Source organism: Marmota flaviventris, chromosome 1 (genome assembly GCF_047511675.1).
Source record: "Marmota flaviventris isolate mMarFla1 chromosome 1, mMarFla1.hap1, whole genome shotgun sequence".
Lineage (NCBI taxonomy): Eukaryota > Metazoa > Chordata > Mammalia > Rodentia > Sciuridae > Marmota > Marmota flaviventris.
Genome location: NC_092498.1, coordinates 212499194 through 212618153, shown reverse-complemented (window position 1 = coordinate 212618153; position 118960 = coordinate 212499194). Strand labels below are relative to the sequence as shown.

The following is a 118960-nucleotide window of genomic DNA, read 5'->3' as shown; positions in this document are numbered from 1 at the left end:
ATTAAAGAGCAACATTATAAAAATTGGAATGCAATAACTTCAGATTGCAAGACATTTTAGTTACATGATATGATAACACTTATTATTAATAATAACTATCTCACTTACATTTGTCTCTATTTTATACCTTGATCACATATTTATTACACATCACCCATTATCTTTTTAATCCATACTCAATGCAGTTGTGTCAACTGGAATTCAACTCAGATGATAAAGCTGAGTCTAAGGGACACTAACAACCTGCTCTATGTCCACAAAATAATAAGTTGAGCCAACAGCAGTCAAAAGTAAGTTGCTGAGGGGCTGGGGATGTGGCTCAAGCAGTGGCGCGCTCGCCTGGCATGCGTGCGGCCCGGGTTCGATCCTCAGCACCACATACAAACAAAGATGTTGTGTCCGCCGAAAACTAAAAAATAAATATTAAAAATTCTCTCTCTCTCTCTCCCTCTCTCCCTCCCTCCCTCTCTCACTCTATCTTTAAAAAAAAAGTAAGTTGCTGAATTGAAATTTAATATCTAAAGCACCAAGCAATAGAATCAACGCACATAGTTTCAAACTCTGCTTTAAAAAAAAAAAAAAGTAAGTTGTTGATCTCAGAGTTAAGATGCACTAATCTTTTTCATTGCTTCCCAGACACCAGAATATTTTAAACAGAGGTGCATAGATCTTAATGGAAGGTACATCTCAGGTACATTTTTAAACTTTTTTCAGTTTCCTAAGTAGCAATAAAATCAAGAGCTGATCATATTAATCAAATCAAGTGGGCCAATTACAAGAATGAAGGAGATGTGGACAGCCTCTAGGATATCCTAGAACAGGAGAAAGCGGGGATCTGTGCTGAATTATTTTGCACCCACTTTTTGTTTTATCTTTTCTTCTGACCTCATCCATTCTTCCTAAATTGGTGCACCTAGATGTTTAGCTTTGCTGTATTTTAAACATAAGTCTACTGATAAATATAATTTATCATGGATTGAAATCCTCTTACTTTAGTTACATGAAGATAACCTGCTTCATTACTTTGTCAGGTCTTGCTATGCTTGAATAGGTCCCAACCAGATGCAAAAGTTTCTGACATTAGACTGATCTGCTATAAACTCTCTTCAGGGCGCTTTTAATGTCCCTGTTCCTCAGGCTGTAGATGAAGGGATTCAGCATGGGGGTGACCACAGTATACAGCACTGAGGCCACTGCACCCTTCCTGGGAGAATGTGATACAGCTGATCCAAGGTACACTCCAAAGCCTGTTCCATAAAATAAGCAAACAACTGACAGGTGAGAACCACAGGTAGAGAAAGCTTTAAATTTCCAACCTGAGGAAGGGATTTTCAGAATGGAAGAAATAATTTTATAATAAGAGAAAACATACCTGAAATGGGGAAAAAAACCAAACATGGTGCCAACAAAATATTTGACAATGTTTTTAGAGAAGGTATCAGAACATTATAGATTAAGGAGTTCAGAAGGGTCACAGAAGTTAGAAACTTCTACATCCTTGAAGTTGGTAAATTGTAAGATAGTCAAATTATGCAGCTGGGAGTCCAAAAGGCTAAACAAAAAAGATGTCAAAACTAATAAGCCACAGACAGAATCGAGGGTTCATAATGACTGAGTAATGCAGGGGATGACAGATGGCTGTAAAACAATCAAAGGCCATCACAGTCCGAAGCATATCATCCATACATGCAAAAATGGCAAAAAGAGACATTTGTATCAGGCAGCCCATGTAGGAAATGACTCTACTGTGAATCCGAATGTCCATAATCATCTTTGGGACTGTGGGGAGATGAAGAATATGACAGCCAATGACAGGCTGGAGAGGAAGAAGTACATGGGGGTGTGGAGGTGGGAGTCAGAGCTGACAGCCAAGATGATAAGCAGGATCCCAAGCACTGTGACCAGGTACATGGACAGGAACAATCCAAAGAGGAGGGGCTGCAATTCTGGATCATCTGAGAATTCCATGACATAAAATTCTGAAATGTATGTTAGATTTTGTGTTTCCATAGTGCTAGAACACCTTTAGATAGGAAAAAGTGTAGGAAAAAAGCAAAAACATAAATGGGCACCCAGGATCCTGTATATATTTAAATTCTAGTTAAGTATTCACACATGAGGTCTATACACAAAAAGTACTCAATTATGGAAATTTTAATCTTCTTAGCCTCTTTCTTTATTGCAGGCTCTTCTATCCACACCCGTTTTAGAGGCATTGATGAGAACAATGTTAGAAATTGAGGAGCATTATCAGTCTTCACTGATACATGGATTGAAATCTTCTTACTTTGGTTACATGAAGATAACCTGCTTCATTACTTTGTCAGGTCTTGCTATGCTTGAATTGGAGGAAATGCAAAAGAGAAAAAAAAACAGGTATAATGAAAACTCACACAGGCAATTTCCACATCTATATAACGTGGGTATAATATATAACTACCTTATATGGTGTTGTAAGAAAGTAGTTAAAAAACATTTAAATACTCTGACATGTGAACGCTAATTTTGGACTAGACAAAATTAGGGAATGAAGGGAGGGAAGGGGGCTTGTAGGTAAGAAGGATTGGAGAATCAATCAGACATTATTACCCTAGGTGCATATATGATTACATGACCCGTGTAACTCTACATCATGTGCAACCAGACTAATGAGAAGTTATACTCCATTTATGTATGATGTGTCAAAATGCACTCTACTGACATGTATAACTAATTAGAGTAAATAAAAATATTTTAAAATCATTTAAATAGCATAACTTGTGGTTCTCAGTCTCATTAATTTATTTACCTGTGGATATTTTAGAATATCCAGATACCCTAGCCTCACACTAAAATCAATTTAATCAGAATTGCATTGGAAATTTGGAGCAGTTTCTTCTTAACAAGCATTGAGAACCAATGCCTTAGAATATTTCCTGGCACATAGAACATTCCCTATGAATATCAACAATTCTTATGAATAATACACACTGTCTACATAAAAGTACAAACATTTGATAATATTCACATCAGGACTAACATTTTATATACTTGTGTATAATTACCTAAGAAATTTAAGTTCTTGGTATCTCTGCAGGATTTCATTCTCTGTACACTTGTCCCCAAACACAGCTACAGTCATGAGTTGGGTGGGTATAATTTCTTGTCAGTGTTTTCATGTCAATATTGATTTATATATTCATAAATTGATTTATTTTTAAAATTTACCAAAAAAAGTACCTAGTGTTCATCTAAGTAATCTAAACACAATACCTATTGCATTTGAAATATACTAGTTCATATTAACATGTGTTTTTAAGTCTCTCTGTGAAGGTCATTTAATCTTGTCATTGAATAAATCTATGATCTCTTTGATGAGAGACTTCTAAATCAATAAATAATAATTCAAATTTCCTATTGACCTTTTTATACACACTTCACAAATTAATTCCACAGGGAGCACCCATTTTCTGTTCATTCCATACTTGATGAAGTTGTGCCAACTAAGACTAAGAGAGGATTCAAATTTAAATTATCAGGTTTTGGGTCCAATCCATTAAATTTCTCTATTTTCCCAGCCAACAGAAACTACTGAGCAGAGGGTCAGTGGTCTTAACTGCAAGTATGTTTTTTTTTAATTCTTTCCAGTTTCCAGCATAGGAATGAATCAAGACCTGACTTTGTGTCTCCTTTAGATTGAGTGGGATAAGGACATACATGGAGGGGGATGTGGTCTGTTATATAAAAGTCCTGCAAGGGGGAGCAAGAGAGAGATCTGTGCTAAATTATGGTGTGCCTATACTTTTTGTAAACTTTGCCTTTGATCTATGGTTACCTTTCTTATAATGGATGCTACCATGCTCTCTGATCTACCAGAAAACCCCAAAAAAGAATGGCAACAATAAACAAGAGGTCTCTTCCTGGAATAAAAGAACATGAAATAACTGGTGGGTCATCAAGGGGACAATCTGTCAGGATCTTCCTGGTATAAAGCCCTGTATCAACCATGGCTCAACTCAAATGGCCCCATCGAACCATGGCCTCTTTCTTTTCTACCTAAAAAATTAGTAAAATTACAAAAATATAATGTATTCTTTCATTTTCTGTGAGGTAATAATAATGTGAGCATATATAACTAGAGTAAGACTGTGCCCATGAAATTAAACAAGTGACTCCAAGCATGTTGCTCAGTACCTGACACTTAGGAAGCCCTCTACATCAGCCTATGATGTGATGGTTACTTTGATTCTCCTCAACATCCTTACATCACCTTTATAATCATTTTGGAGTGCTTAACAAACAATTTAGAAGCATCAATTTTTTACTATTGTAATATCTCTGTGATATGCAGGACCTGTGTGGTTGGAAACTAAAATTTTTAATAAGATTTCTGCTATTTGCACCATAAACAGGAATGTAAACTTCACAATCCTCATAGCTGAAACTTTTCATATCCTGTCATCTGATTCCCAAAACTGTCATGTTTGTCCTCATGATGCAGAAAGAAGAGTTTCAAGAGCAAAGAGTTTCTTCCTGGAGTGACAGGGGAGTGAAAAGGTGTTAAGAGGTCCAGGGGACAATCTGCCAAGACTCTTGTGCCCAGGTGCTCTGTGTCTCTAGTCACACAGCTCAATTCTAACAGATTCAGTGCATTCAACCCAAACACCCATCACAAGTTACATAAAAATGTTGAGCTCCTTTAGTTTCTGTAAAATAAAAGAATGTGGCACTTACAGCTTGGGGAAGACTACACAGATGAATTCAAACAATCTACATAGAACACATAGCTCAAGACCTGGCCCTCTGGAGTATCTCAGTAATGGTTTGTGATGTGGTTACTGTCATCCTCATCTCCATCATGTACAAAATAATCTTTTGGGGGTGCTTAAGAAATAGTTTAGAGGAACTAATTTTCTGCCATAGTAGATGAGATGTCTGTGGAAAATAGATTCATTGTATACAGGAAGTAAAATTTAGGAGGAGATTTCTAGGACACCTACTACAATCCCATATGTACATGTCACAGTCCTCATAGCTAAAATTTTTCACATACGCATCCTCCCTTAGGTTACCCAAACTGCTTGATCATCAAAATAATAGGAAACAATGCTTCTGACAGTCCTTACTCCATCCTTCATCTCCCTCAGTACTTACTGGGTGATGATGCTTCTCTGCTGGGTCATGGAAAAAGACTGCAGATTTAATGCCCCTACCCTGCCTGTTGCCCACTGAGTACTTCTCTGTCTACAGGACTGGCATCAGTGCAGTCTCAGACAGGAGGCTCCTGATGCAGTTAATTGTGGGAGGAGGAGCCACAAATGGAGCCAACTGTACCAGAAACATCAAACTGAAGGGCTAAAAGCATAGCTGATTATTTACTACTATATGACCTTTGAGGCTCAATGCACAGAGCTCATAATTAGCCAAATTGGTCCAGGTTATCACAAACTCCAAGGACTTCCTACTATTAATACAGGAAGAAAAAGAAGAGAGAAATGAATACTGACAAAGGAGGAAGATCATGTGTACTATTCATTTCTGTCAGTTCTTTTTTTAAAATTTTTTTTGTAGTTGAATATGGACAGCATGTCTTTATTTTATTTGTTTATTTTTATGCGGTGCTAAGGATCGAACCCAGTGTCTCGCAAATGCTAGGCAAGTGCTCTGCCTTTGAGCTACAGCCCTAGCCCTGTCACTTCTTTTTTTAAAAATTCATTGACTTTGGGGGTGGGATTGTGGCTCAGCGGTAGAATGCTCACATCACACATGTGAGACCCTGGGTTCGGTCCTCAGCACCACATAAAAATAAATAAGTGAAATAAAGATATTGTGTCCAACTACAACTAAAAACAAACTTAAAAAGAAAAAAATAATTGACTTTTTAAAAAAATAATTTCTATTTGTGTTAGATAAAATTTAAATTCCAAAGATACATTACAATTCTTACCATTGTTAAGTTCAGAAATTAACAACATTCATTAAACCCACATTGTGATACATCCATCACCAACATTCACCTCTAGGAACTTTTTATCTTATCAAACTGAAACATTGTATCAATTAATAACTCCACATTCCTCCCACTCCCCAAAATGATTACCATTATCAACTATGAAACATGATGAGAAATTAATTCATTGTACTATATAAATGCACATAAGTGATGACATCATAGAAAACAAGTGTAGTAGTAGTAGTAGTGTACATTTCACCTACCAATTATTTCTAAAATGAAATGCTAACACTAAAAATATATAATATGCAAACCACATGTTTTTCCCTAACTTTGCTCTAGTTTCTGCATATGATTCTCCATATATTTAAAATTCAAATATTCACATGTAACTTATTCACACTTGAGGTCTATAGACTACCAGTACTTCTCAGTTCTGTTATACAGATTTGTATTAACCCCATACTATCTCAGTAAAATATGTGAGGTAGAAAGCACGTCTTTGACTCTTTCTTTTAATCTACTTTATGTAGTGTCCTGACAGTATGGTTTTATTCTTTTCTGATCATAAACCCACTAATAAATTGTTGAGACCTTTAGATTCAAGGAAAGCCCCCAAACCCAGGTGTCAGTTCCAAACTTCTTATGCCTAAATCATTGTTGTTCACATCAAAACTTTCGAATTCACAGATTGCAATTCTCTTACTTTACCTACCTATGAACAACTTGGGTTCATTATTCTGCTACCCTAATTAATGATTTAACTAGGGAAAAATTCAAATAGTACAGGAAATATTATAGCATATGAACAATATTTTCATCTGAAAATGAGAATAATAATTATCAAGATTATTAGTTGTAAGAAAAGCCTTTTTAAATCTATTAAATTGCATAAACTAGTGCTCTAAGTCCCACTGATCAATACACTTGCCTATGGATATTTTAAAGTATTCAGGTGCCTTCGTCTCAATCAAAACCTATGTAATCAGAATATCTGCATATGGCATTCTTGGTGATCCTACTTTAAACTGGTTTTGAGGACCACTGCTGTTCAGTCAGCTTTCTCACTGCTGTGACCAACAAACCTGACAAGAACAGTTTTAAGGAGAAAAAGTTTATTTGGGGCTCACAACTTCAGAGATCTTAGTCCACAGATGGCCAATTCCATTCCTCATAACCTGAAATGAGGCAGAACATCATGGTTGGGGAAAGTAGCTCAAAACATGGCACTAGCTAGGTACAATGGCACATGCCTATAATCCAAGTGACTCAGGAGGCTGAGGCAGGAGGATCACAAGTTCAAAGTCAGCCTGAGCAACTTAATAAGGCCCTAAACATCTTAGTGAGACCCTGTGTCAAAAAAATAAAAAGGACTGGGGATGAAGCTATGTGGTTAAGCATCCTAGATTCAATCCCTGGTACCATAAATAAATAAATAGCCCCAGGAAGCAGAGAGAGAACTCTCTTCACCATAACAAAATATAAACACCAAACATACACCCCCAGTGACCCACCTTAGGTCTAGCCACACCCCACCTGCTTTCAGTTACCATCTGTTAATCCCTATCAGATGATTAATGCATGATTAATGTTAGGTTAAGGCTCTTATAACCCAATCATTTCACTTCTAAATCTTCTACCATTGTGTCACAAAAGAGGTTTGGTGGGATATCTAACATTCAAAACTTAATATTCTGCCCCTGGACCCCAAAAGCTCATGCTTATCTCATGGTACAAAATACATTTAGTCCACATTCAAGAGTCCCCATTGTCTCAACAGTTCCAGGATTGCCCATAAGTCCAAGTCCAAAGTCTCCCCTGAGACTCATGGTAAACTCTCATCATGAACTCCTGCAAAACTCAAAAGCAAGTTACAAGTATCCAATATATAAAGGTACAGAGTAAGAACTTGCATTCCACAATGGAGAAATAGGGGCATAGAAAGAAGGGATGGGACCAAAACAAGACTGAACTCCAACTGGGCAAACAAGCCCTGTAGTTCTATTTCCAGCAACTGGGGTTCTCTCTGAAGGAGTGTGTACATCTGCCCCTGTGTTTTTTCTGGTTGCAGCCCACATGGTCTGTCTGTTCTCTTGTCTCTGCTCAAATCCTGTAGCTTTCCTCTGCAGATGTGCCACAATAATGGCATTTTTTAATCTTGGGGGTCTCCACTGCAACTCTGGCTTTCTCCTCACATCTCCACACAATGCCCTCTCAGGGGCAGCCCACAGGGACTCTAATCCTGCTGTACTTTGCCTGATTTCCAAGGCCTTCCTTTGAAATTCTTTTCCTTTGAAAATTCCCCTAACTCCAGCATCCTGCATTTCTACAGAACCAGCACCACGTGACTGATGCCAAGATCTGCTGTCATCTTGAGTAGTAGCCAAGCCTCTAGGGTCCAAAGCTGCACCAGCCTCTGAGTGCCTGAGCACCTGAGCATGGTGAAACAACTTTGTAGGCTTCCCTGTACAAACAGGGTGCCCCACTGGTCTCTTCTCAAAGGAATATTTACTTTTACTCCCTAGAGCCGGAGATGAGTGTGATATTGCCAATTCCTGGGGTGCCCTCAAGACATCTTTCTTATTGTCTCTTGGCAAAGTCTTCAGCATTCCTTTACTGGCAGTAATGTCTTTAACAACTGCAATTTCTTTAGCCCCAGTTTTACTCCCACCTTTCAAGTCCAAAATTTTCAAATCTTTCTGCTTTCTGCTCCTGAATACCACAATGAATTTGGCTAAAATCTGCCAGAAATACCCATTCCACTGCCTAAATACTATGCTGCCTAGAAATTTCTTCTGCCACTATAAAATGTCCATCACTTTTAAAATCAGCCTCACAGAAAGTCTCAGGACACAGGCAAACTAGAACTCAACATGAATGGCCTCTAGTCCAATTTCTAGTAGAATCCTCTTTTTCCTCTGAAACCTTTGGAACCTGCCCCTACTATCCACAGTTATACCAGCATTCTGGTCTTCTGAGCTCCCACCAGAATTTCCCATTAAGGTTCACTTACAACATTCAAAAGTTTTTCCAGGTTATAGTGCTAAACTTTCCAAAATTCCTCCTACAAATTCCAAAAAGCTTCAAAAACTTCTGAACCACACAGTCAGGTTAGTCACAGTAATGACCCACTGCTACAACATTCTGTTTTAGTTAGCTTTTTCCTGCTCTGACCAACAAACCTAAAAAAATAATTTTAAGGAAAATGTATTTGTTATCCCAAGCCATAATAACTGCCTTAGAATATGTCTTGGCATTTAGAAATTTTATAATACATTAAAAAGACATAAATCATGATCAAGTTGATTTCATTCCAGAAATACAAAGGTGGTTCACATATGCAAATCAATAAATGTAATACACCACATAAATATAATCAAGGATAAAAAGCAGTCATCTCAATATATATGGGGAAATCTATTGACAAAATTCAATATCCCTTTATGGTAAAAGTTCTGAAGAAATTATATAGAAGTAGTTTACCATATCATTATAAAACATACATGTGAAAAACCTATAGCCAACAGCATACTAAATGGGAAAAAAATTGAAAACATTTCCTCTAAAATTAGGAATGAGATAAGGATGTCCACTCTTACTATTTCCTATTTGATATGGTTAAGACATGAGGTGTCCCCCCCACAAAAGATCATGTGTGAGAAAATACAAGAAAGTTTAGAGAAAAGGCCCAGTGGCCCAGGGCGGGACAGAGCTTCCAATCACTCCTGCAAGGTAGGCGGGCCTGCGACCCACCGGCAGAAGAGGAGCAGCGGCCTGCTGAGAGGCAGAGCCGCCCCCTCCCCCTGCACCGGCAAGGTAGAGGGAACTGTGACCATGCACAGAGCAGGCCCAGTGGCCTGCTGAGGGGCAGAGCCGCCCCCCATCCCCCGCGCCAGCCAGGTAGGTGGAAAGGTGACCACCGACAGTAAAGGCCCAGTGGCACGCGGCGGGACAGAGCTTCCAATCACTCCTGCAAGGTAGGCGGGCCTGCGACCCACCGGCAGAAGAGGAGCAGCGGCCTGCTGAGAGGCTGAGCCGCCCCCTCCCCTTGCGCCGGCAAAGTAGAGGGAACTGTGACCACGCACAGAGCAGGCCCAGCGGCCTGCTGAGGGGCAGAGCCGCCCCACACCCCCCGCGCCTGCAAGGTAGACGGAACTGTGACCACCATCAGAACAGGCCAGACCTGCAACCGAGAGACAGAACAGGCCCAGTGGCCTGAGGAAGGGTAGAGCCGCCCCCCCCCCCCCGTGCCTGCAAGGTAGGCAGACCTGCGACCCACTGGCAGTACAGCCCCAGAGGCCTGCAGAGGGGCAGAGCCGCTGCCTGCGCCTGTAAAGTAGGCAGAACTGCGACCACCGACAAAACAAGCCTAGCGGCCCGCAGAGGGACAGAGCCGCCGCCTGGGCCTGCAAGGTCGGCGGACCTGCTACCGACCGGCAGAGCAGGCCCAGCGGCCTCCCGGCGTGGTAGGCACATTGCCCCAATTGGAGGAGGGGCAGAGCTGCCGCCCGCGCCTGCGAGGGAGACTTTGCAACTATACAAGACCAATATAAATATATAGGGGGAAAATTCAATAGCACAACAGTTTCACCAAGTAGAAAGGAACGTGAACAGTATGAAGAGACAAGGAAAGAAAGGACCACAAGCAATGCAGGTCAACTTAACGTTAGAAGAGGTAATAGCTGCAGCAGATGGAATGTCAGATAAAGAATTCAGGATATACATGCTTCAGATGATCTGGAGTCTCAAGGAAGACATCAGACAGCAAAATCAGACAATGAAAGATCACTTCAACAATGAATTACATAAACAAATCCAAGAAGCAAAAGATCAACTATACAGGGAAATAGAGGTTATAAACAACAAACAAACAGAAATCCTAGAAATGCAGGAAGCAATAAGCCAACTTAAAAACTCAATTGAGAATACTACCAGCAGAGTAGAACACTTAGAAGACAGAACATCAGACAATGAAGATAAAGTATTTCAAGTTGAAAAGAACATAGACAGCTCAGCAAGACTGTTAAGAAACCATGAGCAGAACATCCAAGAAATATGGGATAACATCAAGAGACCAAATTTAAGAGTCATTGGGATACAGGAAGGGACAGAGTTTCAAACCAAAGGAATGAGCAATCTATTCAATGAAATAATACGAGAAAACTTCCCAGACTTGAAGAATGAGACAGAACCCCAAATCCTAGAAGCCTACAGGACGCCGAATGTGCAAAATCACAAGAGACCCACACCTAGACACATTATAATGAAGATGCCCAACATACAGAATAAGGAGAGAATTTTAAAAGCTACAAGAGAAAGGAAGCAGATCACATTTAGGGGTAAGCCAATCAGGATAACAGCTGATCTTTCAACACAGACTCTGAAAGCTGGAAGATCCTGGAATAACATATTTCAAACACTGAAAGAAAATGGGTTCCAACCAAGAATTCTGTTTCCAGCGAAATTAAGCTTCAGGATGGAAGATGAAATTAAAACCTTCCACGATAAACAAAAGTTAAAAGAATTTGCAGCTAGAAAACCATCTCTTCAAAACATCCTTGGCAAAATATTACAGGAAGAGGAAATGGAAAATAACAATGAAAACCAACAGTGGGAGGTAGGACACTAAAGGGGGTAAATTAATCAAAGAGGAACACAAACCATGTTTAGTAACATAAATAAAAAAATATGGCTGGAACAACAACCCATATCTCAATAATAACCCTAAATGTTAATGGCTTAAACTCACCAATCAAGAGACACAGGCTAGTAGAATGGATCACAAAACAAGACCCAACAATATGCTGCCTACAGGAGACGCATTTGATAGGAAAAGACATACATAGGCTGAAGGTGAAAGGTTGGGAAAAATCATATCACTCATATGGACTTCGGAAACAAGCAGGAGTATCCATACTCATATCAAATAAAATAGATTTTAAGCCAAAGTTAATCAAAAGGGATAAAGAGGGACACTACATACTGCTCAAGGGAACCATACACCAACAAGACATAACAATCATAAATATATATGCCCCAAACAATGGTGAAGCTATGTTCATCAAACAAACTCTTCTCAAGTTCAAGAGTCTAATAGACCACCATACAATAATCATGGGAGACTTCAACACACCTCTATCACCACTGGACAGATCTTCCAAACAAAAGTTGAATAAGGAAACTATAGAACTCAATAACACAATTAATAACCTAGACTTAATTGACATATATAGAATATACCACCCAACATCAAGCAGTTACACTTTTTTCTCAGCAGCACATGGATCCTTCTCAAAAATAGATCATATATTATGTCACAGGGAAACTCTTAGACAATATAAAGGAGTAGAGATAATACCATGCATCCTATCTGATCATAATGGAATGGAACTGAAAATCAACGATAAAAGAAGGAAGGAAAAAGAATACATCACTTGGAGAATGAACAATAGGTTACTGAATGATCAATGGGTTATAGAAGACATCAAGGAGGAAATTAAAAAATTCTTAGAGATTAATGAAAACACAGACACAACATATCGGAATCTATGGGACACATTGAAAGCAGTTCTAAGAGGAAAATTCATTGCTTGGAGTTCATTCCTTAAAAAAAGAAAAAACCAACAAATAAATGATCTCATACTTCATCTCAAAATCCTAGAAAAAGAAGAGCAAAACAACAGCAAAAGAAGTAGAAGGCAAGAAATAATTAAAATCAGAGCTGAAATTAATGAAATCGAAACAAAAGAAACAATTGAAAAAATTGACAAAACTAAAAGTTGGTTCTTTGAAAAAATAAACAAAATCGACAGACCCTTAGCCATGCTAGCGAAGAGAAGAAGAGAGAGAACTCAAATCACTAACATACGGGATGAAAGAGGCAATATCACAACAGACACTTCAGAAATACAGAAGATAATCAAAAATTATTTTGAATCCTTATACTCCAATAAATTAGAAGATAGTGAAGGCATAGAAAAATTTCTTAAGTCATATGATCTGCCCAGATTGAGTCAGGAGGATATAGACAACCTAAACAGACCAATATCAATTGAGGAAATAGAAGAAACCATCAAAAGACTACCAACTAAGAAAAGCCCAGGACCGGATGGGTATACAGCAGAGTTTTACAAAACCTTTAAAGAGGAACTAATACCAATACTTTTCAAGCTACTTCGGGAAATAGAAAAAGAGGGAGAACTTCCAAATTCATTCTACGAGGCCAACATCACCCTGATACCTAAACCAGACAAAGACACTTCAAAGAAAGAAAACTACAGACCAATATCTCTAATGAACCTAGATGCAAAAATCCTCAATAAAATTCTGGCCACTCGGATACAAAAACATATCAAAAAAATTGTGCACCATGATCAAGTAGGATTCATCCCTGGGATGCAAGGCTGGTTCAATATACGGAAATCAATAAATGTTATTCACCACATCAATAGACTTAAAAATAAGAACCATATGATCATCTCGATAGATGCGGAAAAAGCATTCGACAAAGTACAGCATCCCTTTATGTTCAAAACTCTAGAAAAACTAGGGATAACAGGAACATACCTCAATATTGTAAAAGCAACCTATGCTAAGCCTCAGGCTAGCATCATTCTGAATGGAGAAAAATTGAAGGCATTCCCTCTAAAATCTGGAACAAGAGAGGGATGCCCTCTCTCACCACTTCTGTTCAACATAGTTCTCGAAACACTGGCCACAGCAATTAGACAGACGAAAGAAATTAAAGGCATCAAAATAGGAAAAGAAGAACTTAAATTATCACTATTTGCAGATGACATGATTCTATACCTAGCAGACCCAAAAGGGTCTACAAAGAAACTATTAGAGCTAATAAATGAATTCAGCAAAGTGGCAGGATATAAAATCAACACGCATAAATCAAAGGCATTCCTGTATATCAGCGACAAATCCTCTGAAATGGAAATGAGGACAACCACTCCATTCACAATATCTTCAAAAAAAATAAAATACTTGGGAATCAACCTAACAAAAGAGGTGAAAGACTTATACAATGAAAACTACAGAACCCTAAAGAGAGAAATAGAAGAAGATCTTAGAAGATGGAAAAATATACCCTGTTCATGGATAGGCAGAACTAACATCATCAAAATGGCGATATTACCAAAAGTTCTCTATAGGTTTAATGCAATGCCAATCAAAATCCCAACGGCATTTCTTGTAGAAATAGATAAAGCAATCATGAAATTCATATGGAAAAATAAAAGACCCAGAATAGCAAAAACAATGCTAAGCAGGAAGTGTGAATCAGGCGGTATAGCGATACCAGACTTCAAACTATACTACAGAGAAATAGTAACAAAAACAGCATGGTACTGGTACCAAAACAGGCGGGTGGACCAATGGTACAGAATAGAGGACACAGAAACCAATCCACAAAACTACAACTATCTTATATTTGATAAAGGGGCTAAAAGCATGCAATGGAGGAAGGATAGCATATTCAACAAATGGTGCTGGGAAAACTGGAAATCCATATGCAACAAAATGAAACTGAATCCCTTTCTCTCGCCATGCACAAAAGTTAATTCAAAATGGATCAAGGAGCTTGATATCAAATCAGAGACACGCCGTCTGATAGAAGAAAAAGTTGGCTACGATCTACATACTGTGGGGTCGGGCTCCAAATTCCTCAATAGGACACCCATAGCACAAAAGTTAATAACTAGAATCAACAAATGGGACTTACTCAAACTAAAAAGTTTTTTCTCAGCAAAAGATGCAATAAGAGAGGTAAATAGAGAGCCTACATCCTGGGAACAAATCTTTACTCCTCACACTTCAGATAGAGCCCTAATATCCAGAGTATACAAAGAACTCAAAAAATTAGACAATAAGAGAACAAACAACCCAATCAACAAATGGGCCAAGGACCTGAACAGACACTTCTCAGAGGAGGACATACAATCAATCAACAAGTACATGAAAAAATGCTCACCATCTCTAGCAGTCAGAGAAATGCAAATCAAAACCACCCTAAGATACCATCTCACTCCAGTTAGATTGGCAGCCATTATGAAGTCAAACAACAACAAGTGCTGGAGAGGATGTGGGGAAAAGGGTACACTTGTACATTGCTGGTGGGACTGCAAATTGGTGCAGCCAATTTGGAAAGCAGTATGGAGATTTCTTGGAAAGCTGGGAATGGAGCCACCATTTGACCCAGCTATTCCCCTTCTCGGTCTATTCCCTAAAGACCTAAAAAGAGCATGCTACAGGGACACTGCTACATCGATGTTCATAGCAGCACAATTCACAATAGCTAGACTGTGGAACCAACCTAGATGCCCTTCAATGGATGAATGGATAAAAAAAATGTGGCATTTATACACAATGGAGTATTACTCTGCATTAAAAAATGACAAAATCATAGAATTTACAGGGAAATGGATGGCATTAGAGCAGATTATGCTAAGTGAAGCTAGCCAATCCCTAAAAAACAAATGCCAAATGTCTTCTTTGATATAAGGAGAGTAACTAAGAACAGAGTAGGGTCGAAGAGCATGAGAAGAAGATTAACATTAAACAGGGATGAGAGGTGGGAGGGAAAGGGAGAGAGAAGGGAAAATGCATGGAAATGGAAGGAGACCCTCAGAGTTATACAAAAGTACATACAAGAGGAAGTGAGGGGAAGGGGAAAAATAATACAAGGGGGACAAACGAATGTCAGTAGAGGGGGCAGAGTGAGAAGAGGGGAGGGGAGGGGAGGGGAGGGGGGATAGTAGAGGATAGGAAAGGCAGCAGAATACAACAGACACTAGTATGGCAATATGTAAATTAATGGATGTGCAACTGATGTGATTCTGCAATCTGTATATGGGGTAAAAATGGGAGCTCATAACCCACTTGAATCAAATTGTGAAATATGATATATCAAGAACTATGTAATGTTTTGAACAGCCAACAATAAAAAATTTAAAAAAAAAAAAGAAAGTTTAGAGGCCAAATTATTGGGTTATGAGAGCCTTAACCTAACCACTAATATGGATTAATTGGATAGAAACTGTAGACAGGAAGGGTGTGGCTGAAGGAGGTAGGTCACTGGGGTGTACCTCTGGGGTACATATTTTGTCCCTGGTGAGCAGAATTCTCTCTGTTTCCTGGGGCCATGCCCAGAACTGCCTTCTTCTGCCACACCCTTCCACCATGATGTTCTACCTCACCTCAGGCCCAAAGCAATGGAGTTGGCCATGTATGGACTAAGACCTCTGAACCCATGAGTGCCAAATAAACTTTTCCTCCTCTAAAAATGTTCTTGTGAGATCTTGGTCACATTAGTGAAAAGATAACTGAAACACTATTCAGTATAGTACTTGAACTTTAGCCAGAGCAAATAGGCAAGATAGAGAAATAAAAGGGATACAAGTAGGAAAGGCAAAAATCAAATTATACCTCTTTCGAGATGATATGATCTTATATTTAGGATATCCTAAAGACAACACTAGAAGACTTTTAGAGCTTATAAACAAATTCAAAAAAATAACAGGATACAAAACCAACATTCAAAAATTTATAGTTTTTCTATACACCAATTACAAAACTGCTGAGAAAGAAATCAGCAAAATGATTATATTTGCAATGACTTCAAAAAAATAAAATAAAATACCTAAGAATTAACCAAACCAAAGAAGTGAAAAGACCTGTACAGTGAAAATTACATAACACTGAAGAAAGAGATTAAAGAAGACACTAGATGATGGTAAGTCCTCCCATGTTCATAGATAGGCAGAATTAATATTGTTAAAATTGCCATATTAACCAAAAGTGATCTACAGATTCAATACAATCTCCATAAAAGTACAAATGACATTTTCATAGAACTAGAAAAAACAATCCTAAAATTCATATGGAAATACAGAAAGATCCCAAATAGCCAGGTTAATCCTGAGCAAAAAGATCAATGCTAAAAGCATTACAATACTCGATTTCAAAATACACATAGCAACAAAAACAGCATGGTACTGACATAAAAACAGACACATAAATCAATGGAATAGAATAGAGGACCCAGAGACAAATCCCTAACAATATAGTCATCTGATCCTTGACAATGGCACCAAAAAAACATACCTTGAAGAAAAGACAGACTCTTCAACAAGATGCTGGGAAAACTGGATATACATATGTAGTAGAATGAAACTTGAATCCCTATCTCTCACACTATATAAAAAGTTAACTCAGAATTAATAAAAGACCTAACTATGGACCCAAAGTGCAAATGTTAGAAAAAAGAAACCCAGGGTAAATGTCAAGACATTGGCACAAGCAATGAGTTCCTGATAATTCTGAAAATAATAAGAAAAATCAACAAATGGGACTGTTTCAAATTTAAAAGTTTCTACATAGCAAAGGAACCAATAGAGTGAAGAGATATCCTACAGAATGGGAGAAACATTTTATAGGCTACTCTTCCAAAAGGGATTAACATACATACTATATAAGGAACTCAAAAAACTTAATATAAAAAACAGAAACAACCCAATAAATAAATTGGCAAATTAAATGTACACATACTTCTCAATGGAAAAAGTATGTATAGCCAACAATTACATGAAAAAAAATGTTCAACACCTTTAGCCATGAGGGAAATATAAATCACAACTACACTAAGATTTCACCTCATCCCAGGCAGAATAGTTATCACCAAAAATACCAAAAAAAAAAAAAAAAATGCTGACTAGTACATGAGGATAAAAGTAACCCCTATACACAGTTTTGGGAATGTAAATTAGTTCAGCTACTATGGAAATCAGTATGGAATTTCCTCAAAAAACTAAAAATAGAAATACCATGTAATCCATCTATAAGATTTCGGGCATATAACTAAAGAAATTAAAGTCAGCATACTATAAAGACACCTGCATACCCATATATATCATGGCACAACTCATAATATCCAATTTATGGGATGAGCCTAAAGGCCTATCAACAGATGACTGGATTAAGAAAATGTGGTATATATACAGAATAAAGTATTATTCAGCCATAAAAAAGAATAAAATCATGTTTTTTTTCAGGAAAATGGGTAAAAATGTAGATCATAATGTTAACCAAAATAAGCCAGACTCAGAAAGGCAAGGGGTACATGATTTCCCTCCTATGTGGAACAAAGGGTGGGGGACATATGAAAGTAGCAGAGTGATCATTAGAGAAAAGGGAGAGGGAGGAGTGTAAGGGAGGTTAATGAGGAGGTGGGTATGATCAAAGTATGTTATTTGCATAAATAAACCCAAAAAAGAATATGTGTATATGCCACAATGAAGCCATTTATTCTACATAATTAAATGTACTAATAAAAAGAGAAAAGATTGTATGCCTTAAAAAAGAGAATGTTTAATTTTTTAATATTTTTGTTGGTTTTTGGTGGACACAACATCTTTATTTTATTTTTATGTGGTGCTGAGGATCGAATCCAGCTCCCCATGCATGTCAGGTGAGTGCGCTACCACTTGAGCCACATCCCCAGCCCCTAATATTACTATTAATTCACCCTTTTCTTTCCCCAAGTCCAATACAAGTTTCAAGACAAAAAAATGGAAAATATTACTTATTTCTGTGAATAATACACACCTCTTTATTAAAATTCAAAAATTTAGCAACATTTGTTTCATACCTAATATTTTATATTGATTTGATAACAGTGTGGGAAATATGAATCCTGGGCATCTCTGCATGATTACATTCTTCTACACACCTGTCCCCCAAAGGCAACCACTGTCATGGAATTGATAGGTAGATTTTCCCGTCAGTGTTTCCATGTCACTATTGATTTATGTATTAATGGGTACAGTAAAAATAATCTACCATATGATTTAGTTGATCTAGCTGTTTCACTTCTTTATTCAAAGGAAAGAAAATAAACCCAAAAAAGAAGAAACCATCATACTAAATATACCCTCATGCCCATGTTTATTGCAGCACAACTCTCAATAGCTAAGATACAGAATTACCCTAGGTGTCCATTAACAGATGAAAACATGGTACATATATCCACAGTGTAATATTATTCTACCATAAAAAAGAATAAAATCCAGTCATTTGAAGCAGAGTGGATGGAATGGAGGACATCGTGCTAAGTGAAAGAAGCCAGACAGAGAAAGACAAAATACCACATGATCTCCATCTTATGTGGAAGCTTAAAAAAGTCAACCTGGAATTATAATAGTGATTACTAGACATTGAGAAAATTGAGAGGGTTGGGGTAAGGGTGATTAGAATTGATTAGTTGATTAGTGCACATTGTATGCCTGTAAGGAAATATCATACTGAATCCCATTAATGTGTACAATTATTATGCATTAATTAAAATTTGTTTCTTAAAAACTTACCTAAGAAGTACCTAAAGCTCATCTAAGTAATCTACTACACAAAATCTATTGCCCCTGAAATATACTAGTTTACATCAACATGTGGTGATGTAAGCACATACATCAACTTCAAATGCTTTAATAGGTACATGCCATTACCTGAGGGATACACACTATTTGTCAGTTTATTAATACAATAATCATTTCAAAATTCTTGTGCCTCTGTTCATATCTAACAAGTGAGAGTTTTCAAATACTGTGTGGGTAAAGGATAGTTGTTTGAATTACAACAGTTGATGCATGCTCAATTTTATTTCTGATCACCTATATTGTCATAATAAATGATCACTCATTCTCAACTACATCCTTATTGCATACCGTAAAAATATTTATAGAGTATATTAATAATCCCTTCATGATAAACCATGAAGAAATTCCATCTTCTATGGGAAATATTACCACATGCTTCCAGTAGAAGAGACAGTGCCCTGGAATGAGACTTAGGACATCCACATTTAAGTCTTGTATTATTGACCCGCTACTACACAGAATGTGTGTAAATCTCACCACCTCTCTGATCACTGGAAATAGAATAACACCCATCTATACAACATGCATGGCACATAAGGGAAGGTTGGAGCTTAATTAATATTTGGTCAATATAGATTTTTCTTAAATAAAGCATTCACCTAGGCACAGGGGTGCACACCTATAGTCTCAGTCACTTTGGAGGTCTAGGCAGGAGAATCACAAGTTCAAGTCCAGCCTTTGCAACTTGGAAAGACTATGTCTCAAAATTTTAAAAAAATATAATAAAAAGGGCTAGGTACTCAGTAGAGAGTGCCTCTGGGTTCAATCCTTGGTACCTCAAAAGCAAATAGATAGATAGATAGATAGATAGATAGATAGATAGATAGATAGATAGATAGGATTCAGGGAAAGGAGGGAGGATGGGAAAAGAGAGGAATGGTGGAATGAAACTGATCAAACTATGCTATGTACATATAGGAATGTTCTACAGTGAATTTCATCTTTATGTATATCTGTAAAATACTAATTTAAAAAAGAAACTATAAATAAATACAAGAAAGACCAGTAGAGTAGAAAAGGGGAATGGGGGAGAAAGGAGGAAAGAAAAAGAAAAGTAATGGGGACTGAAGTAGAGCACATTATAATCCATGCTTATATGATTATGTAAAAGTGAACTCCAATATTATATATATATATTACACTAATAAAATAAAAAATAAAGCAGTCATTATGAAAAGAGCAAGTTTATTGATGAATACAATTGTCAAAAGGGACTGGAGCAACTAAACAGACACTTCACAGAAGAAATACAATCAATAAATATATGGAAAAATGTTCAACATCTCTAGCAATTAGAGAAATGCAAATCAAAACTACACTGAGATTCCATCTCACTCCAATCAGAATGGCAATTATCGGGAATACAAGAAACAATAAATGTTGGCAAGGATGTGGGGAAAAAAGGTACACTCCCACATTGTTGGTGAGACTGAAAATTGGTCCAACCACTCTGGAAAGCAGTATTGAGATTCCTCAGAAAACTTTCAATGGAACCACCATTTGACCCAGCTATCCCTCTCTTCAGTTTATACCCAAAGGACTTAAAATCAGCATACTACAGTAATGCAGCCACATCAACATTTATAGCAGCTCCATCTACAATAGCTAAACTATGAATCAACCTAGATGCCCTTCAACAGATGAATGGATAAAGAAAATGTGGTGTATATACACACAATGGAATATTACTCTGCTTAAAAAAGAATGAAATTATGGCATTTGCAGGTAAATGTATGGAACTGGAGAATATCATGATAAGCAAAATAAGCCAATCCCAAAGAACCAGAGGCTGAATGTTTTCTCTGATATACAAATGCTAATTCACAATAAGGTGCACTGGGCACAATAGTGGTATTTTGGACTAAACAAAGGGAAGTGAATGAAAGAGAGGGGACATGGGGGTAGTAATGATAGTTGAATGAATTAGACATTATTACCCTCGGTGCATATATGATTACATGACCTGTGCAACTCTATATCATGTACAATCAGACAAATTAGAAGTTATACTCCATTTAAGTATGATGTATCAAAATTCTACTGATATGTATAACTAATTAGAACAAATAAATTTAAAAATATATATAATAAATAGGCTTAAAGCACACACATAAAAAGGAACTGGAGCCAGAATTATGTGAAACTCTAAAATGTCTCTCAGTTCAAGAAATGAAATGTACCTGACCCCTTCACTTTGGGCTTGATTTTTTTTATATCCCATGAAGATTTCTGCAATGGTTCTTGAATAACTGAATGTTACCAATACAATTAACTGGGATCACAGGCACTGTGTCTCAAACTCTATGGGATATTCCTGAAAGGGAGGAAAGTATAGACAGTCTGGAAAGTGCTCAGTGTACAGAGCCACACTGATTATGGCCACTGTTTGAACCAAGGAAGGGTATATTCAATGTTTAACAGAGATTTTTATGTTTGATGCCTTCTCTTGGCAAGTGAAGTGTCAGTTCTTGGAAATCAGAAGTAAAAGAACCAGTGTGGAAGGAAAGAAACAGTTTGAATGAGATTTCTGGGACTCCATGACAACCACAACATAAATGTTACAGTCCTCACAGTTGAAATTTTATGTATTTGTATATCCTGCCACCCAACCACACAAACTGCCATTTTTGTCCTGATGATGATTAATAAACAATCTGCCTCTGGCTGTCTAGTCTATATATTCTCTCTCTCAGCACTTACTGGGTTAAGCAGTGTCTCTGTGTTTCAAGGACTGCAGGTACCATGTCCCTTGGCTGTATGATGCCCAATGAAGGTTCAGGCTCCATCCTCAGGATTGATATTATCAATGTCACAAGACTTTCATAATGCAGACAACTAAGAGAGGAGAAGGCACAGGCATGGAATTCATGGGACTGGAGCCATCAGACAAAAAGTCCCAAAGCATAGACTCATTATTGAATATTATATACCCCTAGAGGCTCAACACACAGAGTTCATATTTACCCAGTTTGGCCTAATTTATCCTAATAATTAAGGACTTGATAATATTAGTGAAGGAACCAGAAGAAGAAGAAGAAGAAGAAGAAGAAGAAGAGGGGGAGGGGGAGGGGGAGGGGGAGGGGGGGGAGGGGGGGGAGAATCAATGACCATGAAACAATTTGGACTCCTCTACTAATGAGTAAGATCATGCATAATATTTATTCATTTCTTTCATTTTTTTTCAAATACCAGTGTGCCTTTTATTGTCATTGTTTGTAACTGTCAAATATACAGAACAAAAAATTGACCATTTTAACCACTGTTAACTATCCAGGTCAGTGGCATGAATTACACTCATGTGGTTGTGCAACCATCACTACCATCCATCTCCAGAAATTTCTCATCTTCACAAACTGAAAATGTACCCATTTTAAAATCACCCCTTCCTGTTTCCCACCAATTGTAGCAACTACTATTCTATTATGAAATGTGATAATTAGTCATTAAACTATAAAAATTTATATATCCAAGGAGGTAGAATCTACAGATCTAGATATTTGGCTTTGTTGCATTTTCCAAATTAGATTCCAAATGGATGTCAGCGGTCCTGACATTAGACTGATCTGCTGCAGATCCTCCTCAGTGAGCTTTTAATGTCCCTGTTCCTCAGGCTGTAGATGAAGGGGTTCAGCATAGGGCTGACCACAGTGTACATCATTGAGGCCACTGTGTTGTTTTGGGGTGACTGTGACACAGCTGATCCAAGGTACACTCCAATGCCTGTCCTATAAAATAAGCAAACAAATCACAGATGAGATCCACAGGTGCAGAAGGCTCTGTACTTCCCAACTGTTGATGGCATTCTCATAATAGAAGAAATAATTTTACAGTAAGAGAAGAAAATTCCACAGATAGGAAGAAAAACAGACATGGCACCAATAAAATACATGACTATGTTATTGGTGAAAGTGTCAGAACAGGCCAGATTAAGAACTTGAGAAGGATCATAGAAGATATTGGAAATTTCTACATCCTTGAAGTGGATAGATCTCAAGGCAATCAAATTATGCAGTTGGGAGTCTAAAAGGCTAAATAAAAAAGACACCAAAACTAAGAGGGCACAAAGGCGAGGGTTCATAATGACCAAATAGTGCAGGGGGTGACAGATGGCCACAAACCGATCATAGGCCATCACAGTCAGCAGCATACCATCCATACATCCAAAAATGATCAAAAAAACATCTGAGTCAGGCATCCCACATAGGAGATGACTGTGCTGTGAGTTAGGATGTTCATAATCATCTTTGGGACCATGGTGGAGATGAAACCGATGTCAGCCAAGGACAGGTTAGAGAGGAAGAAGTACATGGGGGTGTGGAGGTGGGAGTCAGAGCTGACGGACAGGATAATGAGCAGGTTCCCAAGTACTGTGACCAAGTACATGGATAGGAACAAGTACAAGGAGAATGGGCTGCAGTCCAAGATAATCCGAGAGGCCCATGAGATGAAATTCTGAGATACGTGTTAGATTTTGTAGTTCTATGTTGTTTGGACAGCATTTGAAAATGAAAAGTTAGAGAAAATGAAATAAGTATGTCATCTAGTATTGCGTCTATATTTTGGACAAAGCAATATACAATATACAGACTTTATACCTCTTATACAGACCTCACATTTGACCATACACATTTGACCATAAATCCCATATCCTGGTTTTTTGTTGGTTTTTTTTGTTTGTTTGTTTGTTGTTTTTTTTTTTTTTTTTTTTTTTTTTTGGTGTGTGTGTGTGTGTGTGATACCATGGATTGAACCCAGAGGAGTTTAACCACTGAGTCACATCCCCAGCTGTTTGGGGGTTTTTTTATTTTTATTTTTATTACAGACAGGGTCTCACTGAGTTGCTTAGGGCCTCACTAAGTTGCTGAGGCTGGGTTTGAACTCACAATTCTCCTGCTTCAGACTCTGAGTCACTGGGATTACAGGAGTACACCACTCCACAAACACTTCATTTTTACATAAAATACAACCAACTCTTTTCAGATTAAAAAAAAAAGATGTTTACAGCAGCACAATTCACAATAGCTAAGATATGGAGCCAATCTAGGTACCCTTCAACAGATGAATGGATAAAGAAATTACTCAGCCATAAGGAGAAGGACTTAATGACATTTGCCAGTAAATGGATAGATCTGGGAACTATCCTATAGGTGAAACAAGCCAATACCAAAAAAACAAAGGTCAAAAGTTTTTGCTGATATGTGGAAGTTAAACCACAATAAAGTCGGGGAGAAGAAGAGAAGTTTAATACATTAGACAAAAGGGAATGAAGGGAAAGCAGTAGGGATAGGAATAGGAATATTGAATCCCACCATCATGTATACCCACAAGAATGGGGTCCTAATTAGAATAAGCTATATTCCATCCATCTTTAAATAATTATATCATAATGGATTCTACATAACAAAAGAGAACCAAAATAAATAAATAAATAAAATGGAAAACAAAAATACCCTTCCTTCATTGAGGAAAAAAAATCATTCTAATTAAAGGTAATGGAAAAACAGTCAAACATAGATTATTTTATTCTAAGACAATGATATGAATTTCCTGGATGCAGGAAATTATATTTGTAAATTATAAAAACTCTGTGAGAGCTAAGACCATGTTATTGGAATTCAAATAAAGTTGAAAGTTCATAATCACACTTTTATTTGCCAGTTAAATTCATGGATTTTCATAATTCTTTCACATTAACATTTCATTCAAATATGTAGATTATCTTTTTTAAATCATTTTATAACCCTACGCTTGGCTTTTGTGGACTTCAAATTTTGATGAATATGCACATAATCATGAAACATCATTGATCACACACTAGCGTACAGTGCATCTGTCAATAATTCAACAATAACAAATTTAAAAACACTTCTGAAATGTTTTGTTTTATACAGCGTTATCTGTATCAACCACATACAAATATAAGGAAACATCTTATACATAAGAACACTATTGTTATTTTCTATTTTGGCAGGGTTTTTTTTGTTTTTAGGTTTTGCTCTTTATTTTTTGTTGTTGTTGTTATTTGGTTTTGCTTTGTTTATTTGTATTCCATAGTGTCCTGGTAATATCAGTTCTTTTATCATAAATCCTATTATGTACAAATAAAGAATTTAGCACCTCAAGATACATCTCCATCAGGTTTGAAACTCAGCCTTCTTAACCTAGTTAAAAGAATTTCATGCTAATAATTCCCATGAAGGCAAGATTCATTGACTAGTACCATGAGGGAGAGGCCAACAGGAGCTAGAATTAGTGTAGGAGAAAAACAGAACTTTGAGAATTCCTAGACCCCATCCCAGAACCAAAACATAAACTTAGTCCTCTAAGCTGAAACTTTGCATATTGATATCATCCCAACTGACATGGTTGCCCCAGTGATGAGGAAACAATGATGCTGACAGTTCCTCCTCTTTTTACCATCTCCCACAGAACTTACTGGGCAGTACTGCATTTCTGCTGGGGCATTACCAAGGAGTATGGATCCAGTGCTCCTCTCCTGCTTAGTGTGTGATGAAACCTCAGGCTCTGGCTCTGTCCTCAGGACTTGAAAAATGGCTCAAGCTTATGAAGATGCCAATGAAGACAGTAGACAATGCTGTGGAGCCACTACACTGGAACTGGCAAAATAAAGGGCTAGAAGCACAGGGTATAATTAGTTCAGTTGTGCAACCTTGGAGGCTCAATGCACAAAGTGCCTAATTAGCCAATAGGTCCACCATAATTCAATCTCTGAGGACTTGTTAATATTAAAGGAAACAGAAAAAGAGAAAAGTAAAAGTACTTGGTCTGACTTCCAAGTTGTTGAATCTTTATGTAAAACTCAGACTACTTTTTCTTCACTATAACAATCAAATATGGGATTTGGTATCTGTCAATTCATTGGTATTAATGAATTGGTATTAATTTGGTATTAATCTGGTATTAATCTGGTATTAATTTGGTATTAATCTGAAAATATATGGAGAATTGGATTTCTTGTTCCAAGACTCACACTATTTTCATTCCTATATGTCTCTAAGGAGAACTTCATATTTCAATTGATTTTTCCCTTTGCTTGGTTTGGTACTTTACGTACTGAAGATATATGGGTTTTTTACTAGTCCAACTGAATCTTGGTTCTTTTTTCTCTAATGAAATTACATTGATACATTATAAAACCACTGATGTTTACATAAGTTTTTGATAACATACTGTATTTAAATACTCCAGGAGCAGGGCTTGGGCTGTAGTTCAGTGGCAGAGTGCTTGCCTAGCATGTATTTGATCCTTAGCACCACATAAAACAAATAAAGATACCTGTCCATCTAGAACTACAAAAAATATTTAATAAAATTAAATAAATAAACAAATACTCCAGGAGCAGCAGGAGGAAATTATATTTTAATATTAATTTCTCTTTTTAACCAATACATAATAATTGTACATATTTAAAATACCATGTAATATTTGGAATCAGGTATACATTATGTAATGTCAAATCATAGTGAACATATCTCTTCAAACATCTGTCATTTCTTTATGGTGAAAACATTTAAAAGTCTTTCCTATAGCTTTAAAAAATTACAGTATATATTTTATTTGCTATTCTCAAACTAGAAAACTCTGTAATTAATCCTTCCCCATCACTCCCTCCTAATCTTCAAGGCCTCTGATAACTATCATGCTACTGTCAACTTCTGAGACCACCTTTCTGAAAGATATCAGGTAGTGCTTGTCTTCAGAGTCTGGCTTATTTATTGTCTTCCCCTTCCATCCATTTTGTCTCAAATGGTAGAATGGCATCCTTTTATGGCTGAATAGTATTCATCGTGTGTATGTCCAACATTTTCTGTATCCATTCATCCATTGATGGATAGTTAGGTTATTTCCATTCCTTAGCTAGTATGTATTGTGCTTCAGTAACCATGGGAGTTCAGATGTCTCTTCAACAGATGTATTTCATTTCCTTTTGGGTACATACACAGCAAATGGATTGCAGAATAAGATGGTGGTTCTATTTTTAATTTTTTTAGGAAAACTCCTTGTGTTTTCCACAGTAGAAAGCCTGATGCTTTTCTTTCTATTCCCAGAAGTGACTTCCCATCACTTCTTCCATGTTCACATTGCTGAAAGGGAGTCTCTAGGTTCATGCCATACATCATGGAAGTCACACAAGGGCACAAGAACAAGGAGGTAAGGTCATTGGGAGTATCTTAGCCCCTCCCCACCTCATCTTCTATAAGAACATTGGGCTTGATACAAAGAAAAGTTTAATGCATACATAATGGATATGGGACAAAGTATGCTGTTTAGCTGTACATTGATAAATTATAGAAGGAATAAATAAATTATTTTGAGGGGATCCCAAATGGCAGATATATGGAGATAGATATGAGAGGAAGAAGCTGAGTATATTCAGACATTTAGAATACCTGGTCTGTATAAAATGTATTACTAAACCAAAGTCATTTCATATTAGATGGAGGGATAACATACTAGGGTTATAGCCAAGGATGAATTACAGCACATGACAGATGAAAACCAAAGATAGTTATATTTGCATACCAAAATGCTTATTTTCACTTCCCCCTCCCATGATCAGTATCCTTGAACAAAAAAGAAACACTAAAACTTTTTTCATTCTATATTGGATGTTCACTTGAGAGTTTTCTGACCATATACATTTATACACTTGGAGACTTTTTGTCTAGAAAGGAAAGAGTTGATAAATCAACCCTTTAATCTATGAGTTAATATTAGACATACTATTGGTAGAGGAGAAGAGATCCCATTATTCATAATTTTCAGATGAACCACAAACAAAAGTTTTATTTTAACTCCATGTTTACAAAAAAATAGTGATTCATATATGAACTGGGTTTTCACTGGGTTTAATACATTAAAATGACATAATCCAACCCTACTCATGCATTACTTTCAGAGATACAGCACAACTGGAAATAGAGTTGCCATCACGGTGGACATTTCTAAAAAGCAAATGCCTATGGGTGCTCCTGAGCCCTCAAAACAATAATAATAGTAGTAAAAACAAAAGTAACTGACACCACAGTTCTCAAAGAATGGCTGTGTTCTGCACATTGTGGAAAGATAATAAAAATAGCCTTCTAGAGTTTCAATATGCATCATAACATGGATTTCATCTCCCTTAGTTTGCTTGCTGCCTTCTTAGATCACTTGATTAGAAGCCTGTTTTCATTGCTTCTGTACTAATTGCTGTTGGTCTTTGTAGGCTACATGTTTTAAGCTTCTGTAAAGAACATTACAAGTTATTTGATGTAATTTAATTTTGTACTGAATGTTCTTCAAAGAATTTTATGAACAATACAACATTTTAAATGAGTCTTCAAATTCTCTTGTTGAGAAACAATATTGTTGCTTTTTCCAACTTTATCTATAAATGATCTAATTCCAGGTAAATTTAAGAGGGATCCAAGAACTGGCATTCTTCTAATAAAGCCAACAACACAGAAAAGAAGCCCCTGAACAAGTTAAGAATCCATAAATTTCAAAGATCCTGCCTCTCAAAGGCAAACCAATAAGAACTACAAATACACCACCTCGGAAAAATCCTGTAGCTTTCATTTTATGTTTTTGGAAGAAGAATCTGAATGTTCTTTCTAAACTGATTATAAGAGCCTAGCCAGTCACAAACAAAACATTTCCAATAGCCAGTAGTACTTTGTCAAAAAAAAAAGAGAATCATTCCAAACAACAGGAAAAACTGTTAATCCCATTTCAATTTTCTGGATGTCTGTTAAGGAGATCGTGGTTGTAGTGGTGAGGGCAGTGGAGGCAGCACCTCGAAACGCCCAGTGTGAAAAGCTGAGTAGGGAGAAAAGAAGGCAGAAAGCAGCCCAGGAGAGCTGTCACATCTTCCAGAAACATCCACTATTCATAATTTTAAACCATACATTTCTCTCAAAAGTTGAGAAATTAGAGAACAGAGCATGGAGACACACATCTGAGTTTTCCTATATCCATGCATAATCCCATTTTTCTATATATCTGTCCCCAAAATGCAAACACTGTCAGGAATTTGGTAAGTATATTTTGTCCATGATTTTCTAACATTAGTATTGATTTGCTTATGTGTAATTCTCTTGAAAATCTAGGTAACCAATATACTACTCTATATTACATCTAACATTTTAATAAAATACTGAATTAAAGTCTTTCTGTGAAGTACATATATTTAGATATAACATTTCAATGCGTTACATTGCCGGAAGATTGGATTTCATTTTATTTTTTAATTTCTCATGACAACAATCCTATGAAAATTCTCACACTTCTCTTATCACACAAGTGAGAATTTGTATATGATGTGTGCCTGCAGGATAGCTGTTTTGAGTTGTAAAAAAGATATATATTCAATTTTTACTATTTAATGCCTACATTTGTTTTTCCAATAGAAAAAATCAGGTGCTATCAAATATTTTCTTTTATTAAGATATCAAATGAAGCGAAGCTCAGTGGCACACACCTGTAATCCCAGTAACTCAGAAGTCTGAGGTAGGAGGATCACAAATTCAAAGCCAGCCTCAACAAGTGAGGCCCTAAGGAACTTAGTGAGACCCTCTCTCTAAATAAAAAATAAAAGCACCCCTGGGTTCATTCCCCAGTACAAAAACAATACAACAACAAAAAAAGATATCAAATAAGAAATATTCTTGAAGTCTGTCTAATATAATCACTCCATGAGAGTTCCATGTGAAAATTCTCATCTTATATAGGAAATAATATTTCCATGTCTCAGATGTCCAAACTTGGTTGTAAAAATGCATTAGTATTCATTTTAAAAATTACATACTTATGTCAGAAATGCCTCTATAAACCACAGTTCATGCTACCACTTCTCAGATGAACTCACTGAATTGCAAGAGAAAGAATCAATGCTTCTGCCTTGGTTTGTTCATCTGTGCTCGAGGAGGTTTTACAGGAAAAACTCTAATTTGGCTCCCATGAGGAAACAAAGTCCTGAAAGTACAGTCAATAGACCACGGTCTGAGTCCAATTTCTTTTTCTAACACTCACACTGTAGTACGTATAAAGAACTCTTCCCTTCTCTGTACTAGCTTTCCTTATCTGGAAATGGGGAGAATAATACTAAACTCTAGAGATGTACAGTGCCTAAACTTAATAAATATTTGTGCATTATTTTGTAAACAGAATTTGAATCATCATTGGAATTTATTCCAGGCTTATTCATAAAGTACAATCCTATACAGTTTTCATGCCCTTTTGTTGTTTATATGGTACAGAAGACAAGTCTCTCGGGTCTCAGGCACTGGAGCCCAAGAGAATTGAAATAGAAAGTTCTATTCCTTTCAAGCAAAAGAACAATAATGTTTTATACCTGGGAGTGATCATTGTAGATGAAATTAAATAAACTATATAGAGTCAGGCACTTGGGAAAGTTTAATAAAGAATCATGACATCATAATTATAGTCATCTTTGTTCTTATCTTCATCCTGACCTGCATGATCATTTTAGAGCACATAAGAGACAGTTTAGAGAGATCCATTTCTTGTGCTAATGAGAGAGATACCCACCAGAGCTAGACCTAGTGTAGAAAGAGAACAGAACTCTATTCAGTCTTGGATCCTGACCAGAACCAAGACTATAAACTAGAATAGTGGTCACAGAGGGTGGGAAGGGTAGGGAGAGGTGGGAAAGAGGGAGACTGGATAATAGGTACTAAAATACAGTTAGCTAGGAGGAATAAATTTTAGTGTTCTATATCACAGAAGGGTAGGCAAAGTTTACAACAATTTATTATATATTTTATAAAGAACTAGAAGAGAGGCATTTTAATATTCCCAACACAAAGAAATAAGAAATGTTTTAGGAGATATAAATGCTAATTATCCTGGTTTGATCATGAAATATTATATACATGTATCAAATTATCACACTGCTCCATAAGCATATATAAAATTATTATGTCAATTAATTTTTAATTTAATTTTTTATTTCATAGGCCTCTGAGTTAAAACTTTGTATTTGGGGGGCCTCCTATCTGGATACTCCAACTTCTTGTCTGGGTAATGAGGAACTGATGCTCTCTGAGTCCCTTCTGTATCCAGTTTCTTCCACCACACTCACCAGTCAGAGCTGTCATGTTGGGGCATGACCAAGGAGTGATGATCCATTGCCTCTCCCCTGCCTGGTGAGTGGTGAGGAATCAGGCTCCGTCCTCAGAATTGGCAGGAGGACAGACTCAGGCATGGACCTCCAATGTAGACCATGACTCTAGAAAGAGGAGACACACAGAACCAACTGGACTGGGACCAAGAAGCTGCAGGACATAGGCCGACTGTTTATAGTTGTATGGGTGGGTCTGAGAGCTCCAGAGGCAGAGCTCATAATTAGCCAAATTGGTTCATGTAATGCTAATCTCTGAAGATTTGTTAATATTAATGGAACAGAAGCATAGGGAAAGTTGGCTACTCCCCTCTTATAACTCTGAAGCTTCATAAATCTCAAACTCACTTTTTAAGTTTAAACAAAATCAAGAGTTTAATTTCATTAAAAGCATGCAAATTACCAAGAAATTTTGAGAAAATTAGATCTGTATTGAGAATCAGATAGCATAATTATCTCAAGTTAATACTTTTGCCTCTAGAATGAACTGACAGAGGTGTCTCAAATCTCCAACAATAATCACATTATTAGACTTCAAGTGTCCAAATCCCTCTTGCAAACACACCCCATAAAGCAAGACATTCCATGGGACTACTCCTAGTAGCTGAGGACAAAGACCAGACTCTATTGGATAAGGCTAAATTTTCACTACACACATCACAACTTGGGCTTCAAACAAGGCTCTCTTGGAGCAAAATGAGCATAGTTGTTGGAACATCTACCTTCAGCATACCTTTTATGTAACAAATAAACCCTATCAGTCTGAGTGTGCCTATCATTTGGAGAAGCCAGTATTGGGTTGAGATAGATTGTTTTAAAAAATAACTAATCTGCGCTGGGTGTGGTGGCATACACCTATAACCCCAGTGACTCAGGAGGCTAAAACAAACATTGCAAGTTTGTGAGGGCCCTCAGCAATTTAATGAGACCCGGACTCAAAATAAAATTAAAAATGGCTAGTGATGTAGCTTAATGGTAAAGTACCCTGAGTTCAAGCCCTAGTAACAAAAAAAAAAAAACTAATCTGTCTAGCAAATACTTTATATACATTTCATTTATTTGTGCTAATGTACTTATCCCTCTTACTTAATTTAATGCTATTTGTACCTGCAATAAACTTGTGCAAAACTAACTTAGCTGAAAGTTAATTAAATTCAGTTCTAAGCATTCTAAATCCTGGCACTAAGGTAGTAATGGATTCCTTCACTAAATAATCCATTTATTCATTGCTATACCCTCATCTCTTTCTTTCTGTCTTTCCCCCTCCCCTCACTCCCTGCCCTGGCCCACTTTTATTTTTGTTCATACTTTTTCACCTTTGGAAGGGACATTAGTTTTGGTCAATATTCTGGTCCAGATTGCCAGCAATAATACTAGTCTAGCAAGTTTCTACCCTTAAGTCCACTCCCATTTATATGGGGGAAAGTTACACAGGTACAAAATTTGAGAGCTATCATGACTACTAGGCAATAAGGGACAGTCACTGTGAACCCTAACTATGTCAGATGGGTGAACACAGGGTTCACCTACTCAAGCCCTAGGAATTGGGACACAGAGGCCTAAAGCTCTGCCTAAAAGTTTTTGCCTTGGAATCACTCCTTCTTCTGGTGCCCAAGGTTTCAACTCTGGTCCTGCCTGGGCTACTGCACTGAGTTAGAAAAAGAAAGTTGAAATAATATGGAGAAGAATTATAGATTTGTGCCAGCATTCTCTCCTTCCCTTCTCCTCTTCCCAAGATCCACAAAAAAAGCAGGTGAATCTATCTAGTTGGGAACAAACCTCAGTGTTGAATGTGAGCTCACACTCACAAAGGCCCTTCATGCCTTTATCTCTGCCTAATTTAGACAACTCAAGTTATTTCAATTGCCCATCCTACTTTTGTATTAGACCTACTGTAGTTTAGGTAAGTGTCCCCCAAAGGCCCATAAAGTCCCCAGAGCAGCACCATTGGGAGGCGGTGGAATCTTTAAGCAGTGGGGTCTAATGGGAGGTCTTCAGAACGTGGGGCACATGCTCACAGGGGATAGTTTGACCCCAGACCCTTCTTCTTCTGTTTCCCAATCATGAGGTGAATGGCTTTCCTTGACCACATATTCCTGCCATAATATGCTACTTCCGACAGTCCCAAAAGCAACAGAACCAACTGATAATAGAGTGAAACCTCCAAAACTGTGAGCCAAAACCAAATTTTGCTCTTTATAAGTAGCTTGTCATTTGTTATAGTAATGGAAAACTAACACAAAACTGTGTGTTTCTTGGTATGAGGAATGAGACACAGGGGTCCAAATTGGTGCCTTGACTTCTGTTCTAGTTCTTTTATGGTACTCTGAACATTCACTTTTACCACCTAGTAAGCAAAGCCCAGTCCAGAGTTAAGTTTCTATTCCTGTCAGGATCACTTATGTTCTACAGTTGGACATAAATTCAACCCACCAGCCATGTGCAGGGCCTTCCTCTTAAGAATTCTGTCCCCTAACCATATGCAGCCTCTTTCTCTCTTGTTGGCACACAGAATGTTCATATGGGCACTCTGTATCTCAGCGGTGCAAGGAAAATATGTCTACCTTCAAGTCATCTACACAGTGCTGTTGCCCCGTTTGGGTCAGCTTTTTCACTACTGTGACTAAAAGACCCTATCAGAACAATTGTAAAAGAAGAAAAGTTTGAAGGCTCACAGCTTCAGAGGTCTCACTCCATAAACAGAAGGCTCACCTTCACAGGGCTCAAGGTGTGTCAGGACATCATCCAGGAAGAGTGTGGCAGAGGGAAACAGCTCACATGGTGATCAGGAAAGAGAGACAGTCCACTCTTCAGATACAAAATATATATGCCATAGCCATGCCCCCAGTGAACCACTTTCTCCAGCCACACCCCACCTGCCTCCAGTTACTACTCACTTTAACCCATCAGGAATCAATTCACTGATTAGGTTAAAGCTTTGACCTAAACGTTTCTCCTCCAAATCTTCTTGCATTGTCCCACACATGAGTTTTGGGGGACACCACATCTAAACCATAACTTTCTGCTCCTGGTCCGCAAAAGCTCACTCTCATCTGACAATGCAAAACACATTTAGTCCATTCCCAGGAGTCCCCATAGTCTCAACTGTTCCAAGATTGCTCAAAGTTCAAGTCCAAGTATTCTGAAGCTCAAGGCAATCATGCATTCTAAACTCCTGTAAAATTAAAAGCAATTTACAAGTATCCAATATATAAAGGTACACAGTAAACATAAAAAATAGGGGTATAGAAAGAAGGAAGGCACCAAAGCAAGACAAAAATCCAGCTGGACAAACAAGTCCTGTAGTTCTGTGTTCATCCTCTGGAGTACATGTCATGATATCCTCTCCAAAGGGCTTGTATAGCTCCACCTCTGTGGCCTTGATGGCTGCAGTACAAGTAGCCTTTCTGTTTTCTTGCCTCTGCTCAATTCCTACAGCTTTCCTATATTTTTGGCATTTCTTAATCTCAGGGGTCTCCACTGCAGCTTCAGCTTCCTCCTCAAATCTCCACACCTTGCCTTCTCAGGGAGCACCTTCAGGGAATCTGACCCTGCTACATTTTGCCTGGCTTCCAAGGCCTTCCTCTGAAATCTTGGCAGAAGCCTCCATGACCCTCTAAGTACAGCATCCTGCATTCCTCAGGAACTAGCATCATGGGGTTGACACCAAGGTCTGCCACCATCTTGAGCAGTAGCCAAGCCTCTAGGGACCTGGATTATTATTCCAGCAGCCTCTGAGTGTCTGGGTGGCTGAACACATTGAAAAAATTTCCTAGGCCCTCTTATGCAAGGATTCCCCACTGGTCCCTTCTCAAGAGAATTTTCACTTTTACTCCCTTGAGCCTGAGATGGGTGTGGTTTGCCAGGTCCTGAGATGCCCTCAAGCCATCTTTCTTATTGTCTCTGGGAAAAAATCTTTAGCATTTCTTTAGTGTCAGTGATGTCTTTAACAACTACAACTTCCTTAGCCCCAGTTTTACTCTGCCTTTCAATCCAAGTTTTTTAAATATTTCTGTTCTGCTTTATGCTCCTGAATATCACAATAAACTTGGCTAAAAGCCACCAGCAATACCCATGCCACTTCCTGTATGCTATGTTGCCTAGACATTTCTTCTGCCAGATTAATAAATCCATCACTTTTAAAATCAGCATCAAAGAGAGTCTCAGGACACAGACAAAATGCAGATAACTTCTTAGCTAGAACATAACAAGAATGACATCTAGTCTAATTATTAATAGAATCCTCCTTTTCCTCTAAGCCTTCTTGAGCCCTGTCTTCACTGTCCACAGTCCTATTGGCATTCTGGTCTTCTGAGCTCCCACCAAAATCAGCCATTAAGCTTTGCTTACAACAACCTAAAGCATTTCCAGCTTACACTGCTAAACATTTCAAAATTCCTCCCACCTATTCAAAATGTCCCAAAAACTTATCAACCAATGGTCAGATTGATCACAGCAAAGACCCCATTTCTAGGTGCCAATTTCTGTTTTAGTCAGCTGTTTCACTGCTGTAACTAAAAGACCCGACCAGAACAATTGTAAAGGAGGAAAAGTTTATTTGATGGCCCACAGTTGCAGAGGTCTCAATTCATGGACAGTAGACCCCATTTCTCAGGGCTCAATGTGAGGTGGGACATCATAGAGGAAGAGTGTGGCAGAGGGAAGTAGCTCACATGGTGATTAGAAAACAGAGAAAGACTTCACTCTCCAGAAGCAAATATACACCCAATAGCCACATCCCTAGTGAACTACTTCCTGCATCCACACCCCACCTGCCTCCAGTTACCACTCATTTAATCCCACCAATATGGATACACTGATAAGGTTAAGTCTTTAACTCAATCATTTCTCCTCTAAACCTTCTTGCATTTTCTCACATGAGCCAATGCCACTCATCTCATGATGCAGATGGACACCTCAAGGGAGCACACCAGAATATCCACTCACTGGTTCCAATCATCTTACGATCCTAGAAAAGGACTTCTGGTCAGCACCAACATGTCCTCTATTACTACCTCCCTTAAATCTCCATAGTGATTTATTTCCCAGGGTCATACCCCACATAAACATACCTTTAATTGGTCAGTTTGCCCCACATAGCTAGGCCATTGGCCAATACCCATGAGGTAGTAAAAATACAAGTAGATAGGCAAACACCATGCAATTCAGCTCACTGAGATTATTTGCCTCTATCTTCCTCTCAGAGTGGCAGCCTACCATGTGTTCAGCTTGTAACTGCCATCCATAAACCAAGTAGTTAATCAGTTTAGAGCTATCCATAGAGCACTGCCCAAATGACAATGGAAGTGGACATTTCCTTGGATGGTTGCAAAGACTACCTGCTCGTAAGTACTTGCTTGCATTTATCCAGTAATACATTCCTGTATAAATCATTTCCATTTCATTATGGAACTTATCTAGGTACCCACCTCCTCATTTGTGCATTTCTCTGACATTACCTAAGACATTATAGATATTTCAGGTTTCAATATTATTGTAAGCACTTTAGCCTTAGGAGTAGTGTGTTAATCTTTTCATGGTGTTATAAAGAATACCATAAACCAGGTAGCTTATAACCAACAAAAATTTATTTTTCACAGCTCTGGAGACCAGGAAGTCTAATATCAAAAAATCTGATGAAGGTCACTTTCACAGATAGTGCGTTCTTACTGTGCCCTTACATGGGAGAAAAGGCAAAGCAACTCCCTTGGAGCCTATTTTATAAGAGCATCATGAGGGCAACACCCTCATACTCTAATCACTTCCCAATGGTACCCTTTCTAATCCCATCACATTGGTGATAAGGTTTCATCATATTAATTTGTAGAAGGATCATAGCAGACTATTTCAATTAATAACTACAATCAAGAGAGTAATTATCTCTCAAATGGAAGTTTTAAGGGCTAAAATTCCTGTAGTCACTACAGGGTGATGATCACAAGTCTTTTATTTAATTTATAGTCTGTGATCCACACAGCACTTTCATATAGATTTGTGCATACCAGTGTCCCGATTTCTTACATGACACTTTTTTTTTATATTGCAGTAATGGGTATTGAACCTGGGCATATTATACCACTAAGCTACATCCCCATCCCTTTTTCATTTTTTATTGAGACAGGGTCTCACTAAGTTTTCCAGGAAGACCTCAAGCTTGTAACCCTCCTGCCTTAGCCTCCTGGGTAGATGGGATTACAGATATGTACCATCATGCCCAAAGTAGTAATCTCTTTTTGACTACCCAGATATTATATGCCTGAACATGGATTTTAGCTTTATGAGGGCAAGGATTTTTTTCACTTCTATATTCTTAGCACCTAGAACACCCTGGTACACTGTAGATATCCAATAAATATTGCCAAATGAATGAATTTAACAAGAACTAACAATTATTGTTGGTAAAAATGAACTAATTAATGTTTTATCCAAGAGTCTCTGAGTTGATACTTGAATGGTTGTATAGACCTATAGGAATGCAAACATCAAGTTGAGATGTAGTGACGTAAAATGTAAAAGGAGGAGAGGTGGGGAATACAACTGAGGGTAACAGAGTGATCACCATAAAAGTTTCAGACAAAGTACTCCCAGGGATATTTTGATTAAAGACAGAGAAACAGAGTGGGTGAGGGGTGAAAGCCTATATAATTTAGAGGCAGAATTTCTTGACGCAGAATTTCTTTTGCTGGTACTTTTGCCAGCTCAAGAACCCAGGACCAGTATTCTTGTCACTGAACATAGAATGTTCTGCCAAGAAGTTTTTTCAGGGCCCTCTTAATGTCTGTGTTCCTCAAGCTGTAGATGAAGGGGTTCAGCATGGGGGTGACCACAGTATACATCACGGAGGCCATCATGCCCTTCCAGGAAGATGATGATGCTTCAGAACTGAGGTATACACCAAGACCTGTCACATAGAATAAAGAAACCACAGATAGATGAGACCCACAGGTAGAAAAAGCTTCATATTTTCCATATGTTGATAGAATTCTCAGGATGGAAGAGACAATCCGGGTATAAGAGAAAAGGATCCCTGAAAAGGGAACAAATCCAAAAAGGCCAGTCACCATGTAGAGTATTATGTGATTGATCAGTGTGTCTGAACAAGCTAGTATGAGGGCCTGAGAAAGTTCACAGTAAAAGTGTCAAATTTCCCAATTGGTACAGAAGGATAGACGCAGCATCAACAGACTCTGGATCAGAAAATATGACAAGCTGATTAACCAGGATGTAAGAACCAGGAAACCACACAGATGGGAGTTCATGATGACTGGATAGTGAAGGGGATGACAGATGGCTACAAACCGGTCATAAGCCATCACAGTGAGAAGGAAGGTATCCATGCCTCCAAAAACCATTAAAAATACATCTGGTTGATGCAGCCTGCATCGGTGATGGATCTGCTCTGTGTCTGGATGTTCACCAGCATCTTTGGGATGGTAGTAGAGATGAAACCAATGTCAGCAAAGGACAGATTGAAGAGAAAGAAGTACATGGGCATATGAAGATGGGAATCCGAGACAATGGCTATGATGATGAACAAGTTCCCAAGGAACATGACTATAAACATGGATAGGAACAATCCAAATAACATCAGTTGATGCTCTGAGTCTTGGGAAAATCCCAGGAATATAAATTCTAAAGCATTTGTTTGATTTCCTAGTCCCATGTTGTTGACACATCAGCTAGACAATTAAAGAGAAAGAACATGAAATAGACACCAGACAGACTATATCGGCTTCTTTATTTCTTGAGGTAAAAAATTGGGCATGAAATCCTTAATATTATAGAATCTAGAAAACCTACATTCTGTCATTCATTATAGGCAACATTTCATGATATTGACAAATCCATGTCTATTGGCCTATGGGAGACTCACCCATTCCCTTTGTCTCTGCCTTAGAATTAATAACTACAGAAAGTTAGAAGGAATTTTAGATCTTAGGGATAAAACAATCCACACCTGCTCCAATACACATGGGGCTCAGAGACCTAAAGAAAGGTCTGAGTTATCTTCCTTGTGTGTGGCAGGACAGGGACTCAGAGGAGGGTCAGATGACTTTGAGCAATAAGAAAATTTGAAAGGAGGGGAAATATCTGAAAAAATACTTCAGGATGAGCAGGATGAGTAGGATTTCAGTTTCCAAAGGAAAGGAAGAAATAACAGAAAAGGAGGTCAAAAGGAAGGAAGAGAGAGAGAGAGAGAGGAAGGCAAGGAGGGAGGAAAAGAAAATATTTTCAACAAATAATAAACCATGTTAACAAATGACTAGTAGGTAGTGTACCTGTGACCCTCAACATTCTACAGAAACAAGTGCTTTCTGCACATTTGCTACATGCTATTATACAGGTGCTCTTCACCTATAATAAATCAACTGATTGGTCAAACAGTCAAGGAAAACATAATTATCAAGGTTTAAACCATTGCAATGCCATAAGAAAAGACATGGAAAAAGTCACAAACAGACGTGGGGATTTCGGTTTGGCCCTGGTTTTGATTTTTTATTTTGGTTTGGTTTTCATTTTGGTTTTGGGAGTTTGGGGGTGAGTAGTTGTTGTTATTGTTTGGGGATTTTTACTGTTCTTGTTTTGTTTTGCTTGCTTGTATTAAGGATCAAATACAGGGACTCACACATGCTAACATTGAGCTACAACCCCAGCCCTCTTTATTTATTTATTTTTTTATTTTTTTGATACAAGGTCTCAATAAGTTGCCCAGGCTGCCAATATTTCTAAAATGAAAAACTGGTTATTTTATTTCCCTGCCTGAAATTTTTAGATGTCTTTCTGATGCTATTCAGGATGATACAACAAAATATCACAATTCTGTGGTTAACAAACAACAGAAATTTATTTCTCTCTGTTCTGATGACTAGAAAGTCCACCATTAAAGCAATGAGGGACCCAGTGTCTTATGGGAGCCCATTTTCTTTGTTCACAGATGGCACTATCTTGATGTGTCCTCACATGGTGGGAGAGGGTGAAAAAGCTACTTTGAGCCTATTCTATAAGGACACTGATCCCATTCATGAAGCTTCACTCTCAAGATGTAATTATCTGCCAAGAGGTCCAATCTCCTAATACTATAGCCTTGAGGGTTAGGATTTCAACATGTGAATTTTTTTTCAGGCCAGTCATTCTGAAAATATCTGGAATTCTTGATATATCATGGGTCTACTCTGATCCTACAGCCTCATTTCTCAGCACTTCTCAACTTTTACTCTAAATTCTGAACATATTGAAAACCTACCTTGTATCAAAATGGGACAGAGCCTCTTATATAACCATGATTTTCAAGCACTCTTCCCTCTAATTTCTTCCTGTATTTCTATACTTGACATAGCTCTCCCCTGTTTAGGCTATTTCCAACCCCATCCATCCTCAAATCCAACTGACTTCTTGGCATAGAGGATAACTCATATTGTTTGGGGCTAAATTACTGAATGGATGAGCCCACAATTTTTTTCCATTGCTATGACTCATCTAGTATACCCTGGGTGTCTGTTACTCCAAAATCTTTAGCAACCCTTGCCCCCAAGGGAGTTAATATACAGAGATGTGATAAAAAGTATCAAAAGTTTTTGAAAGAGGAAAGGAAGAGAGAAGAGGGAATATGTTTTTACTCATTAAATAGCCAGGCCCTTCTCTCAAGCCTAGGCAGGATATATCCCCAAGTTAGCACATCCCAAGATGCAACAGTGTAGCCAGACCATCTTCTCTTGCCCTTCTACTTACTCTCTCACCAGGAATCCTTTCCCATGGAAACATCAGCAACTTACTCTCCACAAGCTTTGTCTGAGTCACTTACATACATGTCCCTGTGTTTCTGTCCTCTTTTACAATGAAAACAAAAGGAAGAATAAATAGAGGAATCACACATTTACATGAAATTTACAAAGAACTGTTATAACAGTAGTTCTGGTGGGATTATAAATGGAGAGTCATCATTTCCATTCCTGTCTTGGAAGTTCCTCAGTGTTTATATTTGTCCTTTCAATTGCATGTAGAACAGCTGAATACTTTCCATCTCTGATTGAGGAAGTCCTCTCTCTGTGTTCTCTCCCCAAACACCAATTTCCCAAAGAGAACAATAGAAGGCAAATGGATGAGAACATTCCCTCCACTGTGTCTGGTTGCAGGAGCCTCAGAACATAAATAAGAAAAGAGCCATGCTGGGAAAATGCCCTCCTATTCTTCCCAGTGCTATGCCAAGAATCCCCCCATCCATTCAGGTTCCTATGAGAACAGTGTGATATCAGTCTTACACCAGTAATTAATGAGCACCAGAGAGGAGAGTACTCCAAAGTATTCTTATGACCTCTGCTGATTTGGGGAATGGTTAATGAAAGGATTGGCCTCTGAAGCTGGAATCTCTTCTCAGCTCTATATTAGGTCCTCTGAGAAAAAGATATAAAGTCTACACAAACATTCAGGTTTTTGAAGGGAAGTGCTTTTATGAAAGCACTTCTCCCTTAAATGTTTCTGCTGAGAACCATGGATACAGGTGAAGTGGGGAAGACGGCCAGGGCTGTCGGGAGAAACAGGGGTGTTATAAGCACATGACAGTGACAGCAGAATTCAGAAAGGCTTGTTCTAGGCTAAGGAAGAATGAAGACTTTGGAGTTCTTGGGTCAGACAACAAAAATGACTAGAAAAGAACAAGACTTTAATACAAAGCATCCATTTGTAAAACCCAGACTGGTAACTCTAACACTGGACTATGTTATCCACAGCAATTTTGTGCTGTCAGGGTGCCCTGAAGACCAACACAGAGTAACCCTCCCCATAACCTCCTCAGCTATCCACCCAAATACTATACAATGAAAGTAAAACTTCACTATACAAAGGCAACTTTAAGCAACTAATCTAGGCATTCTACTTTCCAAGCAAATATTCTTGAGTGCTCCCTCTCCATGAATATCATCTCTTTTCCCTCAACACTTACTGGGCTATGTAGGATTTGCAGCATGGACCCAAAGCAGGGCCAACTTCCTCGAATTATGTTCTCTGATGAAGACAGAAAATCTGTCCACTGAAAGAGCAGGGAGACAGAGCCAGGCATATGGTATGGGGTCTGGCTGACTTCTTCTGGAGAAGGCATGAGTGTCTTAGCCTGGCACTTAAAGGCCTTGGTAACTATAAGCTGATGAGTTTCATGTTGCATGCCGGAGGCTGTATCCCCACTGAAGTTTATTAAACAAATTGATCAATGGTATGTTCCTTCCTTGATCAGTTTGGCTCCATAAGGGCAGGAATACACAGGAAGAAGTCTCTAACTCATCAATTCCTTATTCCAGGGAGTTAACTGTAGGTCCATCAGGATTCCTCTCTCCTGTGTTCCTCTCCTCTGGGAAGAGTAACTAGTCTTGCTAGATTCCCTCTTGGAGACAAATGTCACCATTTTCCACTTACAGTTTCCTAATCAGGCAGATGACTGAGTAGCAAAGGGTCTCAAGATTCACTAGGGTAGGGATTCACAAAATCCTACACCAGGATGACCTACACCAGGATGACCATGAGGACTTGTTTAAATTCAGAGTACTGAGACCCACTCACCCCCAGTTTCTGTCTCAGTAGGTCTAACTTTGAGTCTGATAATTTGCATTTTGGGAAAGTTTCAATTTTTATATCCCCAAGACAGTCTTTTTTTATTAAAGAGAGAGAGAGAATTTTTTAATATTTATTTTTCAGTTTTCGTTGGACACAACATCTTTATTTTATTTTTATGTGGTGCTGAGGATTGAACCTAGCACCCTGCAAATGCCAGGGGAGCACGCTAACGCTTGAGCCACATCCCCAGCTCCCAAGACAGTCTTTGAGAAACACTATCCTAGGATTTAGGTTTCTCAAAAGCATCAACTTGGGCTTTGCTAATATACAGCCTCCTACTCTATCCAAGACTTACCTTGTCAATATCTTCAGGGAAAGACCTCAGAATCTACTTTTTAAATATTTCATGTGGTTTTTAAACTTTTTATTAATTTTTATTGTGGTAACATATAAATAGCAAAACATGCCATTGTCACGATTTTTCAGTGCATGGTTCAGTGCACCATGTGTATTCACAATGTTATGCGGCAGCACCGCTGTCCATTTCCCAGGCTTTTGATCATCCCAAACATAACTTTAATTTCCATTAAACAGTAACTCACCATACTCCTCCACCTCCAGCCCCTGGCAACCACTATGGCTCTTTCTATGCTTATGAATTCCCTCTTCTAGGTTTCTCCATCTAAAAGGTGAATACATGGAGGTAGCCTTTTTATTGCCTAATGATGTTCATCATGTGGCACATAATCAGGAAAAGAACAAATCTTAAAAGGAAGAATTGAATCTTTATTTTACAGTAGAGTGTAATATTAGTTTTCATACACAATATTATCTAACCTCAGTATCAGAAGCAATATCAAATCAATGGTATGTTCCTTCCTTGATCAGTTTCGCTCCTTGGATCTACCTATCATAATTTCAATTTGATATTACATTTTGAGGGATCTACCCATAATTATTTCAATTTGATATTATACTTTTGGCTACTGATCATCCAGCATTCTAAATTTTCTCATTATTCAATCTCTTCCTTTCCAGCCAACCTCTAAAACACATGCCACTTGGTCACTTGTTCTCCCAAAATTACTCTCTGCCATTTACCCACACATACACACACCATCCTTTCCATTGTGATTGGGTATGGATTTGAGTTTTCCTCATGTCAGTTAATGACAAACTAATCTCTCTCTCCTCAGCACAGAAATCTCCCACTCAAGAGGGCTGCCTATCACCTCTAATTATCAGAGAAATGCAAATCAAAAGCAATACACCATAATTCTCATATATTCCACTTGATCAACTATATAAAATACTCAGAGGTAAAGAGCACATTTATTGTAGACATCATGAACTGCAAATATGAATAAATATAATGCAAGTGTATTCTAGAGTTCCATGAGTCGTTGTAACTAAGCAGAAGTGAGAATTCACTGGGACATTTATTGAGTTCAGGCACAGAATAACTATGACTGAGACTGAATGATGGGGGACTCTAGAGGTAGTGGAAGAGAAACTAGATAGATTCTTCTAACTACATGCAGAAAAATGAAACTGGACCCTTATCTCACACCATATATAAAAACCTCCTCAAAATGAATTAAACATTTAATCCTAAGACCTGAAACTGTAAAGCTACTAGAAGAAAACCAGAGAAGAAAAAACTCTTGACACTGGTTTAGGAAAACGGTTTTGCTTGATTTTTTTATTAGGGATTGGACCAGGGGCATTTAACCCCTAAGCTACATTCCAGCCCTTTTTGGTTTTTATTTCAAGATAGGGACTTGCTAAGTCGCTGAGTCTGGCTTTGAAATCACAATTCACCTACCTCCATCTCCCAAATTGCTGGGGTTACAGCTGTGTGCACTGTACCCTGTAGAAAATGTTTTTAGGGTATACAGGAAAATGAGATTACATCTAACTAAAAACAATTTGCACAGCAAAGAAAACAATCAGTGAAGATATAACCTACAGAATACGAAAATAATTGGCAAACCATTTATCTGACAGGAAGTTAAGATACAAAATGCATAAGGAACACAAACAACTCAATAGCAAAAATAAATACATAAGTCAATGAAAAATAGACAAAAGGCCTTAAAAGACATTTCCCAAAGAAGACATGAAATGGCAAACAGGTATATGAAAAATATTCAACATCTCTAATTGTCAACTAAATGCAAATCAAAACCATGTAAGTCACATCATTTATAATGGTTATTAACAAAAAGTCAAAATATAACAAATGTTGGTACGGGTATGGAGAAAAGGAAACCTATGTACTTTGTTCGTGGGAATGTAAACTGGTGGTATATCCATTATAGAATGCCATATGGAAGTTCCTAAAAATAAACACACACACACACACACACACACACACACACACACACACAATAATGTGATTCAGCAATTCCTTTTGAGTGTATATCCCAAAGAATAAAATATTTGCACTTTTACAATAATTTCAGCATTATTCACAAAAGCCAAAATATAAAGCAACGTGTCTGTTGACACATGAATGGTTAAGGAAAATGAGATACACATACACACAGTACCCAAGGTGTGGAAACAACTCAAGTATTCTTCAAAAGATGAATCAATAAACAAAAGATAATGTATACATACAAGGGAATATTATTTAGCCTTGACATTCTGGAAATTCTGACACATACTACAACATGGATGAACCTTGAAGACATTATGATGAGTGAAATTATTCAGTCACAAAAGGACAAACACTGTATGACTCCACTCATGTGATATCCCTAGAGCAGTCAAATTCACAGAGACAAGAAATAGAGTGGTCATTGTTACGGTCTGAGGTAGGTGGAAATGGGTAGTTATTGTTGAATATGTACCGAATTTCATATGGGGAAGATGGAAAAAGTTCTGGAGATAGTGGAGATGGCTGCAAAACATTGTGAAGGAATTTAATTCCACTAAATAATGTACTTAAAATGGCTAAAATAGTTATTTCTTACGTTGTAGACCATAATTATAAAATAATAAGGCAACATTACCTTTGCAAATTCCAAGACTTTTGGCAATCACTTACTTTGGTTTCAGAGTAGATCAGACACCAAAGTGTCTTATTGCAGTTTGTTGGAGCCAGTAAATCAGAACTCTAATTTAGCCATCTTTTATGAGAGTATCACTTATCACTGGCTGGTATGACTTCTTCTCTGTAAACAGCATTCCCTTCTCTGATATCAGTATTGAGGAGTGAAGTTGGTAGACAACTTAGCTTAATAACAAAAAGACAAATAAAAATAAAGTATTCATTGGTTAAGATCAAATAACTTGGCTGGGGTTGTAGCTCAATTGGTAGGGCGCTTGCCTTTTATGAATGAGGCCCTGGGTTTAATCCTCAGCACAACATAAAAATAAATTAATAAAAATAAAGACATTGTATCCATCTACAACTAAAAAAAAGATTTAAAAAAAAGATATCAAATAACTACCTCAGAAACTATACACAACATCTCTAAAAGCAAGATGAATTCCCCTATAATGGATGTAGACCAAACATCAAAAACAGTTCTTGCCAACAGAAGAGAGAAAAAAGCAATGTTTAAAAGTGAAGTTCTAAAGATACTGTTATTAATGAAAGGAAAAAGCTTCCATTTGCTGAGGTAAGTATAAAATTGTGAATGTGGGGCAAGATAATATTTTATTAATCAGCAGAGATGACCAGCTATGTTGTTGGAGGACAGTATAGGTAATTAAATAATATAAATAGTTATAGGTAAATAAACATTATTTGACTACATTAGAAATATTGGGTAAAATCACATTTTCTGTTGCTAGGGTGAGCTTTTTTAATATTTATTTTTGGGTTTAGGTGGACACAAAATCTTTATTTTACATTTATGTGGTTCTGAGGATCGAACCCAGTGCCTCATGCATGCTAGGCAAGCACTCTACCACTGAGCCACAACCCCCACCCGCTAAGGTGAGCTTTTTTAACAACCTCTCCTCTTGTGGGCTCACATCACTTTAAAGTCTTCAGTGTTTCTGTAATCCTAGCAGTTTAGGAGGCTGAGGTAGGAGGATTATGAGTTCAAAGCCAGCCTCAGTAACTCAATGAGAGTCTGTCTCTAAATAAAATATAAAAAAGGGCTGGGAGCCAGGTGCAGTACCATACACCTGTAATCCCAGCAGCTCAGGAGCCTGAAGCAGGAAGATCACAAGTTCAAAGCCAGCCTCAGCAATGGTGAAGCACTAAACAACTCAGTGAGACCCTGTCTATAAATAAAATAGAAAATAGGGCTGGAGATGTGGCTCAGTGGTTGAGGGCCCCAAGTTCAATCCCCAGTACCAAAATAAAAAATAAAAATTAGAGGGGGTATGGGGTTAGAACTGATAGAGGAATATGATGGACATCATTAACCAAAGTACATGTATGAAGACATGAATTGGTGTGAATATACTTTGTATACAACCAGAGATATGAAAAATTTTTGCTCTATATGTGTAATATGAATTGTAATACATTCTGCTGTCATATATAAATTTAAAAATTAATTAAAACAGAAAAATAATAATAAAAAATTAAAAATGCCAGGGATGTGGCTCATGGCTACGGACCCCTGAGTACAAAAAGAAAAAAAATTCCCAGTACCAAAAAAAGATCTTTAGTTATGCTGACTAGTAAAAGAATCAAACACAATAATCATCTTTGAACTAGTCGTGGGGTTAGAGCAATAGTTCTCAACCTTGGTGGCACATTAAAACAACCTGCATCACATAAAAATCTTCATGCTAAGCCACACTACAGTCCAATTAATCAGAATTTGCAGTGAGATACAATGATCAATATTTTTAAGTCTCCCCAAGTGACTCCAACATGAAGACAAATGTATTCTTGTATTTTCTGTGGCCATAACAAAACACCTGATACAGGTACAGTGGCACCCACCTGTAATCCCAGTGACTCCAGAGGCTGAGGCAAGAGAATCATAAATTTAAGGCCAACCTCAGCAATTTAGTGACACCTTGTCTCAAAACAAAAAATAAAAAATAACTGGGGATGTAGCTCAGTAGTAAAGCACCGATGGGTTTAATCCCCAGCATAAAAAAAATTAATACCTGAAGCTAGGTACTTTATAAAGTAGAGATTTATGTAGTTTAGTTTGAAGGCAGAAAGTCCAAATAGCATGACATCAGCTCTGTTGAGAGCTTCTTGTGACTATGTCACATCATAGCAGATGGCATCATGCAGAAAGCACACAGAAAGGGAAAGATCACATGGTAAGCAGGACCCTGGAGAGCAGGGAGGGGCCAGCCTTGCTCCTTTATAACAAACCACTCTCATGAGAACTAACTTATTCCTTGAGACCAGCATTAATCACTTTCAAGGACACTCCCCAATAACATATTTAATTTCTGGTACCCCACCACTCAAAGGTTCCACCACCTCCTATATCACCACTCTGAGGACCAAGCTACCAACACATGGAGTTTTGAGTCACTATAACCAAACCAGAGCACCCAGGCTGAGGACCAGTTATGTTCATCCTTACACATAACATACCTAAATATATCTAAAAGACATGAAAGTAGTATAGAAAAGAGGTATGAATTTTTGAAAGGGATGAAGATTGAAATTACTTTTCCAAAACATTTGTGCATTTCTCCAAGATGCTCGGGCCATAGATGAAAAATAAAGAAGGTTATATAGATGTTGTAGAATTCAGTTATACAGTGACTCTAATGTAGACAACATCCCATAATACTCCATCAAACCCATTACAGATGTACCAAAAGAAGCAGTGTTCATATAGGAGATATTGAGAAAATTGAAAGACATGAGAGCGACAAAAACTACAGAACCAGATGGACAGAGTTGGGGGTTCCACAAGTTTGGTTTCACTGGCTTATCCAATATGAACACTGTACTTCTGAGGAATCTCCCTCTTGATGTCCCTGTTCCTCAGGCTATATATGAAGGGGTTGAGCACGGGAATGACTGTGGTGTACATCACTGAAGTCAAATAAATAAATACACTTTATAGAAAAAAAATTGAGTGAAGAAACTACCCAAAGACTGGAAAAGGTTATCTGATATAATATATATGCATTTTTATGAACATATATACAATATGTATATATGTGTGTGTATGTGTGTGTTAATACAGATAGATAGGAGGATGTGTATGTATCAAGATACAAAGATACATATAACATATACATAGAATTAGACAACTAACCAGAAGGAAAGCATTTAAATTTTTAAAAAAGAGAGAGGACAATAAATGGGTGAAATGCTTCAAAAAGTGCCTTCATAAAGATGTCCAAATAACCAATAAGCACACAAAAAGGTACTCTAAACCATTACATATCAGAAAAACGCATAATATCACTACAGACTCTAATGAATGGCTAAAGTTTCTAAGCGTGGGCCAGGTGTGTGAAACTGCTAAAACTTATATGCTGTTGGGGGATTACAGCTGCAGCCAACATTTTTTAAAAACTAAAGTATCTACCAAAACTATATATGAAGTCTGTCCTATCATTCAGTAATTGCATTACCTCCCATATAGCATATACCAAGAGAAGTAAGTATGTAAGTCTACCAAAAGACCAACTAAAGGACAAACCAGGCATTAAGTTGAGTTAAAGAAGCCAAACAAAAAACTGTATATATTATAGTTTAACATTTATCTAAAAGCAAGAACAATCAAACCAAATCAAGTATAGTAAGAGTCAAAATTGGGTTTCCTCTTTGGTGTGATTATTGAGAAAGGAGATAAATGAACTTCCTGGAATCCTAGAAATGTGTCCACCAGGATGGATACATCCACGTGAAATTTCATCAAGCTGTACATAGATTGGCACTTCATGCACATTAGTGTATGTATATCTTGATAAAAGAGTAAAAAAGTAATTAAGGGAAATGGTGTAGTTATACTTTTAGAAATAAAGTATAACTCTAAAAAAAAAAAGTACCCACTAAAAAGAAATGACCAGATATGATGGCACATACCTAAAATCTCAGCCATTTGAGAGACTAAGGCAGGAGGATCACCAAGTTCAAAGCCAGCCTCAACAACTTAATGAGGCCCTAAGCAACTTAGCAAGACTCTGTCTCAAAATAAAAACAAAAAGGACTGGAATTTGGCTCAGTGGTTAAGTTCCCCTGGGTTCAATTCCTGGTACCAAGAAAAAAAATCTAAATACAAAGAATGAATTCTAAGTGATGATGATATATCAACATAGGTCCATTAATTATTTTAAAAAATTACCATTCTTGTGAGGCTATCCATCTTTGGAGTAGAAAAATCTCTCTACCTTCCATTCAATTTTGCTATTAACTAAAACTTCATCTAAAAATAGTTTGAATCTTTTCAAAAAAAATATCCACCTAGAACCTTAGAATGTTGCCTTATATGGAAACAAGGTATTTGTCAATAAAGTAAAGTTAAGATGAGGTTATTCTGGATTAAGATGGATCATAAATCCAATTACTGATGTCCCTATATGGATGTAGATTAGAAACAGGTACACAGGGAAGGTAATGGTGGAGGCAGAGACTAGAGTGATACATCTATAAACAAAAAGGACTGCCAGCATCCAGCAGAAGCTAGAAAGACACAGGGAGGGACTATTTCCTTAGAGCCTTTAGAAAGAATATAGCTCTGCTGACACCTTGTTTCACACTCCCAGATGCAAGAAATATGAAAGAATAAATTTCTATACTTTTTACCCACCAGTTTTATGGTACTTGTTCACAGAGGGCCTAAGATACCAATATAATCTACCCCATAGACTCATCTCTAAATCATCCAAAAAGCACAAATTCTCTAATAGGTACTTTCTAACACCCTCTTACTAAAATGCCCCTCGACTCCCCATGGGTATGTTCTCCCATGACTGCAAAATAAACCCCACTTGTTTAACTTACAGGTGTGCTCCTGGTGGTCTCTATGTAAAGGGAATTCACAGCAATAGACACTTCAAAGGTCTCAAATCACAAACTCTCCCTGTGCCCCAGAGAAGCCCCTCAATGCCCACACATTCAACACTTAATAAGCCTCAAGGCTTTCAACCACAAAAAGAAAAAGAAAAAACAAGTTTAATATGCCCGTGTTCATTTTCATGAAGAAGCCTCCAGATCATAAGCACCCTGTGGTCAGTGACCACATTTGTCTTATTTATCAAGCACTGCCACTCCTCAGCACAGATCATGGAACAAGGTCAACTAGTAGATAAAATTGTTTTCTAAACCACTATATGGACAACATTGCCAATCTTACCTAGTGAGACCAGGTTCTGGAAGGTTTCCAGCATCACATCTCTGTAGAGGCTCCTCTGAGCAAGATCCACCAAAGCCCACTCCTGCTGGGTAAAGTCCACAGCCACATCCTCAAAGGTCACTGAGTCCTAAAAGATGTCACAAATTCTGTTCAGAAAGGTACAATTCCTCCAGTGTGTGTGAGAAGATGGGTGAGGCTGACAGCACTGGGGACCTGAGAATCAATTCAGGGGAGGCTCAGAAGATTCTGTGGTTTCCCTGAATCTATGGCAGGACTCAGTCAGCAGATCTCTTTCCCTTTCTACCCACATATACTTTCTGGTTGATCAAATTCTGTCTGATAGACTTATCAATTCTAAAAAAATAAATTTATCTCTTCACAGTATAATTATAATGAGGTCACACACAATTACTCTTTTACAGTCACCTAATTTAGCACAGAATACTTCTGATACAAGATGTCAGGGGGATCTGCACACATCAAGCAGTCCAACAGACATCCACTGGGTATCTGATAATTCAATAAAACTATTTTACCATCTCGCTGGAGATACTGTCATTCCACAGGTTGAGGGCTCAGTCCCACAATACATTCCCAAGTCCAGAAGCCAGTCACAGGTAGTAGGTTGTCACATACACCTATGACCAACTGGCTACCTCCTCCTTGAGGGAGGGAATTTGCTGGGACCACTCAAAGAATGCAAAGAAATACTTCCCTGTGTTTACTAGTTTCTTATAAAGAATATTACAAAGTACATAGATGGATGGTCAGATAAAGAGATGGATAGGACACAGTATGGTGGGAAAGGTGCAGAGCTTCCATACCCAAGAACCTCAACATGTTCAGCTATCCTGAAGCTCCCCAAACCCACTCTTCTGGGGTTCTCATAGAGGCTTTACTTGTAGCCACTGGTTATCAACTTAACCCTATGTCTCCCTTCCTAGAGTTTGGCGTGTGGGAGTGTGAAAGTTCCAATCCTTTAATCATGCCTCCATCTTTCTGGACCAGCCATGATCCTTAGGTTATCTAGAGTCTAGCAGCCACTAGTCATCTTATGAGCATACAAAGCCATTTTTATCACTCCAGACATTCCGCAGGTCTTAGAAACTCTGTACCAGGACACTGGACTAAGACCAAATACAGACCACACAATATCACACTTGGTGACCAATTCCAGTTCCATATTGCTCCAGAACAGGTAGCAGAAATGAGAGAAATACTCTAAATGAAATAATTTCCACAATGATACAATCAGTTCCTTGTAACAGAAACAATTTCACCTGCTACCTTAGTTACATCATAGCAAATCTGCACAACATGAAACCCAAGATTAAATGAGTTTTTGTTTGTTTGTTCCTTCCCACTCCTTGCTGGGGATTGAATCCAGAAGCACTCTACTCCTGAGCTACATCCCCAGCCCTTTTCATATTTTAATTTGAGACAGGGTCTTCCTAAATTACCTATGATGCCCTTAAACTCAGAACCTTCTGCCTTAGTCTTCCAAGTAGTTGGCATTACAGGTACATGATGAGGTTTTAATGAATAAAAACACACTGAGGGAATAGGAATTTTTTTCTTTTCCCCCCTCACAAACCTGAGAGGCCTATGAGCCTGCACAGCACATCTTTATGGCAGGCCCACAAGTAGCAAATTTTCTTTATTCTAGGCCAGATTTGGCAAAATAGGCATGAGCTAATCAGTACTCTGTTTGGGTACATCAGTTTGACGGGAACACAACAAAACATTTCTTTATAAGCTTTTCCTTGGTGCTTTTGTACTAAAATGAGAATTTCCTTGCAATAGAAATTCTCTGGCCTTCAAAACCTAAAATATTTCCTATATGATCCAATAAAGAAACAGACGGCCAACCTGTGTTCTAAAACAGTTAGGCAATACCCATCACAAGACACATTGTGATAGCAAGAACCAGAATTCCTTGTGCCTCGCCGCCTAGAACATATGAACCTTTGAATATCTGATGAATGAAAACTGTTAATGGATGGATGAATGAAATCTAATCTGTGAAGCCAAGTATGTAAATCTGGAACCTCTTTTCTGTGAGACCTTTGTAATCACGTTCACATTCAATTGAACGCCATATATTCCTTTTAAATAAATACATAAAACAGCTAGAAAGCCAGACACAGAGGTACACACCTATAACCCCCAGTTACTTGGAAGGCTGAGGCAGGAGGATTACTATTACAAAACTACTAAGCCAGAGTATGACAAGTCTACTTGTCTTCAAAGCCTAAATGCCTGAGTACATTTCTGGACACATGCCTTACAATTTAGTTGTTTATTAGAGTTCTTTTTCCCTATTATCAGAATTTAACCTAGAACACTGTTGGGCACTATAGTGTCAGAGGAAAGACTTTATTCAAATGTGCTATCTCTAAGCTCCTCTTCCAAGCCATTGGCCTTGGACAAGGATATTTTTCTTAATACCCACACCAACTACTCTTTAATATCATTTTACTTAGGTAATATTTGTGCTCACCCTACCACATGCAGTCATGGGTGTTAGTTATGGAAAATGAAAAAACCCCAAGATAGTGCAGACTGGGAAAAGGGAGTGAAAACAAAAGCCATACATTGATAGCCTTCATCTCTTGAAAGATAAATCCTTTTCAGATACTGGCCACAAGTGGGGAGAAAGTGTTTCATCAAACCTAAAATGATAATCTCTGGGAAGCTTTTAATCTCTTTCAAGATGAATTCTCTCCAGGTGTCTGTGGCCCTCAACCCCAAAACTCAAATTCCTGAGTGCCCAAACTGACATGATCACTAAATCACCTCTCAGTATAACCTATTTAAGCCCAACTCCTTTGGCCAGTGGCTCATTTCCACCAGGACAGTGAGTCCACTGGAGGTATAATACCATTCCTGAATAAAAAGCTGATGAGAGCTGGGAAGGCGCTCAGTGGTCAAGTGCTTGCCTCGCCAAGTGTGAGGCACTGGGTTCAATCCTCAGCACCACATAAAAATAAATAGACACTGTGTGTTCATCTACAACTAAAAACATATTTTAAATTTAAAAAAAAATACTGAAATGATCATGAATTTTGCATCTGGCCTAGTCTTTTTGTGCAAACAATGGGAAATAAAGCACCAAATAGAAAAATCCTGAAGTGCCAAGCACAGTGCTGCACACCTCTAAACCCAGCTACTAGGAAGGCTGAAGCAGGAAGATCACAAATTGCAGGCCAGCCTGGCCACCGAGAACCCAGTCTCAAAATGTAAAAATAAGTTAAAAAAAAATGCTGGGGACGTACTCAGGGGTAGAACATCCCTGCGGATGGGTGAGGCCCTTGGCTCGGTCTCCAGCACCACAAAACAAGGACATTTAATCACTGGTTAGTAAAATTCACAGCATTAATAGAAAAAATATTGTCTGGTTCATCCCCTTGGTCATGACACAGTGACAAATCTATTTCAACATACGAGCCTGGGCGACTACAATGTAGCCTGCTAGAAAGGAAGGAACCCCGCGGAGACCCTCTCCAGGCTCCTCTCGCGAATCCCAACGCCAGCCCGGCTTCCGCTCTCTGCACAGAGGCCGCAGGTGGAGACAGGAAACGCCTCAGGGCTCTCCAGCTCCCACCTACGGGAAACGCGCCAGCCACCGGCGCAGCCCTGAGTCCCCGCTGCCGTCACCAGGGAGCCAGGGGCGGGAGGAGCCCACCTGCGTCTAGGGCCACCCAGCTGAGGGAAGCCCGGGCAACGAGTAGAGGATGCGCCCCAGGACGGCTGGGAAACCGACTGAGGGAACCCCTTGTAAAGGAGAAACGCCCGTGAGGAACCACCTGACCGGGAGTCCCCAAGGCACCCATGTAGAGGCTTACTTCCGCTTCCGGTTTCTGCATGCAGGAGGCGGGGCACACCAAGCAAGGGGCGGGGCCCCGGGGGTTGGGATTTGGGGTGGTACATCCCAGCAGGGTTGAGGCCTGTTGGGTGCTGTCGGAAAATGATGGGTTTTGCTGGGGCTGAGGGTAAAGAAAGATTAATCAGGTCGTTTGGAAAAGCAGAGCATGATGGCGACTATCATCTGGCGGTGATACCAAGTTGAAGAGCTATGCGCGCTCTCAGCTACCTTCGCAAGAGCTGAGGAAACCAATGCACCCCTGGTAGGCTGAGGCCAGAAGGTCAAAACCAGTCTGGGCAACTTAGTAACACCTTGTCTTAGGATAAAAACTTCCAACCTGGAGCACACCTGAAATCCCAGCAGCTCAGGAGGCTGAGGCAGGAGGATCACGAGTTCAAAGCCAGCCTCAGCAAGGGCAAGGCCCTAAGCAACTCAGTGAGACGCTGTCTCTAAGTAAAATTCAAAAATAGGCCTGGGGATGTGGCTCATTGGTCTAGTGCCCCTGAGTTAAGTCCTCAGTACCTAAATAAATAAATAATTTCCAAAAAGGGCTGGGGATTTAGCTCAGAAGTGAAGCATTTGCCTAGCCTGGGGTCCTTCCCAAGTAGGAAGGCAGGGGATGTTAAGGAAACCAGTTGAGAGACCATAGTGCCTGCTGTTAGTAGAACAAAAAAAAAAAAAAAGATGTTTGAAGAGGATACAAAAAGAGTTGGCATCCTCCTCCATCTCTAAGCAGCTCAGCATGGAGAGACACTTTCCACCTAGGCAAAGGAAAAAGAAAGAAGTCTAGGCCTTAGATTTCAAACACTTTACCAGGCCTGGGTGAAACCAGCTGCCATGCTGGCAGGTGGCAGAGCCTGTAAACCCTTCCCAGCAATTCGGAAGGCTGAGGCAAGAGGCTTGAGAGTTCAAAGCATCCTCAGCAACTCAGCCAAGACTCTGTCTCTAAATTAAATAAATAAATAAATAAAATAAAAACAGATGGGGACTGGGGTTGTACCTCAGTGGTAGATCAGTTGCCTTGCATGCGTGAGGCACTGGGTTTGAATCTCAGCACCACATAAAAATAAATAAAGATATTGTGTCCATCTACAACTAAAAAAAAAAAAAAGAATTTTTAAAAAGGCTGGAGATTGGCTCAGTGGTTAAGTGTTCCTGAGTTTAATCCCCAGTACAAAAATAAATAAATAAATAAACCACCACCTATGGCCATGCACAGTCCCACAAGCTCCAATACTACCTAAGTGAGTTTGCTGTGTTTGCCAGGACACAGAACTTCTCCATTACCCTTCCCCCAAGAGTGGGCAGCTGAGGGAGGAGCAGCCTACCTCCACAGAAGAGCAGGTCATGAAAGCTAGTTCAGGTCTTTGTCTTGGAGCTCAGTGCCAGGCCTGCAACTGTGAGACTGAGCAGATTAGAGACCAAGGCCCCTGTGTAGGCCTGAGCTTACAGACATGAACCAGCATCAGGCAGATACCTGCATGCCACCTGGGAGAGACTACATCATTCAGCCTATATCATCACCAGCCTCCCCAAAATTGTATCTGTCCTCTGGATGTGAGACTCAGATGTGACCCAGCTTAGTGTCAGTCTTGGGGTCCATTTCTACCACCAGTCACCCAGTCTCAGGCAGCACAGCTATTGTGAGGCCAGTACTTACAGATGACGCTCTAGAACTTCTTCAGCACCAGACACCTATGGGATGAACTACCACCAGCTTCAGTTTTGGAAGTGTGAGAACTGGGCATGATCCAGTTAAATACCAGCCTGGGTGGACAAGGGGCTGCCTTTGTTACTGGAGACAGGATCTTCTGGCTTGGAAAAAGGAATGAGACCAAGGCCAATATTGTGAGCACACAGAGGCAAGCCTTTAATTAGGGCTTCACCAAAGGTGGACAGCACTGATTAAGGAACTAGGCTGTTTCACCAAGGCAAGATGTGGAAACTTTTATTGGTTTTCTGGGGTGAGGCAAAGTCCAATAATTTCCAATAACCAGGGGCATGATTCCAAAAGATGTTTTTTCTTGCAAGAAACTAGAATACTGGGCCAACAGGAGGTTAAAGAAGAATAAAATAAAAAGGAAAAAAAATTACAGGGGCACACACCTGTAATTCCAGCAACTTGGGAGCCTGAGAAACAATTGTAAGTTCAAGGCCAGCCTGAGTAACTTAGCAAGACCAGTCTCAATATAAAAAGGGCTGGATATGTGCCTCAGTGGTAGAGTTCCCCTGGGTTCAATCCCCAGTACCAAAAACAAGAACAAAAACCAAGAAAAAAAATCATATATATATTTTGATAAATCATAAAACAAACACCAATATAAATACAGACATGATTTTTTAAAGTAGCATGTTGAATCTAGCAAAATGAAAAGGCTAATAGACCAATATGTGCAAATTTAATTTATTCCAGTAATGCATGTTGTTTTACCATCTGAAAATCAAAGAATGTATAGTTCATTTTTTTAACAGAATTAAGGGATTTTTTAAAGACCCTGATACATGCAGAAAAGGCACTGGATAAAATCCAATATCAATTTGTGATTTTTAAAAACATTTGACAATCTAGGAACAAAACAGAATTCCCTTAATTTGATAAAAGTTATCTATGAAAATTTAAAAGTAGCATTATATTTAATGGTGAGATGTTGAATACTCTTTCATACAGGAACAAGGAAAAGATATTCATTTTCATGACCTCTATTCATTAAATAAGACAAGAAAAATAAATAAAAGGTTTAGAAACCAGGTGAGAATTACTTGAGTGAGTTAAATTTATCTCACTAGCTATAAAGCTGATGTAAGAAAAAGATATGTACTAATCCAAAAATTAAAAATAAAAAGGTATGTACTAATCCAAAAATTAAAAATAAAAAAATTTACAAAGCAAAACACACCATGTATCTAGAAACAAATTAAACAAAGGCATTCAAGACCTCTACAATTAAACTGCAAAACACCTTCAGAAAAGTTAAAGACAACGTAGGTAAATGGATTGTTGCATTATGTTCATCAATTGAAAGATGCAATTCTGTAAAGATGTCAATTTTCCTTAGGTGATTCTATAAAATGGACCCAGAATATTTTTATAAAAATTAATAAATTCTAAAATTAGAATTTATTACTAGATTTCCAAAAACACTACAAAGCAATACAAATTAAGATAGTATGGTGCTGCTGCAAGGAAAGACAAACAAACCAAAAGACATAGATTGCCTACCTAAGCAAAGGGAAAACATGATCTAGTGGATAAATCAGTACACATACACCTGCATCCTACCTCACACCCTATCAAACAAAAAAATACTTGAAATGGATCACCGACCTGAATACAAGAAGTCAAACAATGAAGGGTCCAAAAGAAAACATAAAATATATTCAGTATCTTGGTCTAGGCAAATACTTCATAAAGAACACTCTACTTATTTTTATGCTCTGTAAAGACTGAGAGCAATTTTTAGCAATCTAAAAGACATATGGCATCTAACATTCTAAAAGGATTTCTAGGAACTAACAAACACTGGGTAAGTTCCCAGACTTTGTATTTCCCGAAGTCAGCATAAGGTGCAAGCTTACAATATTGCCCCTATTTTGAGCCCCCACCTGCTCACAGCTGCCTCTCTCTCCTCTCCATGTGCATCATAACTGCCAGGGCTCTATTATGATTTAGGGGTGCAAATTCTAACCTCACTTTCTCAATGTGAAACTGGGAGCTGGTCCTAAACAAATCAGAATATTAACATTCCCCTGGCCATGGTGAACAAAATAAGCCATTAATCAGATTCCATTTTGATAATTATATTGGAACTGTTCAAAAAAGATGTCACTCTTCTCCCTGAAGCATTATCTTGGGAAGAAAGCAGCACAGAACTTCTGAAGCCTACTGTGAAGAAAACATCCCAGCTGGAAGAAAAGACAATGCAAAAGGATGCACAGCCAAGACATGGAGACAGACAGATTCACATCTTTTAGCCTCAGGATCCAGATTGAAGCTTAGTTATAGCCAAGGACTTTTTAGCAGCAAGGAAACACTTCAAAAGAAAAAAGGAAATAAAAATGGGTGAAATACTTCAAAAGGTAGGCTAATAAAGATATCCAAATAACCAATAAGCACACCAAAAAGTACTCAAAATCATGACATATCAGGAAAATGCATATTTCAACAACAACAAAAAAAAAAAAAACATATCACCACACACTCTGCTGAAGAGCTAAAGTTAGAAAGTGTGGGCCCAGTATGCAGAATAGCCAACACTCACATGCACTGTTGGGGACTTACTGGTGGAACCAACATTTTTGAAAATCTAAAGTATCTACCAAAACTACACTTGAAGTCTACCCTATCATTCAGTAATTGCATTCCCCACATATAGCATATACCAAGAGAAATAAGAGCAACCAAGTGACAAACCAGACATTATGTTGAGTAAAAGAAGCCAAACATGTAACAGTAATGTTGTAGTTTTAACATTTATTTGAGAAGTCAGAAAAAGCACACCAAATCAAGCATAATAAGAGTCAAAATCCAATTTCCTCTGTGGAGTGATTATTGAGAAAGGAGATGAATGAACTTCCTGGAATCCTGGAAATGTGTCCACCAGGATGTATACATCTATGTGAAATTACATCAAGCTGTACACAGCTTGCACATTAATGTATGTATACCTTGATAAACAGTAAAAAGTGATTAAGGGAAATGGAATAGTTATGCTTTTAAGAGATAAAATATAATTTTTAAAAATATTTTTAGTTGTTAATAGACCATCATTTTATTCATTTATTTATATGCCATGCTGAGAATCGAACACAGTGCCTCATACATGCTAGGCAAATGCTCTACCCCTGACCACAACACCACCCCTTAAAAAAAAATGTTTTAAAAAAGGGGGAGGAGGTAGCAAAATGTACCTGAAACAGCTCATAGCATTCCTCTTCTCACATAAAGGCAGTAAAATCTTCCCTGTCTGAAGGTATCAAATATAAATCCTCCTCTACCAAAATAGGATGACACCTATCTGAGGCTTGCCTCAATTACAGTCAGGATAACTTCATTAGCCACAGCTCTACTCACTTTTGGGACCACGGTAGGCTTGTATAGACATCAATCCCATAAGCAGAGTGAAGGATGGGACTGGACTGTGAGCATGATGACAATCCTTCTGCAAACTGGTCAACTCTAACAGGGTAGTGAAAGTGCCAGAGGAACTGCAATGAGAAGCAAAAATGCCAAAATGGCAACACCAGAGCTTGCCAAAGAAATCTAAGTTGTGTTTGGCCAGGATACAGGAGTTAATGGAGATGTTTGTGGAAGTGCAGCCCCTGAGGAGACTGAGGTCAAGCACTTAACATTCAGTTTTGAGCAAGTATTGATCAGGGCGTTCAATACTCAGAAAAATGAGTTGAAAACTGGGGCCCACAAGGTCCCTACTCATCTGTCTACCTATATTGTGGTCCTAATAAGCAGGCAATTGTAGCTCCTTCCCTAAAGCCTTTCAAACTTCTTGCAAAGTTATTTTAGAAAACTATCACCTAGGATTAGAAGTGAATAAGGGAAATGTAGTCCCCAGCCATATCCAAATTAATATAACACACTTTATTAACTTAAAACATTAGATCAAAATTCCAGCCATGAGGGCTGGGGTTGTGGCTCAGTAGTCGAGTGCTTTCCTAGCGTGTATGAGACACTGGGTTCGATTCTCAGCACCACATATAAATAAATAAAATAAAGATCCATCAACAACTTAAAAAATTTAAATTAAAAAAGATTCCAGTCATGAACAAACTTAAAGAATAAAACACAAAACAGCAATCAGATGAGACTATACTCTTTCAAGGCCTTTGTACTAATTAATTTCTACTAAAACTTTTTATTACACATGAAAAGCTTTTGATAGTAAACACTGATATTCTCAAAAACAGTTGGAACTCTTAGTTTAAAGGGAAGGGGGGAATTATTGGGTAGGCAACTTTCAGTATCCAGACAAAGGCAAAGACGAAAACGAAGACGACGAAGAAGATGAAGAAAATGATGCCCATGCTGTGAGTTCAAACTGTAACAAAAAAAAACCCACCATTTTCCTGCCTGCAAAAAAAAAAAATGCACTTGAGCCAGACTCAATGATATATACCTGCACTCCCAAACTTAGGAGGCTAAGGCAAAAGTCCAGGAGTTATAGGCCTGGACAGCATACCCAGACCCTGTCTCAGAGGAGAAGCATACACACACGTACACACACAATCTCCCAAGAGTCCAAAAGACTTTGTAATGGAAATAACATTTACATCTCAGCTAAAGAAACTCACCTCATACTCAAAAGTATGTCATAAAAGCTGAAAAGGGAAACATATAACCTTAAATCTTCCTATTAGAAAACATTGGAAATCAATGACCCTCTAGAAGTCCACTTTAATGAGGCACTGATCTTCTTTTCTAGCTCAAATTGTGAATTTTCTTATACAAGTTATGTTCAAAATCAAAAGGGTTTACCATATAGCTTACAAACATAGGGTTTCCCTCAGTTGTCCTCAACTCTTGAAAAGAATGAGTGATAATCTACTTTCTCACATTTATAGTGTCTCTACAGTATGAAACTTCACAAAATAAGACTTCACAAATTGCATTAGTTCAGAAAAAGCCTTGCAGAGATTCCCTTACTCCTTACATTTATATGTTGTCCCTTGTGTGAATTTTCACGTGTCTTCGAAAGTAGGCTGGACAAATAAAGGCTTTCCCACATTCCTTACATTCATATGGTTTCTCTCCAGTATGGCTTCTCACATGTCTCCGAAAGGATGAGGGACAACTGAAAGCTTTTCCACACTTCAGACATTCAAAGGGTTTTTCTCCAGTGTGCATTCTTGCATGTACAGTAAGGTATGAAGAATGTCGAAATGCCTTTCCACATTCCTTACATTCATAGGGTTTTTCCCCAGTGTGGGTTCTCATGTGGATACTAAGGGCTGAGAAATAAATAAAGGCTTTCCCACATTTTTTACATTCATAAGGTTTCTCTCCAGTGTGAGTTCTTCTATGTACTGTAAGATGGGAAGAACTAATGAAGGCTTTCCCACATTCCTTACACTCATAAGGCTTTTCTCCACTGTGAGTTCTTAGGTGTTCAGTGAGGGATGAGGAACGACTAAAGGCCTTCCCACACTCCTTGCATTCATATTGCACCTTACCATTGTGATCTCTCACATGTGCTTTAAAGGATGAGGGACAACTGAAGGCCTTCCCACATTCCTTACATTCATAGGGTTTCTCTCTACTTTGATTTTTCACATGTGTGTTCAGGGAAGTGGGAAGATAGAAGGCTTTTCCACATTCCAGACATTCATAAGGTTTCTCTCCAGTGTGTTTTCTCATGTGGATACTTAAGGAGGAGGGGCAATTGTAGGCTTTCCCACATTCCTCACATTTATAGGGTTTCTCTCCGGTGTGTGTCCTCACATGTACAGTGAGTTTTGAGGATTCACTGAAGGCCTTCCCACACTCTTTACATTCATAAGGCTTCTCTCCTGTGTGAATTCTTATATGTATTATAAGATGAGAGGAAGAGCTAAAAGCCTTCCCACATTCCTTACATTCATATGGCTTATCTCCACTATGAATTCTTTTATGTTTGGAGAGTGATGAGGAACAACTAAAGGCCTTCCCACATTCCTTACATTCATAGGGCTTATCTCCACTGTGAATTCTTTTGTGTTCTGTGAGGTATGAAGAGCTACTGAAGGTTTTCCCACATTCCTTACATTCATAGTTTGCCTTTTCACTATGAATTTTCATATGTGCTCTGAACATGGAGGAACAACTGAAGGCCTTTATACATTCCTTACATTCATATGGTTTTTCTTCAGTAGGAGTTTTCATATGCTTCTTAAAACAAGCAAGAAAATGGAAGGCTTTCCCACATTCCTTACACTGATAGGGTTTGTTTCCAGCATGAGATCTGGTGTGATTCTTAAGTGATGAATGAAACAGGAAGGACTTTCCACACTCACAGCATTCAAAGGATTTAACTTCAGTAGTTCTCTGGAGCATAAGATTTGAAATTTGTCCACATTGATTTTCTTCATTGTATTCACAGATGTTCTCTAACACATGACTTTTAAAAATAAAAGACAGATTATTAGTAATAAAATTTACCATTTTCAGTGAATATGTATGCTTTCTGCCCCATCAACTTATAAGCTAAAAGTTCTCAAGAAGGCTCTTCCACAGCCAACATTGTCACTGAGCTTTTGACTTGTATGATTTTTCTGATAAATCTGTCAAACCAATCTATGTGTCAAACCTTCAATATCTCAGTATCATTTGTAGGAAAAACTATCTAGACAAAATTCTTTGTGAAAGTACAATTTTTTTTTATTTTGAATTTGAATCGTTTTATTTCTTTTTTAATTTTATTTTTTATTTGCATGTATTCCATTAGTTATATATGATAGCAGAATGCATTTTGATACATCATACATAAATGGAGTATAATTTCTCATTCTTCTGGTTATACAGGATGTAGAGTTACACTGGTCATGTAATCATATATGCATGTGGGATAATAATGTCCAATTCATTCTACTATTATTCCCACACCCCCTCCCACCCCTCACTCTCCTCTTTCTAATCCAAAGTACCTCTATTCTTCCCAATCCACCCCCCATTGTGAATTAGCATCCACCTATTAAAGAAAACACTTGGCCTTTGGTTCTTTGCACCAGCTTCATCCATTTACTGGCAAATGTTATGATTTCATTCTTATGAAAGCATAATTTTTGACCTAGGTTTATGTTGAAAATATGTTTCTTTTTAAGAAATACTTTTTAGTTATAGATGGATGCAATATCTTTATTTCGTTTACTCATTTTTATGTGATGCTGAGGATCAAACCCAGTGCCTCACATGTGGGAGGCAAGCACTCTGCCTGCCACTGAGCCACAACCCCAGCCCCAAAATATGTTTCTTAAATCTCAAAATTGTTTCCTGATGCACTACCTTCTCTTATATGAAGGGCACTCACCTTAAACCTTTCTCATGGGTTTTGTTCCAATCATCCACACCATGGGAGTCCTGGTTTTCATGTAAAATAGAGAAGCAGGAACCATTTCTTTTGAACCTCTCTATTTTCTGTTCATTGGATATTTTTTCTCCATTGTTGTCTTGAAAAGCAACTAATTCCTTAGTATTAAGTAGAGACTCAAACCCTGAAACAAAAAAATAAAAGAAAATAAAGTTACCTATGAGCAAAGGACTTTGAGCAGTGCAGCTGTTTCAGGACTTCATTATTAACAGGCACAAGGATCAAAAGTAAAACAGTTCACTAAAAAATATTTCCATGAAACCATAGTATGGTAACATTACCATAGTATGGTAATACATGCTTGTAATCTCAGCTACTTGGGAGGCTGAGATAGGAGGTTCACAAGTTCAAGGACAGCCTCAATAACTTAGACCCAGTCTCAAAATTAAAAAGGGTATGGGATATAGCTCAGTGGTAAAGCACTCCTGGGTTCCCCAGTGCTGAAAAATAAAAAATAGTTCTATGAAGAATGAAAGTGATGGTAACATGACCAGTAGAAATTATTGGGACCAGAGACATGAAAAATTGGGCTTCATATGAATCAAAATGCATTCTGCTATCATGTATAACAAAGTAGAACAAATAAATAAATAAATAATTTTTTAAAAAAGAGTTTACGTTAAAATTTTTCTGTTAACTTAATATTTCATATTAGTATAGAAAATATATTAAAAATTTTCATTAATAATTTTTTAAAAATTATTAGGCGAGGAAAATAGAAAGGATAAAATACACATACCAAATACAAACTTTAAAAAAGCAAATATGGAGATCTTTGACAAGAACAAGGAAAGTATGAGAGGACAGATAAACAGTCAAAATAGTACTCTGAGGCATCTGTGGATAATGAGCCTCCTCAGACAAAACAAACTTTTGCTTTATTTCTATTTTATTTTTTTCTCTACCCAGGCCAGTTTCTCCCAGGGATTCTTGCCTTCCTGGTGCTGCTCCATACAGATGCCCTGGATATGTTCTGTCTTCACTGTCTGCAGTTCCTCCTCTTGTTCCCACTTGGAGATCAGATTGGGAGTGAGTAGTGGGTACCCTGCACATGAGGAAAGGAATATCATGAGGGAAAGCAATGAAGAATCACAAATATCTTTCCATAAGATTGGGTCAAACTTTGGTCTTCTAATACTCTAAAGACAGAGAAGGATGAGTTTAACTGAAAAAAATGTCAAATCCATTGAAGAAGAAAAAAAGGCAAAGGAGGGAGGGAGAAGAAGGAAGAAAGAAAAGAAAAATAGAGAAGATAAAAGAAAAAGCTGAGATGTGGATGTGGGGGAAAAGGCAACCTCTAATGTGAAGAATTGATCTAATCAGATATGGTGACACAAGCCTATAATCCCAGGGTGGGATTGGGAGGCTGGAGGATCATGAAGTCAAGGCCAACCTCAGCAACTTAGCAAGATCCTGTTTCAAAGCAAAGAAAAACAAAATTTTAAAGGATTGGGGATGTAGCTCCTGGTAAAGTGCCCCTAGGTGTTCAATTCCCAGCACAAAAAAAGACAAAGAAAAAAACACTGATCTGGGCTGGGATTGTAGTTCAGTGGTAGAGCACTTGCCTAGCATGTGCAAGGTGCTGAGATTGATCCTCAGCACCACATAAAAATAAATAAATAAATAAAGGTATAAAAAATTATTTAAAAAAAAAAAGAAAGATTGACCTACATTCACAGTGGAACCTCAATATTATTATAAGCTGATCTGACACAGCCATAATATATTAAAAAAATATTTTTTTAGTTATAGTTGGACACAATACCTTTATTTTATCAGGTTGAACAGGGTTTCACCAAAAGTCATGTCCAAATATATCAATGGAACAGAATAGAGAGCACAGACACAGATCTACATAAGTAAAATTGGCCCTCTATATCTGTGAATTCAAGCAACCATGGATAGAAATTACAATAGGAAAAAATTACATTTGTCTTAAACATGTATTTTTTTGTGCTTATGTCCAAATCAATACAGTACAAAAGTAATTATGAATAAGATAGGATAGATAGTAAAACAGGCAGACCGTTAAGAAAATGCACTCCCGCACACCAAAAAAAAAAAAAAGAGAGAGAGAGAGAGAAAGACTTTAAATGAAGAGGCTATTTCACAAAACTAACCTATAGAAAACATTCCAAACATTACAGCCAACTTCTTTGTCCCGGGTGGCAGGAAAAAGGAGGTAGAGCCGACCTGAGTGAAGACTACAGACTCAAGGCCTAACTAATCAGAATGTCACAGACCAAACCAAGAGCCTTGGCACTTTTCCAGTACTTGTTTAGCATAGGTGTTGACCAATAGTATTGGCACTTTTTCAAGACATGATTAGCATAGATACTGACCAACACCCTTAGTATCTTTCCAAGACCTGATTAGCACAGATATTGATGAATGCCTCATCCAGTAGCTATTTAAGTCCCTAGACTAGTACACTTAAGTGGAAACCTACTCTCAGGTTCCCCTCTCAGCCCCTGAGAGTTCTGCTTCTTTTCTTTTCAGTTATATAAATACACCTTCACTCTCAAATTCTGTTGTCTGTGGATTTGTCTTCAAATCTGTGAATAAGAACCTGGAAAAAAAATGGCAGCCAGCTGCTGAGGTCTGCCATTGACAGCTACAACACACTGCTCAGTAATAGTGAAGAAGAGTCAGGTTCTGCCAGCTCTGACCCATAGAGCTGACCAGACAGGCATTTCCCTGCTGTGATTAGTTGCAATACTAAAATGGGCTGGGCTCTCTTAGCCGCAGAGGCATGTAACTTATGCAGACCTACAGACCAGCAGAGTGGAGAATCTGGTTTCATTTCAAACTCCAGTTTCAATTACATAGCACTTACATTTTGTCAGGCACTAAACATAATCAAGAGATGATGTAAAGTATATGAGAGCTTAGGCTGTATACCAGGGAATTTTAATTAAGAGATTTTGACCATCCACAGATGTAGGTCTCTGGGAAGATACTAGTATCAAATCCCTACAGACCAACCAAGAACTATGTAGTCAACTGACTTTTGACAAAGAATTGACAGCAACACAATAGAGAAAAGATAGCCTTTTCCACAAATGCTGTTAGAACACTGGACATACCCACATAAAATAATGAATCTATGCCCTTCACAAACATTAATTTAAGATGGATCATAGATCTAAATGTAAAACATAAAACTAGAAAAATTGTACAAGATAGAAGGAGAAAATCTAGATGACTTTGGATTTGGCTATGACTTTTTTGATACTATATCAAAGGTATGATCGATGAGAAAGAGATTGATACAATACACCCCATTAAAATTAAAATTCCTGCTCTGTGAAAGATAATATCTAGAGAAAGAAAAGATAAGCTATGCCTAAAAGAAGACATTTGCAAGAAATTTCTCTGGTAAGAGACTGTTTCACAGAGATTTATCTGATAAGAAACTGTTTTCCTGTTCTTTACACAAAGAATGCTTTATATATATATATATATATATATATATATATATATATATATATATATATATATATTTCTTAGTTGCACACAATACCTTTTTTTGTTTATTTATTTTTAATGTGGTTCTGGGGATCGAATCAGGGCCTCGCACGTGTGAAGCAAGCGCTCTACCACTGAGCAACAACCCCAGCCCAGAATGCTTTTTTTTACATATTTTTATTAGTGTATTATCCCATACATAATATTGCAAATCATTTTGACACAACCATACATGCATGGAATTAATGTGTTCCATTTCAATTCCCAGTACTTCTCCTTTCCTTTCCCTCCTTCCTCCCCCTATCCCCTTCTCTCCTCTACTGGTCTTCCTTCTATTTACCTATTGTTTTAATTCCTGCTTTATAGATACACACAATAGTGAAAGTCACTGTGGTATATTCCTATATGTGCACTTTGCAGTCCCCTCTTTCCCTCTTTCTCCTTCCTTCCCATCTGCCCCCTACCTATCCTACCCTTTTGATTTTCATGGGCTCCCTCTGCCTGTTTCCCTCTTATTTTGCTCAAGCTTCCATACACAAGAGAAAACATTGGACCCTTGGCTTTCTGAATATGGCTTATTTCATTTAACATGATATTTTCCATTTCCATCTATTTACCAGCAAATGCCATAATTTCATTCTTCTTTATGGCAGAATAAAAACCCATGTGTCGAATGCTGCTGCCTCTGATTCTACTGCTGCCAGCCTGAGGTCACCTGGAGGTCTTCTTTCTGGGCTGCTACAGAAGCCACTGCTGTGCCCGCAGGTCTCTTTTCTGGGCACTGCCTGGTTACCCCTGACTCGATTCTGATGCTACCTCCATGGTCACTGCCACTGAACTGGAAGTCTCCTGTTACTCAACCGCCAACTGCACACTACCGCCATTGCTGCTGCCTCTGATTTCCCTGCTGCTAGACTGAGATCACCTGGAGGTGTTCTTTCTGGGTGCTGCCACAGAAGAAACTGTGGATGCAACTGAAGCCCACATTGCTGCTGACCCCTGGAGATCACCTGGTGACGCTGCCCTCACAGCTGCAGTGGTAACTGCCAATGCAGCCACCACTACTGCTGCTACCACGGCCTAGAGGACTGCTGCAGGGGAGATTCCAGGTTTGGTTGCATGTGGCTGCACCCATTTTGGGATACCAGCCAAGGCCTGAGACCTGGGTGCCAGCAGGTTTACCACAACAAGATCCTCTGTCTGGGGACTCCAATCAGGACCTGAAGGTCCAGTGTTGGGGTACTGTGGGTTTGGAGGACCCTGGGGTTTTCCTGCTGAGAGTGCTAGTTGCCTGGGTATTGCTGCTGCATCTCTTGCTGTTGCTCGTTTGCATGAGTGTGTTCCTGGTGGTCTCTCTGCAAGTAGGAGCAGCATTGAGATCTTGGGACTACAAATGGCAAAGCCTGAGGTATTTGAAACCCATATTTATAGGCTAGAGTCTAGGTTTGCAAGGTCTGATCTGGGTTTGGTGATCCTGAGAGACGTCAGAGTCAGAGCTGACAAACTGTTGAACACTGACAGAGATAGTTCGACTTTCCAGCAAGATTTATTTTATTTTTTGATTCACTGATCTCTCTACCATATTTGGAAAGGTGCCTTTTATGCTATTTTCTTTCCAACTTCTCTCCAATCAACAGCCAATCTCTGTCAGCTCCTCTTCCACTCTTCCTGTGAATTTTTACTTCTAGCTTCTCTCTTCCTCCCTCACAAATATTGCATATTACACTACTCTGTTCTCTCATCCACCCTTTGAAATTGTAAACCATTTTAACAAAATTTCTGTTTATACTATAGTAGTTATTAAATTCATCATTTTGGTTTAATGCGAGAAAGCAGTAGTTGCCTTAGTGGGAGCTATTAGGTTTAAGGCTACATATTATATGTTAAGTAATATTGATATTGGTCTCACCATTAAAGTGAAGCTCTGGAAACCTTCAGACACCTAGACACTATAAGTCTACAGGGTAGATTTTATGCTGCCTTAGATCCATAAAATTTTTACCCACCAGTTTGTGGTACTTGTTCATAGAGGGCCTAAGAAACCAATATAATCTACCCCATAGACTCATCTCTAAATCATCCCAAAAGCACAAATTCTCTAATAGGTACTTTCTAACACCCTCTTACTAAAATGCCCCTCGACTCCCCATGGGTATGTTCTCCCATGACTGCAAAATAAACCCTGCTTGTTTAACTTACAGGTGTGCTCCTGGTGGTCTCTGGGTAAAGGCATTCACAGCAGTAGAATCTTCAAAGGTCTCAAATCACAAACTCTCCCTGTGCCCCAGAGAAGACCCTCAATGCCCACACATTCAACACTTAATAAGCCTCAAGGCTTTCAACCACAAAGAAAAAGAAAAAAACAAGTTTAATATGCCCGTGTTCATTTTCATGAAGAAGCCTCCAGATTGTAAGCACCCTGTGGTCAGTGACCACGTTTGTCTTATTTGCCAAGCACTGACACTCCTCGGCACATATCCTGGAACAAGGTCAACTAGTAGATAAAATTGTTTTCTAAACCACTACATGAACCAACGTTGCCAATCTTACCTAGTGAGACCAGGTTCTGGAAGGTTTCCAGCATCACATCTCTGTAGAGGCTCCTCTGAGCAAGATCCAGCAAAGCCCACTCCTGCTGGGTAAAGTCCACAGCCACATCCTCAAAGGTCACCAAGTCCTAAAAAATGCCACAAATTCTGTTTAGAAAGGTACAATTCCTCCAGTGTGTGTGAGATGGTGGGTGAGGCTGACAGCACTGGGAACCTGAGAATCAATTCAGGGGAGGTTCAGAAGATTCTGTGGTCTCCCCAAGTCTATGGCAGGACTCAGTCAGCAGATCTCTTTCCCTTTCTACTCACACATACTTAGTGACTGAATAAATCCTGTCTAAAGCCAAAATACTTCTAAAATACTACATTAGTCTCTTTGCAGTTGATGGTAATGAAATAAGAAAAAAAATCAAAGTTATTTTCCTTCGAACCTGCAAAGAACACTGGATATTAGGTATGTGGGTAATTTTCCACACACATCAAGCAGTTCTCCAACAGACACTAGCTAGGTTTCCTGTTATTCAATAACATTCTTACACTATCTACATGGACAGCTTCATCCCACAGGTTGAGGGCTCAGTCCCACAAAACTTCCCCATACTTCAAACAACATAACAACTAGTACATTGTCATTTATACTTCTGACCAAATGGCTACATCTCAGGGTCCCCACTGTACCCTCCTTGAGTTGGGTAATATGCTGGGATGGCTTACAGAATCTAAGCAAACATTTCCTTGGGATTATAGTTTGTTATAAATACAGAGAACTATCCAGGCATAGCAAGGTAGGAAAAGCTGCAGAACTTCCATGCCTATTGGGGAGCCTCGTACCAGGAACCTCTACATATTCAGCCATACAGAAGCTCCCTAAATTCATTCTTTTTGGGTTCTCACAGAGGCTTTACTAGAAAGCATGACTAATTTAAATTAGCAATTTAAATAATCAATTTAACCTTCAGTACCTTTCAACTTCAAGGTTAGTGGATAGGGCTGAAGAGTCAAGCATACCTTAGTTCTTCTGGACCAGCAGTCATCCTGAGGCTATCTGTCCTGGTCAACAGTCATCATACAAAGCTACTGTTATCAGTCCAGACATTTGAAGGGTTTTAGGAACTCTATGCCAGGATATGGGACCAAGACCACATATTGGACAATATCATATTATTCCTTATTCAGAAATTCTTCCTTATTCAAGAATAACTTCACCTACTACTTTATTCCTATTAAGGCACTGAGCACAACATCAAACTCAGGTTTAAATCTTGATGAGGTTTTAATGAATGAAAACACAGAGAGTGAATGGGAACTTTTCCTTTTTTCCCCTCTCACAATCCTGAGAGGCCCAAGAGCCTGCACATCTTTCAAGTCAGGCCCACATCTGGCTCGGTTTTATAGTATTGTGGCCTGGGCTCACCAAACTATAGCACATGCACTTACTCTAGCCTATCACCTACTTATGTAAGTAAAGTTTTATTGCAATACAATAAAACATTTTTTATGTTCCTCTATGAATATTTTTTGTATTAAAATGACCATTTCCTTGTAATAGAAATTCTATGACCTTCAAAACCTAAAATACTTACCATGTGATACAAAAAAAAAAAAAAGAAGCAGATTGCTAACCTATGCTCTAAAATAGCAGCAGGATATCAAATGAAATAGAAATATTCTTTTAGAGCATTATACCTTTTACTTACCTGCATCATACTTTTCTGTAACCCAACACTTATTCTTTCTTCCTCCATGTCACCTTCATAAAGAAAAGCAAGACATTGAGAAGTTATAGGTAAGACAGAAGCTGACATGGGAATCCAACCCTTCAGAGAATTCCCATACTCATGAGCCTGGATATTGTAGCACATCCATTACCAGTGACAACTCAAAACACATACCATGACTCCTAAGTAAATACAAACTGAACTTGTGTGACACTGGAACAATCCTTTCTTCCCTAGAGATACAAAACAACACTCTTATCCTTGTTAATGATACAAAAGAGGTTAATAGTAACATTTTATTAGTAAATTAACTCAAGTCTGAAGAACATCTGGCTGTCCATTTCCCCATGATAACAAAAAGCATAAAATGTATCAAGTGGTGCCTTCAATCCTAAAAATATATAATCCCTGACTCATATCTAAGAAAGCACTAATTTACTTAAACACTAGGCTTCTTGGGGCTCCTTGACCAACATTTTTACTTGTTTACCATTTTACACGATAATAGGCATTACTACAAAGCCCTGAACACTGCTGTCATCCCAACCCCACCCAATGGGCCCCACAAAACCTAATTTCTGAGAAAGAGAATCAACCTATTTGTTATGGTTTGAATATGGGATGTCTTTCTTTTTTTAAAAAATTCTCTGGTTTCTTTCTTTTTTTTTTTTTTTTAAGATAGAGTGAGAGAGAGAGGGAGAGAGAGAGAGAATTTTTTAATATTTATTTTTTAGTTTTGGGCGGACACAACATCTTTGTTTGTATGTGGTGCTGAGGATTGAACCTGGGCCGAACGCATGCCAGGTGAGCGCGCTACAGCTTGAGCAACATCCCCAGCCCTGGGATGTCTTTCAAAGCCTCGTGTGTTGAAGGCTTGGTCTCCAGTGCTGCAGTGTTCAGAGTTTGGACTTGGGGGAAGCGATTGGATTATAAGGGGTCTGACTTCATCAGTGGATTAATCCATTTTATGGATTAAGAGTTTGAATGGACTACTGGGAGGTAACAGGAACTACAAGAGGTAGAATCTAGAAGAGATGAGAAAGAGGAAAAGGAAGAAGTAGTGGAGGTGGTGGAGGTGGTGGTGGTGGTTGGTGGTGACGGTAGTGGTAGAAGAGGGGGAGGAGGAAGAAGGAAATTTCATTGTATCCAGTCATTAAAAGAATCATATTAAAACATGCACAAGGAAACAGAAGTTGCAAATAGTTTTACAGAAAGTTTCACAAAATAAGTAGGAAATTCATAATTCCAGTGTAGAGAGGGAAGATAATTATCTACTTCCAACACCAGAAGGGTACAACTAAAAAATATGCCAGATCACATACAAAGTACAAATAATACAAAAGTATTGATAACAGTTGAAAAATGAACAATAAGTATAAATCAAAATTTAAGTTCATTTCATCCTAGGAATGACGGATGCTTAAAAACTGAATCACTAAAAAAAGAAAAAAACTGAATCACTGGGACTCAGTGGTACGGTGCCTTACTAGCGTTGAGTCCTTGGATTCAATCCCAGCACCACAAGAATAAAATAAACAAAAATTGAATCACTGATTAATGAAATTCACAGTATTCATAGAAAGGTTATTTGACATATTCCCTTAGACACAAAGCAATGACTAATCTATTTCAGTGTACATTGCTAATAATAACTTAGGCCATTAGAAAGGATTAGATTTTATACGTTAAAAAATGCAAACATTCTATTTAATAGTGAAATACTGATTAATTTCCTCTGAAATCAGGAACAAGGCAAGAATGAAAATTATATGCTAATCTCCATTCAGCTGGGAGTCCTGGCAAGTGCAGTAATTAGAAACCAAAAAAAATGGAAAACACAAAGATTTAGGAGAAAAAAATTCAAACTGGCACATTTTCTGTGCAAAATTTAAAAGAATCTATAAATAAGTGACCAAGCTTTTTTTTTTTTTTTATCCTCCCTGCATTTTGCAGTACTAGGGATTGAAGCCAGGGGCACTCTACCACTGAAGTACACCCCCAGTCCTTCTAATTTTTTGTGTAGAGATAGGGCCTGCCTAAATTGCTCAGGCTGCCCTTGAACTTGAGATCAAGTTCTACCTCAGCCCCTAGTAGCTGGGATTACAGGCGTACACCACCGCGCCAGGCTAAAATGTATCACTTTATTAAGGATGAAATGCACTTGCCCAGGAGGCGGGTTAACAGTATTTTAAAATCAGCTCCCTCTTGTGTATCTGAATGCAATGTGTCAAACATGCCCCAGGCCCCCGGGGAACTCTCAGACGCGCGCTCGGCAGTGCGCGAGGCCCAGGGGCAGCGGGCCGAGCTCACCCCACGCTGGGTGTGTGCAGACCAGCAGACTCGCACGAGGCTCCGGACCCGGGACCCGGACGCAGGCGAGGCATCTGCTCTCGGCAGGGAGAGGTCGCGGGGCTCTCCAGCTCCGGCCTGCAGGAGATGCGCCCGCCGCTGGCGCAGCCCGGAGTCCCCGCTGCGGTCACCAGGACAAGCGCTGCGCCGGCGGAGCCGACAAGGCTCTGGGCCACGCGGCTGAAGGGGGCCCTGGGACGGCGGAGAAGCGGAAGCCAGCCTTCCGCCTCCCGCGGCCCATACCTGGATGGCGAGGGGCCAGGACGGATAGGATGCGGACTGAGGAAAGAATATATCTCAGACGCGGGCTGCAGAGTAAAGTGTCATGGCGGCCACAGGCACACAGTGACAGGGCAGCTACCTCGCGCGTGCGCAGACGCGCTCTTCTGCCGCCCGCTAACCACCTCCCCATCCTGAGAAACGCTCTGCGTAAGGGGCGGGGCTTCTGGAGCTGGGCGTGGCGCGGAGCGGCCCGCTCAGTCCATCAGCGCACGGAACGTGCTAATTTCTCCTGGGGTTGTAGGTAAAAAGAGAACCAGAACCATAGAGGAGGCTGGGGAGGGAACAGGCTAGGCCGGCGGAGTGGACTCAGGTGAGACCAGATCAAGGGGCGTGGCTTTTAATATTCCAGAGGTTGGGTCTAAGATGGGACCTGGTTGCCAAGCGAGACCACTGGAAGTTCCTAGAGGCGGGGCTAAGGTTAGAACCTGTCACACAGGTTCCCTGAGGCCTGGGAGTATCATGCTCATCAAATGCGTTAATACCCTTGCTAGAGCCCTGTCCACAGGCCATCATACTTAAAACTCTGAGTCTACCTACCTGTGCGATGAACTCTTTTCCATTGATTCAGTCCTTTAGGTCTTTACTTTTCCCTTTCATTGTTTTATTGATTCTTGCTCTGCTAGAGGAAAGCTATTGAAAAGTATTTAATTAGGTCCTTCTATCTGGAAACCTTGCTGAACCTTAATATCTGTAGTTCGTTATTTTGGACTTAAATATAAATAATATTTCCTGTGCATTTTTGTTATTATAATATTCATAAGTCATTTATTTTTCTTCTTGTTTATGCAGGGTCTCCTAACTATAAGTCAGATAAGAAATAAGATATTCTTGTCTTGGTTAATAATAATCACCAAGGTTCCCATGTTAGCTGTAGTTTGTGGCTTTTATCAAGTCCTGTTTTGAATCTGCTTTGTGAAGCCATTTTATCAGTAGTTTTGATAAATATTATACAATGTATATGAAACTATTAAGTTCATAATAGTTTACTCCAACTTGATTTATGATGTCATGTCTGTAAGAAACAGACTCTCCTGTCCAAACCTAAAGAAGAGATTAAGAAACAAAAGGCATAGCCAAAAAAAGCAAGGAATGTGCTTTTCCTGTCCCCCGAGGCCAGGTAGGGCTGAAGGCAGATTGCTTTTTAGCAAAGAAAGCATGTGGAGAATCAGTACAGTGAACTCATTTTATAGAATTATTCTCTGAACCTTGTGTTCCCACCATCTTCATCTATTTGTCCCCTTACACCTTACATCTAAATCTGTCTGTCCCCTTGATATAGGACAGATGTGGCTGGACACCAGAAATCAGGTTTATTTTAGCTGCAGCAGTCCAGAGGAGGCTAATGCCTAAAAAGCTTTGGACCCTGAATCTGAAAATTCTTTTAGACTTATACTCAGTGGGGTGGTTACATGTCACTGGGTGGGTACATAACAGTTACTCTTTGTCCCACATTTTTAGGCTAGACAGAGGTTTCACAAATTTTGTCTGCAAACCTGGCATTTATAAGAAAGAGGAAGCTACAAACCACAGAAATTTTTGCTGATATCCTATTGACACCCTTGGTAAAATTCTTTCTGACAAGGAAAAAAGCTTAATTGTGGCAATGGTCTTTTGGATGGGGGTAACTGGTCTGCTTCACCCTTACAAAGCAGTAAAGAAATTTTTTTTTTCAATGCTAGGGATCGGACCAATGTGTTGCACATGCTAGGCAAGTGTTCTACCACTAAGCTATACCCCTACCCCAGAACAAATTTTATTTAGGACAATTGCAGTAGGGGAGTAGAGACCTCAGTATAGAACTGGACTCAATTCTGAATACAGCACGGATAATTGGAAATTTATATGCCAAGGAACATGGTGGTGGTTCTAGGTAGACATGAGCAGTGGGAACAGGGTGTTTAAAGGGTTAATTCTATGTATAAGTGAAGAATATGGAAAACAACATCTCCCTAGAAAAGGGAAATGACAACCCCCAGGGCTGAGGGAGGACAATGGGTCCTGGGAGAGAAAAGGCAAACAAAGTGCCTGGTGCTCTCTCTGGTCTTTCCTCCTTTCCCAGTATCCTGGAGGGGAAGGCAAACAAATGGGCTCTGGGCTCTGGATTATTATCCCAGTAACAATGAGTTTCAAGCTTTTACAACTGTTTTCCTGACTTAGATTTTTAACCTGCACAACTAGTTTCCTGACTGTCCAACCAACATGTCCCAAGTCTCTCATGATTAAGTCACACAAAATCTTCTGCAATGATTAACTCTCATTAAGATCTATAAAAAACAGACCTCTTTTTTAACCAGTCACCATTTTCTCCCCTGAAAATGTGCCATTCCACTACTGCTTAATAAAGACAGCTTGCTGAGCTGAGGTCCACTCCTGTTTTCAGTTATTTTTGCTTACATGAGCCTACATGCTAACTCTCAGCATGTCTTTCTTTGAAACAATTCACACAAGGCCATTCTAACTCAGCTGTGTTTTAAAAATAATAACAGTATTTGGGCTGGGGCTGTGGCTCAGTGGTAAAGCTCTTGCCTAGCATGTGTGAGGCACTGGGTTCAATTCTCAGCCCCACATAAAAATAAACGTGAAAAATACAATCTGTTAATAAAAAGATAACAGTATTTACAATCCTTGACTAAGGAGCTTATTGTTTTCAGGATGTTCTGGTCCTTGTCCTGATAGGCTATGATTCTGCCTATCGGGGAACAGAGGGTTTTAAAAGAGGTGATTCAAAGGCTACTAACCACATTTACCCTGATGTAATTCATTTGTTAATTTGAGAGATAACCATTTCTTAAATCTTCTGGTTCCATCCCCAGAGATCTATTTACTTCATTCCTGTGATTGATGTGTGCTCAAGGACAGATAACTGGGCCTAGCATAGGAAAAGGGTAAACCTGTTTCCCCAGAAGTTAGGAAAGGGAAAAGGGAGAAGAGAAAAAAAAGAAAGTCAGCTTTAAAATAAGCCTCAGTGGAAAAGCAACAAGGGATATATTCAAAACATGACATGGACCACTGTCACATTCTTTTATCTAGGGCTGAAGAGCACAGGCCCCAAAACTCCTTTACTAATAAGAAAAAGAAAAGGAAATAAAAGAAAAAAGCACAAGTTACACTGATCTGGGATGGATCTGAAAGAGGATCTTTGACTTTACATAAACCAAAATGACCTAGAGTTTCTGTTCAGTAGAAACAGGCACAGTAGGGACTAAAAAATATGATACAATCCTACCATCAGTCAAAAGAGGTTGTGCTTAGTGATAAATCCAGCCTAATTTCCTCTTAAGACTGGGAACCATCTCGTCACATTTTATTTTGTGAGCCCATTTTGGCTTTACTATAAATTACTGTGATTTCTAAACTTGCTTGGAATGCCTGCCCGTGCCTTGAACTCACCCATGCCTGGATTTCCCTGACCTGATAGCAACCCTCTCTGAAACTTTAGTGGTGCTTCATAAATTCTGGCTTTCCCTGGCCAGATAATGACCCTCTTGGAAGCTGTAATGGCGCCTCATAAATTCTGATGTTGGGATCTAAATTTACTCCCTAAGTGCTGGACCATTAAACCTACTACCTACCTTTGTGTTATGCTTATAAAAACCTGTTATCTGTAAGTTCTCAAGACACCTCCCCTTTTTGCAACTTTCTGTGCTATAAAGCTACACTCCTAGAGAGCTGGATGGCTGTCTACTATTCCCACGGGTTTTGGCCTGTCAGAATTACAAGCTTGCTTTAATTTGATTTAAATTGGAGTTGATGGTCTTTTCTTTGCGTTGTGGTTTAACACTTAGGTGGGATTCTCTAGAAACCTTCCCTTCTGTCCTAATAAAGTGAGTTGTCACTCTCCTGAGAGAAAGCACTCTCCTGTGAGGGTATTTTCCCCTTCTTTCTCTTCTAATAAATTCTGCTATTCTTTTACTAAGTTTCACGTCTTGCTTGAAATCTTCTCGTGCAAAGACACTAAAGACAAAGAATACATGGATTTCCAGAAATATCTTATCTCAGATATCATCTTATCTCCTTAGCAGTTGGTTGTGTGGAGGGGAAGTCAGAAAGGAATATACTAAGAGGAAACTATCACAGATAAAAGGGGAATTTTGGTTCAACCAACCTAACAGATTTCTTGCTAAACATAGGCCAAAGTGATCACACATCACCAGAATGTTAAAAGCTAGGAACCTGATTAGATATTGTTAAATTAAGTTTGGCTTCAAACAGCCCCTGTGAAGTGGATTGTAGCTTGATGTGTAAGCAATTTGGATCTAACCTTAGCAACCAGAGTCTCATCGAATCACAGTAATCAAGTTTCAGCCAGCCACAGGCTGCCACCTGATCAGCCCATGCTCATGTAAAGCAGATGCTTCAACAACCAAGTGCATATAAGGCAAATGCTAACTGCAGCCAATCAGGTTGTTTCTGCATTTCACTTCCTTTTCTTCAGCTAAATAAAAATAAATAAATAAATATAGTGGGCAGACTTGGTTGGGGCACTCTGAATTATAACCTAATGTAATAGGTTCTTTTCTTGATCAATGTGGACCCAGTGAGCACAACCAGAGGTAATGAATAGAGAAAGCTGGCTCGTGTGGTGCATGCCTGTAATCCCAGTAGCTCAGGAGACTGAGGCAGGAGGATTGAAGTTCAAAGCCAGCCTCAGCAATTTAGTGAGATCCTAAGCAATTCAGCAAGACACTGTCTCTAAATAAAATATTTAAAAGGGTTGGGGTTGTGGCCAATGGTTAAGTGCCCCTGGGTTTAATCCCTAGTACCCAAAGAAAAAAATAGAGAAGGATTTGTTACCCTCAGTGAGGAATGAAAGCACTGTAGTTATTTGCAAAGCAATGCTCTCCCTGAGGAAAGGAAGTATGTGCATTTTATTTTGTGAACCTATATATATTTATACAGACAATCGCATGTAGGGGTGGGCACATTTCTGAGCATGCTCAACTGGAAGGAAGGATGGCAGACATTGGCGTTTCTGGGTCTACTCAGTTCAGTATTACAGTGAGCCAAGTTTACTGCTGGGTGCCTAAAAGAATGACTGACGTGGTCACCTTGGCTGGTTCTTAGTAAGTTTCTCCAGAAAGTTTTAGCTGAAACAAAAAAAGGACGCTTTGGTAAAAAGGTGCGAACCTCGCTTAGCGTCTAACAGAACCATCTTCAATCTGGAACACCGCCTGTGGGTTTTAGAGCCTTTTTCTTTCTCAAATAAACTTCATTTTCAGATTTTTCTTTAATATCAACGATGATCAGATAGAGGACTGGGAGGAAGGAGTTCTGGATAAACTGACTTAACAGCCTTCTTGCTAAAATCGGGTTTCACAAGGAGTTGTGCCGGTGAACTTCAGAAAGGTTCAAGAGCCTGACTGAAGTTTGATCATACCAAGAATCATTATGGTTAGTATACAAGGACAGGGTCAGGATTCAAACCAAGACAGAGGGGTTTTCATGCTATGTAGGTGCTAATTTTTTGACAGTTCTCAAGCAAAAGGTTCACGCTGGTCTCTGGGTGTCAAATGACCCCAAAATCAGGTGTTCGCCCTCCTGGCCAAGCCAAACCTCGTCTTTGCTGACAACAAAGACTAGACTGGAAGAGAGGGAAGTCGACCCTCTGCCAGCCCATCCTCTGGAGCCACGCCCCCTGCAGAACTTGCGCGTCTGCGCGTGCGCCACCCGCTTGGGTCTGCGCGTGCGCGTGGTGGCAACCTTCTTGACCGCAGGCTCCCTCCCGCGTTGAAGGTAAGTTTCTCTCTCAGAGCTCTCAAAGTCTGACCCTGCCGGGAGCGGTCACCTGGGAGTGGGAGGGTCTAAAAGAGAGGTGCTGCGTGCTCCGGCCTCCCGTGGGCGCTCGGGAGCCACAATTCCCACTGTCTCCGAGAGCCCTGGCCGGCTGCTCCTGCCTGAGTGTAAGCGGCCGCTGGGGTGTTTGGGTCCCCAGGCGCGGGCGGGTTCGCGCGCTCTGCCAGGCGCTGTGCTCGCTGTTCGGAAGCCTCCTCAGTAACATCCCTGCCGACCAGGCCACGGTGACTCCGGCTCTGGCTGCCTCCTGGCCTCACCAGCCTGGCAGTTAGTGTCTCGGTGAGCGTTTGGAATTGTTCTGGTTGTGGGTGTCGGTTCTGGACGGGGGAAAGGGAGACGTGCTGAGGTTGTGAGGGAGCGCGTGGATCAGATCACCATGGACAGTGTGGGTGGAATGCTTATAAATAAACCCAGGATGGCCGCCCAGAAGAGCAGGCCTACACTGCTCCCAAATCATCACCTCTGTCCCAGTTCAGAGCCTGTATATTCCCTAGAGCCTTTTTTGGTGGTCGTGTGTCAGGAGTGGAACTCAGGTCCTTACGCAGCTAGGCCAGCTCTCTACCACCGGGCTATGCCCAGCTCACCCCTTGGGCTTTAAAATGGAGGAGTGTCTAGGAAGACGGGAGTTCTAGATACCGTGACTTAACAGAGTTCTTGCTACAACTGGGTTTCACAAGGAGCTGTGCAGGTGAGCTTCAGAAAAGGTTCAAGAACCTGAATGAAGTTCAATCATGCAAGGAATTATTGTGGTTAGTATATAAGGACAGGGTCAGAATTCAAACCAAGAAATAGAGGGTTTTCATGCTACCTGGGTGCTAATTTTTTGACGACTCTCAAGCAAAAACGGCACGCTAGTCTCTGGATGTCAAACATCCCCAAATCACGTGTTAGGTCATTAATCCTTCCAATCTGTGAATCCAGAATATTTTTACATTTATATCTGTCTTCTTCAACATTGTATATTTGCAGTGTACAGGCCTTTGACCATCTTCGTTAAATTTATTCCGAAGTATTTCATTGTTTTTGATTCTCTTGAAATGGGATTGTTTTCTTAATTTCTGTTTTGGATAGTTCATTATTAGTTATAGAAACCCAATTGATTTATTTATTTACTTGTGTGTGTGTGTGTGTGTGTGTGTGTGTGTGGTGGTGGTGGTGGTGGTGGTAGTTCTGGGGGTTGAACCCACGGCATTGTGCATGAAGGTAAACACTCTACCAACTGAGCTATATCCCCAACCCACCCCAGTTGATTTTTATGTATTAATTTTTGGTCTTGCAGTAGTGAATAGTTGGTTTGGTTTTTTGTTTTGTTTTGGTTTGGTTTTTTTTGGTAGGTTCTTTAGGGATAGATTATATCTGGTTGTGTTAATCACCTTTTTGTCACTGTGACCAAAACACTTGACAAGAATAATTTAGAGGAAAAGTTTATTTTGGGCTCAGAGTTTCAGAAGTTCAGTCCATGGTCAGTCCACCCATTGCTCTGAGCCAGAGGAGAGAGAGCATCATGGCAAAAGGACAGGGTGGGGGAAAGTTGCCAGGAAATGGAGAGATTAAAGAGCCAGGGTCAAAATATAATCCCAAAGGCACACCCCCAGAGATCTACTTCCTCCAGCCACACCCCATTTGCCTATAGTTACCACCTACTATTCCATTCAAATTACTAATGCATCAAATTGATTAATCCACTGATGAGGTGACAGCCCTCATAATCTAATCATTTCACTGCTGAATATTCTTTCATTAACACAACAACTTTAGGGGGACACCTCATGTTCAAACCATAACGATAATAACTTATGCTGCTACTGTTTCTGGCACACACATCACAGGCTGCTCAGCATTTTAAGGCAACTTAGAATTTGAGTCCACTTAGAATTTGTATGAAGTGCCTTCCAGGCTTGTGAGTATGGAAACTGTGGGCATCCTGGGTTCTCAAGTTTTATTTCCTCTTCTCAGGATCTTCAAGGCTTTTTATGTCTTCATGAGGCAAAATCAGAAGAAGAAAATATGGTGACTGAGTGGCTGACAAATCATTCTCAGGTAAGTAGGAAATTGACTTTTCTATGGAAAAGTATGCTGCTTCCTATAAAGTAACTGTATGTCCCCTGAGTGGAAGAGTTTCTTCAAACAAATAGGACTTAGGGACTAAGTTTCCAGTCAGATTTCCTCAAGTTATAGCCTCTCATGTGGTTAACAGATTACATAGGGAAGTGATGCCGTTTTTCCAATACTAATTCATTCTGAATTTCATTTATGTTTTTCATTCTTTGATTTTACTATGATAGACTGCAAAGGAGAGAATTAACATGTACTTCTCTCAGAGAATTTTATGCTATCATTTAAGCATTTATTTGAGTGCCTATAATGTGTTCAAGACTACATTAAAACCTGTTAGTAGAGAAAAATAAGGCCAAAATGGATCACAGTCTATTGTGGTAAGATACAGTCAGGTGAAAGAGATGCCATGTGACTAAATTAGGTCACCACTAAATATGAACAGATAGAAAAGAGAAGAGCAGTGAAGACCATGGAACCTATTCAAAGCATTGGGTCCCTCATTCTTCTCCAAATGACATAGTGGGGATGCTCCTTGTCTCACACCAGTGTGTTTATGATGGTTTAGGACTTAGTGTCCTTTGAGGATATGAACTTGACCCAGGAGGAATGGACTTTGCTGGACCAAACTCAGAGAAACTTATACAGAGATGCGATGCTGGAGAACTACAAGAATCTAATTCCATTTGGTAAGGTTGGTACCATTTCTTCAATTTAGTTTTTCCTGAATAAATATTAAGTATCATATTCTAGGGTCTGCATATTAATAGCAATGCAATCATAAACAAACCAAAGGTGTTCCTTTCAAGACTTACTGTCTAGTGACTTTCTCATAAGAAATGGAATTCTGTTTGTTGTACTGTCTTTGTTTTCTCCATGGATAAAAGGCTTCATAACTGTACAAGCTTAAGCCTGTGTTTCAGAGGAAAGATCACTGTTCTTTTGTTACACAATGAAAGAGAAAGATAAACTGTTTGTATTTGCAGTTCACTTGAAAGCTCACTGGCTGACTACTTGGAGCATAAAGATTATGTTATTTCTCAAGTTATGCCTGACAATGGTCAGAATGCCAGAAAAACAGAATCTTGGCCTTTGGTTTATGGAAATATTTGTCATCCCTTGCACATTCTTCTTACATCATGCCTCTTTCCCTAAGAGCAGGGAACCAGCCACGTAGACCTGGTCTGACTTTTCATGTAGTACAAGAAGAGCTGAGGACAATGGAGAAAGTTCTCCAAGGTGAGATAAAAGGAAGATGTGATTCTTTATGAGAAACAGCCATTATCTATAAGATGTACAGTACATTTGGAAATCTTAAGTAGAAAGCTTTTGAAGATACACTTTTTTCCTGAGAATATTGAGTCCATTTGGTTTCTGAGGTTGCTTGGGTAACTTCCATCACTTTCCATCCATCTTTAAAACATTTGATCTGTCAGTAAGATGAAAGAAATGTATCATTTGCACTTAGCTCGTTGTCCATTTCTTTTCAACTTAGTTTCCCTGATTATGCCTGTTACTGTTTTATTATCGATTTTAGTGTTTAGGGGACTGGATAAAAGACTTTGGGTTTCATGTATGCCTAGCATACATGAAGCCCTGAGTTTAATCCCCAGCATCAAAAAAATTTAAAAATTGCCAATCTTATTTTTAGGGAATTATTTCTTCATAATCTACCAATTTGACCACAGACCTTATTATTTCCAAACTCTTAAAAACAGCCAAATCTCTCAATCTGTTTTTTTTTTTTTTTGGGGGCGGGGGGGTGTTTAAGAGAAAACTTTATTTCAGGTCAGTTTTTGAAAGTATATATGCATTGAGTGGTCTTGCATTTTTAACATCTTCCTTCCATTATTTATATCTCCAAGAACTTAAATTTTTTTTCATCTTAAAATTATGTGCCTTCTTGCGGGACACGGCAGTGCATGCCTATAATCCCAGCGGCTCCGGAGGCTGAGGCAGGAGGATCGCACATTCAAAGCCAGCCTTAGTAATGGTGAGGTGCTGAGTGAGACCCTGTCTCTAAATAAAATACAAAATAGGGTTGGGGATTGGCTCAGTGATTGATTGCCCCTGAGTTCAATCTGTGGTACCTCCCCACCAAAAAAATTATATGCCTTCTTGATTGAGAGCCTCCCATTTGTTTTCCCTAGGCCAGTGTCCTGAAATGTTCAAATCTGTCTTTCTTCTTCCAATTCCATAGGGTCAAGCTGGCCTACACAAAGCTCTTGGATTCACTGTTTTCTATGGTGCAATTAGGGAGCAAACTATGTTCAACATATCCATAATCGGTTTTTTTTTCTCCAGCAGTGTGCTGAAACTTCTCTGCTGGCCTCCTAGACTACCATGAGGTATTCTCATCGATAGACAGTTAAGCTAAGTGTGTCAAGAAATATGCACAAAAGTAAGATTTCTCAGGAGATAATATATACTCAGGTACAGGCACCTGCAGTCAAGGCCTGGGAGGTGGGCTCTGAATGAAGGAGATCTGATTTCAAATCCCAGCTCTGCTGTCAGGTTTGGCAGCATTAAATTTTGATGACTTCCGTTATACAGCTAAGTGTGATGAACATTGTTCTGTAGTATGATCCTTTTATTATTAAATGAAAATATGTTCACCTAAAAGGAAATACAGGCAAATGATAATTTCTAATTTCTACCAACCTCTATGGATTGCCAGTTATTGAACTGAGTAATTGACGTATATTAACTAGTCAGTCCAACCCTAAGAGGTATGTCCCATTTTAAAGATGTTTAAACCAAGGGTGTGGTACAAAATACTTCAGATCTACCTTGAAGATTTGTTGTTCTGTATAGTTCTCTGCTCTTTCCCCAGTAAGTCCTGATTTCTGCATGAGTAAGTGGCATTTAGAGACAGTTTGACACTAAAGATATACTGCTCCTTAACTGTTACTGACTACAAGCCTTTGCAGTGGTTCAGGCCAGAAAGAAGTTCAAAAAGAAAAATTAATAAGTACATATTATGTAAGAATTATACTATGTTCTTGCATAGGAAAACAAATCTTAACTCTTATATAAATATAAGGAAGCTTCTGTGTCTGTAGGTGTTGAATATGAACATCTTTCTTCTCTTTTAGCTCTGTTTGCTTAGGACCATCTCCAGCTAGGGCAGAAATATCCAAGAGAAAGAATGGCTGCAGGATTGCTGCCAGCTTGGTCACAGGTATGTAGGAAATAATTCAGTTTCTGATAAAATGTTACTGTGCTTTAAGCACATCTCTTATGCATGATTTGCAGTTTTACACCCCAGGTGTGGCTGACCCAGTCCTCTCCCCATTATGTTGGCTTTTTAAGAGGGAATGTCAGGAAAAGCTACTACATTTTTAAATTTTTTTTTTTTTGGTTTCTCATCCAGATGAAGTATGAATTCTGGATTCCATACTCTGCTGGGTCTATGGGGAAAATTCCACTAGGAAAACAACCATTATTAATTTCTCAGGTATTTTATTCCTGCAGCCTGCCCTATCTATGTAGGATCTAAGTAAGACAAAGAGTCCACACAACCTAATTGTGCAAAGATCAGGTCAACCATGTCTTTAAAAACCTGCTAAAGCTATAAGCCTGGATGAGATGGCCCAGGGGATGAAGATTTAATGAGAACTGAGCCTGGGGGCTATAACAGAAGACCTCAGACACTTGTCCTGGCTTTCAATGCCTTGGATCCCTTTCCAGTCCTGTCAGCTTCACCCATCTTCCCCAGCTTATTGTTGAAGATAAGTCATTGGCTGAGCCAGATTGTGTATATGATGTTTTAGAATTCAGTGACCTTCCAGGAAGTGGCAGTGGACTTCTCTCAGGAAGAGTGGGCATTGCTGGACCCTGCTCAAAAAATTTTATACAGAGATGTGATGCTGGAGAACTTTAGGAACCTGGCCTCAGTGGGTAAGGCTTGTGCAATTCATTTATTCATTTGTTCACAAAGCAAGTAGTTCTTAAGCACTTATTGCATTATAGTCTGTGAAAAGAATGGGATGGATGGTCCTCTCATTAAAAGCTTTAGGTAATTTGTAGTCTGTGTATGATCTTGAACCTGAGTTTCAAAGGTCACTTTCCTATGGGGCACAGAGTGTTTCCTTCTTGGGCCTTGTGAAGGAGCTCTACTCTGATTATTACTGCTCCTAAAGCTGAACTTAACCATCTTCAGCCTCCTTTGAGGCCAAAGTATAGAATCAGTTTTGTGGAAAGTCTTCTTGTCTCCTAACAGTCCTCCCGCGTCATATGTCTTTCCTCGCATATAGGGTATCAGCTCTGCAAACACAGTCTCATCTCCAAGGTAGAACAAGAAGAGCTGAGGACAGAGGAGAAAGGAATATTCCAAAGCATCTTTGAAGGTAAGTCTTGGGCAGAAAGGAGTTACTGCATAGAATAGTCTTGACTAGTGAGATTTGGGAATGAATCAGTGCAGGGGAAAAAAGGGTGAAGCCATTACTGATTTTCTTTTTATCAGTCCCTTCATTCATACTTTCATTAGGTCTTAGAGGAAGAACTGTTTTATTTATTTATTTATTTATTTATTTTAATTTTTATTGTTGGTTGTTCAAAACATTACATAGTTCTTGATATATCATATTTCACACTTTGATTCAAGTGGGTTATGAACTCCCATTTTTACCCCGTATACAGATTGCAGAATCACATCGGTTACACATCCACTGATTTACATATTGCCATACTAGTGTCTGTTGTATTCTGCTGCCTTTCTTATCCTCTACTATCCCCCCTCCCCTCCCCTCCCCTCCCCTCTTCTCTTCTCTCTCTACCCCATCTACTGTAATTCATTTCTCCCCCTTGTTTTTTTTTTCCCTTTCCCCTCACTTCCTCTTGTATGTAATTTTGTATAACCCTGAGGGTCTCCTTCCATTTCCATGCAATTTCTGTTCTCTCTCCCTTTCCCTCCCACCTCTCATCCCTGTTTAATGTCAATCTTCTTCTCATGCTCTTCGTCCCTACTCTGTTCTTAGTTACTCTCCTTATATCAAAGAAGACATTTGGCATTTGTTTTTTAGGGATTGGCTAGCTTCACTTAGCATAATCTGCTCTAATGCCATCCATTTCCCTGCAAATTCTATGATTTTGTCATTTTTTAATGCAGAGTAATACTCCATTGTGTATAAATGCCACATTTTTTTTATCTATTCGTCTATTGAAGGGCATCTAGGTTGGTTCCACAGTCTTGCTATTGTGAATTGTGCTGCTATGAACATCAATGTAGCAGTGTTCCTGTAGTATGCTCTTTTTAGGTCTTTAGGGAATAGACCGAGAAGGGGAATACCTGGGTCAAATGGTGGTTCCATTCCCAGCTTTCCAAGAAATCTCCATACTGCTTTCCAAATTGGCCGCACCAATTTGCAGTCCCACCAGCAATGTACAAGTGTACCCTTTTCCCCACATCCTCTCCAGCACTTGTTGTTGTTTGACTTCATAATGGCTGCCAATCTTACTGGAGTGAGATGGTATCTTAGGGTGGTTTTGATTTGCATTTCTCTGACTGCTAGAGATGGTGAGCATTTTTTCATGTACTTGTTGATTGATTGTATGTCCTCCTCTGAGAAGTGTCTGTTCAGGTTCTTGGCCCATTTGTTGATTGGGTTATTTGTTTTCTTATTGTTTAATTTTTTGAGTTCTTTGTATACTCTGGATATTAGGGCTCTATCTGAAGTGTGAGGAGTAAAGATTTGTTCCCAGGATGTAGGCTCCCTATTTACCTCTCTTATTGTTTCTTTTGCTGAGAAAAAACTTTTTAGTTTGAGTAAGTCCCATTTGTTAATTCTAGTTATTAACTCTTGTGCTCTGGGTGTCCTATTGAGGAATTTGGAGCCTGACCCCACAGTATGTAAATAGTAGCCAACTTTTTCTTCTATCAGACGCCGTGTCTCTGATTTGATATCAAGCTCCTTGATCCATTTTGAGTTAACTTTTGTGCATGGCGAGAGAAAGGGATTCAGTTTCATTTTGTTGCATATGGATTTCCAGTTTTCCCAGCACCATTTGTTGAAGATGCTATCCTTCCTCCATTGCATGCTTTTAGCCCCTTTATCAAATATAAGATAGTTGTAATTTTGTGGACTGGTTTCTGTGTCCTCTATTCTGTACCATCGGTCCACCCGCCTGTTTTGGTACCAGTACCATGCTGTTTTTGTTACTATTTCTCTGTAGTATAGTTTGAAGTCTGGTATCGCTATACTGCCTGCTTAGAATTGTTTTTGCTATTCTGGGTCTTTTATTTTTCCATATGAATTTCATGATTGCTTTATCTATTTCTACAAGAAATGCCGTTGGGATTTTGATTGGCATTGCATTAAACCTATAGAGAACTTTTGGTAATATCGCCATTTTGATGATGTTAGTTCTGCCTATCCATGAACAGGGTATATTTTTCCATCTTCTAAGATCTTCTTCTATTTCTCTCTTTAGGGTTCTGTAGTTTTCATTGTATAAGTCTTTCACCTCTTTTGTTAGGTTGATTCCCAAGTTTTTTTTTTTTTTTGAGGATATTGTGAATGGAGTGGTTGTCCTCATTTCCATTTCAGAGGATTTGTCGCTGATATACAGGAATGCCTTTGATTTATGCATGTTGATTTTATATCCTGCCACTTTGCTGAATTCATTTATTAGCTCTAATAGTTTCTTTGTAGACCCTTTTGGGTCTGCTAGGTATAGAATCATGTCACTGCAAATAGTGATAATTTAAGTTCTTCTTTTCCTATTTTTATGCCTTTAATTTCTTTCGTCTGTCTAATTGCTCTGGCCAGTGTTTCGAGAACAATGTTGAACAGAAGTGGTGAGAGAGGGCATCCCTGTCTTGTTCCAGATTTTAGAGGGAATGCCTTCAATTTTTCTCCGTTCAGAATGATGCTTAGCATAGATAGCTTTTACAATATTGAGGTATGTTCCTGTTATTCCTAGTTTTTTAGAGTTTTGAACATAAAGGGATGCTGTACTTTGTCGAATGCTTTTTCTGCATCTATCGAGATGATCATATGGTTCTTATCTTTAAGTCTATTGATGTGGTGAATAACATTTATTGATTTCCGTATATTGAACCAGCCTTGCATCCCAGGGATGAATCCTACTTGATCATGGTGCACAGTTTTTTTGATATGTTTTTGTATCCGATTCGCCAGAATTTTATTGAGGATTTTTGCATCTAGATTCATTAGAGATATTGGTCTGTAGTTTTCTTTCTTTGAAATGTCTTTGTCTGGTTTAGGAATCAGGGTGATGTTGGCCTCGTAGAATGAATTTGGAAGTTCTCCCTCTTTTTCTATTTCCTGGAATAGCTTGAAAAGTATTGGTATTAGTTCTTCTTTAAAGGTTTTGTAAAACTCTGTTGTATACCCATCCGGTCCTGGGCTTTTCTTAGTTGGTAGTCTTTTGATGGCTTCTTCTATTTCCTAAATTGATATTGGTCTGTTTAGGTTGTCTATATCCTCCTGACTCAATCTGGGTGGATCATATGACTTAAGAAATTTATCGATGCCTTCACTATCTTCTATTTTATTGGAGTATAAGGATTCAAAATAATTTCTAATTATCTTCTGTATTTCTGAAGTGTCTGTTGTGATATTGCCTTTTTCATCCCGTATGCTAGTAATTTGAGTTCTCTCTCTTCTTTTCTTTGTTAGCATGGCTAAGGGTCTGTCGATCTTATTTATTTTTTTAAAGAACCAACTTTTAGTTTTGTCAATTTTTTCAATTGTTTCTTTTGTTTCAATTTCATTAATTTCAGCTCTGATTTTAATTATTTCTTGCCTTCTACTTCTTTTCTGTTGTTTTGCTCTTCTTTTTCTAGGATTTTGAGATGAAGTGTGAGATCATTTATTTGTTGGTTTTTCCTTTTTTTAAGGAATGAACTCCAGGCAATGAATTTTCCTCTTAGAACTGCTTTCATTGTGTCCCATAGATTCTGATATGTTGTGTCTGTGTTTTCATTTATCTCTAAGAATTTTTTAATTTCCTCCTTGATGTCTTCTATAACCCATTGATCATTCGGTAACCTATTGTTCATTCTCCAAGTGATGCATGATTTTTCCTTCCTTCTTTTATCGTTGATTTCCAGTTTCATTCCATTATGATCAGATAAGATGCATGGTATTATCTCTATCCTTTATAATGTCTAAGAGTTGCCCTGTGACATAATATATGATCTATTTTTGAGAAGGATCCATGTGCTGCTGAGAAAAAAGTGTAACTGCTTGATGTTGGGTGGTATATTCTATATATGTCAATTAAGTCTAGGTTATTAATTGTATTATTGAGTTCTATAGTTTCCTTATTCAACTTTTGTTTGGAAGATCTGTCCAGTGGTGAGAGAGGTGTGTTGAAGTCTCCCATAATTATTGTATGGTGGTCTATTAGACTCTTGAACTTGAGAAGAGTTTGTTTGATGAACATAGCTGCACCATTGTTTGGAGCATATATATTTATGATTGTTATGTCTTGTTGGTGTATGGTTCCCTTGAGCAGTATGTAGTGTCCCTCTTTATCCCTTTTGATTAACTTTGGCTTGAAATCTATTTTATTTGATATGAGTATGGACACTCCTGCTTGTTTCCAAAGTCCATATGAGTGATATGATTTTTCCTAACCTTTCACCTTCAGTCTATGTATGTCTTTTCCTGTCAAATGCGTCTCCTGTAGGCAGCATATTGTTGGATCTTTTTTTTTTTTTTTTTTTTTTTTGATCCATTCTACTAGCCTGTGTCTCTTAATTGGTGAGTTTAAGCCATTAACATTTAGGGTTATTATTGAGATATGGATTGTTCTTCCAGCCATATTTGTTTATTTATGTTACTTAACATGGTTTGTTTTTCCTGTTTGATTATATTTTCCCTTTACTGTACTACCTCCCACTGTTGGTTTTCATTGTTATTTTCCATTTCCTCTTCCTGTAATGTTTTGCTGAGGATGTTTTGAAGAGATGGTTTTCTAGCTGCAAATTCTTTTAGCTTTTGTTTATCATGGAAGGTTTTAATTTCATCTTCCATCCTGAAGCTTAATTTCGCTGGATACACAATTCTTGTTTGGAACACATTTTCTTTCAGCATTTGAAATATGTTGTTCCAGGATCTTCTAGCTTTCAGAGTCTGTGTTAAAAGATCAGCTGTTATCCTGATTGGTTTACCCCTAAATGTAATCTGCTTCCTTTCTTTTGAAGCTTTTAAAATTCTCTCCTTATTCTGTATGTTGGGCATCTTCATTATAATGTGTCTAGGTGTGGATCTCTTATGATTTTGCACATTCGGCATCCTGAAGGTTCTAGGATTTGGTTTCTGTCTCATTCTTCAAGTCTGGGAAGTTTTCTCGTATTATTTCGTTGAACAGATTGCTCATTCCTTTGGTTTGGACCTCTATACCTTCCTGTATCCCAATGACTCTTAAGTTCCGTCTCTTTATGTTATCCCATATTTCTTGGATGTTCTGCTCATGGTTTCTTAGGAGTCTCGCTGAGTTGTCTATGTTCTTTTCAAGTTGAAATAATTTGTCTTCATTGTCTGATGTTCTATCTTCTAAGTGTTCTACTCTGCTGGTAGTATTCTCATTTGAGTTTTTAAGTTGGTTTATTGCTTCCTGCATTTCTAGGATTTCTGTTTGTTTGTTTTTTATAACCTCTATCTCCCTGTAGAGTTGATCTTTTGCTTCTTGGATTTGTTTATGTAATTCATTGTCAAAGTGATCTTTCATTGTCTTATTTTCTGTCTAATGTCTTCCTTGAGACTCCAGATCATCTGAAGCATGTAAATCCTGAATTCTTTATCTGATATTCCATCTGCTGCAGCTATTACCTCTTCTAAAGTTGAGTTGACCTGCATTGCTTGTGGTCCTTTCTTTCCTTGTCTTTTCATACTGCTCGCGTTTCTTTCTGCTTGGTGAAACTGTTGTGTTATTGAATTTTCCCCCTATATATTTATATTGCTCTTGTATAGTTAAAAAGTCTCCCTTTCAGGGGTGGGCGGCAGCTGTGCTCCTCCTCCAATTGGGGTGATCTATCACGCCAGCGGGCCGCTGGGCCCCTTCTCCAGGTCGCGTGGTCTGCCTACCTTGCGGGCAACAGCTGGGCCCCTCCTCCAATAGGAGTGATCTGTCTACTACGCTGGCGGGCCGCTGGGCCTGTTCTCCAGGTTGCAGGTCTGCCTACCTTGCAGGCGCGGGTGGTGGCTGTGCCCCTCCTCCAATTGGGGTGATCATTCAACTAGGCCGGCGGGCCGCTGGGCCCCTTCTCCGGGACGCGCGGTCTGCCTACCTTGCGGGCAGCAGCTGGGCCCTTCCTCCAATTGGGATGATGTGTCTACCATGCCGGCGGGCCGCTGGGCCTGTTCTCCCGGTTGGTCGCAGGTCTGCCTACCTTGCAGGCGCGGGCGCTGTGCCCCTCCTCCAATTGGGGTGATGTGTCTACCACGCTGGCGGGCCGCTGGGCCTGTTGTGCCGGTCTGCCTACCTTGCAGGATCGGGCGGTGGCTCTGCTCTGCCCCTCCTCCAATTGGGGTGACATGTCTCCCACGCTGGCAGGCTGCTGGGCCTATTCTGCCGGCAGTCGCAGGTCTGCCTACCTTGCAGGCGTGGGCGGCGGCTCTGCTCTGCCCCTCCTCCAATTGGGATGACGTGTCTAGAAAGAACTGTTTTAATTCCTCTTTAAATTCAATACCTCATTAATGCTTTGTGTTCTGTTGTTCCTATTTTGCTTTCCAGATAATGCCACATCTTATTTTCTCAAACTTCCAGAATCCTTGCCAAGTAAATTCCTCTCATTTCCTTTGCATGTTTCTATTCTTAACATCTCTTCCCAGAGCTTTTTATTTGTTTGGGTTTGGTCTCTGGATGCATTTTCCCTTTAACATTTTCTTGTATTTACTCTTATGGTTTGGAAACTAATCAACAGGGGCCTGCTTCCTTTTCTTTTCATCCTAGCCTTTTCTCCCAATGATTATTAAAAAAAATTTCCCCGGGGCTGGGGTTGTGGCTCAGTAGTAGAGCGCTCGCCTCACACATGCGAGACCCTGAGTTCGATCCTCAGCATCACATAAATAAATAAGTGAAATAAAAGTGTTGTGTCCAATACAACTAAAAAATAAAGATTTTTTTTAAAAATTTCCCTATGCTTTTCAGACTGGGAAACTCAACTAAAAGATTCAATTCCTGTGCAGAATGTTCCTGGGAATACAACATCCAATGGCATAAAAATGGTAAGATGTACCTGAAATGATGCCAGGCATGGTATCACACTGAGAATCACAAATTAGATTCCAGCCTGGGCAACTTAGCAAGACCCTGTCTCAAAAGAAAGGTCTGGCGATATAGTACAGTGGCATAGCATTTGCCTACCATGAATAAAGCCCTGGGTTCAGTCTCAGTACTTAAAGTTTGCTAAGAATGATTCCTGGTTCTTTATAGAAGATGAGAATTAACAACAAGTAAAAAAACAACATTACTCTAAAATCAGGGGCATGAGTTGAGGAAGAGGCATTTACTCCTCAGAAAGCTGAACTAGAAGGCAGTATTAGAGAAATCTATAAACCTAATTCAGAAAGTTTCTAGGTCCGAAATCTATAAACCCAATTCAGAAAGCTTCTAGAAGGCAGTATTAGAGAAATCTATAAACCTAATTTAGTACTTGCTGCTTCACAGATAATACCCACAATATTTACTTAAGCATTGTTCTAGTATTAAATACTTAATACATAATTAATTTTTCATTCATACTAGAGAATCTCTATTGGACAAAGCTCAATAGCTTATTCACCTTGAAAAACTAATACAGCAAAAGTCATACCTGTAGTCCCAGCACTCAAAGGGTAAGGCAGGAAGATCACTTGAGCCTCAAGATCAGCCTGGGCAGTTTAGTGATACTCTGTCTCCTTAAAAAACAACCAACAACAAAAAAGTCATAACCAACATTAGTCATAATCATCTACTACTTTTATATGGCAAAATCCACATGGAAGGGAATTCCTAGGGGTGAGATTAATGTCAGAAAGCCTTTAGTCACCACTTATTTTTTTATTCAATAGGTACCAACCCATCCTGGCAAGAAACCTATAGAAAGATTCTTCAGAAAGAACCCTTACCTTATTTGTATCAGTCATTGCAAGGAAGAGAAATTCTATAAATATAAAGAATACGGCAAAGGCTTCAAACGTCCCTCAACTACTAAAAGTCATGTGAGTATGCACACTGCAGAGAAAATTTTAGAATGTAAGGATTGTGGGAAAGTTTTCAATCAGGAGTCATGCCTTAGAAAACACTTAAGAACTCTCACAGGAGAGAAGGCTTACAGGTGTAATCAGTGTGGTGTATCCTTCAGCCTTCACTTTTCCTTCTCAGGATGTGAGCAAATACATACTGGAGAGAAATTCTATGAACGCACTGACTGTAGAACAAAGTCTTCCCTTAGTATTCATAAAAAAATACAAACTGTGGAGGAGAGCTTGGAATGTAACAAATATGGGAGAGCTTTCACTGACCCTTTGTCCCTTCAGAAATGTGTCAGAACTCACACTAAAGAGAAACTCTATGAGTGCAGTGACTGTGGAAAAGCCTTCATTTTTCAGTCCTCCCTGAAGAAACATATGAGATCCCACACTGGAGAGAAACCTTACGAGTGTAATCATTGTGGAAAATCCTTCAGCCAGAGCTCTCATCTCAATGTGCACAAAAGAACTCACACTGGAGAGAAACCCTATGATTGTAAGGAGTGTGGGAAGGCCTTCACTGTTCCTTCATCCCTTCAGAAACATGTGAGAACCCACACTGGAGAGAAACCTTATGAATGCACTGACTGTGGAAAAGCCTTCATTGATCAGTCATCCCTTAAGAAACACACACGGTCTCACACTGGAGAAAAACCATATGAGTGTAATCAGTGTGGAAAATCCTTCAGCACAGGCTCTTATCTTATTGTGCACAGAAGAACTCACACTGGAGAAAAAACCTATGAGTGTAAAGAATGCGGGAAGGCCTTTAGGAATTCCTCTTGCCTGAGGGTACATGTGAGAACACACACTGGAGAGAAGCCCTATAAATGCATGCAGTGTGGGAAAGCCTTCAGCACAAGCACTAACCTTATAATGCACAAGCGAATACATATAGGACAGAAAGTCTGTGAATGAAATGACTTTTGAGGAGGTTATGTTGTCCTGCATGTCTCATTCCTCATTCTAGAACTCACACTGGAGAGAAATTGTATTGTAAACCATGTGGAAAAAGTATTGAGGCACAATTCTTAGTTCTTATCAGTAATGACTGTTTCATACTTAAAGTGCCATAACTCATTAATTTATAAGCATTGAAGACAATATATCAGTAAAGTGCTTGACTCACACCACAAAAGTTTTGATAATGTAATATTATAAGTTAGTACTAAATAATGTCTGATTCCTACCAAGATATTTTAGACCCACAGATAAGTTAGAAGTGAGTTTATTAATAGGCAGATCTTATGTATATTTTAGTTAACTTTATTTTAACTCATTTTGGACAGAATGCATAGTCTTAATGATATAGATAAATGTAAAAAGTTGGTAGAAACTTGCTGTGTGGTGTACGTAGCTGATAGAACTAGTTACTGTCCCAATATTCATTCTCTGCCCCCTTGTTCCTTAAAATAAAAATCTCACAATTTTGTTTAATTTGGCAATATTGAAACAGTGTTTAAGCACTCATTTCCCAACTTACCTTGCAGCGATATGATTGGCCAAATGTATCCACAGTCCTTAAAACGAGAAGACAGATGTCACTGAATGTGGCTTCTAAGGAATCTCATGGAAATAGGAACATCTCATTTAGCATTTTCTTATCACCATTTGCCCTTTCTCTTATCCTTTCTTTTTTCCTAAGAAATACATCATCAAGAGGATAACAGTTACAAGATATTAATGACACAACAGAGGATACATAATATCTACCTGCACCAATCCTGAACTGCTTATCTCTAAATTTCATGTTATATGAGAAAATAAACTCCTAACTGTTTAAACTACTCTTTTTTACCAGGGATTGAACTCAGGGACACTGAGACATATCCCCAACCCTGACTTGTATTTTTTATTTAGAGACAGGGTCACACTGAGTTGCTTAGCACCTCACTTTTGCTGAGGCTGGCTTTGAACTTGGCAATCCTCCTGCCTCCACCTCCCATGTTATTGGGATTACAGGCGTGCATCATTGCACCCAGCTAAACTACTCTTGTGAGAAGTTTCACTTATAACTGATTTCAGTTCCAGCTGTTTTAGCTGATGTGTATTCAAGTTTTATGAATCCTTCATGTATGGTTGAAACCTATGTTTTCTAATTGTTGAATATAACAGGCTATCTATCCATGTATCCATTGGGTAAATATTTTTTTTAATTTGTATAATTACAAACTATCTCTTGATCTGCCAATTATTGAGAAATATGCTACAGTGTCACACCATAACTGAATTGTCAAATGATTTGTTTTTAAAGAATTGTCTCCTTTCTTTTACTTTCAGGCACCATAATAGGATGGCATATAAGTTTACTGATTTTACATGTTTCTGCTAAGTGTCCCTTTATTCTTATAGTAGTGCACATCCTTTTTCCCTAATAATGAGGTACTCATTAATTCACTTTATATAGATGTGACCTACTGACCTAACTAATGCCATTTTCTCCATACCAACTTGTAAAGATAAGAGCAAATTATCTTTTCTCAGTACTCAGTTAATGCTGTGCCTGCAGTAACATGTCACTATTCATCTGCAGCTGTCCTTTATATTGATGATTATTTGCTGACTAGCCCTGAGAAGAAGGAAATATCAAGTACTTTAAATTTAAATGCTTTAGTAAAGTACATATGAATGATAGGACAGGAAGTAGGCCAAACCTAGTAAAGGAATTCAGCTGTCTGCAACATGCTAAGATGTTTTCGCCAAGGTGACAGGAACTTGTAACACCTACTTCAAAGAAATAGCACAGTGCTTGACATGCCTTTTTGGGTTTGGGAAGGATTATATAATACATTTGAATATTCCACACTGAAATATCTACAGATGGCTGTACTACTGAATTCTGCCCTATAAAAGTTACAAGCAATATGGAAATAATTGAGAATTTAGAAAATCAAGGAACACATTCTGGCAATATATGAAGACAATATAAGCAGGAAAACAAATTAAGACAAAGACTATAAAACCCAAAAACCTTCAAAAGTCATTTATAGAAGTAGGTAGTTTTCAAAAAGAGAATCTGTCATGTTCAATTTAACTTTATCCAGAAAGAGAAAGTTGGTTTTATACTAGAAGAATCAATAAATATAATTCACTTTTTAAATAGGACTCTTCCTCATTTAGCCATCCTAATAATTATTTGGCACATAAAATGAATAAAGCAATGTTGTAAATATTACTGCACTATAAACAAATATCCTAGTAGAATAGGAAAAATTTTGGTAAATTTGAGAGATTTCTGAGCCCGGCACAGTGGCACATGCCTATAATTCCTGCTTGGAAGGCTGAGGCTGGAGGTTCACAAATTTGAGGCCAGCCTGGGCAACTTACCAAGATTGCAAATAAATAGACTCAAAATAAAAAGGGGAGGTAGTATAACTCAGTGATAGAGTGCCCCACAGTTCAATCCCCAGGATTTAGGAGGGAGGAGATTTATGTAAAAACCTCTCAAAATAGACTAGGCTGGAGTTGTAGCTGTGTGGTGGAATGCTTGCTTAGCATATGTGAGGCACTAGGTTTGATCCTCAGCACCACATAAAAAAATAAATTGTCCATATACAACTTTAAAAAAATACAATAGACTGTGTAACAGTAAAGGAAAAAACAAGTCTTAAGTTTAAAAAAAAAAATTACATTAGGTCAGTAAGAAGCCAGGTGCAGTGGCATTATCTGTGATCCTAGTATTCTGGAGGCTAAAGCAGAAGGATCTCTTGGGTCCAGAAGTCCCAGACCAGCCTAGGCCAAAATAGCAAGTTTGGTTTTAAAAAAAAAAAATAGGAAGATGACAAGGGTGCCCATTATTGCAAATATATACTGCAATACTGTTGAGACGAGGGAAAAATATAGAATACCTAAGGACCAGGAAGGTAGAAGTAAGTCTCATTATTTACAATGATACCTAAGTGAAAAGCTGTAGAGAAATCTATATAAGAAATTATTAGAGGGCTGGGGATGTGGCTCAAGCGGTAGCGCACTCGCCTGGCATGCGTGCGGCCCGGGTTCGATCCTCAGCACCACATACAAACAAAGATGTTGTGTCCACCGATAACTACAAAAAAATAAATATTAAAAAATTCTGTCTCTCACTCTCTCTTTAAAAAAAATAAAATAAAAATAAAAAATTATTAGAAATAATGAAAATGTTAGGGCCAGGAATAGTTCAGTTATAGAGCACTTGACTGCATGTGCAAGGTCCTGGGTTTGAGCCTCATCACCACACCAAAAAAAAATTTTTTTTTAGTAAAATTGCTGGAAACAACTTTAATATCTTAACAAAGACAAACTTGTAATTTATCAGGAATAGAAATGTAACACTAACATACAAGAATAATTTAAAATTTACTAAAACAAGCTGGTCATAGACCCAGCTATGAGTGAGAATGAGGCAAAATGATCACTTAAGCCCTGGAGTTTGATGCCAGCCTGGGCAACATAAGGAAAAAATAAATACAATTTACCAAAACTATTTTGAAGCCAATCTAATATTAAAGATGACCTTTAAAAATCAATACATTCAGGACTGGGGTTGTGGCTCAGTGGTAGAGTACTCGCCTAGGACATGCAAGGCCCTGGGTTCAACCCTCAGCATCACATAAAAATGAATAAATAAAATAGAGGTATTGTGTCCAACAATAATTTAAAAATATTGAAAATAATACATTTATTGGAAGATTCAATTTGGAAATGATTTGGTTCTAAACTGATTGATTTGAGATTTTGAAAGTTCCAGAGTTGTACAGCTCCACTTCAAGATTGGATGGGGAAGGTTTACTGGACCCTTCTGAATCCATTGTAGCAACTGGAAAAACAAACAATTGTGGTTTAACATCTTTAAAAACTGGAGATCTTCGGACACAAAGAGGGTACAGGAATTACAGGGCAGAGAAGGATGAGGCCCTCTTTGTTTTTCCCTGGTTGGGAACAGGCTGGTGGAAGATCAGGCTCCACAGGCAGGGGAACTTCACTGTAGAATGAAAGACCAGTGAAGTATGCATGGCCACACTGGGTTACCGTGCACTGTAGTAGGGATGATCCTCAGAACTGGTATTTCCTTACAGTACTTTTTATCCCCCCTGAAGCTTTTGCTGAGTGTACAGGAGCATGAGAGGCTGGGCACCAGCCTAGAAAGAAATGGGTTTTTCCTGTTTCTGTATTTAGATTCCTGACAGTCACAGGAAAGCTCTTATTCCCAAGATGGTTGAAACCAGAAGTGAACTGAAACTGACTGCCCCATCTCAACCTCTGAATGGTTGAAACTGATGAGTTGACAGAGAAAGGTGATTCCCTTCCAGGAGAAAGCCTCTTTTCTTTTTTCAAATTTTGAGGTTCTTTTATATGTAATATCCACACACAATTTTAAAAATTAAGTGCCATATGAAGCAGCAGGATAATCTTATCAATAATTAGAAGAGGGGTTGAGGTTGTAGCTCAGTGGTAGAGTGCTTGCCTATCATGCATAAGGCACTGGATTTGATCCTCAGCACCACATAAAATGTAAAATAAAGATATTGTGTCCAACTAAAATTAAAAAGTAAATATTAAAGTAATCAGAAGAAAAAAAGAACCAATATAAGTTGGCCCATAGACAATAGGAATTAGCAGACAAGGATTTTAGAATTATCACAAGTATAGTAAAACAAGAAAAAATTTAAATGGATGAAATAACATAGAACTACAGTATAGAAGTATAGAATATCTAAAGTAGAAACAAATAGATATCTTAGAAGTGAAAATTCTTATCACTGAAATAATTCTGTAAGTGGGCTTGACATGGGGCGAGGGGCGATCAGTGAATTCAAAAACATATTAACAGAAATACTGCAAGCCTAAGAACATAAAACAATGAGTGCTTTCTAAAATTGAACCCACAGATTCAAGAAGTTCAGCACACCCAAGCAGGATAAATGCAAAGAAAACCATATCTACAAAAATTATAGTCAATCTGTTAAAAATTAAAGAATCTTAAAGGAATAAAGAGGAAGAAAAAGACATTTGAAAGAATCATAGCTGACTTGTCAGCAGACATTAAAGCAGGAGAAAATGAAATTGTATCTTTAAAGCAGGCAAAGAACTCAAAACTAGAATTATGTACTCTTCAAATCCTTCAAAAGTAAAGATTTAGAACTGGGGGCGTAGCACAGTAGAACACTCGTGTAGCATGATCAAGTCCATGGGTTCCATCTCGAGCACTGCAAAAATAATAAACACTAACTGTATTTTCAGACAAAAAAAAAGCTGATGAGATCAACTGCCAGTAGATTACAGCTACAAGGAATACTGCAGGAAGTGTTTCACACAAAGGGAAATAATCCCAGTTGAGGCACAGATTTATGGAATGAAATTAAAGAACATGGAAAAGCAAATAGGTGGGTCGATATAAAATACAATTTTTGAAAAATTTTAAAACTACTGATTGTTTAAATAATGTATGAATTTATAACATGAGGAAAAGTAAAATGACAGTAGCATCAAGGATGAGGAAGAAAATGGAATTACATTATCTCGTTTGTTGAGGTGATAAAATACTAATTTAATGTAGATTTAATAAGGATATCTTAATAAAGTAGCTTTTCTCAACCAGAGTTTTTCCAGTAAATCCCATAGGAAAATTATGTGAATTATCTGAATTCTAGAATGGTACATTCTGATGCATATTCATTACATGCAATGAATTCCTTAAGGCAGTAGGGCTTAATTCTGTCTCAGACCCTGCTTTAGAGGAACAATTAACCTGTTCCACGTTTTCAATTCTGCAAATATTTCAACAAAATTGACACAGGTGCATTCAAATAGGTCAGAAACCATAATTTAGAGCTTATATATATTATGATATTAGTTAATATTATAATTACATTCATCTATATTATATAATTATGCCACATAATTAAATATTGTATTTAAGTTTATATAGGTGTTCCACATCTGAGACAGTGGGACAGATGGATTAGTAACAATACAAAATGGTTTAACAAAAAACTAGCATTTAATGTTTAAGAATAAAAAGCACTTGGATCAATCCAAAAGCAAAACCATGGGGGAAAAATATAAAATAGCAAATGACACGGTTAAATCTAACATCCAAAAATTATTTTTTTTGGCGGGGGACAGCATACCAGGGATTAAATTCAGGAGTCACATCTCCAGCCCATTTTGTATTTTATTTAGAGACAGGGTCTCACTGAGTCACTTAGCACCTCACTTTTGCTGAGGCTGGCTTTGAACCCTTAGTCCTTCAGTCTCAGCCTCCCAAGACACTGGGATTACAGGTGTGTGCCACCAAGCCTAGCTTAACATCCAGTAATTACATTTACTATGAATGGACAAAACATCCCAATTAGAAAACTAGAATTATCAATAGACTGGTTTTTGTTTTTGTTTGTGGTACTGGGGGTTGAACCCAAAGGCTTGTCACCACTGACCTACTTTCCCCAACCTTTTTTTTTTTTTTTTTTTTTTTTTTACTTTTTATTTTGAGACAGAGTTGAAGGTGTCCAGGCTGATCTCAAACTTTTAATCCTCCTGGCTTAGTCTTCCAAATTGCTGGGATTACAGCTGTGTTCCACCATGCCTGCTGATTGTTTTTTGAAAAGCTGTTTATGAGAAGCATTTTAAACATTAGGTCACTTTTTTTTTTATGTAGGAGGAAATACCATGCATGCACTATACTTAACAAAGGTGGAATAGCCAGGTATGGTAGTCCATGCATGTAATCCAAGCTACTCAGGAAGCTAAAGGAAGATCAAAAGTTCAAGTCCAACCCCAGCAACTTAGTGAGACCCTGTCTCAAAATAAAAAATAAATGGAGTTGGGGATGTAGGTCAGTAGTACAGTACCACTAAGTTCAATCCACAATACTGTAAGAAAAAAAAGAAAACAAGCAATCCAGTATATATTAACACCAGACAAAGATAGACTAAGACAGAGGGCATTTAATGATAAAGGAAATAACGATGATGAACTGGCCTGCACTAAGCAACCACGCAAGAGACAGATACCTTTTTCTTTGGTCCTGTGACGGCTCCTCTGACCTTAAGGGTCCACAGAAAGAGAGAGAGAGAGAGAGCTTATGCTGAACCCTTTCATTGAGGAGAAGCCATTCAAATGAGGCAAGGGGTCAGGTTTCAGGGTATTGAGTCTAGCTTCCTGTTATCTGCTGTCAGCAGGTTGACTGACATCTAGGAAGGCCACACCCAAAGGCAGAGCAAGAGAAGGGGATACACAAAGGGCATTTCCATGAAACATTCTATTCCAAACAGGGCAAAGGTGTAGTATTACAAAGGAACAGGTGAGTGCAGCTCAACTCCATGGGTGACACACCTACATCTGAAGACACACCCTCAACTTCCTGAACCGGGACAATGCCCAAGTCACTAGGAAATGTAGTGATCCGTCAGAGCCTCTCACTTCAGGTTGGAAGGCATGGGTCATTCAGAGTGGTTCCCCAAAGATACATGCTGAGGTAAAAAGAAAGACCAGAGAGAATCTTGATTCAGCAAGCCATTAAATAAGCCATTCCTGGAATTTCCCTTTTTGTTCAGATTTTTTTTTTTTTTTTTTTTTTTTGCTTTAGAGGACTCAATTTTGTCAAACAATACTGTCTTTCTCCACATCCTTATTGAACCAATTCTAAGAGAAATCAAGGAAAATGATGTTCCTCAATTGAAATAACTTAAAGATGCTGTACAAGTTAATACATCTGAAGTTTATCATGTTGAATTTAAAGGAATTTTACCCCCTCATGACAGGAACTTGGGCTTGGGCACTACTTAATTCTCTCTGCAATGATGGAAGTTATACTCATATTTTCTGTATTACTATTCATAACAAACATATGACCTTAAATCTGGAGGGATACCTAAATCCATGAAAAGCTCTAATTTGCTGTTAAAATTGAAATATTGAAACTTCTGAAGTGAGAAACGAAAATACCCATCTACTCCTGGTCCTGAACTGAGTTCCTAAGTAGCTGCAACACATTGCCACCCTTCAGCAGTCACATTCTTCTAAGTATATGCATTCTGCTTGAGATAGACTCTTTTTGTTTTAAATTCTAATTAGTTATACATAACAGAAGAATGCATTTTGATTCATTGTACACAAACAGATCTCAAATTTCCATTTCTTTGGATGTAGAGTCACACCATTGATTCAATCAAACCTGTATATAGGGTAAGGGTAATAATGTCTCATTCCACCATCTTGAGACAGACTGTTTGCTGCTGTTCACATAGCTGTAGCCAAACTTCCAAATTACTAAAGTTAAAGATTCAAGGGTGGGGCTGGGGTTGTGGCTCACTGGTAGATCACTTGCCTAGCACATGCGAGGGCCTGGGTTCGATCCTCAGCACCACATAAAAATAAATAAAGATATTGTGTCCAACTAAAAAATAAATATTAAAAAAAAATCATTTCTACCTCAGGGTAGAAATGACAGACATAAAGCAAGACATCTGTATGACTAAAAATCCCTCCCCTTCACTTTGTAGCATTATTTGGAATGAAAGGGAAAACAATAAATTTGACACAGCTTCAGGACAAAGGGCTTTTCTGAAGCATTATACCAGAATCTTCTGTAGTTTTGCATTTTCGTGTAAAAATATCAAGACAAAATTTTTAAATATGATATTAAAGTCTGTCTGAGACAGCAGGATCTATAGTCTGATTTTTTTCTTTAATTGCTACAGTAGCATCAAACTTAGCCAGCAAATTCTCATACATCTAACAACTTTCAGAGGTTATTAATTTTTACATCCTGAAATAATTTTGATATCACATCGCTATCAAGCCATAATCTGATTATGAAACTCATGCAAGAAAGATTAGTAGAGTGGAGGAAAGGAAAAGGGGAAGTGCTGGGGACTGAATTAGAGCAAATACATTCCATGTTTGTATAATTATGTCAAAATGGATCCTAATTTTATCTATAACTAAAAGAACTAAAAAAAAATTCTACAGACTCATGCAATTTAAAATACTGTTTCATTGGGCTAGGGTTGGGGCTCAGTGATCGAGCATTCACCTGGCATGTGTGAAGCACTGGGTTCGATCCAAATAACTAAAAAAAAAATTCTTAAAAAATAAAATATAAAATACTGTTTCTTATTAGCCATGAAATAGTCTGTTAGCTTTCCATTACTATTCCAAAATACCTGGAATGATCACTCATAAAGTTTCAAAAAAAGCTGATTTTTGCTCACAATTTGGGAGGTTTCAGTCCATAATTGATTGGCCCCAGTGCTTCTGGGTTGATGGCAAGGCAGGAAGCACATGGTGGACCAAAGCTGTTCACTTCATGGCCAGGGAGCAAGGAAGAGAAATGGCTGGGTTCCCACTATACCCTTCAAGGGCATACCTCCAGTGACCTAAAACCTCCCACTAGGTCCCACATCTTTTACACTGCCCTCGCCTTCATAAGACCAAGCTGTAGACTTAACACTTTAATATAGAGCTTTTGAGGGACATTCCAAATATAAAGTGTAGCATTCTGCTCCTAGCCTCATACCCACCTCACCAGAGAAAATGCTTTTAGACCATTTCCAAGCATCTTGAAGTCTTACCAGAACTGCATTGTTCAAAAGACCAATTTCAAAGTCTCTTGCAGGACTCAAGGCAAACTCAGCTGTGAGATCCTATCACAATCAAAATTAAAATTACATGCCTACAAAACCAACATTGTGTGGATGACACCAAGGCCTACTACTGGGTTCAATACCTACAATTGAATTTTTTTAATTGATGTATACATCAGAAATGAAGTTTAAGGCATTTTCAATCATCTGGTAAATTTTAGATTTTTAAAGGATTAGATTTTAAAATTAGTACTAAATTAGATGCTACACTAAAGAATTTGTTAATTTTTAAAAATTATTGGTCAATCATTCATTGGATTAAATGAGTAAAACATCTAACACTAAACACCTTTTGGGTGCTGGGGTTGCTGAACCCAGGGCCTCACATATGCTAAGGACATGTTACACCACTGAACTACATCCACAACACCAAAACCAGCATTTTAAATGCCTTTATCCTGTGTCATTCCTGTAGATCCCAAGGGCAAAGTAGTCACTGGACTCAAAACATTGGCTACTGCAGCCAATCAAAACTAAGAATGCAGGGCTGGGGCTATGGCTCTGTGGCAGAGTGCTTGCCTAGCATGTATGAGACACTGGTTTGATCATCAGCACCACATAAAAAATTAATAAACAAAGATAACGTGTGCCCCTCTACAACTAAAAAAAATTAAAAAAACAAAAACTAAGAATGCCCTATTACTAGGCAGACACAATTAGAAAGGCCAAACAGGCTTGAACACAGATATTACTGCGCACCAATGGCTCCCCAGCAAAAGTGGGCTTTTGCCTTTATTATCCAACGAGACTCTTACCAAAGATGAAGTCTATGACATAGGGCTGGGGAGGCCAGAACCTCCAAGAGTCACCTATATAGAGATTTCACCTTGGGTTTCCATGTCCTAAAGTGATCAATTACATAACCTCCAGATCTACCCTGCAACCAAGGTCTCTGAGAGTTACTGTGGGTTGAAGACAGCTCAACACCAGTTAAGGGTGTGGGTTGTTTGAGCATGTTCATTGAGCCCAAACCAGGTTTTGCTCTAGCAACCAAGACATGGCCTGTTGAGACAGATGTAAAGTCCCCACCACTACCCTGCACTTTGCCTGACCTTTGCACCAGGCATTTGGATTCATGTACTGTATTATAGACCTTAAAGGCACTAGTGTCAGACAAACTCATACATAGTTATCTCACACTAGATAAAGGCTCCATAAACATACATTGAGGAAAAGATAGTCTCTTCAAAAATGGTGCTGGGAAAACTGGAAATTCATATGTAGTAAAATGAAATTTAACTCCTGTCTCACCCCACACAAAACACAAAGTGCATCAGGGACAGAACAGTTTCTTCAAATCTTGCACACAATGCAAATTGGCCCCTCCCTACTCCTCACATCTCACAAGAAACATCTAACCTCACTACAGAACTCTTCTATGCAATGCTGTCTTTCAGCTGTTAACATCTATGGAAGGACATAGCTCTCTGGTCCTTCCTAATGTCCTCAGTAAAGAACCAAAGTCCACACTTTGTGAGAAGTACCAGAGAGCGCTGGGATGGAAAGCTGCTGGTGTGAGAGGCTAGTCAAACTATGAAAGAAAAAAACAGAGAGGGGTATGCATGTATGTAGCTCAGTGGTAGAGTGCTTATCTAGCATGCATAAGACCCTGCACTCCATACCAGCACCAGGGGGGGAAAGAGAAGCATAGATTGAGGTTATCCCCAATGAGGCCTTTGGCCAATGGGAAATCAAATGGCCTGCTCGGGGAGGGGCGGGGTGATGTAACCAGCCAGGACTAACAACATCCCAGATACAAGAGGTTAATGTCAAAGCTGTATGCCCCATGCCAATCTGTTAAGCAGGCAGACCTTTTCCAATCACCATGACTATTTTTTTTCACAAAACTAAAGGTACCATTCAATCCAGCAATTGCTGTCCTTGGCATTTACCCATAGTTGACAACTTACATATACACACAAAAAAATGTTTATAGCATTATAATTTATACCAGCTTAATTCATAATCAAAAAATTTAGAAGAAACTAAAAAATGTCCTTCAGAAAGTGGATTAATTGTGGTACATTCACACAAAGTAAAATTCCCCAGTGATGAAATGAAATGAACTATCAGCCCATGAACAGACTGGAGGAAACATAATAGCTTATTACCTATACAAAGAATGAAAAGACTACATACTGCGTGATTCTAATCAGTAACATTCTAGAAATGACAAAATTACAGAGACAGTAAAATGGCCAACCAGTGGTTGCCAGGGGTTAGAAGGAAGAATGGAAAGACAGAGCACTAAGAAGTGTTGTACAATGGTGGATGTGAATCACCATACATTTGTCCAATCCCACAGACTATTTAACATTAGAAGTGAACCCTAATGTAAATTATGGACTTTGGATGAAGTGTCACTTCTAACAAAAGTACCTCTCTGGTATTAGCAGGAGCTACATGTATGGTAGCAGTGGGTATACAGGAAATCTTTCTATCTTCTGTAAAATGATGCCATGAAGATAAAACTGCTCTAAAACAAAGTCTATTTAAAAAAAAACACAAAACAACAACTATTAGAATGGTTAAATATATTCTCAATTGATTTAAAAAAGTCATAGTTCTAATCAGATGTGGTGGCACACCTGTAATTCCAGTGACTCTGGAGACTGAGGCAGGAGGATTGTAAGTTTAAGGCCAGCATCAATAACTTACAGAGACCATGCCTCAAAATAAAATAAAATAAAAAGGGGGGCTGGAAATGCAGCTCAGTGGTAGAGCACCCCTGGGTTCAATCCCCAGTACCACAAAAAAATTATTTATTTGTATGTGTGTATGTATATGATTTTGCTCCATTCTGACAAGTGAACATTTTTTTCAACATATCTTAAGATAGTTTTCTCTACTGCAAAGTCTTATTTAATTAGCCCCTGAGATATCAGCAAAGGGCTTTCTACATTTTATAGATTGTGTGGTCTCACTGTGATTTATATGCTGCACTATTAGGACATTCTGACAGCATTTCCCATACTCATTTGTACAGCTCTGAACTGTGGTTATAAATGGTAAATATAAGGAGCAAGTGAAGGACCGTCTGCATACTTTATACTCAAACAGCTCTCCACCAGGGTGAATTCTTATATAGATATAAAGACTTATGCAATAATAAAGCTACACCATATTCCTTACATGGAGTTTTGTCCAGTGTGAAATGTCATGATTATTATGCCATGCTGAAATATTTAAAGTTATAATACATACCCAGATTATATTTACAGTAATTTCAGATGTGTAAAAACCCCCAATAAGCCTTGTAGAATTAGTAAGCTTCACATATGCCTTACAAGCAGAGGTCTAAAAATGTAATGACATGTGCAAAGTCATCGATTCAATTCTCAACACACACAAAAAAATATTATTTCAATTTAAAAAAATTGTAAACAAAGCTCTTTTAAAGGAACTTGTCTACTCTAAGTGACTAAATGTTTGTAAGGTCACATGTCTTACTTTCATAAGAAACTTCTTTATGTAGGGTCTATTGGAGTCAGAAGTGCATGTTAAGAACAGATAAAGGAGTAAAGGCTTTTTCAACTATCTCACATTCATAGAACTTCTTTCCTGTGTGACTTCTTAAATGTTTTCAAAGGGTTGAAAACTGAATGAAGGCTTTCCCACATTCCCTTGTCCCAAGGTTTCTCTGCATATGGGTTTGTACATGAATACCATCGTTTGTGGGAATTATCTAAAGTGTTTTCTGCATTTTTTACTGTATTAGTTTTCCATGGTTGTCATAACAAAATAGCATAGACAGAGTGACTTAAACAAGAAAAATTTATTGGCATTTATTTGTGTAGACTGAAAGTTCAATATCAAGGCATGGGCAGGTTGGTTTCCTCTGGAGTCCCTAACAGAAGGTCATGTTCTAGACCTCTGTCCTGGATTTGCAGAAGGCCAGATATCTTTCTAGTGACTTTGCATGGTCTTCTGGGAGTAAAGGTGTCCTTTCTCTTATAGGGACATCAATGATGTTGTACTGGGCACCTCATTTTTTTTCCAATCTCATTTAAAATTATCTAACGTCCACATACAGTTACATTATGAGGAACTAGGAATTAAGACTTTAAAATATGAATCTGGAAAAGGGGGAGCCATAACATTTAATCACAAACATTCTCACCAGTGTGAGTTCCCATGGAATTAAGGAAAGATTAACCAGATTCTCTACATTCAAAAAGTTTTTCTCCAGTCAGATTACTGATGTGTAAGGTAAATGTTTATAGAGTTTAGCAAAATCTCTTCCACAATCCCAGCTGACATAGGGGCTGGCTTCACTGTGAACCCTTATGTAGGGCACGTCACATCAGAGAAATAGAAACCTATGATGGAGAAAAGGAAACCTAACTTGCAGACTGATGCTCACTTCCTGGTCTTGGGGCCGCACATGGCTAAGATGGCACCTGGTGATCAGCCAGAAGGTGTTACCGTGGGTTGTGATGAAAAATCAGACAACCTCTAGGATAGGCTCAGAACCCTTCTGCCCTCGTGGACAGCTCGAGTCCCCCCTTACTGACTATAGAATGGGTGTACACGTGAACTCTCCTCACCCTGCTGACCTTTATCCTGATTGGCTCCTGTGCCTTATATTAGCTGTGTGTGCTTCCTCAATAAATGAGCTCCAGCCTTGACTGGTCTCCCTGATGTCTCTGATTGTCCTCCAGCGAGGGAGGGCTGGGTGCGGGCGGTCAGTTGGCCCTCTCCTTTCTTGGCTCGTCCTGGCTGGGGCATGTTCTCCCAATCTCCTGCAGGTCGGGAGGGAACGAGGACTAAAATCCCTGACATCTGGCACCCGTGTAGGGACAGGAAGAAGTCGGTTCACCAAAAGTGAAAGTATCGGCTAGCCAAGCCAAGCAAGTTATGAGGTAAGGGTCTCCCTGAAGAGATGGGGCAATCTCATACTAAGCATGATGCTCCGGCTCTTAAAGCGCTGAGATTCATGCTCAAAAGCCAAGGTTTAGAGATCTCTGATGCCCAGGCCAAAAAGGCCTGGGAAACCTTGACACTCCCTGAGCCCTGGTTGGTGGCTGCCAATCTTTTTGATTGGGCCACCTGGGACCACGCAGAACAATTGGTTAGGAAAAGGGAGATTAACCTGGAAGAGGACCCCCCTCTGGAGGTCTACCCAACCCTATCTGCCCTCAAGGCCTGTTTCTCCCCTGGATCCTCAGAATGAACATCTAGGGGAGGCAAAGACCCTTTTAAGACACCTAGTCCTCCTACCACTACCTCAAAGATCGACCCGGCTTGGGAAACCCTTGTTGAGGAGCGACTTGGGTCATGGTGAGTCCCTCTCGCTGCCCAGGAGGAGAAAGGCTTAAAGCCTCACTCTGACAATGGCCTCCTAGACCTTTTTGATCCTTGGCCTGGTCCTCTGAGTTCCGCACCAAGTGCCCCTGTCCCAAAACACATGGTAGACAGTCAGGATAGGGAGCGGCCTCCACCATATTGTCACCCCTCCCACCATGGAAATTCTCCACCATCTTGTGCAAACCCGGAAAAGCCAGTTAAGCTGCCATCTTGTAAGACCAGCAATGACTTATCCCCATCGTGTGTGGCTTTCCCTGTAAATGCTTACCCTGGGGGCAATAGACCAGCCTTATGGTATCCCTGGAAGGCCCAAAATTTTAAAGAACCCAAAAAGGCCATCTCCGAGGATGGACCTAATTCGCCCTGGGCCGAAACCATCCTCCAGGGTCTGGCCCACCAACAGTGTACCAAGACTGTTAAAACTTAACCAAGGCTGTGCTTCCTGGTCCCCTGTACCTGAAATGGTGTGCTTTTTTAAATGAGGAGTGCCATGCTCAGGCTGAGAGGAATCAGGCGGTTAATCCCCTGGTTCCTGTAACTTATGGGATGCTTTTGGGGTCCAGTAATCAATTTTCCACAGGCCTTCAGCAGGCTGCTATCCCTGCCCCCTACCAGGAGCAGGTATGGGCTTTAGGACTGGCGGCATGGAAGAAGTTGGAGGAAGGCCCCTCAGAGCCCCCGGTAGCAGGAATTACTCAGAGGGCTACCAAGGATCTTGCCACCTTCATCAAGAGGGTGGAAAAGAGTCTCCAAAGGAAATTCCCCCCAGGGTCCCTTCGGAACCAGTTTGTCAAAATGCTGGTCTGGGAGGGGATGACCACAGACCACAAACTAGCCTGTGCAGGGATGAAGGACAGATCTATGGGGAGATGGATAGTGGCCACTAAGGATGTTGGTACTCAGGCCCACCAATCACAGTCGTTGGTCGTGGTCTTGCAGGCCCAAACAGCTTCGCTTGCTGAGGCCCTTACTACCAACCTCACCTCTTCCAGTGGCACTGGGAAAGGGGTTTTTTATGGGTGTGGTCAACAGGGCCACTTCAAGAGAGAGTGCCCTACAGGCCGAATAAGACCTGGTGCCCCGCAGGGACTTCCCTCAGGCCCGGATGAGGGGCAAACTCCACCTAAGATGCCTTGCCTCCGGTGTAGAAAGGGATTCCATTGGCAGAGGGATTGTAAGTCCAAATTTGATATTGAGAGGAAGCCTTTAAACTAATAATGGGGCACCCTCCAGCCCCATCCCCCAAAGGAGGCGCCCTGCCTAGTGACCCACCTAGGGCCCACTGGACAGTCCCAATAATCCCAGGAATTAGGCCAAAAATGGATATCTTCATAGCAGGGAAAAAGTTCCGCTGCTTGATTGACACTGGAGCGGATTGGACAGTATTAAGGAAAGAGGAGGTTCCCCCACTATGGAAGCTGATTCCCAGACCGCAGATATTGGGGGTGGGGGGGGGGGTGATACAAGGTCTGAAGAAACCAAGGATTGGCTTACTTGGAAGGATGTAGATGGTAGTCAGTGAGAGGTATGCCCTCTGGTGGCATCTGGCCTGACAGGATATTTGGGGGGAAGCTGAGGTGTTCATCACCACAGATCACAAAGGAATATATGACAATATCCTAGAGGAAGAGGAGTATCAGCAACAGTTTGTCCTATCAGGTCCCCTTAGCAATTACCAGGGGGGGATCCACTTTTTGAGACATCAAGGCTGAACACTCCTACACCCCGTGTGAGGCCTCACCCCCAATCCTAGAGGCCACTGTTCCTACCGTCCCCACCATTCAATGGCTTCTGGGCCCTCCAGTGTGGGTGGAACAGTGACCGCTTCCCCTAGATAAACTACAAAAGTTAAAAGAGATAATATCAGAACTACTGACCCTAGGGCATAGTAGGCCCTCCCTGAGCCCTTGGAATAGTCCTGTATTTGTCATACAAAAGGCCACACAGGGAAATGGAGAATGTTACAGGACCTAAGAAAGATTAATGAGCAGATGATTCCCGTTGGTACCCCCTTGCAAGGGCTACCCTGGATCCCCTGCATCCCTCAGGATTTGACTCTCATTGTGATTGATATCAAGGATTGCTTCTTTTCTATTCCCCTTGATCCCCAGGACTGTGAGAAGTTTGCCTTCTCCATTCCCTCTGTTAACTTCCAGGGGCCAGACCAAAGATATGAGTGGGTGGTGTTACCCCAGGGCATGGCTAACAGTCCAGCTTTTTGTCAACATTATGTTTCACAAGTCCTGCAACCCCTTCGGTGGCAATTGGACATAATTCTATATGTTTACATGGATGACATCATTACTGGGGCAGTGGACGCCAAAGCGTTAGGCTCCACCTATAAGGAACTCCAGACTCTCTTACAGAAGGGAGGATTACATATATCTAATGGAAAGGTCCAGACCTTACCCACATTTAAAACTCTAGGAGCCAAACTTAGGTTGGATTCTGTCTGTCCCCTTAAGCCTCAATTACTTTTCCAGTTTCCTATACCTTGGTGGAATTACAAAAACTGTTGGGCGAACTCAACTGGATAAGGCCTTGGCTTCACCTGCCTACACAAGACCTGCTTCCGCTTTTTGACTCTTTAAGAGATAAAGTCCCCACAGATGTCATCACAATGACTCCATCACATCAATTGATATTCCAAAAGATTCAGTCAGCCTTAAATGCGGCCCAGTTGGCTCGCTATAGGCCCCAATGCCCCCTGTCTTTGGATCCTCCCCAGCTCAGAGCTTTCTTCGGCCGCCATTACCCAGTTAGGCAAGCCTCTTCAATGGATACATGTGTCTGTGGGAGGGGCCCCAAGGGTCTATTCCCAACTTGACCAGTTGGCTGACCTGATAGTTAAGGGTACGGATATTTCCCTGAGACATTATGGGCAGGATCCTGATGTGCTAATAATCCCCTACCAATTGTCGGACTTTTAGTGGGTCAGAAGAAATCATAGTCGGGTACCCAATGCCTTGGAGGGTTTCATGGGAAAGGTGGATTGTCATTATGGTACTTTGAGATGCGTGACATCATTCTCGAGGTTACAGTGGACCCCCCTATACTTTTTTTCACCAGACTCCTCACTAAAGCAGTAAATGTCTTTACTGATGGGGTAAAAGCGGGATCTGCCTTTTCCACCAGACCCCTCACTAAAGCAGTAAATGTCTTTACTGATGGGGGGAAAGCAGAATCTGCTGCAGTGGTGTACTCCGCCTCTTCCCCTGCCAATGAAGGGGAAAATACCCACTATTTTGAGCCAGTTACGGGATCTGCACAATTTAAGGTTAAGGCAGTTGCCCTGCCTTAACCCATGTCCATGGACCAATGAACTTATTTTCTGACAGCCTATATGTAGTCAACTTGTTACCAACTCTAGTGTCAGTGTATATTAAGTTGGACAAAAACCCAATTGATTCAAGTCCGATCCTTCTGCAGCATCTCAGGGGACATCAGGAGTTACCTGGAATCTTGACATGGGGGAACCAGACGGCTAATCAATTGACTACCAAAGGGACTAACATAGCTACTGCTCAGTCTCAACAGAACCTTCAGATGGCTCAAGGACTTCATGAACTTACTCACTTAAACTGGAGAGAGTTACATCAGAGATTCCCCCTGATTCCCATAAAAGATTTTAAAAAGATCATAAGGACATGTAAATCATATATGCCATTTTTACAGGTCTCACCACTTAAATCCCACTGGGGTCAACCCCAGGGGCCTCAGACCTAATGTCATCTGGCAAACTTATGTGACCCACTATGCACCTTTTGGAAAATTAAAAAATATATATGTCTATAGATACTTATTTACATACTTGTTGAGCAACTGCTCATTCGGGCAAAAAAGCTCAACATGCTGAAAGCCATTTCCTACAATGTTTTGCCATTTTGGGATTACCCTTACAATGGGCCTCACTTTGTGAGCGAATCATTACAAGAATTCTTCCAAACTTGGAATATTAAACACACCTCTGGAATACCATACAATCCAAAAGGTCAAGCTATAATTGAGAGGCATAATAAGACCTTAAAGGACCAACTAATAAAACAAAAAGGGGGAAAACAACCCCCATGACCAATTAAGGACAGCCATGCTTACATTAAATATTTTATTTGCTAAGATTTGCCCTGTGACATAATATGTGGTCTATTTTTGAGAAAGATCCATGTGCTGCTGAGTAAAAAAGTGTATCCGCTTGATGTTGGGTGGTATATTCTATATATGTCAATTAAGTCTAAGTTATTCATTGTATTATGAGCTCTATAGTTTCTTTATTCAACTTTTGTTTGGAAGATCTGTCCAGTGGTGAGAGAGGTTAAAATCTCCCATGATTATAGTGTTGTGGTCTATTTGACTCTTGAACTTGAGAAGAGTTTTTTTGATGAACATAGCTGCACCATTGTTTGGGGCATATATATTAATGATTGTTAAGTCTCATTGGTGTATGATTCCCTTGAGCAATATGTAGTGTCCTCCTTTATCCCTGTTGATTAACTTTGGCTTGAAGTCTATTTTATTTGATATGAGTATGGACACCACTGCTTGCTTCCGAGGTCCAGGTGAATGGTATGATTTTTCCCAACCTTTCACCTTCAGTCTGTGTATGTCTTTTCCTATCAGATGAGTCTCCTGTAGGCAGTATATTGTTGGATCTTTTTGTTTAATCCAGTCTATTAGCCTATGTCTTTTGATTGGTGCGTTTAAGCCATTAACATTTAGGGTTGCTATTGAGATATGGTTTGTCTTCCAGCCATATTTGTTTATGTTACTTAACATGATTTGTTTTTCCTCTTTGATTAGTTTTTCCTTTACTACCTCCCGCTGTTGGTTTTCATTGTTATTTTTCATTTCCTCTTCCTGTAATGTTTTGCCAAGGATGTTTTGAAACGCTGGTTTTCTAGCTGCAAATTCTTTTAACTTTTGTTTATCACGGTGGAAGATTTGTATTTCATCTTCAATCCTGAAGCTTAATTTCACTGGATACATGATTCTTGGTTGGAACCCATTTTCTTTCAGCATTTGAAATATGTTGTTCCAGGATCTTCTAGCTTTCAGAGTCTGTGTTGAAAGATCAGCTGTTATCCTGATTGGTTTTGAAAGAACGATCAAGGCTTGCCATTGGAGAAAATGCCCGTTTATTGAGGAACAGCTCTGCATATTTATAGAGCCAGGAGTGGTTTGACAGTTATGACAGTTTAATGGTTGAAGGGTTTGACAGTGCTTTTTGATTGGTGGGTAAGGATCATGTGAGCCAGCAGGGCTAGTCTGATTGGTGGGTAAGGGTCATGTGAGCCAGCAGGGCTCACCATTGGACAGCAGGATCATGTGAGCCAGCAGGGCTCACCATTGGACGGCAGGATCATGTGAGCCAGCAGGGCTAGTCTGATTGGTGGGTAAGGATCATGTGAGCCAGCAGGGCTCACCATTGGACGGCTCTTCTTGGGGGATGGGGAAGTTAGTCTCTGGAGCCGGGGCAACTCCCAACAGGTTTACCCCTAAATGTAATCTGCTTCCTTTCTCTTGTGGCTTTTAAGATTCTCTCATCTAATGAAGATGTTGGGCATCTTCATTATAATGTGTCTTGGTGTGAATCTCTTTGTGATTTTGCACATTCGGCATCCTGTAGGCTTCTAGGATTTGGATTTGTTTCATTCTTCAAGTTTGGGAAGTTTTCTAGTATTATTTCATTGAATAGATTGCTCATTCCTTTGGCTTGGACCTCTATATCCTCCTGTATCTCATCAACTCTTAAGTTTGGTCTCTTTATGTTATCCCATATTTCTTGGATGTTCTGCTCATGGTTTATTAACATTCTCACTGAGCTGTCTATATTCTTTTCAAGTTGAAATACTTTGTCTTCGTTGTCTGATGTTCTATCTTCTAAGTGTTCTACTCTGCTGGTAATACTCTCATTTGAGTTTTTAATTTGGTTTATTGTTTCCTTCATTTCCAGGATTTCTGTTTTTTTTTTTTTTGTTTTGTTTTTTTTAATAACCTCTATCTCCCTGTAGAGTTGATCTTTTGCTTCTTGGATTTGTTTATGTAATTCATTGTCAAAGTGATCTTTCATTGTCTGATTTTGCTGTCTAAATGTCTTCCTTGAGACTCCAGATCATCTGAGGCATGTATATCCTGAACTCTTTATCTAACATTCCATCTGCTGCAGATATTACCTCTTCCAATGTTGAATTGACCTGCATTGTTTGTGGTCCTTTCTTTCCTTGTCTTTTCATACTGCTCATGTTTCTTTCCAGCTTTGTGAAACTGTTGTGTTAATGATTTTCCACTTACATATTTATATTGCTCTTGTATAGCTCCAAAAACTCTTTTTGTGTAGAAAGACAATGTTAACAGTTCCCAATATCAATAGTACATCATCTAAGCACAAATTTTCATTATTAATACATTTATAGTTAGACTCTAAGTCTACGGATATTGGCTTCAATTATTATTTAAAAATATAGTCATTAGTTTCATAAAAGGCATACCATTTATGGTGGCATATAAAAACTGAATTTCAGACGTAGGGTGTTATGCTTAGGAGGAAAGGAGTGAGGGTATGAGGTTAATATAACTTAGCAACTTTGGAGAACTCTAACCAATAGACTGGTAATTTATGGAAGAATGTATAGATTCAACCTCCTATCTGTACTTAGAAAGTTACCCTACATATAGATAGTAAAAGTTAGGGGGTTGAAAGTGGGATAGAGGGAGTAAGAATGAAGAAAAAAATAGCAAGGAAGAAAAGAGAAAAAAGAGAGGGAAAAAGAAAATAAGAAAAAAAGGGGGGAGGTGGGGCATATGCAATTCCTCTATATTATTCTGGTGATTCAGTTATTAAAGTCCTATTTCATGCACAGTTCTTTCACATATGTTGAGGTTGTGAAAGAGAGAGAAGTTAACAAAAAAAAAAAAAAAAAGTCTCTCAGAACTCTGTTTTCCTTTCTTCCAGTAGGTGGCATTGTCTATTCCTAGCTTGAGCTTCTGTGTTCAGGATGGTGGATGTAGCCAGTGTGAAAGGATATGAGCTTCCACCTGTAGCCTCCCTACTCTAGTCTCTGAGATGGAAACCAGGTGCCTGTACAGTTGTTGTTTTGCGTTGATAGCTACACCCCCCAAAAGCTTGTGGGAAAATTTCTGAGTTATTGCAGCTAAGGGTGGGGGAGTTGGAAACCAGGTACCTGGATCAGCCGCAGAACCATGCTGGTAGCCATGCCCCAGGTTGATGGGTTTTAAGGGTTGATGGGCTTCCCCCGGTCTGGCGCGCAGGGCCGGGCCAGGCTTCCTCCTCCCGTTTGGTGTGGGGGCCGGGGGCGGGCTTCCTCCTCCAGTCTACCTTAAATATTTTAATTTTTTGCAAAGACCAACCTCTAACTGCTTTCCAGAGACATTGGTCTAATCAGACACCTTATTTGAAAGTAGAGGTCCGATGGAGGGACCCCCTTACTGGATCATGGTGCGGTCCTGATCCCCTCATTAGTGCAGGGAGGGGATTTGGGTGTGTATTCCCGATTGGGGAGCCAAGTCCAATTTGGGTACCCACTAGAGATCTAAAATACTGTTCACCAGAACAAAAATGATTACCCAAGAGCACCCCCTCTTGAGGTATGATTATTTTCTCATTTGTAATGAAAAGACCATTCTGGATGCTTTGCCTGGTTGTGATGGGACTCCTCATTGTCTCCCTCATGGCATTCATGTTTGTTGGGGGAGACGTGCTTTGGGGAGGCACACTTTGATGCCGTACTTCATATCCTTGGCTCCCCCTGCAAGCAGTGTGTCACTAAGGCCCTTCTCAATAGTCGATGCTACGGGACCAAATATGATTGAGGTAATGGCTTATGGGGGGCATATGTAATCCACGATCTTGAAGTCTTTGAAGCTGGCTCAGGTCACCTCGCTGCTCTTGGCTACAGCATCTGCTGGCCCAAACAATTGGTTCTTCCTTCTAACCCCAAGGCCCCCCCACATGCCCGGGCACAACATTCGAGTCAGGCGTGGTCCACACTGCTTGTTATAAATCAGCATCTAAATGTACTAACAAGGGTGTAACTTACTGAATGGGCCACACTGAGGAGTCCCATTCAGGTATCAGTGTCCTGGAAGCGGTGGTAAGCCAATTTGTTGGTCCTTATATGCCCCCCCTGGGAAAGAATGGACCATTAAAAGCTACTGCCATTCCCGTTTGGTGGAATATAACCTCACCTCTTATTAGTAGATGCCCTATACTCCCACCCCACTCAGAAGTTTTTTGCCCTTGGTGACCATGCCTAACGTCACCTGTCTCACTAGAAATGGCACTCAAGATGTGGGGACGTTGAATCCCTTCTGGTGTGGAGGCAATAGGTTTTTTGATCAGTAGG

General features: G+C 39.1%; 2 protein-coding genes and 3 pseudogenes across 14 annotated transcripts; 1 reads left to right on the top strand and 4 right to left on the bottom strand.

The window, feature by feature from the left end:
- Positions 1-22921: 22921 nt before the first annotated feature.
- Positions 22922-23875, bottom strand: LOC114107860 (olfactory receptor 7E178-like; annotated as a pseudogene).
- Positions 23876-28670: 4795 nt separating this feature from the next.
- LOC114107687 (vesicle transport protein GOT1B pseudogene) lies at positions 28671-34487 on the bottom strand (annotated as a pseudogene).
- Positions 34488-38238: 3751 nt separating this feature from the next.
- Positions 38239-39176, bottom strand: LOC139702282 (olfactory receptor 7C1-like; annotated as a pseudogene).
- A 19320-nt stretch (positions 39177-58496) lies between these two features.
- LOC114107861 (zinc finger protein 699) lies at positions 58497-74674 on the bottom strand. Of its 2 annotated transcripts, XM_027955330.3 has the most exons (6): positions 74576-74674; positions 71963-72015; positions 70267-70393; positions 65183-65293; positions 64189-64372; positions 58497-63279 (listed from the first exon to the last, which is right to left on the bottom strand). In XM_027955330.3, exons 2-6 carry the CDS (start codon positions 72008-72010, stop codon positions 61839-61841), a joined length of 1911 nt encoding a protein of 636 aa, XP_027811131.3. In that variant the 5' UTR covers positions 72011-72015; positions 74576-74674; the 3' UTR covers positions 58497-61838. The 2 variants fall into 2 exon arrangements, with proteins under 2 accessions (XP_027811131.3, XP_071459018.1); XM_071602917.1 differs by having other exon boundaries at positions 71963-74674.
- Positions 74675-80306: 5632 nt separating this feature from the next.
- On the top strand, positions 80307-96113 carry Znf177 (zinc finger protein 177). Of its 12 annotated transcripts, none has more exons than XM_071602977.1 (10): positions 80307-80347; positions 82364-82447; positions 83031-83151; positions 83619-83701; positions 84770-85643; positions 85836-85919; positions 86236-86362; positions 86719-86811; positions 93587-93663; positions 94489-96113. In XM_071602977.1, the coding sequence occupies exons 5-10, from the start codon at positions 85611-85613 to the stop codon at positions 95584-95586; spliced, it is 1512 nt and encodes a 503-aa protein (XP_071459078.1). In that variant the 5' UTR covers positions 80307-80347; positions 82364-82447; positions 83031-83151; positions 83619-83701; positions 84770-85610; the 3' UTR covers positions 95587-96113. The 12 variants fall into 12 exon arrangements, with proteins under 12 accessions (XP_071459078.1, XP_071459077.1, XP_071459082.1 ...); XM_071602976.1 differs by having other exon boundaries at positions 84767-85643; XM_071602981.1 differs by having other exon boundaries at positions 83619-84810; positions 85558-85643.
- Positions 96114-118960: the final 22847 nt, after the last annotated feature.

What these genes read in the sequence shown, in the direction of transcription:
- LOC114107861 (XM_071602917.1), bottom strand. Translation starts at nt 72,127, where the DNA reads ATGTGCTACAATATCCAGGCTCATGAGTATGGGAATTCTCTGAAGGGT. An exon ending in TATGGAGCAGCACCAGGAAG is followed by an intron (nt 64,373 to 65,182) that starts GCAAGAATCCCT and finishes TTTTTGTTTCAG; the next exon opens with GGTTTGAGTCTCTACTTAAT. An exon ending in ACCCATGAGAAAGGTTTAAG is followed by an intron (nt 63,280 to 64,188) that starts GTGAGTGCCCTT and finishes TATTTTTAAAAG; the next exon opens with TCATGTGTTAGAGAACATCT.
- Znf177 (XM_071602986.1), top strand. Translation starts at nt 85,611, where the DNA reads ATGGCTGCAGGATTGCTGCCAGCTTGGTCACAG. An exon ending in AACCATTATTAATTTCTCAG is followed by an intron (nt 85,920 to 86,235) that starts GTATTTTATTCC and finishes ATGATGTTTTAG; the next exon opens with AATTCAGTGACCTTCCAGGA. An exon ending in TAGGAACCTGGCCTCAGTGG is followed by an intron (nt 86,363 to 86,718) that starts GTAAGGCTTGTG and finishes CCTCGCATATAG; the next exon opens with GGTATCAGCTCTGCAAACAC.